The sequence below is a fragment of the Hippichthys cyanospilos genome, chromosome 13 (genome assembly GCF_059441005.1).
Source record: "Hippichthys cyanospilos isolate Australia breed blue-spotted pipefish chromosome 13, RoL_Hcya_1.0, whole genome shotgun sequence".
Lineage (NCBI taxonomy): Eukaryota > Metazoa > Chordata > Actinopteri > Syngnathiformes > Syngnathidae > Hippichthys > Hippichthys cyanospilos.
This window is the reverse complement of record NC_142381.1, coordinates 1,080,843-1,222,880: the sequence shown is the minus strand read 5'-3', so window position 1 is coordinate 1,222,880 and position 142,038 is coordinate 1,080,843. Positions and strand designations below refer to the sequence as shown.

Sequence of the window (142,038 nt, the reverse complement as noted above, 5' to 3'; positions counted from 1 at the left end):
CTCGCTGTTGGTCTGAAGGCTGTGGCGGCGGACCAGCGCCCGGCGAACAGCGTGAACAAGGATTTCGACCAGAAAACCAACAGAGCCTTGACAATATTGTGATCGGGCCTTGTCTCCCCCGAGGGGGCCCGAGGGCTCAATTGAGCGCGGGAACAAGTGTGCATTCACGCCGCCGCCCCGCTCGCCTCTGGGACCCGTTTTATGCTCGGCGAAACCGTCGAAGCAAAGTCCTCTTAATCCCCCGCGCTTTTCTTTCACCTGAAAGACGCCCCGCACAAAGACGCCCGCCGGACCTCGCCGCTCCCCTGACCCGACGGACGACACCTCGCGCGGGGGGAAAACGGCCCGTTTACCTTTTGGACCGAATCGGCTCGTCCACCCGAACCCGTTTGGGCGCCGCCTTCCGGAAAAGTGGAATTTTTCCACCTCGGTAGCCGCTGGGCAAAAATATATTGGGACGCAACCCGAATTGAGCGAACACTATCGTCACGCGTTCCAATGGGTGCGATGATGTGGAAGGACATTCAAGGAAGTGGAATGATATGGAATGATTTTGGCGAATAATATGCGATATAAATCGTAACGCCTCGATCGCCGAACATTCAAACGCATGCGATGATGTGGAAGGATATTCAAGGATGTGGAATGTCATTGATTGATATGGAATGCGTTTGGTGAATAATATGCAATATAAATCGTGACGCCGCGATCGCCAAACATTCAAACGCATGCGATGATGTGGAAGGATATTCAAGGATGTGGAATGTCATTGATTGATATGAATGCGTTTGATGAATAATAGGCAATATGTTGGTGAAAAACAAAATGCCGCAATCGCCGAACATTCAAAGGCACGCCATGATGTGGAAGCAGATTCAATGATGTGGAAAGTCATTGATTGAAATGGAATGCTTTTGGTGAATAATATTCAATATGTTGGTAAAAAACGTAATGCCACTATCGCCAAACCTTGAAACGCATGCAATGATGTGGAAGGATATACCAAAATGTGCAATGCAATTGTTATGGAATAATTTGGGTGAGGAATGTACAATATGTTGGTGAAATATGTACATTTAGGCCAAGTGGTATAAACAGGATGTGGAATGTCACTGATTGATATGGAATGATTTAAGTGAAAAATGTGCATTATTTTGGTAAAAAATGTAGAATGATATTAAATGATAATACACAATGTGAAATGCTGTTCATTGATTGCATAAAGAAAATAATCACTTTAGTATCTAATTACCTAAAGCAGGTACTTTTAAGTATTTTTTTTAGGTACTTAAGTACCATTTCTGTAGTACTTGACTAATTTAGCGTCAGCCATTTTCAGACCTTTCTTTGACCAAACAACATGGATTAAAACATCAGGGATTGAATTCTGTATATTGAAAAAAAAAAACGTAATCATACGTCTTTGGGATTGAATGAGTGCATATCAAATCGACGTGACATTTGTGCGCAATCTCCTGACCTTTCCCCTTTTTTCCCAAGGCCGAAAGGGGTTGCGAACGAGCCGGCCAAAGCAACAGGTGGAAAACAAACGCGAGTTCCGAGCTAGCCCATTTTTGTTTTGCGTTGTGTTTTTTAACTGGGGGCTGTTTATGCGTTTTTGGGCCAAGGAGCGCTCGGCACAAAGAGCCACGTTGTCTCTCGGAGGAGTCGGCCCAACTTTGAAGGCTTGCGAAGCGGGGGCCGGGCCGGGCCGGGGGGCCCGCGGGAGGGGGGGGCGATGGAATGGGCCGGCGAGGACGGCGACTCGTCCATTGAGCGCGCGGGGCCACGGCGGATTAGCTCCATTTGCCTGTGAATGGCCCCGCTCCATTCTTCTTGTTAGGGAGCTGTCACATCCAATTGAGAAAGTGAAAACCTCCTTTTATCAAGCTTTTCCAAGTGAAACTCAACAGGCAATCAATAACGGAATTCAGCCTCCGAGGGGCAAAGTCAAGCAGAATGATATGGGCCCGGTAGAAAAGGCCTGTTTGTCAAATCGCTAATGGGGGGGAAGAAAAAAAAAAAGCGTGTCATTTTTTTTCCATGGCGGCGGATGCTGTTCGACGCAAAATAGGAATTAAGGATTCATTAAGGCTCGGAATGCATGAGCCAGTTTAGGCCGCTATCACGGTTTGTTTTTAGGTTACAATTTCCGTTAGCGTATTTCTCCCTATTCCTCATTTTCAACCCCCGTATTGGGGGGTCCGCTTATACCCGCATAACTGAAAACACCCATTTTTTTCCCACATATCTGCGTTGGAATAAAATCTATGCAAAATAAGTCATATCATGTCATTTGGCATCACAAAAAACTGAAAGAATGAATCAAAAGCATGTAAAAGTACCAGAATTTTGTCCTTTTAACCCCCGTGCGTCCAAAGATTTTTCACTAGCCTGGCCTTATTTTCACCCAACTTGTGCTGACATTGAAAGGCTCATAAACATCGCCAAATATGAATAAATATTTACTTTCAACCCCTCAAAATGTTCAGCGGCATCAGCTCTATCCATACATATGTATATTTTCTTTTTTAAGAATATTGTAAAACTGCGACAACAGCCAAAGTAACTACACTATACATATATCTATATAGTTATAAAATTGAAATAGGAATATTGATGATGTCTTTTGCATTATGGGAGTCCAGGCTAAGACAATCAGCAAAGTGTTCTAAATACTTTAAATATTTTTAGGCCAAACGTATTCATTTAAAAATATCTGCAGGAGACGAATACATTTTTTACATTATAATAACAAAGCAACTCAATTTTGAGTATTGCATCACGAATATTAAAGCAATCAACCTCTAAGTATTCTAAGTACCATTTTAAGCCCAATTTTCTCATTTTAAAATGCGTAAATGCAAATGACAAATATCACAATTATCATTTAAAAAAAAAATCTGTTATGCTCATATTGCTTAACTAAAATTCTGAATTTGCTTTTATAAGTGGCGTAGGATGAAATTTATTATGTCATACAAAATAGATGCTGTAAGACGATTATATCATAACATAACAGAACATAACATAAACTTGCAGCAGCAAAATTCAAAATCAACCTCTATAAGCGTTCTTAGTGACACGGAATAATTTCCAAATACTTTTCGTAAACGTCCATCGAAGCTAAGCTCTCTTGAAGCGGACTTTTCTTTTTTGAATTGAGTACTTCCCGTCGAGCTCCAAAGCCCCAGAGCTGCAAGTATTATGCCAAACTCGAAAACGGCTTTGGAAAGAGTCCTTTGAACGACGTATTTATGACACGGCGACGCTCGTTCGGCAAAGGGGCGAATAAAAGGCCGGCGAACAATCCGGGCCGCCTCGGCTTTTTCTCCGGGGCCGAGAGCGCCATATTGTTTTGGAGTTTCACTCTACTGACCTTATTGTGTCTTTGTGCTTGTGGTGACACCGCGATAATGCCTGAATACGGAGGGAATCGTGCCGCGGATAAATAGATGCCGTGGTGGAGGATCGCTTCAATTAATGCCAACGCGCACTGACGACATGCGCCCAATTTCAAAACAACTCAAAGCTTTAGTCCGAAACTGCTCTCCAGGCGCTCTTCAAACATCGTGCAGGCTTTTGTTAGCCAAACGCGGGAACATTACGCCCGTCGGCCGGCGCAAATACAGACCGGAAACACAACTAATGCCTTTACCCGGTGATGTCGAAACTGTGGCCCGGGGGCCATTTGTGGCCCGTCGTGCGCTCTTCAGCGGCCCGTGCCATATACCCTATTTTTCAAAATAGAAATTGAGCAAAAAAGAAAAATTGTCACAGATTAAGAAAAAAATGCAGACAAGCCGCACTGTTAGCTGCTGTAAACCACCTCCACGTAAAAATTAAATGAAATAACAATATTAATACCACACATAACTAGATATTAATATCACTTTCCTTGAATTTAATAAGTGGGAAAAAATGAAAATAAATAATATTAATGCCACGCAACTTGATATTGATACAACTTTCTGTGAATTTAATAAGTGGAAAAAAATGAAAATAAATAATAATATTAAGACCACACATAACTAGATATTAATATCACTTTCTTTGAATTTAATAAGTGGAAAAAATTAAAATAAATAATATTAAGACCACACATAACTAGATAATATCACTTTCTTTTAATTTAATAAGTGGAATAAAATGAAAATAAATAACAATATTAATGCCACACATAACTAGATATTAATATCACTTTCTATGAATTTAATAAGTGGAATAAAATGAAAATAAATAAGAATAATAATGCCACACATAACTAGATATTAAAATGACTTTCTGTGAATGTAATAGGTGAAAAAAAAAGAAAATAAAAACCAATATTATTGTTACACATTACCAAATGTTAATATCCATTTCTGTGATCTTGACAGGGTATAAAAAAATCATAATACATCTCTGGTATTATTGTTCCGGGCAAAATGTGGAAACGGACGAAAACGCTGCTTTAAAATATCCTTTCCTGAATTTTTCTTCCTCAGGATCACCGATCGTTTAAAAAAAAAAGCAAGGGGCTCCGGCTGCACAATCAAACCATCCATCAAGAAAATTCCCTTTCCGTTTTCACGCCGCGCGGATAAAATGAGTCGGATCATTTAGCCTCATCAATCAGTGGGGTAATTGACGCCCGCGCCGTTACACACTTAATTGAGCACCTTGATTGTCGCACGTCACCATTGGCGCGCTATCCTGATGCATTAGCGCACATTAGCGCCATCCATCCGGCCGCTTCCTTCTTTATCGGTTTCAAAACGGTAATCACGTAAAGTGTTAAAAGTGGCGCGAGTTCTGCCCAACTGTCATCCATCTTGCGTGCCGAGACAACGTGCTCTGAAAAATGACTCCTTCAAGAATCGTTCCTTTATTCCACTCCGCCGACTTTATATCTTAACGGACTTTGTGTACGGGAGACGAAAAACGGAGCATGCCGACATCGCCGCCGCAGTACCGGGAACGACCCATGAGAGGCAGTGTGGAGCAGGGGGAATAGTAGAAGAAGAAATACAAGCAGCGAGGCTAACTTTTAGCGTGTCTGATAACTGTAGTCCAAACTTCTCGCTTGAATGACTGTAAATTTTGAAAAGGTTTAACATGGTGCTGGGCAATAAATCATTTTCCAAAAATAACCATTGGAAAATTTTAGTTTGCAGGACATGTTTGCTGATGTAATTTCCGAACTTTAAGGCGCACCGGATTATAAGGCAATGAATGGCCTATTTTAAAAATGTTTTCATATAAAAGGCTCACCACACTATAAGGCGCATAGAATAGAAGCCACAGTAGTGACTGGCTTGCGTTTTATAATCCGGGACGGTATGAATTTGTTTACTTTTCATTCTGGGATTGAAAAAAAATACAAATTAAATCAAATTGAGTTAAAATGTCAACTTGTGGTTTTGACTTGAAAAGTCCCTGCAGTCAAGACGGCGGTTAAACACTTAAGGCCCCCAGGCCAGAAAAAAGGTCGCAGGGGTCACATGCTTGAATACGGACACTCTCATTTCCCTGTTGGCACAAAGGTGTAAGGTAGCGCTAGCATGGGTGGATGTGTGTGTGTGTGTGTGTGTGTGTTTCATTGTTTTTTGTGGCCCTCCGTCTATTTTTAAGTGGCCTGCAGCTTAAACTACAAAGAAAATGTGCTCCTAATAAGTTTGATCATTTAGATAACTTCAAGACAACAACTTCAGATTTTCCCCACTCGTCAAAGTTGTCAAAAAAGTTGTCAAACACTCGTCAAAAATTGCTTACATTTTAGTTCCAAATGAAATCAATTCAATGCAGGGCCTGAAATTTTCTGGTGGTTTTACAGGGTCTTCGACAACCCCTAAATCTTTCAAACCCCCCCCAAAGTACAAAATGATAAAATAACAAAAAAATAACAACAATTTAGAAAATAAAAATATTCATAAAAAAAAAATCAAAATAAATCAAAAGACCGAAAAAAACAATAAATAAAAATAACAAAGATTTTTGGTGTGCTTGATAAATGAAAGTAAGGAGAGAAAAAAACTCAGAGGCGACTAAATCCTTCCATTTTTCAGGAAATGCATTCCGTCTACGGGTTATTCCCACTACGATGGAAAAAAAAAAAAACTCCAGCGAGTGTTTGCTTTTGAGGAGGTGGCGAGGTGGTGAGGTGGGCTCGGGTGGTCCTTAATTGAGTTACACCAAGAGCGCCGCTTCCCACATTCCTGCCCTGAGCTAACGAGAGGGGTTAAAAAGAAAGAAAGGAAAAAAAAATCCTTCCCAGTTCCGACTCGCGGGTGGTGCAGCTGCGGGGCAATTATCATCAAGCATGCGCGCATCTGTGTACAAACAATCCCGCAGCTGCCGCCATTCACCCAGTCGGCGTGTGAGTGGTGCGTGCGTGCGACCCGCAGGTTTGTCGCCGACACCTTGCGAGGCCCCGCTTGAAAAAGGATCAGGCTTCGTTTAAGGTGTGGTAGGAAAATGTATTCCCAAGTGGGCCGGGCCAATTAAATCACCGTACGCGAAATGAATTCGTTCCGGAAGTCGTTTCGTAACGGGGATCTTTCATGAATAGAGTCGCTTTTTACATGTAAATAGCCTAATCCGTTCCTAGCCCCCCAAAATGCTCCTAGGTCCTTTGAATGAATACTATTAAATGATAAAAATGCATCAAAAACTCTAACAAATACATTTATGTGTTTATGGAAGAATTACATTAATAATGTTATTAATGCATAATGCATAATAATCAAAATATATCACGCAGTGGTTCCCAAAGTGGGACTGCAGGGGGTCAGTGAAATAAATTGGGTTATTAAAAAAAAAAAATATATATATATATATATATATATATATATATATATATATATATATATATATTTGCATTAGTTTCATTTGAATTGATATTAAATTGCGAAAGTATTAATGACTCTTCAATAAAGCAATTAATTCAACCTGTTGAACGTATTTTTAAAAATGTAATCATTTTGAAATTTATCAAAATGCGTTTTGTGTCTACAATTGCTTGGTAACGAGCGGCTTTTGGTTTTATAATGCTGTTTTGAGAGGAAAATGACCCAGTTTGTTAAAAGGAGGCGAGCTAATTGCAATTTTTATTTTCCTAACTCCAGTATAGCTGAAATGTAACAAATATACTTGTCAAATTGAATCAAGGGGCACTTAAAAGATGCTTTTTATTTTGCAATGGGGGTCCTTGGAAAATTCGCTTTCTAAAAGGCGTCCCGGACTCCAAAAAGTTTGAGAACCCCTGATCTAGAGTTCCCAGAAGCCCCAAGCCGGAGAAGACGACTTTATGACACGGACGGGCCAGAAAAGGAGGCGGCGGCGGAGCTGGGCTGGGATGGGATGGGGGTCGTCGGCCCGGAGCCGGCGGGGGGCCGACCCGGCCCCCAGGATGCCCGGTCGCCACGGCAAAGGCCCGGAATGCGCCGGCGCACAATGAGCTCCCAGGGCTCAGAGGGCACCGGGATTTGATAACCACATTAAAGTCCCGGCAACATCTGCCGGGGTCCGAGAGGCGGGCTCGGACCCCCCGAAAGCGGGATCATTAACCCCCGGCCCTGTGAGAGAAGGGGGACAAGGGCTCTCTTATTTGTCCGCCGCCCCGCGCCGGCCCGCGGGGGCTAATATTTTACCCAAAACAGCGTGAGAAGAGAAGCGGCCTCGGGCACCGTGGAGAGGCCTCCTCCATACTTGACTGAGGCGCGTTAGCGCCGCCTTAAACGAGCGCAACGTAAACATTTGCCCGGATGCTCGGCGGGACGCGGGCCCACCGCTGAAAAGTTATCGACATGCCGTTGCGTAAAAATTGGGAAAAACCAGCAGTGCGGTGCGGCAGTAGCCTTTTTTTTCCCTTCGAAAAAGTCTTCTACCGCTCCTAATTCTAGCTTAAAGCTAAAATACCATAACGAAGGTAATAAAACAAACGTCGCTTTATTGGAACATAGCTAGTTTTTTTACATTCTATTGAGTTATGTCTTTTCTGTTAGTACAACATCACAAATTATATAAATACACACATCACAACAACCACGGGAAAGTTAGCTAGCTTAAAGCTAACGTACTGTAAACAAACTAATAAAATTAGCATCAATATTACAACTTAGCTAGTTCTTTAGATTGTAATGTTACGTCTTTGCTGTATGTTTTTTTTCAGTGCAATTTTGTTACAGCCTATTTGTCAGAAGTTTTGTAGCGAGCGATTTTTTTCCCCCAAAAAAATTTTCTTCTAGCTGTTTAACGCCACTCCCAGTTGAAGCTGAGTGCACAGCTAAACGACACAACAAAGAAAATCACACGCGCAATGAAAACAACCACAAGAAAGTTAGCTATCTTATAGCTAACATACTATAACGAAGCTAATTTAACTAGCATCGATGTTGCAACGCTTTATTTCAACATAGCTAGTTCTTTACAGTCTATTGAGCTACGTCTTTGATGTATGTTTTTTTTAAGTACAATATTGTCAATGGCTATTTTTCAGCAGTTTTTTGTTTAATTCAAGATATTTATTGCTACTCCCAGTTCAAGCTGAGTACACAACCAAGCAAAACAACAAAGAAAATCACACGTTGCGAATTGAAAACAACCACAGGAGTTAGCTGGCTTAATGTTCATGTATTGTAGCCAAGCTAATGAAAGCTAATAAAACTAGCATCAATGTTACAACTTAGCTAGTTCTTTACGTTCTATGGAGTTATGTCTTTGCTGTATGTTGTTTTGAGTACAAATATATATACATATATATATATATATATATATATATATATATATATATATATATATATATATATATATATATATATATATATACATATATATATATATATATATATATATATATATATATATATATATATATATATATATATATATATATATATATATATATATATATATATATATATATATATATATATATATATATATATATATATATATATATATATATATATATATATATATATATATATATATGTATGTATGTGTGTTCCCCCATTGATAGACAAGCAGTGACGGAACCAAATATGGTTCGTGCTCAGAAGGGTCGGAAATGACCTTTCTGCATGGCGCTTGTGCTGTTAATGCGCGATGAAGGATGGCGACATAACAGGTGTCCCTCCCGTCACAAAGGGACACGTTGGAGGCTTCCAGGATGTTGAGGTGCACGGTGGGTCAGCGCCAAGCCTCCTCCACCTCCACAGGTTTCAAAGACGGGGCCACCTCGCTCTAATGAATAATTAGGGAAACAAAGGCCAGGAAGGGGGGGGCGGGGGGGTGCGGCTACAACAGATGCGGTAGGAGATGAGGTTTTTCTTTTTTACGGGGCCCCCCCGCCATGCGTCATAGAAAACATCATCCAAAATGTAGTCCCTGGAGATGAGGGCCTGCAGGAGGTGCCCCCCCACACACACACTCACCCCCCATGCACAAGGTCCTCAAGTGCCTCCACACAAGTAATCCCATTCACTGCAGCTCATTACATGGGCAATTAAGTGCTGGGATAGGGGCATGGTTAAGGAGCAGTGTGTGTGTGTGTGTGTGGGGGGGGGGGGGGGGGGGGGGGTAGCTAGTGCGGTAGTCAATAAGCAGTGATGGGAAGTAACCAAATACAAATTACGCAGTTAATATAAATAATCAGCAGGTATCAAAGGATCTAAAAATACTACAGAAAATTTTCCCCAAGGTGTGAGGGTGGCCGACGAGTGACAAAGGCACCATCTAGCTACACCCCTGGTTTTCAGTCTTACCCATGCGCAAATGCTGGGGAAAAAAAAAAAAAAAGTCCTTCCCTGTAAAAAGGCTTCTCTATAGTCAGTCTGAAAAACTATTTTAAAAATATTTCTGAAATACAATTCAAAAATAAGTGGTTGCAGCATGTCAAATTTCAGCATGGCAAGAGCACTTTGTTACCACACTAACAAGAGAGTGCATACTGCAATTATGCTGAAAAAAAAGGTCAAAAAACCGCACAAGGGTTTGCCGATTCATCGATGAATCGGCGAAAAAGGCAACATAATATTTGATTGTTTGGAGACAGAACAAAAAGTAATAGTAATCGAGTGTGTTTAAAAAGCTGGGCGATTGAATCGCGCCCCCGGCCCGGTTGCTTCACCTGGACCGGGTCTCGGCGGACACCTGCCTCCCCTTAATGAAGATCCATGCCTTCATTTCCATTTCTGGAGTCATATCAGAGAGCGGCGAGCACAAAACGGGCCTGTTTGGGAGCCGGATAGAATGACGCCACGCGGCTAAGTGCTCGGGCGGAGCGGGGCAGCTGCCCGGCCCGAAAAATAGAATTTTCTCGAGTGGGGGGGGGGGGTCGGATGGAGAGGCTTCGATGTTTGGATTGGTCACAATGGCGGCCGTGTGCTACCTCGCTAGCTCCTTGCCGCTAATGAGGCTTTCTGCCCGCAACTTTGGAGGAGAGGACCTCGCACATTGCGTGCACAACAATCTGCTGGGCATATTGTACAATGAGGCGCTCTCACGCATGCCCGCGCACGCGCACGATGGGAATCGCAAATCTGTCCCAGCACAGATATTTTCACAACCATCTAAACATAACTAGCATAGGTGCCCCAAAACCTTTTTTGTTTTAGTTCCCAGTACAAAGTGGCCTTTGTTTATCCGGTGATAAATTCTTGGCGAGATTTCCAGCTAATTGTGAAAATATGTCAAGGTCCCGACCACCCCCCAGAACAGAACCCCGACCAAGCCGCCTTGTCCCTGTCCACTTAGCCTTGTGTGTGCAGGTGCCAAGAGTGTGTGTGTCTTTCAATACAGTGGTGGAGACTATGCTTGTTAACACGTTCTAGCTCACTGACTCTTCTCAGGGCCACCTGGGGGGGGGGCTGGGGGGGGTAAGTTTTGTGTGTGCGTGTCTACTAAATATGGTGATGAAGAGGAGGAAGAAAAAAAATCCACACATCACTCATCAGCATCCTGTGACTGACCTGTATTGAACTATGAATTATATATATATATATATATATATATATATATATATATATATATATATATATATATATATATATATATATATATATATATATATATATATATATAAATATTAGGGTTGTCACTGGCTCACAAAGACAGACAATGGAAAAAAATGTCATTTTATATGACGACAGGCCATTATTATGGTTTTTGGAAGGAAATGAAATCGATTAACCATATATGGACGGGAGAGGCTTCCTCTCAATGGCAAGTCATTTTTTTCTGTATTTTTGCAGGAAAAAAAACGGGTAAACAATTAGGCTAAATAAGATCCGCGCGTTGTTTTCTTCGCGAAATACTGAAATGTGTCTGACGCTTGACCGTGTTTGGTTAGAAGATTTTGACGGCGTTTGATTTGAATTTGCGGCAAGCGTGCGCCTCCTAAATGACGCGACCCCGGCGTGACGAGAGCCCCTCCGAGTAATTGACCCGCTTGCACGGAGGGGCGGAGCCTGAGGACGGGCGACGGTTTTCGGGGGCGGCGGGGGTCACCTGGGCGCGCACGGTGTCATTTTGCGGGCCCCTCTGCACTCACCTGGAACCGAGCACTTCCCCTCCCCGAGTCTTATCAGTTCCCAGAGGAAATACCTGCCGCGGGTAAACACGACCCTTTGACCCCCGCGGGCCATCCGCTCCGGACGCGTCCCGGCCGCCTCGGATTAGCTCGGGCTCGCGCGGGGACCGGGCCCCGCCCCGCCTCCTCCCCCTCCTCCCAGGTAATCTTATCGGGTGCTCTTATCCCGCCAGGTGTCTCCGGGCCTGTTTGCGTTTGTCTCGCCGAGTGATCCATTTGAGGCCGCGCGGGATAAACGCCGCGATCTTCATATTTCTTTTTGGGAGGGGGGCGTTCACGGTGATTGCCTTCAAGAAAGATTGCGAATCAAATGGACTTTTAATGACATTAAGCACGGTTCATAATGAACTGTCCGCAAGGCGGTGAAAAATGGCCGCCTCGTGACAGGCTCCGCCCCCTCCCTGCACTTTTGATACATGGGGGCTTTGTGAACGGCCGCCAAGACGTGATGTCAGGCTTGAAACCCCAACCCCTCTTTAAAGCATTAACTTGGACTTTGAGGAAGTCCGTTGAAAAAATAATCTTTCCAATAATATGTTCTATGTCTAAACATGGCATTTTGCCATCCATCCATTTTCTTTGCCGCTTATCCTGGAGCCAATCAGGGCACACCACGAGGAATAACCAATCACACTCAGAAATACAGCCAAAGGCAGTTCGGACTCTCCAATTCCCTTACCACGCATGTATTTGGGAATGCGGTAGAAAACCTGAATACCCAGGCAGGCACAGGGACAACATGCAAACTTCATACAGAGCCAGAATTAAACCTGTGACCTGTGAGGCCACTGTGCATTTAGCGTTTAGCCGCGCGACGAGTACGATACCTTGAAAGAGTAGCGGTATCGATACCGGTACTCGGCCATCCCAACTTCGAACCCGTATCTAACTCCCCTGGCACGGATCAGCGACGTGAAACGACAAAACGTAGGGACGACGGCGAGAAGAGTTTCCGGGCGCGTCCCAACAATTTGAGGAGCCGGGAACTCCATCGCCGTTTGACTTTGTTCGCTTGCGGAAACCCTCAATAATCCCGGGTATCGGCTTTCGCCGGGCGACAGTGACGCACGCCGCCGAGCCCCTCCCGGCCCGCTTTGGCACTGGGGCTCGTGATTGCCGAGCGATAGCCCGCCCCTCCCCCGGACGCCGCCGCGGGGGGAAACCGGAGAGGACCAGACAGAGACATCCTGTGTCCGGAGGCTGCGCGCTGACAAGACGGCGTGTCCTCCCCGTGATGGCTTCATTCCATCTCAAAAGTCCAACCGAGTCTGTCACTAAGTGGCCCAACTTTGATGCGCTGTCAACATCTGGGTGAAATTTCAGCTCCCCGCTCCCTATTTTCGACGGTACTTTGTATTGGCAGGTCCCGGACCAGGTCGCGACACTTTTGCTCTCCGTCAGTGACGAGACTCCTACCTGGGTCGAGGTCCTCCTGCCGTCGTTAGCAATTCGTTGCAGATAAGCTGGACAATGGTCACGCTCACTCCTTATCTCTGGCTCTGATCTGCAGCCCCCTGGTGTCTCCGTCAGAGGATGTTGTTGAAGACCAAGTCAAACACTCAAACGTCCCAGCCTACGCGCAAACACACACATGAGGAGTTTACTATCATAGTGGGTACATACCACTGAGATATTTCATAGCCCGATCGTAAACATAACAACAGATTGCTGAACCCGAAGCCTTCCACTATTTGAAAAGGAATGGAATATACATATATTTAAGAAGCGAGCGGACTGAACCACCGTCCGAGTCCATCCTTGTTCACGCGCAGGAATTTGAAAAAAACTGAAAAGATTGTGTAAAAGTTATGATGTCTCCAGCTGATTCAATTCTGAGTGGCAAAGTATGGAGCTATGTGTACAGGTTAGAGGTATTCCAAAAGATTCATTTATTATTGGTGGTCATACCTTTGGTGGAACACGGATGGTCCGCACCTTCAGGAAGGAACTCAAGCTGTGTCACGAGCAAAGAAATAAAAAAAAACTGCTTGGAACGCATTACCGTTACCGTTCACCGACCACTAACAACGTGGGAAATGTGAGACACACTTAACTCGCAACAAATATATTACACAGATATGAACACAAGAAAATATGATTTACCAAGATGAGATTTATTCTTTTTTGCTCTAGTGCTTACATTGTTGCCAACGTGTATAGAAAATATCAGAATTGAGCCTAAAAGGAAGGGTGCAACTTCTACTATATTTGGGGAATTACAGGGAAATAAACTCATTAACCCTCCTGTGATGTTGGCGGTCAAAATGAGCCATTTGAATGTTCAGGAAATGTTGACCGTAAAAGGTAAAAAACCTAGCACCTAGAACCTAGAACTACAAACCTAAAGCTGTATTGTCATTTGGTGAAGTACGGCCAAAATATTTGTTTTTCAGTGAAGCTATGTGATGAGTTATTCTGGGACTAACTTTCCCGAGCAAGAGTCTCGCGCGCGCGCGCGCGCGCACGCACACACACAAAGATCCTCCACGCTGGGGAGGAAGCCAAAGTGCAGGCAGGTTAATATCGGGGAGCACTCCACAACAATGGCGCGTTATGAGGTGCTGCGCTCGTAATGAGGTCTTTGTTGGGACGTTAGCGCGCGGCCGCATCCCATCATTACTCATCCTGGGAGAGCGCCGGCCCGTCGCCAGGGCAACCGGGACTCGACTGAACCCACGAGCAAGACCTGAATCTCAATGCCCGGCCCGACATGCGCGCACAAAGAATGTGTGTGCTGGAGGAGGAAAAAGTTTGACAAAAGCCGACGGGAAAAAGTACTCTGACTTTTGTACAAAGTACAAATAGCCGTCACCTCTAGATGCTCACTGGCGTCATAGATGCCGAAGAAGAAAACTTTTGAAAAGATCAAAACGTACTTACATCATTTTCTAAACTCTTGAAGCAAGTAGTATTGGAACACAAATGGTGTGGAAACACATTAAGACGGACAATGCAACCATACTAAGGCAAAGAAAAGTTTGAGAAAAGGTTGAGAAAAGTACTTTTGGCTTTATGCTGTCAAACAATACAAACTGACCAAAATGTGTCAAAAAATAATAGAATACCATTATAACTGCTAAAACAAGTGCTATTGGAACATAAATGGTGTGGCAACACATTTAGACAGACAAGACAACCATAATCAGGTATAGAAAAATGTCGGTTGAGGAAAGTACATTTAGCTTTATGCTAACAAACAATACAAAATGTCAAACATGCTAAATAATGCAGTAAATCAATTATTATAACTGTTCAAACAAGTGGTACGTGAACACAAATGGTGCGGCACCACATTTAGACAGACAATGCAACCATACTCAGGCATAGAAAAACGTTGACTGAGAAAAGTACATCCGTGCAAACAAATAATACAAAATGTCATAAATGTGCTCTATACTGACACAGTACCATTATTATAACTGCTCAAACAAGTGGTATTGGAACATAAATGGTGAGGCAACACATTTAGACAGGCAATGCAATAAGAGGCGTTGTGGGTAAATACTCGATTTAAAAAAAAAAGTTTTAAGCTCTCCTGCCAGTTTTCTAATTTGATACGCTCTAAATGCACACACACGCACACACACGTACGTATACACACACACACACACACACACACACACACACACAGGAGCATGGACTGAATGTCCAGTGTAGGTATGCAGCGGCGCGAGTCACCCCGCAGGTTGTCGGGTGCATCGGGTCAGCGCCGAGCGGTCAGCAGCTGCCGTCTGGCCGAGGTCCCGCAGTTCCCAGGCTGGGGCGGGGGGGCGGCGGCGGCGGCGGCGGGGATCGGGATTGACAAGCCCGTAATAAAATCAGGCGCCCCGGACGGCTTGTGTGCGGCCCATTGTTCCCTCGGCAAGGCCCGCGGCTGCTGTTTACTTTCTCCCATATGCATTATTCAACGGCGCGGGAGCTCCGGGAGGGGGGGGGGGGGGTAAAGAAGGGGCGCGCTGTGTTCAGGGGCCCGTTCAGGGATCCTCTTGCCCTTGTTTTGTTTTGCTAATTTTCAATTAAAATAAACCATGGCTGGCCACTGGCTGAGAGGAGATGACAGGAAACGCAACGAGGCCGAGCCAATTCTTTACAAAATAAAAGGGAAGGCTAACATCAAAAGAAACAATACAGATGTGCTAACTCAGGAGTTAGCACGGGGGAAAATCGATTCCCAAGTAAGCCGGATAGAAAGACATGGAGAAAAAAGTGCGTCAAAAAGCAAACGAAATGAATATGGAAATTAAACTACAAAACATTTTTGACCAACTGAACCGTTGGATTCTGAAAAAGAAAACTCAACACATAGTAACATGTGCAAATTGATCTGGAACATGAACAGTTTATTCTGTCTTTAAAGGTTTGCTGAATTGATAAAACTCCCGAGCGACAACAAAATACTGTAGACTTAAATCGCAGTTCACTCATAATCAATATTTCCATAGCGTCTTCTTCTATCACCTTTTGTATTATTGATTATCTTAGTGAACATATGACACATTACGCATTATGCAATTCACATACACAATGTTACAAATGTACAATAATACACACATACAAAAAAGATTGAAGAAAGATGTTTACATTTTGTTATATTATATATTATTATATACATTATTATGTTATTGTTCTTTTGTCCGCCTTGAAAGCGGAGTGAAAATGCTCAAAATCGGCCAGCAATTTCTGAAAACATTTGACCCAAAGAGTTCATGAAAAAAGAGTCCCGCTGGATTGCAGATTTTTTCTGGACGAGTATGTAATCCCCCCTCCCCCCCAAAAAAACGAGGTTGACTGTACCTTGCGGTGGTACTCCACAAGTTATTGTCGCGGGCAGCCTTTGAGCTCCCATATGGCGGGAGAAAGTGCAAACAACACCCCAAAGACAATGGCGGGCTCCCCTAATGACTCCCCGAGGTCATTAAATGAGGCCAAACTAATCAATAAGTCCGCTGATGGCTCGGGCCCTTTGAGGCGCCTCTTTCTCACAGGAGGGGGCCCGGCTCCACCGGCGAGGTGCGGGGGACAGATGCGGCCGCGGGGGGCGGGGGGGGCGCCCGGGTTAAAGATTCACCGCACATCTGTCACTCGGCCTTCCCCCGCCGACGGCCCGCCGCCCGTTTGACGCCCCGCGTCGTCTACCTGCGGCCCATCTGCCACTTTGGACACTTCGTTAGGGACGCCCCTCAAAACGACGCCGTTCATCGACAGCTCGTCGAGGATCATATTCGGCGATTTTGGGGGGGTGATTGATGGATCAGTCTTTGAGATATTTAAAAATAATCCGCTTTAAAAACAACAATCGGTGGCCGTTTCCTGCCATGTTTACGGACCGAGACAGCGACTGGATTCCAGATGGCGTTTTCTGCACAGTGACGAAATTGAAGCTTTGAGACATATCTGCCGAAAAGCGCCATTTTTCTCAATATGTGTGTTTGAAAAATAAGCAAATGCGAGCATTGTTTTGATGAAGTCTTTGATGTGGAACTATTGAAGTGTACTGCTGGCGCTCAATTAGGGGAGAAGTGTAAATGCAGCATTTTGCAGCACGGGCGCTCGTGAAAGCTTTGGAGGGCCTCTTGGCGAGGATGGACACCCCCCCCCCCCCCCCCCCCGCCCCCCCCGCCGAGTGCAGGTGAGCGCTCAATGCGGCCTTCGGCACCTGCCCTCTTTGTTCCCTTCTGGATTCTTTTATGGCGTGAGGCGGGGGGCTGGAGATCGGGGGCTGTCACGGCCCCCGTAAAGGCAGGCAAAGGGCCGCTTTAGCCCCCCCCACTTGTCACGCAGACCACCGCGCATATATCGGATGACGCGCCCCACTGAATTCCCTTTTGAGCGATTCGGTCGAGTATTTGAAGAGTTGCCAGTTATTATGCTTTACAAGAGATGAGAAAGACAGTAGTGACTTCTTCGTCGTCGCGGCGCTCGCCGTTATCGACATCGTCTTCGTTATCGTCGTCAGCGTCTTTGTTGTCATCGTTGTCATCTTTGTTATCGTCGTCGCCGTCGTCTTCGTTATCGCCGTCACGATCGTCATGACGACGACGGCGATGAGAACGGTGAGGGTGATGACGACGATCACGGTGAGAACGGCGACGATGGCGATGACAAGGACGACGAAGAGAACCACGCTTGCCACGGTGACGATGACGTTGACGACGACAAAGACGATTATAACGACGACAACGATGAGAACGGTGAGGGTGATGACGACGACCACGACGAGAACGGCGACGATGATGACGATCGCAATGACGATTAAGGACGCTTACGACGGCGACGATGACGTCGACAAGGACGACGATGACGACGACGACGATTATGACGACGACAAATGCGACGACGATTATTCGTCACGGTCGTTCTTATCGTCGCAATCGTCATCATCGCCATCGCCGTCTTCGTCACGCGGACTGGAATCCAGTTTGTCTTATCCGCGCACCAACAAACAAAGTCAGCCAACGGCGGCCTTGAAATTAAACGCACATACGAATGTTTAATTCATGCGATTTTCCCGGATACGAAACGCGGCGATAAGACTCGGGCAAACGAAGGCGCTGAAAGGAGGAGCATAAGCAGAGATGGCCTCTTGAGTGGGACAATCTTCGAAAGCAATTACCCGACGAGAAATAGATCATTATTTTTTTCTTAGGTGGGGGGGGGGGGGGGGGGGGGCAAAGGCGCTTACTAAAAAGGGTGGCGAGGGCTTCTCCATTGAGGGGGGAGGCCACAATAAAGACATAATCATGTAGGCTGAACTTTTTCCTATCCAACTTTCCGATTTTAATTTGCCATGTGCGAAGCGCTAGCTAATTTACTTTGGGCCGGTCCGCTCAATGCGCCATTGTCGGCGGCGCTCCGATTCGGAGCTTCCTCTCTTAGCTCACCTCGCCGTGAAATTGGTTTAATGAAGCTGAAAGGTATGGCGCTCTCACAACACTGTGGATTCCACTGACACCGCTTGAGCCTCGCTCTCTCTCGCGCGCGCGCACACACACACGGCGTCGGCGAGATGAAAATTTATAACCCCCCCCCCCAGAAAAGATCCCTATCTGACGCATGCATATTTAGTGGTTTGAAAGAGCAAAGGGGAATCAATGAAATCACTTCGACTTGCGGAAGCTTCCCTTGCGGACGGGCTGTGGGGTCACGTGACTCCTCTCGACCAATCAACGCGAGAGGTCATGATCAAGTTTAAAATTGCGTTCAAAAGCCAATCATATTTTGTCTAGATGACCTTGGATTACACATTCAAAGGTTTGGATTCACTTAGTATTATTATCAAAGCTGCCTTATTATTATTATTGAAAAATCCAAATCTCAAATAAGAGTATGAGTACACGAAAGCATTTCAGGGGGGCGCTGAGATTATTTATTTGTACTTCCTGGCAAAAAGCTCACATTTTCGGGGTCCTATTTCAGCATAATGCGGTTTAAAGCAACAATGGGGTTACATTAATCACAGGTCAAGTGTGTGCGCGAGTGTGTGTGTGTGCGTGTGCGTTTTAGCACCTCTCCCCGTCAAAGGCGTTCTCCTGTTACCTGTCCCGTTGGGTGCGGCTTCTAATTGGAAGGGGCAGGAAGTCCCGCGGGATTGTTGTTTGTATGCCTGCCACGAATACGATACCCCCCACCCCCCCGCGCTCATATCGCTTACGTCTTCCCGTCCCCGTTTGAGGACAATCGCGTGGAAATGCATCCGTAAAACGATACGGCGACTTGCGCCGGACGTTTGGGGTTGGATTATGGCCTCGGAACTGGTTTTGACTCTCGGGAAGGAGGCTAACAGGAGACAGTGGAAGATCTTTCTCAGCTAGCTTAGCCAAAACATGGCTAATCATGCAAATTTTTTGAGCGATTTTGACAGATTTTTTTTTTTTTTTTTTTACTGTAGACTAAAAATGACATCACATTGATTAGGCCTTTGCCTTCGAGTGTCACATGACCCAACGAAGAAAATGGCTGAGCCCTGATTGGTTGTTTGCCGAGTCCCGAACAGGTGATGTCATTTTCAGGTGACAGCAAGTGACAAATTGGCCGCCTTGAGATTGATTAAAAAAAAAAGACTCTTATTTTATCAACACATTTTTATCTACATGGCATTCTGATGAATATTTCATGTTTGTGAAACGTGACCTAACTCAACCAATGTCATTTTCAGGAAGTGACAAAATGGCCGTCCTAGATTTTAAACAAACTTTGCTTTTTTTTAAACAAACTGATTTTGCTGCTTCGTTCATATTTTACAAACGCAATATTCATCAGAATACCATTTTTAGACAAGAGTACATGACGACATTACAAAAAAAAAAGAGATTGTAATGTTGAAAGTGGTAACGGCTCCAACAGGCGGTTGACATAATGAGTCAACGCGGCACCTGCCCGTCAGCACATTCTCGCAGAGTGCACGTCGCGGCACGTGTTTGTTTTGGCCCCTTTTCCTCCATTCCTGCAGCGTTGTCATTAACCCGACTCGATGTAATTAGATCATCAAATCACGGGCCAACATGAATTAAGACAACGCTCGTGGGAAAAAAAAAAAAAAAAAAAAACAAGTGCGTGAGGGCTGTTTGCTTGACAGCCACGCAGTACTTATTTACGGCCGCTAGTGGGTGCTGAAGAACAGATGACGCCACTCCCTCCCTTGCAGGCATGGATTAAAAAAAAAAAAAGTTGTTTGCACAGTGCAAGGAACCACCAGAGATTTTTTTTCTTAGGTTTGTTTAAAAACACAGGTTAAGACACTAAGAGGCAGGTAGACAAACAAGCAGTGAGGGGATTTGGTGTCAAGTTACACGCATGTAGACCGAAAGGATGATTAGTCTGTAAACACTTTTTTTCCAGCACCCATACAAAAAGCTTTTCGTGCTTTTCAAACTATAACAATGCTCGCAATGAGTGAAAAACGCTTTAGCTTTATGTTAGACTATAAAAAATAAGGATATTTCAAATAATAATGTTATACCTGTAGAGCATTCTAGATTTTAATGTTTGCATATTTTATATATAAATTGGCATAATTTCACTTAACCTTTTTTTGAATGACGTACATCCTGATATTTTGATTTGATTTTTTTATTTTTCAGCCAAGTAAGCCCCAAACCAGCCCCAATCCCAAACCACCTCATCCAAGAACAACAAACAACGCTAGTTTCCTGTTTGCTGTGGGAGAGAAACTAATCCGCGCTAATCATATTCTCTCCAATAGAAATCGTTAAAAAAAAACACAATAGGCACACGGTGACATGAATTCCTCTCTGACGGTGTCACTCAAAAGTCAGCTTGAACTCTTTGAAGGCAAGGAGATGATTGACACACAACGTATTCCATTGTGCAAGTTGGCCTTAATGTGCCACATTTTAGCATTTCAAATTCTGCTTCATTTTCGTCGGCGTTTTTTTTTTTCAATGAAAAAAACAAAACAAAAAACACATTTTCAACGAATATTTTTCTAAAACTATAAGCCGCACTCAACCACCATTACACGTATCCAACTGCTTTGGATAGTTACAGTACATAAACGTAAATAATTAGGGGATATCGGTCATTTGGCCCAGTACTTTTGGTTGATATTTCAAAGGGAATAATCGGCCAATTAAATCGGCCAGACAATTAATCGTCTGAGCCCTAACAAGAGAGTTGCATATTGTGTTTTTAAAATAAGAAAAAAAAAGTCATCTAAATGTTTTGGGAGATATGTTGTAGTGTTTCTTTGACGCATGCTGATGATTGACACTTTTTTCCCCCAGACTTGAGCTACGCCCTCTGTTTGGGGCATGGCCGAAAACTTTTTTGTTTCTTTATTTTTCTCCTTCGTCATCCTCTCTACTAGGATCTTGGAGACTCATCCCGACGGCCTGTCGAGTTGGATTAACCCCCCCAAAGGAAAAAAAAACACACTAAACTCTGGCTTCTGTTGCTTCATGCTAATACTCAATGCGAAAGGCCATCGGGAGGCTAACGCTAATAGCACATACACAGGAAGTGTTGTAGTGTCTTTTTGTTGATGCATGTGAGGGGATATTTTTTTGTTTTTCCCAGACTTGAGCTACGTCCTCCGTTTAGGGGCATGGCTTATCTCTACTAGGACCTCGGAGTACTTGTGCAGGTGCAATGACAATAAAGGCTATCTCTCTATCACAGATCTAACTCATACGCGCAGTGTGGCAACCTTTTGAGCAACAGATATTTGATTAATGGTGCAACCAATTAATCAAAATTGAAGCAATTATCAAATGATTTTTGGTAATTATTTAAAATATTGCCTAAATGCTGAGAGCGTCAGTCTTCAGACTCTTTTAAGGCTGAAAATAGATGTATAAATGAATATTCTAGCAAAAAGAGAAGTTCAATTGCTATCGGGCGTAAAAGATGCAGTGGCTAATCATTTGGTGCGAAAGGTTGCTTTTGTTGAACTTGTCATATTCGCCGTTGACGCATGAGTCGTGAGACACACCCGGCAACGGGCCGCTGTTGTTCTAAGGGCAAATTCTTGGTGGAGCATCAAAGAGCAGGAAAAACGACAGGACAGGACAGTACCGCACTGTGCTCCGTAACTTTCTGATGTGCTTGCCAAATTCTCTGCCAGAATCGGAGATGACAAACGACAGCATTGACACGTTATAAATCTAGCGCAGGTTTCTCAACCCTTACTGAGCCAAGGGGCAGAGTTCACTTGAGAAAATCGCGCCGCACGTTGCCCGACTGAAATGTCACCAGAGAAATAAATACAGTATGTATCCTGTATAGCAATGAAAAAAAAAGAAAAAAAAATGGTTGTCTTTTCAAATTAAGAGAAAATTAACTGGAACATGTAGACTCTTTGCTTTTAAGAACAGAGTGTGAACTTCAGTGTTCACGAACCCTAAAATCTACAATCAAGAAGTGATGTTCTGGCCGATGAACCAGGAATAAAACAGATGATGGGACACAACAAAAAAAAATCGCTACGAATGCCAATCCATCTTTCATCCAAGTTGAAAAAAATCAGCCATGAATGGCGCAGAAGTTTGAAGTCGCAATGCTTTTTAAAGCCGTGACAGAAACGGTACGCCCTTCTTTTCAAATTATGAACAAAGGGATTGGAACACTGAAACAACGTAGTGCAAAATTGTGTTACTCTTGTGCAAAATGAATACATGTTTTTTTGTTTTGTTTTTGCTAAGATTTGGACTGACGGGCATTGTTATAAGTGAGGCTTCTCTGGCAAGTCGAACAAAATTCCAAATATAATAACAATATCAAACAACATAATCAAAATATTATTCTCATTATTATAATAAAATACAATTAAATATAATAATAAATAATAAATATAATAAAATGAAATAAGATATAACACTGATAATATTAGTTACAAAACCTTGTGCGGCATTTTGATCATTTTTGGGTCATTTTCTTCCACATCATTCTGGCAGTATTTTAGTCAAGGGAGGGCTCACTCCTACTGCTGTAATAACTAAGTGGTCCTGCCATGTTGAATTCTGACATGTTTTCGCCATCTGGGTGAAATTTCAGCTCCCTGTTGTCTTCTTTCAATGCGCTCCCTTTGCCTTCGCTTAGTTTATCTTGCGTTTGAATTCATCAGTGGAAAAATGATGCGTTTGCTGCTGGAGACGGCTCCAAAAGTCAATGTTTAAAGCATATAAAAATGCAGGTTTGACTGTACTTCCTTGATACCAATTGCCGCGGCTTTTCCGGCGAACATCTGAACACAAGGTTGGAAAGAAAAAACATATGCGAATACCTGAATTGGAGAATAGCAAACCGGTTTTCGGACACTACCGGCCACAAAAAAATTGAGGGAAGACGCTTTTCAAGAGGCGGACAAAGAAAAGCCGGCGATACGATCGGGCGGGCCGTAGCGCAAAACCTTCAAAGGACGGCGGCGTGATCTTCGCGGCGATTTCCTGACGCGAGAGGCAGCGCGCGCGCTCAGGTGTGACTCAGGTGAAAACAAGCGCAGCCTCGAGGCCAGCCGTGTCACGCACATCAAACAAAACAACTTCTTGCTAGCCGTCAACTCGGAGGCCCAAAAAAAGACAAATAAAACGACAAGGGAGGCCCCACGTGGGACGGCGGCAATTACCAGACATGCTGGGAACGCGCCGCCGTCCGTCGGCGCCGTACCTTCCGGCATGTAGGCGCTAATTCCGCCGAGGAGAAAAACGAGCGCCGCGATTCCCAGACGCTGGTGTCAGACGCGCTAAAAAAAAATGTCTGCGTAATACGGTCACACCTGAAGCCTCGAAAACCCAGAAAAACCGCATTGACGCCAAAGCGCAGTATGGCTATACATTAGCGCAAAGATTCTCAAACGGGGGTACCATTAGCCCCGGGGGGACTTGGAGGCACTTTCCCCGGGATTCTAACGCACCTTTCTGCAGGTGTGGCCACTAAATGGAATTGAATGTTTTTTAAAGCCGTGCCAGGATGGGTGCAGTTTTCTTTTCAAATTAAGAGCAAATGAACTAGAAAATGAAGGGAAATATTGACGCGTTTTATCGCCGGGATTCCTTTGCAAAACTACGTTTGTCTTTACAGATGCGCTTTGTCGTTATTGACGAGGGCTCGACCGATTATCGATATGACCTATTCTAATAAGTCAGAACTTTTAGGGACACATTCAAAGAAGATACAACAGAGCTGAAATTTCACCCAGATGCTGAAAATATGTCAAAGTTCAACATGGCACTGCCACTTAGTTAGCACACTAGCCGTCGGTGCCATCGATCGGCTCAAATGCCGCCAGAATGATGTGGAAGAAATAAGTGACCCAAAACTATGCAGTACTTTATCCAACCAATTAATCTTTACATCAAAGGAGTTTCACATCAAGGGGAAAGCATTGAAAGAGGACACCAGGGAGCTGAAATTTCACCCAGATGGTGGTAACATGTCAAAGTTCAACATGGCGCCACCACTTAGGTATCACGCCAGCAGGAGTGTGCCATCCATCGGCTAAAATACTGCAAAAACGACGCGAGAGAAAATAAACCATTTCACATCGAAGGGAAAATATTGGAAGAAGACACTAGGCAGCTGAAATTTCACCCAGATGGTGACAACATGTCAAAGTTCAACATGGCGCCACCACTTAGGTATCACGCCAGCAGGAGTGTGCCATCCATCGGATAAAATACTGCAAAAACGATGCGGGAGAAAATAACCCATTTCACATCCAAGAGAAAGCATTGGAAGAAGGCACTAGGGAGCTGAAATTTCACCCAGACGGTGACAACGTGTCAAAGTTCAACATGGCGCCACCACTTAGGTATCACGCTAGCAGGAGTGTGCCATCCGTCGGCTAAAATACTGCAAAAACGATGCGGAAGAAAATAACCAATTTCACATCCAAGAGAAAGCATTGGAAGAAGGCACTAGGGAGCTGAAATTTCACCCAGACGGTGACAACGTGTCAAAGTTCAACATGGCACGACCTCTTAGTTATTTCACTACCAGGCGCTAGTGAAAATAACAAATGATCCGAAAACGGCCCAAAAATTGCGGTAAAAATCTTCTTGTACGGCAGAATCACTAAAGGTTTGGATATTTTTTGTTTTGTTTGACTCAAGAGCGGCAACGGCGGCGCGGAGATTTCCCGGAGGGCGTGGCCCGGCCCGTGAGAACGCACGCAGGTGCGCTCCGGGCGTTAAAAATAGCGCGGGGGGCGCCCGGCCGCGGCAGTCGGAGACGAATGACGAGTCACGCCGCGTGCGCGCGTTAAGCACGCATGGGCGTCAGGGAGGACCGTGTGAACGCTCGTGTCGAGCGTTGACGCACGACAAGAGTGTGTGACGGCTCCTTCATCCGAAACGGAGACACGCACGGCCGAGCCACGACAGGAATGCGGGCCGCCGTCGTGGGAACGCCGATGCGCCGAAAAAAAACTCAACAAAAAAAATCTATAGAACGCGCCGCAATATCGGAGCGCCGCCCGTCGGAATATTCCTGAAGTTTATCGCGGAGATAATCGCAAAAAACATGCCTGACTCCACTTTGATTCTTGAGAATTTTGTAGGCGGGCTCAAGACCGGCTCGCCCGGCTGCAATCGCAGATAAAAACATTTCAGAGGCATTCCTAATAAACACCGCAACAGTCCAAATTCATCAATCGACTCATCGAATCAAATTCATCAACAACTTATATTAAGTGTCTTTCAGATTTCTCACATTGTGAGCGGTCCGTGAACGCCTCCCCTGTGTGACAATTGGATACATTTCAAGCATGTTTTCTTATTTCCTTGTGCCTATATCCGTAAGTTATACATTTGTTGCGCGTTAAGTGTCTTTCAGATTTCTCACATTGTGAGCGGTCAGTGAACGCCTCGCCAGTGTAACGTTGGATGCATTTGAAGCATATTTTCTTGCGCTCACATGCGTAAATTATATATTTGTTGCACGTGAAGCATCTTTCAGATTTCGCAGATTGTGAGCGGTCAGTGAACGCCTCCCAGCACTCCAAGCAGTTGTTTTTTCGTTTTTTTTGTGGCTTCTGCACTTTTTGCCATAAATAGCCAAAGTAAGCTGGAAACATAACATTGACATAAGATAATGCCGTAACAACCTCAGCTGTTGTTAGCTACAACAGGCTAACAGCTAACTGAGTTCTGCCCTCTAGTTACGGTGATTTTCGTAACCATTTATAGGAGGCCTTCATTTTGGGGGGAAAAAAATATTGTGTCTTATATCTGGGAAATGACGGTAATGGAAAAAAAAAGACAAGTTTGAAGAGGTTTGCATAGTTCACGCTCTGCAGTGCACAACATTAAGGAATGCTGCACGGAAAGCTTCCAGAAGTTGGCCGAGCACACCGATTTTGACATTCGCAAAGGCGTTTTTGCTGCGTTCGGAGTCTGCAGGGAAAGGCGAGCCGCTCGTAGCGTACGCGGCAAATCAAGAAGCAACAACTCACGTTGGTGTGTGCGTGCATGCGAGTCAGCCATGTCTGCAGGGTGAGGTGGCGGCCCACGCTTTGGCAGCAGGTCTGGCACGTCTTTCAGGCCCAAACCTGCACCAAAAAAAAAACAAACATAGTCATCGTATAGGCGGGAGTCTGGCTGCCCTCGTGCCTTTCGTGCCGCATGCTTCTAACTCGCCATCCCATTAAGAAAAAAAAAAAAGGGCCGAAACAAACAAGGTGGCTTGTGCGACATTTGTACGCAGTGGAGCGTGTGAATGTGGCAAGATGAAAAGTCATCGCGGCCGCCTTTCGCAATACGTTCAAAGAACAAAATGTGCGGCTTGTTCGGGAAACTTTCAAAGTCAGAATTAGCAGATGGCTGATAAACAAGTGCGCCGATAAACTCCCAAAACGGGAGCAAATTCGGAGACGTGCCGTTTTCGATATTCCACTGGACTCCTTCTACGGTGAGCTAAAGACTAAAAAACTCGGAAGCTAGCTAGCTAGCTAGCTAAAATGTCATTTCAGGAAGATCATGAGATTGTTTCTAAAAGTTGTTTCTTTGTTTCAGCAAGGCACAAATTACAAATTAAATGTTAAAAAAGGCCGGATATTAAAACGAGGCTCCATTTTAGAAAAAAAACGATTTTAATGACTTATTTTGACACCCACGTCATAGACATATTTCACTGAAACCAGGTCATAGTATATCATGAAGTATAGTTCAAGATTGTTTATGTGAAAAAAATCATCTTGCGGGCCAGATTAAACCCTTTTGCGGGCCAGAACCGGCCCGCGGGCCGTATGTTTGTCACCGCCCGAGCTATCGTACATAGAATTGGGGCAAGATTTTAACACAATTCAAATGTTATGAAAATAAACATAAAAACGGATGAGTTTTGGCTTACCTAGCTGGTTTTATTTCCATTGTATCAAATATGCTAACGGATCATTTTCAAAAGGGCGTTGGCCTGCATTCGATTTGTATGACACGACATTTTTCTCGGATAAAATCGGTGCCTCGTCTCCATTCAAGCTGGGAAACGGCACCGGTACACCTTGCTGCCCGTTAGTAGTAGTTAAAAATAATAACAGTAATAATAAGAAGAATAGACTGTCATAGCTGGTGGCAGTTGCGAAACGTGTTTGTTCCCGCGTTGTCACCGTTTGCCGTAAACACTTTTCGCATCGCGAGTGACGGTTTCCACATCACCAGCAGCGCTGTATACGTTTGTCTTTTTTTTTAAAAGACATTTTGAAGGAAAAAAGTCATTGTGGTAGGGGGGTAAATTAATAGCGTCGGCCTCCGTTATCCAAACGGGCTCCAAATCTCTGGCCGCAAAAGGAAAGGCTTTCTTTCCCCTCCGCATACAGTACCGGCGCGCTATAATACACTTCCTACTTTTCAAAGGGAGTATGCGTGGCTACACAATGAAAACGGGGCACAAAGGTGACATTAGCGAGCGTATCGGCTGCGTGAGCTCAAAGGAGATCTCCATTGAGGCGCTCATAAAAGAAGGTCTGATGCCGGCCGTGTCGCGGCGTCAGAAAGAGGGGATTAGCCAGGCGCAACAGGTGAAGTGCGCGTTTGCTCAGCTGCGCGCTATTCTCCCCGCCGCCGCGCCCAACTAGCCCAAGGCCCGCGTTATACGGCTCCATTCCGCTCTTTTTCCGCCCTTCCGTCATCCGGCTCTTCTCATATTTGCACAGGTGAAGGGAGCGCGGCCCAATAGGCGCGGGCCTCGAAAGTCCGGTTCTGCTGGAAGCCGTCCGCCGATCGGATCTTTTGTCCGGAGGGACGGACGGCAAACACGCCGGCGTAGAAAACGCGGGCGTCCCGTCGGTGAGCGATGCGCTTCTGAGATCATTAGTCATAACCGGATGTTAGCGAAGGGCCGCCGCGGGGCTTTGAGCGGGCCGTCGACCTGCGCGCAAACGCTCAGGCCTGGAACGGGCTCCATTCGTCAAACCGACGACTTTTTGTAACGCGCGCTCAAGGCCGGCCAGTAAGTCAAACTCATTGTCTTTTTAACCGTTGTCGGTCCGTCCCTCCATTTTCGAGAGCCGCTCATCCTCACGGGCCTGCTGGTGACTACCCAAGCTGACTTGGGACACCCTGAACCGGTTGCCACCCAACCTGAGACCAACAAGCACCCAATCACACCTTTGTTTGTCCGATACGCCTGCCGTGCATGTTTTTGGAGTGTGGGAGGAAGCCCGCTCGGGCTCGGGGAAACATGGAAACTCGGAGCCGGCTGGATTCCAACTCGGGTCCCTGAAATGTGAGGAAAACTTGCAAACCACCGCGCCACCCCCTTGTGTAGCATTTGGTCAAATCCTGGGAGCGTTACATCAAATGTATTTCACTTCAAAAGGCAGGCATTGAAAGAGGATGCTAAGGAGCTGAAATTTCACCCAGATGGTGACAGCATATTAGCACGACCGCTTACCGTAATTCCCACCTTTGTATACCACACAGGGTCATGCTAAAGTTATGTCTCCAGGCGATTCAATTAAGAGTGCACCGGTTGGAGAAGACGCAAAGGTATTCCATTAGACTGGTCTTACAAACGAATCAAACAATCGGTAATTTGGTGAAACCCGGATGGTGCGTATCTTTGCGTATTTGTGGCAAAAAGAACACGAGCTGCGTCGCGAGGAAATGGAAAAACAACCGCTTTGAGCGCATGCAAGGTCACGCTGGCGCAGTGTTCACTGACCGCTCACAATGTGGGAAATCTGAAACACGCTTAACTCGCAACAAATATAAAACGCAAGGGGGTGCGGGGTCAAAAGTGAGACGAGCTCCCATGGGGGCAAAAGTTGAAAGGGAGGCAGGCCAAGCAGGTAAGTTTAGACGCCGCGTGCAACGCCTCTCACGTGTGGCGCCCATTGTCTTGGGCCGGGCCCGAGCTCCCGTTTCTGGATCGCGCCGGGCTTCCTGGGATAACCCGCCCGCCCCCGCCTTCCTCACCTTGGACCCCGAGCCCCGCCCCTGCGATAAGTAAACACGGCCGCACAATAGGTGCCAGCGCTCCCGAGTATAATGTCAATACGCGGGTTTTAGATCAACAAATCGGGCCGAGCTGAGATCGCGCGCACGTTGCCGACCCAAAGAATCGGCGCGAAGCAGTTCAAAACTCATTTTTGGGAAGCTTAGCTATAACGGGCACGGCAGCCTCTGGAGGAGTGCCACCCCCCCTGGTGTAATATCATTTCATGATAACTAAACCTATAATTATATTTAAAACATACTGTTGCAAGTTTTTGAAATGTATAATCATTTAATTTATTCCTTTTTAATGAAAACCGGTCTAAATCTTAAACATTGTCCCTTTAAGTGTCAGGTTCAGTCAAACTACAACGTTTATTAAATAACACACAAGGAAGGAAGACAACATACTTCGGATGCTTTTTACTCGCGAGGAGAACGGACAGCTACTGTATGCGGGCAGTTACCATCTCCTAACGCTCTACCACGGTTGATACTGTGGCTATTCTTCTCCAAGAACATAACGGCCATCCACAGACCGTTCTGCCCTGTGGCGAGGTCATGATGTCTCCTATCTTCTCATGCTCGCGGCTTCAATTTTGATTCAAACAAGGTTAACCCGCCGAAATAAAGCTTTGCGATTCAATAAGCGTAAATATGGGATAACTTATTGACATTTTTTTCCAACAATAAGTTGAAACCAATTTTAAGTAAACGTTTGAACATTTTTTTACATAGTTTAACTGCTGTTTTTCAATATATCCAAATCTTGTTTAAAATCACACTCATCCAGACTACACTCAATATGCTCAACACAAGAAATCCGCCGTGTTCGAAGTAAGTAGCGTAAATGTGACATAATGCGATGCGACTGGACGGACCGGTTGTCACTCAGCGGATTGCTCTCATTACATGGGTGTCATACGGTGACTGGGGGGGGGCATGTACACCCGAGGCAATGTTCTCGACCTTCCTCTATACGTACCTGCCTCCACCTCCGGCTACTCTCGTAGCGTTTTGTTTGTTTACCTTGCTCAACACGTGCTAGGCAACTTAAGATTTCGCAACTTTATACAGCAAAAAGTTTGCTAGATGTTACAATCAATTTGCTCTTCATTTGAAAAGAAAAGCGCACTACTATTCCTATTAAAACTAAATTAAAACTTAATAAGATAAAGGCATACACCGTTTTGCAAAGAAGTCACTAGGATACAATTCGGCAATCAATCTGCTCCGTGTTCCAACTACTGAACATTAAAATGAACAAAATAAAGATGTAAAGCAGCTTGCAAACGAGTCCCTAGTAATTCAGATTCATGTCCAGTTTAAGTCATTGCTTAATGTTCCAATCAATTTGCTCATCATTTGAAAAGTGGACTGTGGCGTTCATGGCAATCAAAAGCATCAAACTAGATTCACGTGAAAAAAAATAAAGGTGTGCAGCATTTTGCAAAGGAGTCCCTCGCTATTCAGCAATCAATTGCTTAATGTCCAATCACTTTTCTCTTCATTTGAAAAGAAAACTCTAACATCCGATCACAGGACTAAAAAGCAAAGTACAACATTTTGCAAAGGAGTCACTCGCAATTCAGTAATACACTGCTTAATGTTCCATTCAATTTGCTCTTCATTTGAAAAGAAAAGTGTAATGTTAGTGTCAGCCGATAAAAAGCATTCAATTAGATTAAAACTCAATAAAAACGCGCACAACATTTTGCGGAGAAGTCACTAGAACGCAATTTAGCAATTGTGCTTCACGTTCCAATCGGTTTTCTCTCTATTTTTGAAAAGAAATGCGCAGTCTTTCTCCATTCGAAAGCATTCGATGGGATTTGCTGAAAGTGCAGAAAGCCTGTCAAAATCCCGCGTACCCCCTGAGGTGCCTTCACATGCGCCCATTTGTAAACCGCTAATACAGACAAACACCATGCTGGCTAGCATGCTCAAATGAAAAAAGAACAACAACAAAAACCCTACGGGGCATTATTTTGCGGACGGACTGCGACCAAACTGTTGTCGGGACAGGTTGGCCGTGATATGGTAGAAGTCGGCGGAGGTATGTTCACTGTAATATTATCTGGAATAGGATACAGTAGATAGCTTGAAGCATCTACGCGAGCTCGTTGCGCAAAGCGCGCACCCGAAGCCTCGCCTTCCAACGCAACCGCCGTCGTTCATCAGACCTTCCTGCTACGTCTTTCCCAATGACGTTTTTTTTTTTTGGAAGTTGGGTGAAAAGCCGCCAAACGTCGGTTCTCCTTTGCACGCGTGAGCCCCTCCGGAGCCCCGGGGTGCCACGCGGAGGTGCGAATGCTAACGCGGCCCAATCCGTATGCCGCAGAGCAAAAACAATCCATGCTAATCCGCCGCCGCAGACACCGGTCCAGTTAGGCCAATCAGCGCAGGAGAGCCATCAGGAACGGCGGGGGCTCGCCCGAGCCCAGGTCGGGGCGCCTGATTGCGGCGGCGGAACAATGACGGCTGCCCGGCTCAACGCCGGAGGAGGCTGCGACCGCGAGCTCACCTGCCGCTCGCCCGCTAAAATACCTGAGAGCAATACATGAGCAAAAGTAGCTGCTTCGGCGGAGGAAAAAGTCCTCGCTATCAGCCTTACTTAAAGGAATGAAAATTGATGAGAATAAATGTACTCCTATTTGGAAACGAAAGTTGAAAATTTCCTTTACGCCCTCGTTTTTTCCATGTACTTATTCCATGTACTTGTATTTTTAAGATTTTCTTTTTTTGAGACGGGAAATCCAATCCCACATACCTGAATATAGCGTTGGCCTGTAAATTCAAAACAAAAATGAAGTATTAAATGAAAGAAGCGTTTTACGGTATAATTGAGTGCTAAAATCAGATTTGGGTACTAAAAAACACTGATCACTTATGACTGCACTTGATTTCTTTTGGTGCTGTGTAGATAATAAAGTACCGTAATTAGTACCGTAAGTTTAAGACGCATTAAGAAACTTAATTTTGAGGTCAAAAAAATTAGAGCAAAACAGAAAAAATCTCATATTTTCTTGTTTTCATATCTGTAAGTTAAGTGTGTTTCAAATTTCCCACATTGTGAGCAGCCGGTGAATGCCTCACCAAAAAAAAATCAAATTTTTAAGTTACCATGAACTGGACTCACCCAAACCTTTTGGCTTCATTTTTTTAGGAAAAGGCGTGTCTTATATTTGAGATCATGTAAAAATAATTGATTACTTTAGGTAGTAATTGATTCCTTTTGATGATTTAGTAGATAAAGTATCAGTGTAATAGATTACTTTTGGACAGTGCTTCTCAAATACATTTTGCAAAGCCCCCAAGGAAAGAGAAAACATTTCGCACACAAGATGCCCGACGGACATGATTGCCGATAATAACAAACCTAACGGGACGCTTAACAAAGTGCGTGACCGCTAGAAGACGTCAGCTAGCACATTCGGGCAGTTGACTTTGTCTCCCGGTAAGAGGGACGCGGAGGGGTGCTGGGTCCGAGGTTTCGCCTAAACATGCCCCGGGGGCTGGCGTTCGACCCTCCGCATTTCAAGCAAAACGACACAGCAAGCCGCTTCCTATCAAGTGCGCCCACATAAAACGGGAAGGCCAGCAGCGCGATATGCTAATAGCGCGGGAAAGCCTGAGCTTTGGGGACTTGGCTTTCTATCGCCCCCTCTTTGATCTGCACGCTCACCCTATCGGGCAAAGGTTGAAAGTTCACTTCCAAGTGAGCCGCAAATGTTTCCGAGGGCCGAACGTTGTATTGCCCCGAAACATCCGAAAAGACGATATAGGAGTTTTCAAGTGTTTGGTTTACTTTCCCAGTATCATATCGAAGAAAAACCACAAACTAGATCCATATTGGTGGAAATGCAAAATATTGCCACCGATTATCTTCTATCCCCACTCGTGACTGCGTTCGGGAGCACACACAACAAGTATTCAGTATAGGTTCTCCATATTACGTTGAAGAAAACCCCCGAATTTGCTACGTAGCAGATTTATCGGTATTGGTCAAAATGCCGAATGTTGGCGCGGATAATCGGCGTATTCCTACTCGTGACTGCTTTCGGGAGCACGCACAAAATGTGTTTGCTATACTTTCTCCAAATTTGCTACACAAACCTCCAAATTTGCCACGGACCAGCTTTATCGGTATTGGGCAAAATGCCAACTATCGGCTCAGATAATCGGTATATCTCTATTGGTGAATAGGCTCAGGAGAACAAACAACAAGTGTCTCGTATACTTTCTCAATATTACAGTGAAGAAAACCCCCGAAATTGCTATGTTCCAGATTTATTGGTCAAAACGCCAAATATTGGCACAGATAATCGGTGAGTGTGTCCGGGAGCACACACCACAAGTGTTTAGTATAATTTCTCCAAAATACATTGACGAAAAATTTCTAGGTACCAGCTTTATCGCTATTGGGCAAAATGGCAACTATGGCCACAGATAATCGGGAAATCTCGATTGGTTAATAGGTTCAGGAGCACATATGACAAGTGTCCGGTATACTTTGTCAACGCGTGAGTGATTGGCGAGAGTATTTCCATGACGTCAAAGCGGCCTTGCTGGGTTCGAGCCCACCTGCGCAGTTTCGCTCAACTTGCACAGTCAACCATCTGATAGGGCGCTGGAATTTCGATCAAAAGATTCCATGACGCGTACACTAAGTCAATTGTGTCACCGCAAAGATGGCTGCCGCAATCCAGCCTAAGGGGAGCCTCGGCCAAAATCAATTGAGAATTGAAGAAATCTGGCAGCCGCGCTTGTGACTCAATTGAAATTGGCTAACTGCGTGTCAGGCCCTGCCGGGAATTTCTTTGAATGTCCTTCTTTGGATGTGAATTATTTTATTTATTTTTTTTTTTGGATGGGAGTGATGGGGCGGTGCCCAAGCCCATCCCGGGCGATGTTTGGATATCGGGGCCTGGCCGGCGAAAAAGTTAAGGTATTGTTTTGGTTCAATTCATTGAACTTTACGAGCGCGCTGGCCCTTTAAGAAGAGCCACAAAAAGCATCGTACGGTTGTCGTTGAGTTGTGTCTAAAGTCTTTTGCATAAAAGTACATTGACGTTAAGTTGTAAAGCTGATACGTTACAAATTGTGACCAAGTATTTGCTCCGACTTGTTTTTTTTTTTTTTTTTTTTTGCGCCGATTAGCACAACATGCTTGTCTTGTGTAACTTGTATTTACTTGTTTATTGTTTTTATACAGTTTCACACCTGAAGCAAGGAAACGTGGCTCAACGTGGATAGCAGAAGGGTTCTGTGAGAGCAATACTCTCACTCATAAAGTTTTTGGAAAACTAATGGCCATTTCTGGCAGAAAAAAAAAAGATTTGTTTGAAAAATTATACTGAATATAATCAGAGTCGATTCTGATGTCATTCAATGGACGTCAGTTGTATGTGGACTTTCACAATTTGTTGACCATAAATCTGTTGATGAAAGATTGCCTTTTCAGCTCCCAGAATGCATTGCGTGACATAATTCATGGATTCAATGAAGGCATGATGAGTTGAATCCTTGTCATGTATTTGTATTACTAGTAGATGAATGTTTTCATTTATTGTGTACTAGTTTCGCATTTTTGTGTGTTTATTCATTTATTTTTGCAAACTGTGACCAAGCATTGATTGTGAGAATTAAGATTTGCTTCATTTCTGATCTCATCAACAATTTTTTTTTTTTTTACGTTTTCGAGGATACGTGGTTATGGTCCAGATTTAAGTGAAATAAATGATGACACGAATGTCACTCGTGTGCAAATAGTCTAAATGGTTCGAGTACATAAAGGTAAAAACTTCATTTGCGAATAACGGCTGTTTAGCCCTTTATTTTGACCCGGTTTGAAGGGCAATAATCGGCCAATTTAATCAGCGGGGTAATTTTTTGATCGGGCCCTTAAAAAAAGCCATTTATAACAAAAAGAAACTTTGGCTTCTGCTAGCTTAATGCTAACACACAATGTAAAAGGCTGCCGAGAGGCCGATTTCATCAGCTGGCCGATTATTTGATCAAGCCCTTCAAAAAAGCCAAAGACAATTGCAAGTAGTGCCTGTACCGCAAAAAAAAAAAGGCTGTTGCTAACTAAATGCTAGCACAATGAAAAACCCACAGAGAAGCTAACGCTAATAGCACGTTTGAAGGGCCGCAATCGGTCGGGCCCCGCTTGACATTGATCAACATTGGCGCATAGAGTACAATAATGGCTGATTGTCTCCCGTCATTGCCTCATCTTCTAAACCCTAAAATGTGCCAGTGTCATTTCATAAACTAATTAAAATGATTTGGCAAGTGCTTAAAGGGCCCTTGAGAAGGAAGTTTGCTCATCGCGCACGCATGCAGGGAAGGAAGGCCGCGAAGAAAGACTGAATTCACCTCGTGGGCGTCTCTCGCCGCGGGTCGTGCGTGGGAGCGGCGCGGCGCGGCGCGGCGCGCTTTGACGTACGCTAGCTCGCGCGCTCTCAGCGTCGACAACAGGCAGGTGTGTACACGCACGTGTGCAACCCCTTCGCCGACGCACACCTTGCAAGATAGAAGCGGCTTTTGTTTTGAGAAGCACTTTTAGCGCTTATGCAAAGAATGAATCATAAATTAAATCAATCATAAACGCTCAGTTCAAGACTTGGTTTTTGCGTGGCAACATACTCGAGAGGATTGGTTTAGCAATTTGACATCAACTTTTTTGATATTATATATGATTCATTTTGTTTATATATAGATTGAAGGCCCATATTTAATAGCTCAGATCATTTTGAATCATTATTAGATAAGCACTAGTCAAGGGTGTCAGCCGCCCTCCATAAAAAGATGGATTTGTCGAGAATTTTACTATTATTATTATGAGGTATTATTTTAAAAGACGAGGATTCTCATCCGCGGCGCCGAAAGAGTTAATAACCTAAATTATTCCACCGACCCCACTTTCAGGTACTCAATTAAGATATTGAAACTCAAGTATCTGGAATGGAATGTCTGAACTCTGAAAAATCATCACAGGCACTGAATGAGTTAATAATGCAAATTATTTCTGGGACCCCTGGGGTCAGGCCACGAACCCCCGGGTGTCCACGTACCACACTTTGAGAACCACTGCATTAGGGACATTCATTTGAAGTACTGAAGTATGTAATCGATACTTGAGTACCTGGGATTCAATGTTTGAACTCTTAAAAAAACGTGAAAATACATCACTGGCAATTGAATGAGTTAATAACCCCCAAAAATTTCACTGACCCCACTTTGAGAAGCACTGTCCTATACTTGTAGTGAAAGGGTTAAACAAGCTTTGCCATCTTGGGCCACTTCCTGTTTGGGACCCCGAGGGTGACGACTCATCTTCCTCCTCTTGTTTGGCGCTGTGAGGCGAAACGACCTCCATCACCCGCCGTACAGTACCCAGAAAAAAAGGGGGGAGGGGTGGGGTGGGTGGGGGGGCGCAATTGATGGAAGGGTTTTAGGGTGCCTGGAGTTTCTGAGGGCCTATTTAGCCCCCAGCAGATTGCCCATCTCTCCTTCCCCCAGCCCCTTCTCCTCCCCCTGGCTTTTGTGTGCCCTGAGCCCCACTCCTCCCCCTTTTGTCACCCGGGCATTCCGCTTTGGTTAGCACGCACAATGGGCGCTCAGTGCTCGCTCTCCTGACGCTGCATTCTGCATGTGCACCAGGGGAGTGGGCACGGGAGGGGGAGGGAGATTGCAAAGAGGCTGGGGGGGTGTCGAGGATGACAGCAACTCACCCCATGTGAGCAAAATGCCAAGCATCCATTTTTTTTCTTTTTCCAAAAGAGTCGTAACTCGCACCGCAAGGCTCCAGATGGGCAGTAAAAAGCGCTGCCCGCTTGGCACGGCTTTAGCCAAACAAGCTAACGGGTGTCTCTAGCGCCTCCTTTGCCCGATTGCCGCGACTGCGCCCGTGTGTGTGTGTGTGTGCGTGTGTGTTCCCTTCATCTCTGTGCGCCACACAGACCAAACGGAATTTTAAGACCTGGGCTTCAGAGATTATTTTTTTGAACTCTCTTTGGGAGGCCTGAAAATTAATCCCGATATTAAAAATGAAAAAATTACAGTAGCGCCATGGCAGCGTGACAAGTTTTTGACAAGTTCATCAAAGATCTGAAGTCCTTCTTGGAGATATGGTGTGACACGTCCTGGCTCCTACATTTTGATTGACACGATGAATAAATGCTGATTGTCGCTGCGGTTTGGATTGTGTGTCGGTGAAACGTACTTCAAATCCACTTGAAAGGAATAGTCCAGCTATTTCACTGTTTGCGGCGCTATAAAGGACATATTTGATAACTAAATTATTCGTCATGTACGATGTATGGCCTTAAAAATACAGGATTTTTTTTCCCTTGAAAATGATATCACACGTGCGCAAGGCTCGGATAATGACCAATCACGGCTCACCTGTGTCCTGGTTTGGGTCGTGTGACCGTTGGTCGCAAGATGAGCTGTGATTGGTCATTTTCAGTTTGCACTCATTCGTTGCCGGCCCAGGAAAAACGGGCGTCTATAGCCGTCATTGGCAATGAATAAGTTAATAACTCATTCGATCTCAAAAACATGTTTTCACGTGTGTTTTTTTCCCTTCCCACCGTTTTAGATTCATTTTTATCGTTTAGTAACATTTATTTAAAGGGTTTAGTCGCAATTTGGGGAGCTTGGAACAGATTAGGCTATTTACATGTAAAAAGTGGCTCTACTTATGAAAGTTTAACGTTACAAAAATACTTCCGGAACAAATTAATTTTGTCAGTAGAAGTACCACTGTACACACTTTTGCTTTCCTTGCGGCTAGCAAAAAACAAAAGACAAAAAAAAGCCACACTGGACAATAAACCGCAGGGCTCAAATCATGAGAAAAAAGTTGAGGTTATAGTTAAAAAAATACGGTATTTGTAAGTGAAAGAAACACTTTTTTGGAGTCTCTTAAATTGATGAAGAAAATAAAAAGGAATGTCAATCAATAATTGTATTCATATAGAGGACACCCCAACAGGTGTAGCAAATGTTGTGTCCCCCCCAACAGAAATGTGACAGCAGACACGTTGTCAGCGGAGTTTAGCGCAGAGGAGCCAAACACGTATTGCCGAGCCATGTTTAATTCCTACTTTAGGACGGCACGGTGCACAAGGACAGGCGGGTCGCGCACGGGGGGGAGGCGGGGGCATGCGGGGACCGGGGGCGGGGGGCGGAGGGGTTTAGTTTGGGTTTCAAAGCCCCTGCTTGTTCGCCCATATTTCACACCACAGTGACATCTTAAAGCCTAGACAGGCCTGCTCGCTTGGCCTTCTCTTTCACTTTCTCAGAAAAAAAGAGGGAATTGGCTTGAGTTGGGCGGGGGGGGGGCACTAAAATATATGCAAATGGTCCCCTGGAGGGGATACGAATTTTATGAGTTTAGAATTTAGTTCAGCCAACTTGAATAATCAAATGTGGGAAAAAAAAGACCCCCAGCCCCCCAATCATGGGTCTCGGGCCCCCATATCCGCAGTGGGTCTCGACTCTTACCGGGAGGAGGAAGAGGAGCGGGGAAGTGATGGAAAAGAAGAAGAAGGCTCGGCGTACCTGATCCGGCTCAGGCGCCGGCTTCCTGATTACGCCGCCATTTTCCCAGCGGGCCGCCCACGTGAATATGGATGGCCGGCCGAGCCCCGGCGGCGCCCGCTCTCATCTAACGGCCCAATTAAGTCGCTTTTAGAGTGATTTCGTCTGCCTTTCCCGTCCGCGCCCCGCCCGAAGAAAGAGTCCCCCCCCCCGGTCCTATCCTGAGCGCTTTTACAATGTGGGGGGTCCGGCATGCGGCAAGTTGGACATTACTGAACATCGCGTTACAACAGGTGGTGAATTCAAATATAGACTGAATGCAATATGGAATTTTTCATGCGTCATCTATAGCAGGGGTTCTTCCATTTTTTGGTCGGGGACCCCTTTTTGGAAAGGGACCCCCATTGCCTTTGTTTGCAGAAATAAAAGAAAAACAGCTCATCCATCTTAGCCGTTTATCCCCATTTGGGTCTCGTTGGCTTGTTGGCGTCTATCTCAGCTGTCTATGGACTGTAGGCGAGGGACACCCTGGACTGGTTGCCAGCCAATCACAACGCACATAGAGACGAACAACCGTTGATGCACCCGATCACGCCGAAGGGCAAATTAGAGTGTCCAATACACTTGTCATACCGATACATGTTTTGGGGAGGTGCGCGGAGAGAGGGCCCACGCGGGCACGGGGAGAGCATGCAAACCCCACATAGGGAGCTGTGATGTTTAAAATGAAAGACATTCCAAAAGCTGCATTTTTTGAAGATCAACATTTTCTACGACATTAACTTCGACCTTTCCGTTATTTCTGTCCCCTCTTGTGGCTCTTTTCTACACCAAATGTTCCTTACTGATTGGCTGAATGAAGTCACATGATTGATGAACAAAAAAAGGGCAGGTAGATTTATAGAAAGGATTGCAAGTCAAGTTGACAAGACGCATCTCGGCCACACCTCCCAATTAGATCATGTGCGGGATCAAGCTGATGTTCATTGACACGGACCCAAACAAAGTGGAGATCCCAACGCAAATCTGCTTCAAATCCATGCCCCCCCCCCCCCCCCCCCCATGTCAAACAGCATTAGGTCGCATCAGAATATGGCATAGCGCCATATCCAACACATGCTTTGGACCTGTTGCTTTGTCTTTCCAGGGCTGTCTAATGACACCCCCCCCCCCCCCCCCCATTCTTGCCTCGCCTCCCCACCATGACGCCCCCCCCCCCCTTCCCCACCCACCCACACTTTAACTCCATCCTCCAGTAGGCAAATCCTTCAGCTTTATTGCCCAGACTCAAGGGCTGCAGGTGCACAGGCCACAAAAGATTTTTTTTTGGGGGGGGGGGGGGTAGAGAATGGTTACTCGGCAGATAAGAGAGGAAGGAACAGAGACCCCCCGCCCCACGCACGACCACCCTCCCATTCTGCTTTAACCTCTTCACCCAGCCATCTTATATCCTGCACGTCGCTATGGAAACACAGCAGAGCATTTAGTACTTTTACCTTACTTAGTACTTAACATTTAGTACTCCAAAACATGAACACGTCCCCTCGAGTAGGACGAATCAGGACACTTAGAAAAACAACTTTGTCTTCCTTTTAACGTTCTTTCCATTGACGGAGCAACTTTTGCCACATAATTCAACCTGAATTGTAAACTCATTATTTACAGCTCACTAAATGCCTCACATCAAATAATTGCTACTTTTTCGAGTTTTTACTGTCATTTGGGTGAATTTGACAAAAATTCAAGTATAAGTCGACCCCTGACTTTTGTAGTTACATCAAAAAAAGTCAGCTGAAAAAAACGAAAGTCAATCAAGCATTATTTTCAAGGAAAGAAGCGAGCAGACTGAACCCACGCCCGAGTCCATCCTCGTTCACACACAGGAACATCCCTAAATCCCAGAGGATGGAAGAGATGGAAACTCTGAAACGCGCTTAACTGGAAAGAAGGGCGCTTATGGCGCTACCGGGCGTGGTAACGAGACACCTCGGCTAAAATACCGCCAGAGTGATATGGGGGGAAATGACCCAAAAATGCTGAAAATACAGGACAAGGGTTAAGATGGCTACTAAGGCAATGGAAGAAACGCTCAAGTGCTTTCCCAGCAGTGCGAGTGGTAGCACCTGGCACGGCTGGGCCGCGCGCGCGCGTGTGTGTGTGTGTGTGTGTGTGTGTGTGTGTGTGTGTGTGTGTGTGTGTGTGTGTGTGTGTGTGTGTGTGTGTGTGTGTGCCGGCGGCCTTTCTTCCGAATCAGCAGAGGAGCATTAACGGAGGTACAGCTGTGCCCGCTGAAGACCGCCGCCTCCCTCGGCGGCCCCTCGCGCTTTAAACGCTCGCAAAATCGCAATTGGAGGAGGGGGCGCCTTGCCCTCCGCCAATCAGACGTTTGGAGGATTCCGGATTCCGACCCCGGAGCTTCCGACGCGCCGGCTAACCGCTAGTCCGTCGTGTACTCGGAAGCATGTAGGGCACATGGCGGAGTCCCCGCGTCTTATCTGACGCCGTCAATCGAATGACGTGTGGAAGATAAATGCGCAGCGCCTAAAGTTACGGCGGGTGAGCGAGGAATTTCGAGGCGTCGGGTTTCAAGGGAAATTTGAAACAAAAGTGAGGGTTTATTCTCAGAATTTTCACTCCGATAGTTCCATAAATAAAACGAGATTTTTAAAGGGTTGAAACAGAATTCCGACTCAAAAGTAAAATACCCGACTCCAAATGTTGAGAATTTACGCTTGAATTTACACTGAATTCAGATTTTTCACTTTAAAGTCGGAATTCTGACTTTATTCTTAGAATTTTAAATAAAACTTTGGAGGAATTCAGCAAGTATTTTTATTTTTTTGCTCGGAAAGCTTTAACGTGATATTTCCCACAAAATTGAGACTTTCTTCTCAGAATTTTCACTCGATATTTCCATCGAGATTCCTTTCAAATTGAAATCCGGGCGCAAGTCTGACTTTTTTCTCCCAAATTCCATTGGAGTTGTGAGCAAATTGTGAGCGTAAAGTCAGATTTCTCACGTGAAATTGACAATTCCGAGAATCAGGTCAGAATTCGCGCTTGCGCATCAGCGTCATTAAGTCAGACTTTCCGCTCGGAATGCGAGTCACAAACTTAATTGAAATTCCGAGGCTTGCGAGAACTCTTCCCGGCCGGATTCCCATTGGATCCGGCTGAACAATCGGGGCGGGCTCAGGCTCGGGCGCTTTTCCGGCGCTTGCCAAATGCACCTGGAGCGCAGCGGATGGCTGGCGACACACCCACTCGCAATGTGTGGGAGCGTGCAGACAATTTTGCGGTCTCTGCAAGTTCACATGCCGTCCCGCGCCCGAGGGAAGGAAAGGCGGGAGACACCCAAACTCCCGGGCCCGGCCGACCGGGACGCGCCCTCGCCAGGCGGCAGACGGCGGGAGCCGCGGCCGGCGATAGGCCGCGGCTCCCGCGGGGAACACGCCCACGGGGACAGGAATAACAGGCCGCTCCGCAACGCCCGAGGCGCCCCGCCCGCCCGCCCGCCGGCTCGCTTTCCTTGACTTCCTCCGCTGGGAGAACCGGGCCGCAAAATGGGCCGTTTCCGAAAGCTTCGGAACGTGCGGCGCGAGGCGACGTTAGTCTGGATGAGGAAATGCGATCGATTCGATTCACGTTCTTTTTTGATGCGGAACGCTTTGGTGGCTGAGATGGCACGCCCCGCCCCCTGGCTCCGACTTCTTTCCTCTGCCCCGGCTATTAAATCTGCATCTTGACCCCTCGACCCCGGGCCGGGACCATAAAGAGCCCCCCGCGGTCGGCCGGGCTTGATCGTAACATTTGAATATGAAACGGGGGCCCGCCCCCCCCACCACCCTTCGAATCGGCCGGTAAGCCCGAGGGCCCATCCAGCCCAAAGATTTACTTGGACTTGAGAAGTCCAGAGAGGGCTCAAGTTGGTGCGCGAGGGTATCGGCAGAGTGTGTGTGTGTGTGTGTGTGTGTGTGTGTGTGTGTGTGTGTGTGGGGGGGGGGGACATTTGAATAAGACAAGAAGCAATCGGCGTTTGCATGACAAAGGAGGCCGCCATCTCCCCCCGATTGGTGTCACGGTGCGGCACTAAAGCCCCGCTATCCCACCCCCGCCCCCGAATTCCCCCGTCCGCCCCCCCGGGAGGGCCGATGCGCGGACGGCCATCATGTTTATGCGGCCAAGGTGCGACGTCAAGGGAGGGGCCCCGTCGTCGTCGTCGGGTTTCAGCTCAACTACGTGCGCATTTTCATTCACTCAAGAAGCTTTTTTTTTTTTTTTTGCATTTTTCTGACGAGGCGTTTGCATTTTCAACTTAAGGGCAACTCATTTGCCTGTGACTCCAATAAGGAGGTGCGGGGAGGGGGGCGGGGGCATCAAGATGCCTTTTCAATGTCGTAAGTCATTTCATTCAAGGCAAAGATAGAAATGAAGCAGCTTATTAAGTGGAGTACAATCAGAGATTTGGGAACGCTTTGGTTGGATGTTGAATTTCCGACCCTCTAATTCCACACTTCTCAAATGGAAGTACCCCTGGGGGTACGTGAAGGCACCTCGGGGGGCGCATGAGATTTGCTCAGGCTTTCTGCAGGTAGCAAGCAGCACAGCTCAATTCACACTTTTTAAGCCCATAAGAACAGTTAATGTTTTGTTTTGTTTTTTTTTGTTTCCAATTGAGAGCTAATTAATTGGAACATGAATTGATTTATAGGGAAATTGTGTGTGGCATGTATAAAAGTTTGCATGTGTTTGCTTTTTGTTTTCTTAAAGATGTCTATTGTAACATTAGAAGTCTTTTAATAACAAACATAAATTCGCTGGTGCATTTGATTGAGACGTAGCATTGAAATGCGTATATCAGGTTTCATGGGATCTGAGCTCGGATTTTCCATTTAAGCGAAAGCCGTAAAAACGCCGTTGAACGTGTTGAGACACCGCGGCCGCTGCCAAGTTTCGTCAGAGCTCATTTTCTTGACTGTCAACGGCCACGGCGAGGAAGACGTGGCCAATCCGCCAATCTTCACTAGTTCGGACAACGCGGGCGCAACGGGCTCCCGCTGATCGGCCGACGGCAGTTTGTTTGTTTTATTCTTGACTCGATCGATTTTGTCCGCCGAGCCTCAGGGAATACGGAGCGCCCGGGAGGATGCGTGTAGGTTTTTAAAAGCCAAGGTGCCATTTTTTTCCTCGCAAAATCAGATGATTCACCTGAGGAGCGGAGCCCGGCCGCCGCCCACTCAGGTGCCCCCCCCCCCACCCCCACCCCGCCACCCCGGCGGCCCCCTTCACGGCACTGGACGGGAACAATGACGGAGCGCAAGATGAGAGGGGATCATGAGTAGGCAAATCCGAGGGGGCCGGCGGGGGGATTTCACAGCTCGATAAATTCGGACAATTTGTTGACAATCCCTTTTATGATGAGTCCCGCGGGAGCGGGCATAAATATTGATGCTTTTGCCAGATAAGCTGCGCCTAAGTCTCGCTCTCGACTGTTTCTGTCCGGGGGAGAGATTTTTCCAAGGAGCCCCTCATAATCCCAACTCCAATTAAACACGCGCACCCCCTTCAATGACGGGAAAGCTTGCAAAATCGCTCAAGAATACTTTCCTTTTCGGAAAATACCGATATCATATTTTCAAGAATTCTATATTTTCAAGAGTAGTCTATTTTTGGAAAATAAAATATTATTAAATAATGTTCAAGTCAGTGCTTTTGCTACTTTTACTTTTGCAGATATACTGTGAGAACAAGGCTTCATTTTTTCAAACATGCAACAGATACAGTACATAACACAAATATGAAACATACTACATGCACACATTCATTCATTCATATATATATATATATATATATATATATATATATATATATATATATATATATATATATATATAAACGTTATGCATCAAAGAATAAATGAAAAGTGATATAGTTATGTATTCTAATTCTATAGCATTCTAGAATATAAAAAAATGAAGCATTACGGGAATTTAAACGTATATATACAAGTGAGCGCGCGCACGCGGGTGCGTGCGTGCGACCCTGCGGGCCACACCTCCAAGAGAGATGGCCCGACTAACTCTCCATGGCAACTAATCAATAAGTGACAGAGTGAGTCAGCAGCTGAGTGCATCAACACCCCCAACAATAAGCCCCTCGCCCCAAAAAAGGTTCCCAGGGTTCCACTCCACTACACACCTCGCACGCCTTGATCAACGTTTTCATTTTTACGTTTGGTGTGTGATTGCGCAACATTTTCACCCTGTGCCACAACAGTTTCTCCATATTGCATGGCATTGAGCAAGATGTTTACATTTTTATGCTATATATATCTACATTATTATATATATATATATATATTTTTTTTCATTTTTATATAGATATTATGTATTTTTTTTAGACACTGTACGTATTTTTTGGGATCGTCATCGATCAATGAGCAGTTTCGCATGGAAGGAGAGACTTGCAAGTGGACAGCGGTCAAACGGGCCTAAACGCATGCGAGGAAAACATATGGGCGCACGCCAAGATGGCCGACAATAAGGCGTGGGATCCTTCCCATTGTGCGCCTGTCAATCCCCATTCCCTCCGACCGTCCTCAGCAAACACTAATCGATAGCCGTGCCCTAGATGGCGGGCGGGGCGCAGTGTCCCAAGGCGTCGGCGCGCACCTCATTTCCTGCCGGGTCACGAGCGGGGTCACCAGAAGTCGGGTTCAAGGCCGGGCCGCATGCTCCAGTGTTCCGAGACAAAGTTAATGCGTGCCACAGAAAGGGGCCATCTGCGCCGCGCGCCCGTTTCCGAAGCGGCCTTCTCTCGGTCCACTTGCGCCCGTTCGGGGCGGGGCCCCGAGACGCCAGCGGGCCCGCCCGCTTTTCGGGGGAATTTCACTGCTTCCGCCGCGGAGGGATCCGCGTCCGCCATCGCGGCTCGACAGCCGGAATTAATCATATAAAGGGGGCGCCTGACGAATTTCGGGGGGAAAATTCTGAGATTTTGGAGAACCCCCCCCGGGGTCCACTTTGACAAGCGCTGCATTCAGGACATTCTTTTCCAGAGTATTAAAGTATTAAATCAATACTTGTGTACGGTACTTCTGTACAGACCTACCATTATATTTAAAACATACACAAACACATTTATTTGCAAGTTTTTGAAATTTGTAATCATTCATTTTATTCATTTTGAATGAAAAACGCCCTAAATCTTACATATTGTCTCTTTGAGTTGCTGGCGTCGAATGTCCGAGCTCTTAAGAAACGTGAAAATACGTCCCTGGCATTCGATGAGTTAATAAGCCAAATTGTTTCCGCAGACCTCACTTTGGGGGCCACTACATTAAGGACATTCATTTCCAGACGCTTAAGAATTTGAGATTGAATGTGTAAACTCTTCAACTACGTGAAAATACGTCCCTGGCATTGGATGAGTTGATACCCCAAATTATTAAGAGAGCGTTAGTAATTTTTAAACCTGTTTGTCACATGATGTTCACAAGCTGAGGCATTCTTAGCATTTTACAACAAATACGGATGTTGTCGAAAATTGTTTTGAAAAAGAAAAGAAAAAACCCAATGCAAATTTTTCAATAAACTAATGCTCAAAGGCTTTGAGTTTGCATTTTTTTTTTAAAATATTTTCCCTTTTACAAAAGAATGTCACCCTCCCCCCACCTTGATTACTAATAATTAGTATTAAAAAAAAAGTCAAAAGTGCGTTTTAGGTGACTCACGTTTTGGATGCCTCAAGCAAAGATTGCTTTATCTTTTTATTGTCCCTTTCAGCTAGCAAACGCGATGTCCTCGCGTGAACTTCTTATTTCACACATACACAAACATTCACACGCTCGCAAACGCAAACACGAGCGGCCTTTCCCTCCATTTGCAATCGTGCATTTACTGGAATTATCTTCTGGTTTCTGATTGGCTGAAATCCAGATGGATTGCAGTGCCAACTGTTGCACTGGCATGGAGATGTTTTTTATTTTCTTTCGAAGAGATACACATATATATTGAATAGCTGAGTACTTTGCTTGCAGATGAAATGGGCCTTGGAGAAATCAGTTAGTTCTGCAAAAAGAGAGGGCCGAAAAAAAAAAAAAAAAAAAAGGGAATAAAACGTGATCCACTTTGCCCGGGGCTGTTTGCGTGATTAGTATGCCGTTTGTTTGCAGAGGGACAAAAGAGGCGGTGAGCCTTATTACGCTCATATTAGGCACTTCTCGTACGCTTCTGGCGCAGAGTCAACACAGCTTGACAAGCCGCCGTGTTAATGGACGACCTAACCGGCCGGTCCGGGACGGGACGGGACGGGGCCGCGTGTTGACTTTGTGTTGTGCGGCCACGATTCGAATCTTAATTGATTTGTAATGACGGAGGGAAAAACATGGCCGCGCTTCTCTCCGCAAAATCCAAACGCTCGGTGGGATTTTCGGTAGGCGCGTACCCTGCTTATGATTGGCAACGCCGAGCGTTTTCCAAGCGAAGCAGGGAAGGACATCTCAAATAACGAGTAATATCTGGTTATAATATCTCAATATCTATTAGTGGAATGGGGGACCCCTCGGGATACAAGAAGACGCCCCAGGGGGTGATACGTGTGATTTTTAACAAACTTTCCATTTAAAGGGAAAGATAACTGAGTGCTGTGACAGGAAAAGTACTCCTTTTCAAATTATGAGCAAATGAATTGGAACAAGAAAGAAAGTTTTTGCTAAATCCTTTGCAAACCATTGCATGACTTTGTTTTTGTCAAGTTTGAATCCAACCTCTTTCTTTTTAATATCTTGGCCAAAAAAGCGTGTTCTTCATTGCTAAATTGTGTCAAAGTGGCTGGTTTGCAAAAATGATGTGGTGCATGAAGGCACTTCAATGGCTACGTGACATTTTAATAAAGTTTCTGCAGGTATAGGGAAAGATCATTTCATGCTGTGACAGGAACAGTGCTAGTTAGTAAATTAAGAGCAAATGAATTGGAACAACTAACAACTTATTGCTAAATTGTTTTCCTTTGCAAACCATTGTAAAACGTTATATCGTATATCGAACGGTGAATTTCATTTTTCTAATGAGGAGCAAATAAATGGACAGGAAGCGATTAATTGAGAAACCGTGTTAAAATGACGCCTTTGCAAAATGATGTATGATGTATGTAATTGAATGCACTTAATGCCGTGAAAGGAAGAGTACGTTTTTGCTTTTCAAACATAATTGAATGCTACGACAGGAACGATTTATTTTTATTTTTTTTAATTTTGAGCAAATTAATTATTGTTGGAGTTTGCCGGAGTAAAATTTCCCTTTTACTGAAAACGAGTATCAGTTCCAAATCTCGGTGATCAGCTTCCTTGACTATGATTAATCGGTATCGGTATCGGCCTCGAAAAAACCCATATCGGTTTTGAAAACCCCATCTAAAGTTTTTGCATTGGAAAGTATGCAACATGAAGTGTCAGATTAGTCTTGTGGGAGGCTAGGACTGGAGCAAACCACTTGGGACAACAAGCAGGTTTTTGGGCTGTGGTGGCTGTTTTGGAAACCATTGATTTGGATTTGATATCATCGCCAGAACGCTTTTCTAATTAAGAGCAAATAAATAGGAACATTTCTTGCAAACACATGATATCATGTGACTATTTTAATGCACTTCATACTGTGACAAACAGCACTTTTTTTTTCGTTTCAAATTAAGAGCAAATTAACTGGAACTTAATGGAGTTGGTTTTTTGAATGCAAATTTCCCCGCGTTCTGAAAATGAACGGCGGCCTCCTTGACTATGAATAACGAGTATCGGTACGGGCGGCGAAAAACCCTCGACGGTCGCGAAAACTCCAACTACAGTCTTTCCGTCGGAAAGTATGGCGGCCGAGCGGAGTGGAACCAGCTCTGCGGGAGGCCCCGGATCGATGCGGCTTTCTTCCCGGCGAGAAATGCGTCCGCTGGGCGGATGCGTCTTGTCAAGCGGCGGCGCGCCGGCCTTTGAAGCGCTTCCCGCTCCGCATTCCTTGCGGTTGTGTAAGGCACGGCGATTCCACCGCAGACGGCGTGAGTGAAACCCGCCGCCGCCGCGGTGGGCGGGAGCAACGAAAAGCTACGACGGGAGCGGACGGGGTCCGTTGACCCCGGGGGGATTTGACGCCATTTTCCCGCGCGGCCGGCGGACCCCGTTAACCACATCCGCCCCGGTTCGGAGAGATTAACCCCCCCGGAGGTCTCCGGCGTTAAAAGAGAGTCTGAAGATGGCGCTGAATCGGGGGTGTCCAAAATGCGGCCCGGGGGCCATTTGTGGCCCGCCGTCCACATTCTGCGACCCGTGCCATGTAGCAAAAAACTAAATCAATGAAATGACATTTGACATGGCCAAGTACTTGAATGTGCACTATTTATTATTGATTATTAAGACAATATTTTGATACATTAGCACCTAATTTCTCCTTTCGGGAAGGTTTTACATCTGTTGACAGAAAATCCGGTCAAAAATCAGCTAGAAATGAGCGAGAATTGGTGTCATTTGACAATTTCTCAGCATTCTTGGCACTTTTGTTTGATCCTGGACTCTGGGAAACCCCTTCTCCGATTGGTTAACAAGTTTCATTTAAAAAGAAGTCAGCGATTGTTCACGCGGGCCAAAATTCCAAGGCATCAACATTTCTGCCAAACGCTGACACGTGGACAAGACGTAATTAGCGCAAAAGGAACATTACTGCTCTTCTGATTTTGTTTTTTTTTTTTCTCATGTGTGAATTCATTTGTTAGGGAGTATTTGAAGTACTCATCGCATTTTGTGAACGCCTATTTTGCCAATCAAAGATCCCATGCTTTTATTTTGTTCAATTTTAATCTAATGCTTTATAATGCTGCGACGGTATACGTCCTCCTTTTCGAATTAAGAGAAAACGAATTGGAACACGAAGCAACATCAAAACTGCAATATAGTGAGTCCTTTGCAAAATATCGCATCCTTTTTTTTTGTCAAGTTTTGATATGCAGCAACGACCCGACGGAAAGAGTATTTTATTTCGGCGGCGGGAGATCCCGCGAGGGCGATTACGCAAAAGGAGGGCGTGCCCCTGCGCCCTAGAGCGGCCCGGCCGGTCGAGCAGGCGCCTTCCGTGACCTCATCGCCGCAAACGCGCTCTCCCGACTTTTTCCGTGTCGCGCCGCTGACGCGGACGAGGAGGCGGCGCGGGTGCCCGGGCGGGAACCAGGAGGACGGCAAAACGCGGGCCGGGGTCCCTCCGACAGATCTTGCTTTCGTTTGCGATCCGTTTTTGGGCCGCGATTTGGGGATTTCCTTCGCTCGAAACGAATATTTAAAAAAGCGTAACAATATTATTATTATTGTAGTAACGTTAGTTTTTATGGGGACCAGTGGAAAAAAAAAAACCAGGGTTGTCAAACTGGTTTTTATCACGGGCCACATTGTAGTTCTCGTTTGTGTGAGAGGGCCGCTATGACTTGTTTGTGCGTTCGTCACACATTTACAGAGTTTGGAAATCAGAGCTCATTCTCTTCTTACTGCACGCAGAAACAATATTTTGCACTACATGATATCTGCACTATATTATTAGCACCATTGTTTCTCTTGTTGTTTTATTGCTATTTATTTATCGCTGGAAGACGGAATGCAGTGAACGGAATTAGAATTTCATTGTGTGGTATGATAATACGATTCATGTGACAATAAAACTCTTCAATCTGTCAACGCTTGTTTTTTTTCCCCCCAAAATTGTAAAAGTTCAAAATAACTTGAGCATTTGTTATTTAAGACAGGAACTTGAAGTCCTATCAGCATTTTGCGGGCCGCGTAAATTGATCATTCAGGCCTTAATCTGGCCCCCGGGCCTTGACTTTGACACCAGTTTTATTAACAGCTTTATTGTTTTGAACTTTTTAATAAGACTAAATAGATTTTTCGCGCTTGTAAATATGACTTCAAATATTCTCGTCAAGTCAGATAAAAATATATTTTTCTTTGTTCTTGTTTCTTGGGGGAGAAAAGACTGCGAAAAAAAAGAAATGAAAACCACGCCTGTTTTTTGTTGTATTTTTAAAATAAATAAAAAAAAGTCAATTCTTGTCATTAATCGTCGACATCACAATATTACGGGTTCACTCTTGAGAATAAATGATGACAACTGAAGAAGAAGATAAACGATCCCTCTTAACTGTTAGATCACTCCCCCCCAAAAATTCAAATTTGAACACAACTTTATCCGATATTTCAGATTCCGCCGGCATTTCAGAGTGCACGACGCGGTTACGTTTAATCGGCTTTGGGGATTACGAAGGCGTCCTCGCGGAAGGCCAAAAGTTTGCGAAAGCTCGCGCGGGCGCCACGCGGGGGAATCTGCTGAATCCGTCGTGTGCGCGCCCTATAATTAGCTCGCTTTTTGGACGGAGGGGGTTAAACAAACAGGGCCTGTGAGGTCATCGGCAGAGATGGAAGTGGGATCGGCCCGCGCTTGCTGAGTGGGCGCCGCGCAGGGACGCCCGGGGAGAGAAAGAAGGAAATCCAGAGGGAGAAAAAGACAGAAGGGTGAGAAAGAGACAGAGGCTGGGAGAAAAAAAGACAGTGAGAGAGAAAGGCAGGCCGAGAGAGAAAAGTGAGGGAAAAGAGAAAGGATGAAGAAAAAAAGGGTGAGTGAGAGCGCAAGAGGTGGAAAAAAGGTAGAAAGAAGGAAAATGAGAGGGAGGAAAACGAGAGAAAAAGTGAAAGAGGGAAGAGGGAGGCTGAGAGAAAGAGTGAGAGAGAAAAAGGAGAAAAAAGATAGAGACGCTTCCAGAAAGTGAGAGGCAAAAAGAGTGAGTGAAAAGTGCGAGAGATCAAGGAAAAAAGAGGAAGAGTGAGAGAGAGAAAGGTTAAGAGCAAAAGAGGAAGGGAGAGGGAAAAGAAAAGAGAAAAGAAATAAAAAGGAGCTAAAGGAGAAAAAAGAGAGGCTGAGAGACTCAGAAAGAGATGTTTATGAGAGAGGGAAAGTGAGAAAGAGAGGAAAAGAGTGAGGGAGAACAAGATGGAGAGAAAAAGACTGAGAAGTGAGAGTGACAACTAAAAAGGCAGAGGCTAAGGGAGGAAAAAAGAGTGAGAAAAAGAGAGGCTCACAAACACGGGCTTAGTGAGAGAGAGAGAGAGAGAGAGAGAGAGAGAAGAGAGAGAGAGAGGGAGGGAGGGGAAAAAAAGGGAGAGTGTGAGAGAGGGGCTGAGAGAGAGAAAGACCTTCAGTGCCAGGGCGTTCAGTCAACAGTGAGGTCCTGTCCCATCCCATCTCGCCACACACACACACGCACACACACACACACCTCTCACATATTTTCTCTCGCCAAAAAAAAAAGGTAATAATTATAAATAATGATAGCAAATGAGTCACGATCACCTCCGCCAGGGGAAAGGTTCCCATGGGCCGGCATTTGCATGGAGCGTTTGGGTTCTGGTTTGGAACCCACGCCACTTCATTTGCGCTTTCGCTGCGGCGGTTTAATGCTCTTCACCCAGATCCAAACCGGTTCCGATCCCATTTGACTTTTATTTAAAAATAGTAACACACCAATGGCTTTATTGACAAGCGTAAACAATGTCGGCGTCCACTTGAATCCAATTTGAAAAGAGCGGGCGCAATCTTCCACTTTGGCAATTTAGCGCAAAGCCAAAAGGCGAAAGGTCAAACGAGGAGCCATTCAGTTCCGACGTCAAAGTCCATTAAGTTTGGATCCGAACCCTGTCATTTACAAGCGCATTTTCGCCGTGCATCTGAAACCTCCTGATATGAAAACAGACTAGCTGCCATGTCAAACCGCATTTGATCCAATCTGTCAAACTGATATCATTTGAATATGATTCCTGTCATGGCACAAAGCGCGTCTGTCAACGCAAATGTGAATCTTGTAATGTAATGCCAAACCACATTTTATTTGGGTGTCATCCGTGTGATTCCTACGGCAAACCAAATTCGGTCGAACTCTGAATATGTCGATGTGAAACCGGATTCAATTGGGGTCTCGTTCCGGCGATGTAAAAAATAATCGTTTGGATCTGATTCCATCGATGTTAAACCAAATTTCTTTCATCCAATGCCTGCAATGTCACACTACTTCATTCAAATCTGATTTTAGTCTGATCCCTGCAAAGTCACAGTAGATTAAATTTGGATTCAAACCAGATTTTTTTTATGGGTATCTGAGGCCTAAATTCTCAAATCAAGATTAGATTTAAAAAAGACAAAAAAAGCGATTTGTTTTGATCTGAGCCAATGCCTACAATGTCAAACTAGATTTGATTTAACGCTGAATATCTCAACGTGACATCAGATTCAATTAGGTTCTCGATCTTACAATGTAAAAAACGTTTGGATCCAATTCCTATAATTGTAAACCAAATTTCATTGAATCCAATGCCTGCGATGTCAAACTACATTTAATTCAAATCTGATTCCGGTCTGATCCCTGCAATGTCAAAGTAGATTAAATTTGGATCCAAACCCGATTTTTGCGGGACATCTAAGCCCTAAAATGTCGAACCTTATTAAAAAAAAAAGGCAATATGATTTTTTTAGATCTGATTTGATCCAACGCTTGCACTGTCAAACCAGATTTGATTCCAATCTGACTATGAGCCCTACATTACCAAATCAGATTAGATTTGTACCTGATCTAGTAATAGCAAACCACATTTGACCCAAATCTGTCAAACTGCTGTATTTGTAAGGTAATTTGTGTCAAGCCAAGCCAAGTTTGATTCATATCTAAAACTCGTAATATGATCAAATTGCGCTGTCATCCTTACATACAATATGAATTCCTATAACCTTTTTTTTTTCTAAATGTCTCTGTTGTTACAGCAAGAATAAATGTCTTATTCGAGACTACACCCAGATTCCAAAAAAAAAGCTGATTACGAGCATAAGTAAGAAAATTGTCTAGCGCGAGTCCGAGCGCTGATGGGTAATACGGCACGGCGGCTGCGCTGATGCCGGCCGGGGACGGAGCGGACCCCTAAAGGAGAGCTAATGCTCTTTGGTGACCGCCCTCCAGCCACACTTGAGTCCCAGGAAATGACATTGTCAGGAAGCGGCGCCAAAACGGCTTCAAAACGCTTGTGTACGCGATGACCGTTACCTTATGGTGACTGCGCTCGGCGCGTTTCAAACCGGGGTACGTGAGATTCTCAACAGGGCTTCGGCGGGTATCGGCGAATCGAATTTCAGGTTTTAATATGCCATCAAAGGAACAGTGTATGCCTTGGTTTCAAATCAAGAGCAAATTGATTGGAACATGAAGCAACTTTTTGCGCGATTGCGTGAGAATGACTCCTTTGCCAAACGAAATTCCGATCTTCCTAATGCTGTGACAGGAACAGTTCATTTTTCTTTTCAAATCAACAGTAAACGAATTGCAACATGAAGCAACATTTGCCTATATTGTTCTCGCAGCCCACATCGCAGGTGCTTTCTGTCAACTCTCAATCCGAGATGAGAATCTTCGACTCTCACGATTCCATTCCTATTTCAAGAAATTCGATTCAAAACCACGTTTGGTTCATTTACTAAAAGTAATGCGCCTTTTCACACAAAGACACATGAGGACTGCAACTGCTACGCTTTGAATTTAGCTGTAAATTTCATAGCTTTTAAAGTTCAAAAAAAAGACGAAACGATTTTTATAATGTCGATTTGGGGATATTTGGAATCGAGTCATGTAAATTAGAATCTCTATTCTTAGGTGAATGGATTTTGGGAGGGAAATATACATAAATATACTTTTCATTTTCAGTTCATATTTCTTTTCAAATAAAGAGAAAAACAATTAGAACATACAGTAACATTTGTAATTGCTTTTTCGTAAAACATTGTATGTTTTTATTGTATTAAGACTTACACAGATGTGCATTATCATGATGCAATTTTCCAGCAAAAAAAAAAAAAAAGATGAATTCAGACGATATAGCTTCTACAGTCGCTGAATAAAATACGCCAAGAGAAAGCGCTAAAAATATAGTTCCAAAGTTGAACAAACCTGACACATAGCTTGATACTAAATTCAAAAGTTCAAGCATATGCAAAATTTGGCCGAGACCTCACTGAATATTTTACAAATATGGCCCCAATTTAAAAGCTAATAAAAGCTGTCACTAGGAAATTGTTATTGGTCAACCGAAAGACACGTTTCACATATCAGAGTCTTAAAAGTGTGTTTCATACAAATTTATTCAGCATTTAAGAACAGAGGATAGTCTTAAAATATGTAGAAACGTCAGTTTAAATTAAAAAAAAAAATCACTCTGGAGAACGAGTGAACTTGACACTGCCCAAAAATTTTTTACAAACCATGACAAATGTACAAAACAAATGAACATATTTTCCACATGACAAAACATCACAGGCTAAGAAAAAAGGAGGGGGGGGGGGGGGACTATAAATAAAACTTGCGCTTGCGACCGGCACAGTCTTAATATTTCATTTTAAACTAAAAAAGAAAAAAAAAAGGGGGGGGGGGGTGAGAGGAAAGCAAACGGACTACGAGTTTGGACAGCTGACATTCTACAAATGAAGTGTAAACATTTTTTTTCTGAAATAAACCGGCCTCTTGACGAGGCCACTTGCCTTTTCACGCACACATGAAAAATGTGGCATTCAAGTTCATAGAGAGAAGTCCGATTCTTCCACGTCGCTTCTGATTGCTTCAACTCGTCGTCGCTGGGACCGAGAAACTTGCCTTCGTCCTTTTTGTGTGCGTGTGTGTGTGTGTGTGTGTCTTTTTACAATTTCATCCGGTGGACTTGATGCTCTCGGCTCAGTCCCCAAAATGTAAAAAAAAAAAAAAAAAAACATTAAAAAGTAGGTGTGTGAAAATGTTTTGATTTTTGGTAGGGGCTTGCTTCATTTTGTTGAGTGTATAATTATAAACAGAAATATATATAATTATATACACAGAGTGGGCCAATTTTGGGTGATTTCGAGACTACATTTGTCCCCAGTCTAAAAAGAGCAAAATTTGCATTTTTCTTTCCACTCAAAAAGTATCGATTTACTTTGGAGCTGGAAAAGGACGGAGCCAATATCGGGGTGAATTTGAGCCAACTTTTGCACAAAACGACCAATCTGAGGGTGTCGCTTTGCGGAAGGGGCGTCAAAGCGACCCAAATTTTGGGTGCGTTCTTTTTACCAGCCGCGGATATTACAGTAGTATTTGCTTTTGGACTTTGTAATCCGAGCTCGAAAAGGGGGTGTGATAAAGCGAGTAAAAAGCAAGGTCATTGGTGAAAATCCAAGGCAGAGATTCCTCGGGGCCCGACGCGGCCCGCAGGCCGGGAGTTCGCCACCTCGGCGGTCCGGCGAGCGCAGTTCAAGTATCCGGTCAACGTTGTTATTATTTTGTTTTGTTTCGTTTTGTTTTTTCTCAGATGTGCGTGAGAGGCAGGGTCCCGTTGACGGCGGCCGCGGCCGCGGCGGCGGCGGCGCCCTGGTAGTGCGCGTGCACGCCGTGCAGGCGGCCGCTCTGCAGGGCCGAGTGCGCGTGCTCGGCGCCGTCGCCGCCGGGCGGCAGGTACATGCTGATCATGTCCCTCAGGTCCCCCAGGCAGGCGCGCTGCGAGTGCGACGTGATGGCGGGCGGCGGCGAGCTGGGCTCGCTCTTGCACATGGAGCCCAGGCCCACCATGGAGGGGTTGGCGGCGGCGGCGGCTGCGGCGGGGCCGCCGGGGGGCGCGGCGCCCTGCGGCGAGCCGTAGCCGATGGGGGACGCGCTGTAGGTGGACGCGGCGCTCATGTAGCTCTGCGCCGAGCTCATCATGGGGTACTGCAGCGAGGCCACGTCGTAGCGGTGCATCTGCTGGATCTGCGGCCCGCCGTGGTGCTGCGGGTAGGCCAGCTGCTCGGGCATGAGCGAGTAGGCGCCGTTGCTCCAGCCGTTCATGTGCGCGTGCGCGTAGCCGTCCACGCGCTGCCCCACCTGCACCGGACCGCTCACCGCCGCCGCCGCGCCGCCCGCCGCGTGCAGGAGCCCGCCCGACACCGACAGCGAGTACTTGTCCTTCTTCAGCAGCGTCTTGGTCTTCCGCCGCGGCCGGTACTTGTAGTCCGGGTGCTCCTTCATGTGCATGGCGCGCAGCCGCTTGGCCTCGTCGATGAACGGCCGCTTCTCGGCGTCCGTCAGCAGCTTCCAGTCGGCGCCCAGCCGCTTGCTGATCTCGGAGTTGTGCATCTTGGGGTTCTCCTGGGCCATCTTGCGCCGCTGGCCCCGGGACCACACCATGAAGGCGTTCATGGGCCGCTTCACGCGCTCCTGGTCGCTCGCGCCGCCTCCGCCGCCGCCGCCCTTGGAGCCCGGAACCGAAACCGAGTTGGGCGGCGGGGGCAGCGGGGACTTGATCTCCGTCTCCATCATGCTGTACATGCTTCCACCCGGACGGCGCGGGAAGAGAGGGAGGGGAAGAAAAAAAAAAAAAAAAAAAAAAAAAGTTGCGCCCCGAGTCGAAGAAAAAAGTTGGCTTGACGTCCGGCGTGCAGGTGCGCTTCCTGGGTTCGCTGAGCGAGTTGTGCAAACTTGTTGGCCGAGACCGGCGTGTTATTAGGCCCAGGTCGGGAGCGAGTCGGGAGCCCGGGGCGGCCAATCACAGGCCGCCTCCCACGCGAGCTCGCCAGCCAATCGCAAGCCTCGCTCGGATCAGCCTCTTTTTCTGCTCCCCCAAAAGCTAAGAAAAAAAGTTGGCGACCAAGCTAGTTCTTTTTTGGGGGCGCGGAAAAAAAGACATCGACTCGGGTTTCTTCCGTATGATGTTGACATTTCTGTGCGGGTTCGTCGTCGACGTTTGCTGATTATTTGCTGAAATTGTTTAGTTTCCACGACTTGGCATCACTTTGTTGACTTTTCCGTGCAAGGAATTAGGTAGATTTAAAAAAGAGAAAAATATACAACATTCGAACCAAATCCTATTTCATTCATATTGTCAAAAATGTGTCCACAGTTCAAAAAATATTTACTCGACTAAAGCTGGGTCCAAAATAACCAAATTAGGAATAAACACACACACACACACAATTTGAGACGTTTGTTTGGTGCAAACAAAATCCAGAAACCCGAGTCACAACGGGCTAAAAATGGGTTCGAACCATATTTTTAACGGAAAATGTTTTTGGAGTGAATGAAATGGTAAATATGAACCCACCAAATACGCCGGTATAATCGAGCGATTAGTTCTAAACAGAAAGGGGGAAATGTTCACAAAAACTACTATCATTAAAAGTCACATGGTCATGGCAAATGTGGCGCAAGTGCTTGCAGGAAAATTATCAGGATTCCACATTTTGTCATCATACTCCAGATGAGCTCCCATCGTGACTTTATGTTCACAATTTCAAAACGCTACTTGGCATTTTGTGCAGGATAATCACAAAACTAAAACGAGCGTTATTATTATTGCGTTTGGATTTGGAGTTGCCTTCAGGGAACGTCTGAAATCACTGCTTTTCTCCCGCAAGGACCAGATTAGTGATGGGGGGGCCTTCTGTAAAAACCGAAGCGAAAACTTGTAATACGTCAACGACCTCTTGTGGAAAGGAGCGGTCATCATTATCATCATCATCATCATCATCATCAACCCCCCAAGGGGCGCCAGCTTTATCTTGAGAGCAATCTGACCCCCCCCCCCCACCCCCACCCTACCCGCACACACATACAAATGTGTTTGAAAATGGTCGCCATTAGCATGCTTCCCCAAAACGAGTTGAAACCCACAGATCGTTCACACCTGCTAATGAGCACTTGCATAGGAATCGCCCATCGAAAAAAGAAAAAAAAAAAAAAGAGGGGGGGTATACGTGGCCAGACCACCTCCAGAGTCACGAGAAAGATTTCGATTCAGGTTCGTTTCGCCTGAAAAAAAAAAGATTCTTCAACAAAATACTAAGCCTTCAGATGACGTCATTTAAAAAAATAAAGATTAATATGCGAATTAAGTTTGTTTACTTGAATGCAACTTGCTTGTAATGCATTTGTCTGTCACACACACAATGTATTTCCCCCCCCACCAAATACACACACTCTGAAAACAGTTGAATGAAAAATAAGCTTTTTTTTTGCGTTGTTTTGCATAACATTGTTGGATTATTTTTCATTCAACTGTTTTCAGAGTACATTTGAATGAAAACTTGCTATTATAAACTTAACCCAATTAGGGGTAAAAAAGGATCTCGCTAATATTTTACAATCAGTATTGTTTGATACAAAACAATCCGATTTTTTGAGGTAATCTTGCTCAAAAAGACAAAACAAAACAACACAGAAAGTTGGATAACTTATTTTGCCTATAGTTTGGTTATGTTTAATCCAAGTTTTTAGCTCTGAAAATGAAAACACAAGTAAAACGCCCTAAAAAACGATAAACGGCACTTTTCCATTGCAGGCAAAATGTTAGTGACACGTAGGCTCCCTCTGGTGGTGGGTGTAGAAAATTCACAGTTCAGTTGTGTTTTACTTAGTAACCTCAAAAAAATCCGTGCAGTGGCTATACATTTTAATGTGAGGGTTTTTTTTTTTATCTCTAATTATTTTCAGCGTTGAAATTAATTCTCCAAATTTTAAAGGCATCATTATGAAAATGTATCGCTCAACGAATGCATGCTCAATGGCGCCTAACAAATTGGAGCAAGGCAATAAAAGTAAGCAGCAATTATGTGCTGCTGATCCGCTTGTAATCTTCTTATGGAAATGATGTCATCAAGAGCAAGATTGGGGGGAAAAGAAAAAAAAAAAAAGCAGGCCGGCCGGTCGGTCTTTTGGCTAATGAGGGGCCTCATTTGCTCGACGCGGGACCACCAGCGGACTCCCGATGACGTCACGCACGAACGTCCGAGCGAAGTTGGGTGCTTTTTTTTTTTTTTTTTAACGTTCGTCAAGAGGACTCAAACCGGGCCGTTTTCAGTTTCTATTTTGCCGACAAAATATTCAGAATATTTATTTTAGATGTTGTTGTTTTTTTTTTTTTTAACTAAACCCAATGAACCCTAAATCGATGTTTGTAATGTTTTTTTTCAGATAATTTAAACGGAAAAACACTTTGTTCGGCTATTTGATAAATGTATCAAATTTCAGTGATCCAGTTTTTATCCTCATTTCCACCCATTAAACAATTGTATATTTTTTTATTTTTATTTTGATTTTTGAAAGCGGTACTCACTCTTTTTTTTTGCACATTTCTTAATCGTTTTTTTGGGGCTCGTTCAATCTCAATTACGCTTCAATATTGATCATAACATTTTAGAATTTCATTTTCGGATAATTGTTCTTAAAAAGAAAAATACATTTTATTTGGTATACTTTTATTTTTTCATATTATCTCTCGTGGTTTAATAAATCATATATTACGCTCCGGATAATTAGCCTCTGTTTCTTTTCTTCTTCTTTTTTCCCGGCCGTTATTTATTTCCCCTCATGACTATTAATAATGCTGATCTAATCCGAAGTGGCCAGTGCACATTAAAGGGCCCGAATTGACCCCCCCCCCCCATCAGCAGCACCGCCCGGGAAGTTTTTGTTGCTTGTGTGAGGCCGGCCACTGTGTGTGGACCTTTCGCAAAAAAAGAAGAAAAAAAAAAAGGGTTAAGTCATTAGGAAATCATGACATCCCAATGACAGGCCAACAATGGGAGGTGTCTTATTAAGAGTCGCATGATTTTTGCTTTTCTGGAGCGAAGACGCAAAGACGTTGCAGCGATTTATTTTGTACGCGATGTTCTCCCCTTTGTGCACGCGCACAGCCCTTTCCAGGTGGAAAAAATTATATATATATATATATATATATACATATATATTCTCTCGATTTACGTCTCGTTTGCAATGCAGCGGCCTGACGTCATCACCACATTTCGTTCATGCATGAAGCGTGTTGCTCGTGTTCATTTGATTGATTCACTTATTACACAAAACACACACACACACATATCTGGAAAATTGGTTAATAACGTGTGTGCCCATGCACCAATGCATAATATGTCTTAATAATAGCGCTATATTGTACGTCATCATTACGTGTTATTAGTCACTATTGCACTAATAAAAAACCCTTAAAATAATAAATAGAAAAATAAAATAACAAATAATAAGAAACATGAGACAAATAATAAAAAAGAAACATTTCAATTGTATGAACGAAACAGCAATTTTCCATTTATCTCATTAAAAAAAAATAAAATCTAGTGAAATATGTACTTTCAACCTATCAAAATGTTCAGCGCATCAGCCCTATCCATACATATTTTTTTTATGTACAATAATTGTAAAAATGCAATAATTGCAATAACTATGCTGTATATTTATGAAATCGGAATAAGAATATTTTTGATGTCATAATTAGAGCATTATGACTTGAATACTTCTGCATGATGGGAGTCCAGGCTAAGCCAATCATCAAAGTCATTGAAAGGTTTGCAAATGTCATAAGTTGGCCGCTAGCGCCACCCGCTGATTTTGTGGTGTCAACCCCACAATTTCTATTGCGCCCCGTTCGTGAGTTGCCATGAAAGGATTCATGCAAAAATCGGGGGAAATGCAACATAAAAAATGGGGTTTTCAATGTCCAAAATTGACAATATTTTCAATTTTGGCAGTAAATGAGTCTGAAATGGGCTTATATTGAAAGTCGTGGCGTTTTGACAATCGATGCAATATTTTAGCATCCTAGTCTTTTTTGTATGCTTTTCCTTTGATATCAAAAAACATCAAAAAGTCCAAACTGGGTCAAAATATCACCCAGGGATTATGCATATTTATAGCTAAGGTGCGTAGCGGTCGGACCTGCGCGCTAATAAAGTTACCGATTGTGCAATGAGGCCGAAAAGCAGGCGAGAGGCATTCTTTCTGGATGATTTTTGCCGGCGGAGCTCTTTCGGCTGCCGAGGCCAGATTAGCGGAAAAGCCACATTTGCTAGATGGCGCGTTAAATGGAAAAAGACAAACACGGAAATGACACAGCGGCGAGGCAGAAATGGAGGACTTTCAACTCGTGCTCGCGTTTGGCCCTTTATTTTCGGGGCGCCTTTGTGTTTGCGCAGGCAGGCGCCGCCAATGGGAATTCCGCCTTCGAGACTTCCTGGCGTCGGCTGGCGGGAGTTTGCGTCGCTAAAGACGATGCGCAAGCGTGCAAAAAAATTGGGGTGTCAAACTCAAGGCCCGGGGGTCAGATCTGGCCCACCACATCTCTTTTTTATTAGGTGCTTGTCTCTTGGACAATGTTTGTGTTTTGTTAGCGATGAACTTTTTTTGTTCGCTTAGTTTTTTGTTTGTGTGATTTTTCACTTCTGGGCAAGCGTATTTTTGCTCCGTTTTATGCAGACACGCAATGTCGTTAGTGACGCAATCTTTGAGCAGAAAGGTACTTGCAACATCTATAATAAGGTTGAGAATTTATCGGTTTGAAACATGTCATCTCGTTTCAGATCATCTGTGCGGCACTAACGCGAGTTGATTTTTGCAGAGGATAAAGAATATATGACAGTGATTACTATTATATGAGCTTCTTTGCAATTTGCCCGATTTATTCTGATTGGTGGGTGTTTTTCACAATCGGCGCCAGATGCAATCGGACAAAATAAAAGTGACAGCAAGTGAATGACACTATCGAGCACCTCTCGGCGACAATCATTTGCGGGCTAATTACGCCGCTCATTATTTCCTGTGTATCTTTTCCATCGTTGCCATGTTCACTTTCTACCCAAAAACAAAAGGAACTTTTTTTTTTTGGGGGGGGGGGGGCGCTTCTTGTTTGTAAGAAAGTGTCGAGTCGGCACTTTCTGTTGTGGCCTCAAGCAAAGCAGCCCTTCTTTTGTTTTAGCCCATAATTGAGATCCTACTAATCTAGCATCATTTATATAAAAAAAAAAAAAAGGGGGGGGGGGTGAACAGTCTTTGTCAAATTCATTAGTTTCAGATAATATTGTCAAAATGCACAATTAATGTGCAGGGCAACTTTAAGTCATTAATTAAGCGCAGCTTTTTTTAAAAGGGGGGGGGGGGGGGTATGATTAATGCCACCCGGTTGTTATCAGCACTCTCCTCTAAAATGATGATGTGATGTTCTCCACACTGATTGTGGGCCAATGTTGGTCTTTTGCAGAATCCCAAATTGGGTTAGCTTGTTAATTAGAGGGAGTGATTCATTAAGCCCCCCCACGGGAAAAAAAAAAAAAAAAAACCCACAATAAAGAAGCAAACAAGCTTTCTAAATGACATTGCGGCGTGATGCGTAATGGAGCCCAAATGCCAATGGTGCGATGAAGGCGATACGGCTCCTCCGCACGGGCTCCGCTCAAGGTCTCCTTAAAAAGAGAGGCCCGCTTTCATTAAGAGTTAGCCATCGCCCTCCAAATATATTAATTACCTTGAACGCGGGCAGATGAGCGCTCCGATTACGGCGCGTTTCATCGGAGCTCGGCGGCTCGCGGCAGGTGGGCCGCGCCGAAAAGATAATGGACGGCCCGCGGGCAAATTGCTCACCTTGCGAGGTGAGCTGGAGGACGATACCGAGTCCACCCTCGGATTTTTTATTTTTATTTTTTTCCCAGCAAAGTACCCCCAAATGAGCCCAACACACGATTTAATTAGAGCATTGTGTCATCCGAGTCGGATTTATTCAACTTTGGAACCACGTTTGTACGGAGAACCGAAAGTGCCATGTGAAGTGTAATTGTGATAAAATAAGGCTTTTTTTCAGGAACTTTAAAGCGCTTGGAGTTTTCTTCTGATTAGACAACGGGTGTCAAACCCAAGGCCCGGGGGCCGGATCCTGCCCGTCACATCATTTTGTGTGGCCCGCTTGATGCTGATTTCACTTCAAGTTTCTGGCTAAAATATCAAATTGCAAGTTGTCTTCAACTTTTAAAAATACGGGGGAGGCAAAATATTATCGAGAATTACATTGCTTGATAAATCATCAAGCTCTTTGATGCCGACGTGAGTATTTGACACTTGCTGGTCTAAAGCTATCTGGATGAAGGAAGCAAAATCATTTTAAGCAGCGCCGCCCCCTGCTGTCCACAGAAAATGCATTGTGAAGGTCACGTGACCAATGCCGGAAACAGCATGACCTTTATAAACTAATTTCTTCTCTCCGCTAATAAAACAGATACTGTGTAAAATGGAAGCAGTTGAAAAAAAATAAAGAAAAACGTGTATTCGCTGAAATAGATACCATTTTTTTACATGTAAAAACGTAACAAAAAATCCATCAGGAATTTCACATTTAGTAGTAAACATTTGCAGCTATCACATTTAGTATAAATATACTGTAAATACCACACAAAATATACTGCATATCCCCTTGTAAATACATATTAAGAGAATTGAAATGAATGATTACAAAATTGACAATCATATTAAATGGATGACCATTTTTGATCATGAACCGTTTCAATTTAAAACTGTCCAAATTTCAGCTTCTTTTTGTGTCGTCCTTCATGCGAGCAAACTTGGTGTTCAATTCAACCTTTTTTCTTCCGTCACAAACACGATCGCTTCATGCGTTCTCACCCAATAATGTCCTCTTTTTGTAATAAACAGATGGAAATCAAATGACATTTATCCATTGAAATGCATTATTACAATAGTTGTCATTACAATTACCGTGAAAAAAAGAATCAAGAAAATATAAACTGCACTGCACTGATTTGTTTGTATAGGAAATATTTAAGGATATGAATCCCTGTAAAATTAATTCTACCCCACATATATCAAATGTTCTTTTTTTTTTGCATTTTGTCCTTTTCTTCTTCCTATCATCTGATTTATCATAATTATGATGATGATATTTTGCTGTTGCTAAAGCAAAGAAGAGCAAGCGTCCCAAAACGCCCCCCCCCTCCCTCCCCCCTCCCCTCTCGTCTTCTCCTCCCCCTGCGGCCACTCACCACGCAGCGACTGGTCGCCCGCCGTTCCCACACACCTTCCGGGACCGGGAGACAGCGTCGGCGGCCCGCCGGGTCCGATCGGGCGCCCCGAGTCTGCGGCGGGAAGAGGAGCCCGGGAGGGCGGCGGCGGCAGAGCGCTCGGCCGCTCTGCGCCGGCTCCCCGAGCCGGCCCATTCACCCGCCATTTTGCTGCATACAAAAGTTGACAATGCGGCAGTCAGGGCCATTGTTGATATTCAGCAATTTTTAAATAGCTGAGCAGAATAGACAACACGGCAGCCCGCAAAACTCGGCCGGGGAAAGTGACCCGGAGTCTGCCGAGCCTTGGCCGCACAACCGTCTGAAAAGGGCACCATTGCGCCCCACCCCAAAAAAATAAGACATTGTCTCAAAACTAACTAAACTAAGCTATTTACATTGAAACCACATTTGTAGGCGTATCTCTACACTGTAAAAAATGGACTTCGAAATATCCTGGAACTAAAGGCATCCCATTTTCAAGTCGTTACAACGAAAATGCGATTTTCTCGTCTTGCGGAATGTTTGCGCGAACGACTTGATCATTTGTTGCGGGTGCTTGTAATAATTTTTCTCGGTAAACGATTAGTTAATTACTGAAGATTTCAATGACCTTAGGTGCAAAACTACGAAGAACTCGATTAGTTTAGTCTTGACTTTCTTTGTTACGCTTAAGGAAATCATCTCGCGGGCCGGATTAAACCCCCTTTGCGGACCGCGCGTGGCCCGCGGGCCGTACGTTTGACAACGCGCTCGATGTATTTTTGACACCGCTGCTCGACTGGGAGCCGGCAGGCCGCTTTGAAGTCGGAGATGTGCAATTATGCCGATTGGCTAGAAATTACAGCTGTGGGAAGGAAGGCATAATCTCAGAGGTGTGTCAGCGCTTGGCTGAGGGACAGGAGAGCTGGAGTGGGGTGGGGGGGGGGGGTGAGGGTGGTATACCTGAGGCCTTTTTCCTGGAAACCCCGCATGGGTGCCAGCCATCGCACACGATTAGCCACCACCAAAGCTCTAATTTTACTCTAGCATTACACACCACTGCCAGTGTGCCCCCCCCCCCCCACCCCCTTTGTGGGAAAATGACATTCAATCCTATTCAAGACCAATCAGCAAATGACAGCTCTCAGATTTCCGGAAGGGAAAACAGGAAAAAAGAAAAACGCTCGGGTTCTTCTTAAAGTCGACCCGCTCAGAATTTACATGCGCAATCCCCCCAAACTTCTTGGAAAGGCGATCCAAAACATTGGCAAATAACAATCGATGATGTTTTTCTCGGTATTTAATATTTGGATGGTGTTCAAACGCCTAAAGACAACAAAAAGTACACTTTCAAATGACCAGCAACACTCTTAGGTAAACATCAAAATATATATAAATATATATAAAATGTTTATAATAACATTAAAAAATAGCATGGCTTTTATTTGATCACAACTGTGACAGCGCAATGATATTTTTTTAAATTAAATTGTCTCAAAACTAACAACTTAAACGTGATTTTAGGTGCAAGCTAACTTCTTTGCCAAGAAGGTGCAGAAGGTTTCCACGCACGCCCGCACGCAGCGCCGATGCAAAAGAGACACGGCGCATATTGCGTTAAACAGCCACACGATTAGAATGCTACTCTTAGCGCTAATTAAGTGCTAATGCCCCCCTCCCGCGGAGAATGCTAATTAATGTTCCATTCTTGGGTGGGAGCTGAGCGCCCACTCCACGCCGGCCTAATGAGGGGGGCCAGGTACGTCTTCTCCCAGGGTGGCTTAATAAGCGACACACAGTGGGCCACACAGCTTAAAAAAGGCCTTGGAAGGGGGGGGGGACTTGGGAGGGCTTTTGCTTCCCGTTCCCTAATCTGAAGAGACCCCCCTCAGGACCCTCACAATGGGCCCGGGAGCTAATGAAAAGTTTTGTGCCAGAAACGTGCTCATAAAAAAAAAAAAAAAAAAAAAAAGGCTCAGCTGAATAGTTGCGCGGATGCCACCAAGGAGGCGGCTCAGGTGTTCATTAAAAAGCTTGAGATGTGAATATCGACCTTGAATGCAGCGCATACGGGAATATAGCTCATCAAAATCACTCATTTTGGAGTCAATAGGTAGAAAAGTGCAATTTATGTGGAGATGCAGAAGAGCTGAAGATGGACTGGAAAAAAAACGGGCTCAGAAGTCTGGACTCCTGCCGAGACCCCCCCCCCCTCTCCCCCATACATCATCTTCCCCGGGGGGGAAAAAATAACCCTTAACGTTATCTAGTCCTGGAGGGCCGGTATCCTGCACCTAATTAAACTGATGAGGACATCAGCAAACTAAGCAAGAGCTTGAGGATCGTCCTAATTGTTTCAATCGGGTTTTTCTGTGACCAACAGCAACGTGTGTTCGCTGGCGTTGTTACGGCGTCATTTTCAATATAAGAAGCGGGCAGACTGAACCGACGGCCGAGTCCATCCTTGTTCACGCACAGGAATATTATTATATTATGATGTCATATATATCCATTCAATTCGTTTATTTATTGTGGTCTTTTGGCATATTCAGTACACACAATCAGAAAATTAATTGAACTTTTTAATTGCGCAACTTATGGCAAAATGAACTCGAGTCGAGTTGCGAGGAAAAGGAAAAACGGGTGTCAGACATATGGCACGCGGTCCGGTTAAATGTGTTTAATCCGGGCCGCCAGATGATTTTGTGAAGTGCAAAAGAATGAATAACCTGCAATGTTTTATGATTAATAGTAATGTTAATATTTTATGATTATTACTGATGTTGTCCTTGTTTTATTCTGGACAGTATTAAAAAAGACTAATGAATTTGAAGTTGTCTGAAGTTATATAAATATGTACCACGATTTTATCGCTGAGGCCCACTCGGAATAGAGACGTTCACTGACCGCTCACAATGTGGGAAATCTGAATTTGAGGGCAAAATTAAGTGTACGTCCAATACACCGGACTATACATTTGGGGAATTACGGTAAGTTCCTACATTTGAGTTTGCCCTCACCTGCAAAACCGCTGACGTCTTTCTGACAAACTTTTTTTTCGACGTAGTTTTGCGCGCGGCGCGGAAAAGTCAATAAATAAACGAGCGCTTTCGAATGCGGCGGGGCCCCGGGATCCGAGTGAAAGATGTTGAAGAATGAATGCCCCCCCCCCGGCCGGCCGGCCGGGCGGGCGGGCGAAGTAAACACAGATTGCGGCGCCTATTGGAATTACCGGGGTGAGATAATGGCCGGCGCATTAGATTAACTTTCAGGCCTTAAACGCAGCACATTTAGGCAATCTCGCTGAAAACATGTCGGCGAGTGAAAAGGCCTCCCTCTCGCTATCAGGAGGCGGGCGCCCCCCGCGCGCACATGCAGCTGGCGACGACTGTCAAGATCTAGTTATAAAATAATTGAATTTTCATATCAGAGGGGAGCAGAGTCCCGGCAGACAAAAGGACTGCTGAGTCCTCTCTGATATTGGCGCCGGCCCTTTGCCACGCGCGTCAAATCACTATGTTAATGTTCCCGCCTTTTTTTTTTTCTTGAAGGCCACTTGTGCCCCGCCAATGTACAAGCGATGCCGTTTCCAAAAAAAAAAACGCAACTATTGATAAGTAGGCAGCACCCCCCCCCCACCCCCCCCCCCCCCCACGGCGTTCTCTCACCTCCCTCCCCATTATTAAAATAGTAATTTACTTTTTCCCAAATCAGAATGGCAGCATGCTTTCTTTTCTCCGCGGCTTTAATTACTTTCCTAACATGGCTGACCCAGTGAGAGTCCTGCAAAAAAAAAAGAAATACGGGGGGGCCCCAACAAAGGCGCATATGGGCGCTGAATCGGAGGTGTGAACGTGTAGCAAACTGTGGATTTCACGGGAGATTTCGGCTCGTGACAAACAGCGACGCCCCAAAGTCTTCCTGGAAAGCAGATCAGGGACCAAAATCTTGCGCCGGAGTTTGCATGTTCTCCCCGAGCTTGCGTGGCTTCTCTTCGGGCACTTTGGCTTCCTCCCGCACTCCAAAATCATTCACCCAATGTTTATCGGACATAGTAAATTGTCCTCAGGTGCGATTGGCAGTGTGAATGCTCGTTGGTCTCGGCGTGCCCCGCGATCGGCTGGCAACAGGTTCAAAGTGTCCGAAGTCAGTTGCGATAGGCGCCAGCAAGCCTGCGAACCTTTTGAGGATGAGCGGCTCCAGAAAACGGACGGAAATGACAGCCAACCCGGTTGCCGTTCCCACTGATCACTTTTGGGCGAACGTACTCAAATTCGGCTGGAAAAAGCTCACGTACCCCCTGATGTGGTACTCGTACCCCGGACCGGAACTTGACCAGTACCTTCATCTGGATTTTTTTCTGATGGCGATTGACCAGAAGCCCGGGAGGCTGTCCGCGCACACCGAGGTTCCTGCTGCGTTCCTCGCGGTCCCCCTCACACGCCGCCGGCTAATATGTTGTAATCCGCCTCTATCGCGCTCACCTCCGAGCGGAGTTCCGCTTTCGGGGGGTGCGCCAGGCACGGCGCCCGCCAACACAGTCTTTTGCTGACTGCCTGATAATTGAATGAGCGATTATCCCTCCCATTAATAGACAATGATACACGCAGCGGAGCCATATGTCGGGAATATTAATGAGAGGCTGCGGCGGCCTTGATAAGGGGAGCGCCGTGCGCTCGCTGGAATAGGGGTTAAAACAATTTGCCCCCCAAACACACACCAAAATACACTTTGCACCACAATAATCCACACCGGTCTCCGTCTGACACCAAACATCCCCCCGCCCGGCCCGCAAAGCGCCAAGGCCGAGGCGTCTTTGTGTCTCGCCGCGGCGCAATGACATGCTAATGATGCGGAACATTGCGCTTTGCCGTACGATGGAATATGCGCTAAACCCCCACTCCATCACGGCTCCAGAGAAGGACCAGCCAACCCCCGCAATAAATCAAATCGGCAACGTATAGAAACACACGGTATGTTTTAGTAGCATTTACAAATATCGGATTTTTCACAGTATAAGCCGCATCGGTATATAAAACGCAGCAGTGAAATTGAGAGAGAAAAAAAAACAAAAAAACAACTACAAGCCGCAGGTTATAACATCAGATCAAATTAATACATCCCGGAAGTAATTCAGTCATAAGTAGAGCCGCTTTTTACATGTAAATAGCCTAATCCGTTCCAAACCCCCAAAATTGTTCTTAAACCATTTAAATGAATATTATTAAATTCCAAAAACGCAACAGTAACAAATACATATTAGAATGAAATATGTGCATAATCAAACATAAAAATATCCTTTCTAACACTCCCTAAGCATGTTTTTGTAGCATTTACAAATACTTTTGCGGTATCCAAACAATATTTTCATCACACATAAACATTTAAGTCCTTTTAATATTTATAAGGGCTCAAGAAAAAAATGCACACAGCTTTAGCATAAGGCAAGAGAGAAATAGCCTTTGAAACACACCCTAGTTAAAATGTCTTCAAACACCACTATCATAAAAAAAAGTTTACAAACATTTAACATTGATAGAGGCCCAAGAAAAAAGTGTACAGAGTGTAGTTGTAAACATCACGTTTTTTTGTTTTTTTAAAGCTAACAAACTCTCAATATTCATCAACAACGATTTTAAAAGGAACTTACATTTTTCGCTGACTGGAAGCGTCAAAGGGAGGACGACACAAAACTCTTTTAGCTCAAACTCGGTTTATAGTCAAACAAGGTGTGGCCTAATCATCGTTCTTCTTCTTTTAGAGCTACAGTGTGTAAAACAATAGCGTGCTGCCGTCCCGTGGCCAACAGTGGAATGGCCAGTAAAATAAACAGCAGGCAGATCAAAGTTGCGCTAAAAATTGCTAAAATAATATCATTACTTAATAAATAAAACGAGCTAAATAGTGGATCCAAAACCAGTCCCCATTACATGGCGGATTTTGAAGTTACAGTCGTCGTTGTTGTTTTTCATGTCTTTTTAGTAAACAGAGGTCACGTGGTGAGGCTCATGTCTTATCAGCAATGGTGCTCCTAATGCTTGAAAAAAAAACGAAATTATTTAACATCAAGCAATTTCTTTATGAAAATAATTAGTTGCCTGTCAACGTGTTGCTTTTATTATAAAGTAATTTGATTACTAACAGTTACTTTACCCTCCTGTTACACTCTTTCCTACCTAACTCACATTTTGCCAAATAACAGTTGCTTTGCGGTCCAGTTCATTTGCTCTTCATTTGAAAAGAAAACCTCAATGAGATTTTGTTTGCAGCTTCTTTCCCTTTGGCCACATGTCCGCTTTGACGCTTTCTCTGGGAGTTTTTGGCTTTATCGCAAGTAGTTTGAAGCGGAGGAGAGCGGCGGCGCGCGACGGCAGCCCCTCGGAGCCCATCGCATTTCCTCAAAGGTTACGGCCGGTCGCCGTGGGGGTGAAAGACTTTGTGAAGAAGAGGCCACGCCAATCAATCCCTAACATCTGTTCTCAATGGGAAGCAATATTTCCCCTTTTACCTTGCCATAATTGCGCTTAATACCGTGAAGTACCTTATCACGGGGCCGACGGCAAAAGACAGGCCTGTTGCCGTGGCGACGCCGAAAGCCATTGGTTTCCTTTTCAGAAGGATAATGAACTTCCCTCCTGGCCGTGTCACTCCCCGCACTCGGCCGCCGCATCCCCGCGTCCTTGAGACGCCTCGTCTCAGCCGCCTCCGCTACGGAGGATGAAAAAAATCAAAAATACGCGTCCGATAAATGCATCACTTGAGGCCAAGGTGCGGGCTCTCCGCGAGGATTACACTTTCGTACGTACTCCTTCCTTATTTCCAAAGGAAACATGTCATTAAAAGGGCTCGTATCATGTCATGTTTGCTACGGTTTTCAGAATCATCCCGACGGTGGCACCATTTGTGGAAAAAAACATCGCAATTGCCGTCTGGCGGCCCCTTGTTCTAATGTTTGAATAAACCAGCATGTCTGAGGAAAAACAACCAATCAGATAGAAAAGGCACTTGCAGACACATTAATCCTTTAATAATAATCCATCAAATTTGAAAGCTCTCGACTTGTTTAGTATGGACTAAAATTCCGGCGTTTAGATGCACAAACCTTGATCCGAAACAATTGTTGCCCTTATTCCACAAACTAGTATTAACACAAGTATGTCTGACATTTTTTTTCTATTTTTTTGACGAATAACATTTGCGTCATTTTGCATTCACACTCGTCTGCTCATTGTGTGTGAACGTTAAGCAAAAAAAAATCAAAATAATTGTTCTTGGTTGTAAACCTCACAGTGAGCAAAGATTCAAGGCGTATTAGTACTTTTACTACACACACGCATACACATTGATATACATGTCTACTCGTATATATATATATATATAGATTTTTAAACATTCTTTTTGAAGTAGGTCTGATGGTGGAGCTGACAACATGTTTGAGATTTATTGGCATTTCTATAGCAAAAAAAAAAAAAAGTAGCGGGGACACGTGAAGGTCCTTCGACAGAATGGACTTCAAGCAAATGTATTTTGCGGTGAATACAGTGGCATGCGGCGAGTGTGGCGAGGCTATTTGCTCTCAATAGACGTGTGACACGTGCTCCCCACAGCCAATTTATTTCCTCATACTTGAGGAAGGACACAAAAAGGAAAGATGTTTTTTTTTTCTCCCGCAAATGTCACGAATCAAGTTTTGGATCATAATAGTCCTTCATGTCCTTGGGCGCAGAAATCTGAGAACATCACATCCTTTTCTCACTGCCTTCTGGAGAATAATAATAATATTCATCATAAAAAAACGAAAAAAAAAAAAAAACGAGTACTAAAGAAAGACCAATGTGAATCCAAACAGGAGCCTTGAAGAAATTTTGCTAAATGACTTTATCACATTTAGGGTGCTTTGATCACATTTAAATTTTTGATGGTGAGAAAAAAAACGTTAAGTGGAGGTTGAGCGCGAATTGAAAATGTCTGTTCCACTTGATCTATAATTAACTTGGTGTTTTTTGTCGTCTTAGTTTGATTATAAAACGTCAATTCGTGTCTGTTTTATTCATGAGAAAATATGTTTAGCGAATGTAACAAAAATCTACATAAAAACAAAGCATGAAAATAAAAGAAAAACCAACATGCAATTTCAGCATCAAAAGTCAAATCAGATTAATGCGGAAAATACAAGTGTACTTCATCTTTTTGCCGCTAGAGGGCGCAGCTAGGCAGTCTCAAAAGTGAAGCGAGTGACTGGGGTCAAAGGAATTCATGCAGACTGGATCGCCACACAAAATGTCTTGGACGTGTCAGTGTCATAATTGAAAGATAAAAATACATTTTTTTAAACTCGTCAAACTCTTTTCTCCCTTTAGCTAATTCCGAGTCGAGTAGTTTCACACTGAGGTTATTATAGGTCATTAATCGCAACTACAGCACATGGGAGCCAATACGGAGTGGGCCCGATCTTGACAACAGACTCAGCACTGCTTCCCGACCACTTCCACTTCCAAGTCCCATTGCGAGTACAGGAATCGCGCGTAGGAGGTTTGGGGGAGTCCGTTCCAAAAAGTCCTTGTTCCGCTTCCCTGTCTTCGAGTGAAAGACAAAAACAGCTGGCAGCTGTGCAGCTCACCGGGTCACTTCATTAGGTACACCAGAAACATGTCTTCCAATATGACAAAGGTATATACATATATATCTTTGTCATGTATATATATATATATGATCCCAAACTTGTGACACCTTTCTCCCATGCATGCGTCTGCATGAAGGAAACTGGTGAAAGCATAGTTCTGGCGACGTTTCTGTGTTTTTAATCAAGCTAGTTATAAAGTTGACACACCCAACTTGGTCAACCTTTTATCCCAGCCCAAGTTGAGTTTTCGACAATTGTTGTGCTTGACTGGTGGCTTTGATGTCCAAGCTCTTGTATGCCAGAGCAACGGCAGTGTTTTCAGCTGGTGCCTGCGGGGTTGCCCTGCAGAAAGAAAGTTCCACGTAGAAAACAGTGGTGCAAACGCGGCCCGGGCGGAGTTTCCAGGCTGATGTTTTCAGTCGACCAAATTTTAAAGTCGACACACCCGACCTGGTCGACTTTCCCCCCTTGCCCCGGTTGAGTTTTTACAACTTTTGCGCTTGGCTGGTGACTTTGGCGTCCAAGCTCTTGTAAACCAGAGCGACGGCGGTGTTATTTTCTGGCTGGGGCCGGTTGACGTGGTCCCGCCTCCTCCCCGTCAGCGTAGACAGCAGCCTGGCGCGGTAGCGGTCGCCGGCCAGGAAGTACAAAACGGGGTCGATGCAGCTGTTGAGGCTAGCGAGCGGCCTTGTGATTTTGTAGGCAAAGTTGACGATGTTGAGGGTGCGGCAATCGAGCCGCAGCGCGCGGGCGGCGTAGTAGAGGGTGCGCGTGACGTGGAAGGGCACGAAACTGACGGCGAAGACCGTCAGCACCACGCCGATCAGCGCGAGCGACTTGCGGCGCGACGCCGCCGGGTTGACCGCCAAGCCCCGGCCGGCTCGGCGCAGGGCGCGGGCCATCAAGCAGTAGCACGCCACGATGACCAGGAAGGGCGCTGCGAAGAGCAGCGCCATGACGGCCGAGCTGTAGTCCACGTAGGCCCCGAAGGCGTCCTGGCTGGTGGTGTCGTGGCACAGCGTGTCGTTGCCCCGCCGGGACGTGGTGACGAAGACCAAGTTGGGCACCAGGCAGACGCTCACCGCCGCCCAGACGGCGGCGCAGGTCAGGTGGGCGTGGCGGGCCTTGACCAGGCTGAGGGTCTTAATGGGGTGGCAGATGCCCAGGTAGCGGTGCAAGCTGATGCAGGTCAGGAAGAGGATGCTGCAGTAGAGGTTGGCGTAAAACAGGAAGCGCACCATTTTGCACGCCGCCACGCCCAAAGGCCAGTGGCTGCGGTTGGCGTAGTAGTAGATGAGCGTGGGCAGCGACAGCACGTACAGGAAGTCCGACAGCGCCAGGTGGAACATGAAGACGGCGCTGGGGTTCCAGGGGCGCATCTTGGCGAAGGTCCACAAGGCGGCGGCGTTGAGGACCAAGCCCACCACGAAGACCAGCGTGTAGGAGACTGGCAGCAGCACGTATTTGAACTCCTCGTCAAAGCGGCAGCTGGCGTTGAAGATGGACGCGAAGCTCGCCGACTGGTTGGGCGCCGCCGTTGCCATGACGACCGCCGGCCTCCCGCATCCCGGTCACGAGGTGTCCCGGGGACCGTCCGAGGATGAGGACACTCTGAGTGCGCACGTGAGGACAATGTCGGCGGGAATTTGGACAGGCTTCGTCGGTCGAAACATTATCGCATCAAAATGTAACCCTTGTGATGTATTTTGTCCAGTCGTTTGGTGTTCGTATCAAAAGCATTTCGCATCAAAGGGAAAGCATTGAAAGAAGACTCTAGGGAGCTGAAATTTCTCCCAGACGACGACAACATGTCAAAGTTCAACACGGCACGGCCACTCAATTATCCCTCTATCAAAAATGTGCCATCCTTTGGCTGAAATACAACCAAAATGACGTGGGGGGGAAAAATGTCACCTAAAATAATAAAATACCGCACAAGGGTGAAGAGTAATTAGCTTGATTGAGCCATTAGAATTTGAAGGCGTTTCCAAACCTTTGACTGGTTCCGAATGAGTGTTTATACAGTGGCCGCAAGCCGAAAAATCCGTGTAACTTTTGATCATTAATCCAAAATGTCACAACATGTTCCAAAAAGTCCTTCAGGCGAGTTCCACGCATTCCACGTGTACTGTATACAATCTTGGACTGTGACAAATTCAAGTCTACGCGAGAGGCGTTTTTTTTTTTTCTTTTCTTTTTCTTTTTTTTGCATGTTCTTGGTGTCCGGGCAAAGAGTTGTACCTGCGGATTTCGGGTTTCTTGCTTCCCAGTCGACTTGGGAGGATGGCAGGGGACCCACACGTGCGCCCTGGGGTGCTCCTCGGCATGATCTTGTCCCTTTCTGTCCCGATCACTGTTGCGTGCAAAGTTGGTAGCTGGCGTTCGGCTGGAGCGCATTAGACACGCCGCAAAGTTATTTTTAGGGGGGGGGTGGGCTGGGTGTTTGAATGCGCGCTCCCCTTGCAGAGGAAGTGTTCCGTGCGCGCTCACGCAGGAACTGCCGAGATGCTTGATTGGACACAAAAAAGACCACGCAATTTTAAAATTCTTCTTTCAAGTGTTTATCTTGCTTAAGTTATCAGAAAGTTACAAAATCGATGCTTGATCTTAAAATTAAGAGTTTCTTGAATTCGAAAAGAATGCTCCGATAAACATACGCGGTGACTCAAAGTAAATGTCGGTTTGCAACTCCAGGTTAATCATTTTGGAATTCACGGCTGGAAGATATCAAACGGGGAAAAGCATGGTAAATAAATGTACAGAAATTCGAAAAAAATACAATATGTAATTTTGTTGATTTTGATGTAAAATGCTCTTTTTGTAATTTTATGAAATGCGATTATTTCGTCTTTGCCCTATGATACCTAATTTTCGTAATACATTATAGAGATTATTATCTATTAGTGATTGAACCCCAAAATTGTATATCTGGCTTCGAAATTGAAAATGAATGGATTAAATATGTTGTAAATACACAAAGTGTAATAATTCCTTTCCACTTTTACATTTTTTTGTGCTGAATTTAAATCACATGTTGACGAACTCTCCCTAGCAAAAAAAGAAAAGTGAATATGTCATATTTACTCGAAGCCTTTGTTATAACCCTTAACAAAATCGAGAACGTGTTCAATAATTGTTTATTCCGTTATGTAAATCTTATATTTACCGTTTAGTATTGTGATATTAATATAGGTGTTTATTTATCAACGCTAACAAAACGGTTCTATTTTCAAAAGAGAACCGAAAATAGAAACTTGAAAGTATTTTTCAAGTGGAATCAAGTGGCGAATCAACACTGCTGTAACTGAAAATTGGACATGCTGTGCTCTCTTCTAGCTTTCAATGACGCCAAAAATGATCATGGCGTTAAATTCATCCGTCTAAAATAAGCATGTTTACGTACACAGTATACTAAGGGGCGTTCAAGTACAATCAGACATATTGGAACTGCTAAAGTTCGAACTTTGGAATCGTGTTCTGAGGTCATTTCCTTAAACTGGGGCTTGAACGCAACAAGGTAGACGCATGACTTACATTGTCGTAGTCGTTGTCATCGTCGGAAATATATTTGCACAGCTGCACCATTTTCCTCTTGAAAGTCCATTGTAAAATTCGTCGTGGGCTGGCGATAAGTTTGCTTTCACCTGCTTTGTTCTCATCACGAGTTATGAAAAAGTCATGCACGATCGTAAAGACATAAATGTATGAAGACGATTGGAAGATTCCTCTTAATAAGTTACCACAAACTTACTTCAAGTATCTCTTGAAGTAAGCATAAAGGTCAACAAAAATGGAGGACCGTGTGAAGCCAGATTATAGATTAGAGCAGGGGTTCTCAAACTTTTTGGGAGTCAGGGACCCCTTTTAGAAAGCACATTTTCCGAGGACCCCCATTGCAAATATTTGAGAAAAAAAATCTTAAAATTTCAAATGTAACTGCTTTAATAAAAATACACATTTAATAATTGCAAAAGATTCAATTTGACAACGAGTATATTTGTTACTTTTCAGCTATATTGAAGTCTAGAAAACAAAAATGGCAAATTGCATACCCCCTGATAACAAATGCTGGTGTCTTGGTGATGAATGCAGCAAGAGAGAGGGAGGGAGAGAGAGAGAGAGAGAGAGAGAGAGAGAGAGAGAGAGAGAAGTTTTTAGGACGTTGAACTTGTTTGTTTTTATTTAACATTTCCAGTAATCCAGGAATCATTTACAAGTCAACAGGGGCAAATTTTTGGATTATTTTGAGCATATAAGGTTTCTTAAATTTAGTTTGGGGTCATGCAAAGTGTATCCAGTGTGACGTCATCGCTAAAGTGCTAACGGCATGCTAACAACTTAAGAAGCACTGTACCACAATGTGTAAAAGGTATTACACCGGTTAACAAAAACAAGAGTTTAAAGGAAATATTTTGTGACCCCTCCCACCCTCAACTTTTAGTGCGCTGTACAGTATGTGCAGCCAAAAAAATGGTGTCCAGGTGATGACATCATGGACAAAGCAGCTGGAGGTCAGTAAACAGACGAGATTTGTTTGGCTGAGCCTTAATGAGTAACTAAAGCAGCAAAATGCACGCGGAGAGCGATTGTGGGAAACGGTAGTGAGGTCTTTTTTTGCCGACAGACTGAAAAGGAAGAAAAAAAAAGTACAGTACAATAGAGCCAAGGAAATGTGTCAAACGGAGTTAGGGTGTGTTGCCTGGCGCCGTGCGATTGTGCGCTTTGCTCACTGAAACAGAAGGTACAACATTATCTTGTGCTCACACTGGTCAGCGGGAAAGCAGACAAAACGCAATTGCCTGCTGAAGGTCATCACATGCACTTTACTTGTGGACAGATTAAATGACACGATAGAAAGCGGAGCGGGCGGGACACGGCTGAATGGAGTTGCTTACGTATAGATTTGATAGCGCTATAGGTTGACTGTGTTTGTGGCCTTTTTCCCGGCTCCATAGTAGCAGCGAGTACACTCAACGGGGAAAATAAACACCGACAGATAACGCCGGCAAAATGAAGGAAACGAGAATCAATATTGTTCATCGTTTACATTTCGCATTGAATGAGTGCGCTGGAAGTGCGAAAACACACGCAAATTGTCATTTGGTACCACTTTATCCCTGAGGAAATTTTGACCCAGCTCGGGTTTTTTGGGTTTTTTTTTTTGGTCACTGATATCAAAGGAAAAGCATACAAAAAAGTACAAGGAGGCAAAAATATCGCAGGTTGTCAAAACATGTCGACTTTCAATATGCCGTCCCTCCTAAATGCTTTCAATTTAGCCCATGTCAGGCTCATTTACTGCCATTCAAAATTGGAAATATTGTCACTTTTGGGCATACTGAAAACCCGATGTTTTATCATGCATTTCCCCCCCTTGGATTTTCTTAATTCCTTCAACGGCAACTTGCGAAAAGGGTGCAATAAAAATGTTTGTGTTGGCCGGCCAGGGTGACATACACAGTCACAGTTTCATGTAGAGCTGGCAAAATTAATCAACAAGTAATCCATTATTAAGGTAGAGATTACAAATTAGAGGTTTTGGAGCAAAATTTTGTGCATCAAAAGTCAGAAATGGTTTATTTTTATTATTTTTAGCAGGGGAGCACCATTTACAGGTTAAATGTCGGCACAAAAATGTCACCAGGCAGTCAGTGTTTAAAGTAACATTTTGGCTTTATGAACCGTCATCATCAGCACGACAAAACATAGCTGACCTTCAAGTTTAGTGACAAGTACCCATTTGAGTTCCATCCACGGTGACTTCCTTGTGATTCCTTTAGTACTGTATTGACACGCTGCAAAAGCTTAAGTGAAAACATAGTGCAAAAATAATCGCGATTGTTTTCATTACCACCATTTTCTTCATTCGCGGTCCCAATTCTCGCTTGATTTTTGGACCCCTATTTTTTTTTTTACATCAAATATTGAATCATTTGGCTAGCCAAGAATCTGTAATAGAAGGGGCCTACTGCGAATGACAAAATGGGAGACAGACAACCCGAACTAGCTCAAATCGACGGCGGACTTGCGGCAAAGTAGAGGAGTGAAGCGTATTGGAAGCAGATGTTTTTCTCTTGGCAGACTTCTGATAAGCAAGACGTACTTACGGTACCTCAAAAACTCTGGATGGATGGAAGGCATTCACATCAAGTCAAGACAAAAATCCCTGAAAAGTTGAAGCTTGTTTGAATGAAGCGGCCAGATGTTGTCCATTCTTTTTTTTTAATTGATTAGATGTCAGTTCCAGTTCCTGGGCAGGTTCTCCAGGATCCTGCGTCGGTGGGAAGAGTTGGTGACTCCTGCAGCACGCAGATCATCTTCTGTGATGCCGCTGTGGAGTGGACTACTGTGAGTGTGGCGCTTTGAAAACAAGAAGCTAACAAGCAGGTATTGAGTGCAAAGTGGGCGAATGTGGGAATAGCGCTTGAAGTTTTGACTCGTCATGACTTGCTTGATTTTTCCGCGCAAACTTGAGACGGGGGCTGGACCATATGGCCAAAAAAAAATGTAACCTAGATTTTCTTCAATTATACTAGATGATTTTAAGCGATTTCAATAGAAGAAACAAAGCCAACTTATTTTGAAATCTTTCTAAAATGACAAACGAACTGAATGAACTTGATTTATTTCCGGGCCCTACTGCGGACTAACTTGAGACGGATCGGTTGCACATGTGCGACTTTCAGCGACCTTTGCACATAACCATCCGATGATTTACGTACGCTGCGGCCGAGTGATACACGTGGCTGCGGCGTAAGCGGGGCATTGCGAAAGGGCTGACGCGTTACCTGAAGTAGTCCAGATCATCCCAGCCATTGAGGCTGAGTCCAAGAGTGTATTTCTGAAGGCCCAGGGCACTCAGCAGCTCACACACGGTCTCTGGAGCACCTTGGAGTACAGATACCTGCGGTGAGGAGAAACACATGTTGCTTCGCCTCGGGTTTTTTTTTGTTGTTTTTTGTTACGAGAGCAGTACCTCATTGTCCCAGCTTTGGCGCATCTCCGCGTGCGCGGCAGGACCGTTCCTGTAGCCCGGCCTCTGGCTCGGGTAGGACGGCGGCGCTGCCAGCTTGGAGGGGAAGAAGTCAACCTCGCTGAGCGACTTGGCAATCTGCAGCGCGGTGAGGGAATTGTCTCCCGTCCGCCCGGGCTGCTGCTGCCGCCGCCGCCGCCGCTGCTGCTGCTTCTCCGACGCCCAAGGAGCCGGGCGACACGGTCCCAGAGGAAAGGGGACCGGGGTGAATTGGAAAACGGGCGGGGCTTTGGTTTTCCTGATGGGATCCGTCCTCTCGGACAGATCCCTCCTGACTTTATGCTGCACGACGGCGGACTGATTCATGTACAGGTTCCTCGTGTTCTTCTCGTCGTGGCAAATGTTTTTAGCGTGGTACTTGGGCTTTGCCAAGTGCTCCTGGCACAGTGAGATGCTTTTACCGGAGGGCGGAGATATGGGAGATGGCTTTTTGGCGGGAAAAAGCTCGTAGGAGGAGTTAGCTTGAGGCGGCTGAACTTGAGCGGGCGAGGCGTACTGGGGGAGGACGGCGGGGATTTCGATCTCGGTGAAGTCGGGTCGACGATAGGGTTTGGCGCTGAACGCGTGCCTCCCGGAGATTTTGGGCAGCCGCAGAGCCTCGTTTCCGGCCCAGATCACCTGCGGGTCCTTCGGCTGGGGGAGGGCCTCCTCGGCGCCGCGGCCCACCGACACGCCCTCAAAGATGAAGTAGGCCGGGTTGGTGTAGCTGCTCGGGGTCGGCTTGGCGTGAGCTGCCGCCGACCTGCAACGCCGGAGCGCTCATGCGTCATCATTTCCTTTCTAATGTAGAATTTGGATTCTTATGGAAGTTTTTGAACTGAAGGAAAAAAAACTCGGGCAGTCTTTGCACCTATTGTTCACTCATGGCCATCCGACTTCAAAGGCCGGTGGAAGAACACTATCATTCCAAGTAGTTGTTATTAAGCTCTGTTTCCACTGATACTATCTACTCTACGCTACGCTACGCTACTCTATTCTACCCTACAAAAGCATTTTCCACCTACAAATCGGCTTTGCAGTTTTCGGTACTTGTCTTGTTTCCACCCCCCTATAATCTCAACGGTATGTTATTCGATATACGATGTAGAAATGCCGCTAAAAGTACCGTAGTTTAGTCATTTTAATAACACACACCATGTTTTAATTGGAAAGCCATGATCTATGTAAGGTCTTGGGTAGACTTATAATGGCATTTTTGTAAAATGTACCCAAATTGAAGTAAAAAAAAAAACGTGTGTGTGTGTGTGTGTGTGTGTGTGGGGGGGGGGGGGTCGACTTAAATCCTCACCTGTTTATCTGGACATGTGTAGATGCGGGAGACACGTGGCCTCTGCCAGGACCTCTATCATTTTTCTCAAAACGGAACCACTCTGAAAAAGCCAAATGCCTTAAAGTGACAAAATGCGATTTGAAAAGCAGCTTCCTCAACGCGCGTGCAAAACAGTTTCATTTTGAGCACATTAAGCAGCTTCCCCAACGCGCGTGCAAAACAGTTTCATTTTGAGCATATTTGGCATTACAGCGCAGCGGAGCTGAAGTGTGCTGACCTGGAGGCATGAGCATGTGTCCCGTTTCACTGTCTCAGGATGCATCCGGTCTGGGTCAGTCAAACGGGAGCCAAAAGAGGAAGCGGAAGTGCAAAGGCAAGCCGGAGAGGGGTCATTGAGGAACCAAATAGAGGAAGCAATGTGAGACCGGGAAAGGCCGTGCCAGTGGAGGTGAAAGCAGAGAGAGGAGGCGAGAGTGCAAGGAGGCCGGAAGAGCGGGGAGGAGAACCGGACCCACCGTAGGTCTTCTCGCGGGTTCCTCGGCGGTCCTTGGGCACATGAATGCGCACCCGCCCTCTGATGGAGCCCATTTCCTCACCCCGGTGGCTGAGGAAGGTCTCAAACTGCTCTGACGCACCCACGAGGGAGCGCAGAGCCACACAGCATTCGCCTGGAGGAGCAAAATGTTGGGTCGCAAGGGATAATTATTTCAGGCTGCACTTTAGTACAATATCACTCACAGATCAGGACAAAAATCAATTCTTTAGGAATTGGCAAGTCAATATTTTATGCTGGCATTTTTGCTGGGTGTGGTGCCACGGTCGTTTTATTTTGCCCTTCAACTTTGGATATTTTCAGTTTAGGGGTTCCATGTGTTTACAAGAAGCGCAAAGTCCAAAGGTACCTCTGCAAACTCTTAATTTTGGAGCCTTGTGCATGTTGACTCAATAAGGCCTCCAAAAAACTAAAAAAAAAATATGAAAGAAAATGACTTTACCGTACGACTCGAACCCATCACACGACTTGACAGACAGCAGCAGGTGCTGATCCCGGAGGTAGTCCATGTCGGATCTGTGCGGAAGCAGCTGACACAAGCGGACGCCAGTTAGCTAGCGGGAGGCGTTAGCAAGCGGGCATCTGAGAGGCGCAGACCTTGGGCAGCTGCTTGAAGGACCAGGCCAGTTTGAGAAAGCCAGGGACGTCGCAGCCTTGCGTGTCGTTCTCACTCGACCGCCGTGTCTCTGGCAAGGGGTGCGAATAAATAGCTGTCAAATCATTTGCAATAAAATGTCCGGAGGTGGGCAACTTACATTTTTTTGCCGGTACGACATTTCGTCAGAGCCCCGCCCCCTTTCCGTAATCGTCGGCCCGACATTTTTTTCAAGCAAGACAAAATTGTAATCGTTTTGCCCAACCCTCCGCCACCACTAAAGGGTGACATTTGACTATTTTTGTTTTTTTTCTGGTCCGTCATTCGTCAGTCGCTGGTCTACATCTATCTGTACTCATACTAATCATTTTCTCTGTTTTATCATTTACGTTTCCAGTTAAACCCATGTCTGTGATTCTACAATTACACTGCAATTGAAACCCAACGCAGTAATATAAGTGTAACACAAATAGTAAGGGGTTTAAACCTTGAGGACGAGAGTGCAATTAACAATCAAACTGGATGGCATGACTCTGAAATGGTGGATTTCAGTTCTCATTTATAATTGCCTGCCACTATAGACATTAACATTTGTCTAAATTTCATCTGTCATATACAAGTGAAAAATAGTCTTGCTGAGGTTGACTTTACTAAAAAAAAAAAAAAAAATGAATTTCCCGGCAAAGAGCCAATCAGAGAAGGGATGCAAATTTGGTCTGCATTCATTGGTTACTTAATTCGCATCCCAGCGCAATTTTTTTCCTCAAAAGGTACCTTCAAGACAAGGCGAAGAAAAGTCAATGAAGAACTTTTCTTTGCTAGAAGTCTTAACGATGGCCTCGATGCCTTCTAGCTCAACCCAGGCTCTCTCCACGCCCGCACCTGGATCTGGTTGACATGAAAGACAAAACTGTTCACATGATGAGGTGAGCTGCTGGTGAGTTAGTCCAAGCATGTGGAAAAAGTCTTAAAACGGCACACCTGCTTTAGAGCAGAAATGAGACGTCACGCCCACTTGGAATGTGGCAAAAACAGGCGAATGGTCACTAGTGAAAATATCATCTGTGCAACCTGGTAAGAGACAACAGAATTTTTTTCAGTATTATAACTTCTGTATTTCCCGCATTCTTTTCCGACTGTAAGCTGCAGGTCGTAACAATAGATATTTACGTAGTAAGATGGTACATTATATATGATTATAAATGTCACATTCACATCTTGGGAATCATCTCATTCTTACCGTATGCTGTGCACATTACGTGCGTGTCGGGGTACGACTTCCACAAAATCCTGTCACACCATGATGGAACATTGACTCGCACCTATGGGGAAAAAAATGGTGAAGTCCAAAAATATGGAAAAAAAGAGCATGTTGGCAATGCTTATTTGACCTATGAAAACTGTTGGGTCCCCGAGACTCTAAAAAACACTAATACTTAAAAACTATGGGTCCCAACAGAAATGTTTGCTGTCCCAAAAACTGCGCAGTAAAAAGGACAAACAGGGCGAGCAAAGTCGTCAAAAATGTTCATTCGTCATCAAGTTTTGCTGAATAAAAGATGGACAGTGATGACTATTTTGATGTCAAAAAGACGAGGGACGCACGTTGATTTGAAAGTACTGCATGCGTCCCTGTCAAAAATGACGTGTCTGGGACACAGGCAAACGAGAGCACCTTGTCGGTTTTGTTGATTAGTTGTTAGGTTTGTTGTTATTAGTATGGCAGGGAAAGACCGTTTCAAATATGCTAGGCATTTAACTTTGAACCTATATAAATGCTATTTTTGGAAGTTATGGCAGCTGTTGTTCAATTCAGATGCCCTCGCCGGGGTTATGTTACAGATAAAATGCTCGGAGAAGCCAGTCCGCGGTAAGATCGCAATCTGTAACAAGTCGTTCCTGACGTTGATCATGTAATCACAAGCATGATTTTAGCTGAGTCTCAGAACTCACCCCCGAAGTCTTGTACTTTTGCCACAAGTAGCAGTCTCGGGAGCCTCTTTCGTACCGATAGGTGGGTGGGAATGTAATCTTCTCTTCCTCTTAAGAAAACAATTATAAATGTAGGGAGAAGAGGGCAGAATGAAATAGGTGAAAACAAATGACATTTTGTGCACATTCACTCGCAGCCCGCAATCACGAATGAGGCAAGTAGTTGCGATGGCAGGCTCGATACGCATTTTGGGCCAGACAGAAGCGCAACTCACTAAAATAAAGGAAGCCTTTTCTCTTGTGCCTTTCTCGGGTCAGCTGGTCCGCACACATGAGCTCCTCAAACTCCCTTTTGGAAACGTGCTTCAGAATGTCCTACAGGCACGGGAGACAGCGAAAAATATACCGACGTGTGCTATTGTTATTCGTTTCGGGATCAGCGGCAAAGCGATCGAAACCGAGCGGCGATTTGAGCGGCACCTGTACATCCAGGTCCAGTCGGTAGTTGAGGTCTCCGCACCAGAAGAGGTGCGTGAAGCGCAGGCTGATGTCGAAGGCGCCCAGGTGTTTGTCGCCGAGCGAAAGCAGCCTGAGGATGTCCACAAAGTTCTGGTTCCGCCTGAAAGACGCATCCAGGGTCAGGCGGAAAGGTGAATGCACAAAAGGTTTGCGATATGCGGCTTTCCGATGAAATTTAACGATGAACCTAAAGTTCATTACAACTTGTACACTTCAACTTCATTTAAGCTGCTCTAAATGTTTAAACACATGGACCGAAATAATAACCTTGATTATGCGTTTCAAGCCATTTTGTTACAACCTTATACCGTGCTTCAAGAACCACCTCTGGCAGTCTGGAGGGGGGAAATACAACAATTCCCCAAATACAAGCCGTACCGGTGTATAGAACGCACCCTTAGTTTTGGGTACAAATTCTGCTATTTTCTACGTTACCATGTATAAGACTCACCGACACTTTAGCAGCAATGTAAAAACTATAGCAAAACAAAATAAATCTCATCTTCCTCAACTCATCTTACTATATTCATATTTTCTGGTGTTAAATTATACATTTGTTGCGGGGTAAGCGTGTTTCAGATTTCCCACATTGGGAGCACCCTTGAAGCAGTTGTTTTCTTTTTGTTGCGCAGCATCTGTGTTCCACCAAGTTTATGATTGTGTGTATATGACAAAAGACCATAATTAATAAACGGGTCAAATGGTATACCTTGCCGAAAAATTGAAATGAATTGTTTTTCTAATATCGTTCAGCCCTACACCACTCCTTCAAACTTCTTTTACCCCTGGAAAACAATATATTATTGTTGAGCACTAAATTGCAGTCAAATGTAATTGTTTACAAAATCCAAGAGGAAAGTGTTCATTGTTTCACTCCTCTTTGCGCAATTTGTTGTTGTGATATGTTAAATGTACCTCAGAACTTTGTCACTTCCCGAGGTCAGGTGGCAGTTGACAAACCCAAAAGATGTTCCGTTGAAATGAAATGACACACCGACGGCTCCCTTGTTCCCTGTTGCAAAGTCCATTTTCACACGAATATTTCTTAGTGTATTCATATTTTCATTTTGAATGTTCATATTAATTGTACCCAGAGTGTTGCCCAAGCCAGTCTTCACACTGGAGGTGCTCACGCGGCTGATGCGGCTCTCGTGCTCCGGCTTGACGAAAACGGCCAGACGCATGTTCCACAGGGACTGCACTGCCACCTACAGGAAAAATCACTGCTTTACAACGCGTGCCAAGAGTGGCTTGAATCACATTCAAGTTTTGGTTGTTTCTATGTTTTGGATCTGTGGGAGTTGAGAAGGTTAAACACTCATAACACCCCAACATCAAATGAAGCATGTGATAATAAAATGTTGTTACGTGACAGTGGGATGTAGCAATAAAACATACCTGTTTGAAGTCCATCTGTGTGTGGCTGCGAAGGGTGGCTTTAATATGCTCCGCCCACTCCTTCTCCCCCTGAGGGTTTTCCTGCGTGCCCAAGGCGTAGATGTCATGAGGCAGTGGCGCCACAGACTCGTCGGGGGTGTGGCCCAACCCGCAGCAGGTGACCCATGACTGCAGGTTGCGAGGTGGAGGGGAACCACCTGCGGATTTCAAATTCATAAATATATAACTTGACTTGATTTGGTGGTTGAAAGTAAAAATACATTATATTTGATGACGTGATGACCCTTTCAAAGTCAGTCCAAGTTGGGTGATAATAAGGCCAGATTAGTAAAAAAAATCCCCAGACACCCAGCGGTTAAATGGAGCCCCGTATTTGGTGAGAAGACGGCGGGGATTACCCATGTTCCAGGTGCCCACAAAAACAGAGACAATGTCAGGTTCGCTCAGATGGGAGTGCCTTGTTTTCATCAGCTGGATGAGTTGGCAGAAAGCATCGCCCTTCTGAATGAGAAAACGGAAGCGGGCTTTTAAAATACAATCAGATTTCCAAACAATCATGAAAACAGAATTCAGTGAATTGACGTGGCATTGAAAGCTAAACTCTTTTTTTCAAACACGTACAAAGATTCAAGGAAAGGCTGCGAGGCAGGAAGATTATCATGGTGCAGTTGAGAAAAAAAAATAGGATAAAAGAGTATTTAGCTGAGTAATAGTTACCCGTGCGCTCTCAAATATCATCTCCCGTGGTGCATTGTGGTGGCTGTCGACCACCACGCGTACCTTGGTGGGACTGCTCTGGTACTTGACAACCTGAAGGACTGACACACAAAAGGACGGTCCATGAACGCAGCGCCAGTGTAACGCTGAATGCGCTCCAAGTGGTTGTTTTTCTTTTTCCTCGCGACGCAGCCCTAAACACCTGAAAATGCATTAAGTTTATGAATGTGTGTATATGCCAAAAAAAACGCAATTAATAGATGGGTCAAATGGAGTACCTTTCCGCGTTCTCTAGGCGGTGCACACAGCTTCATACTTTTCCACTTTTAATTGAATCGACTGGAGAGATCATAATCTTAATATCATCCTCTCTTTTTTAGTTGTGTGAACAAGTATGGATTCGACTTCAGTCCGTTCGCTTCTTTTATTGAAAATAATGCCGTAACCGCATCAGCTAACACGAGCTGCAACAGCCAACTAAAGTCCACTATTTACGGCAATTATTATAAATAAGAATACAGCCGATATAAAAATGCGCCTCTGTGCGTCAAAACTCGCCTTATGTGGCTGAGGGATCCATCGTCCGAGAATGATGTCGAATTAAAAAAAAAAAAAATCTAAATTTTATGTCACTGTATGTAGGACGCCCCCATACATTTGGCCTTCATTTTGGGGTTTAAACACGGTGTCTTATATTTGGGAATTACGGTAAGCCATGTCAGGAGATATCCACATTAGCAGACAAGGATGGCGTACCTCGCTCGTGTGAGACCCGCTCTACATCCATTGAGGAGGCCTTCCTGTCGAAGAGTAGCACACCTGCGTCCACATCCACAGAGACCGTCTGCCTGCCGTAGCGCAGCATCTTTACCTGGAACAAAACACAAACACATTCCTCAATCAACCAGTTGGACATTTGGTGATTAAGTTTCGGTTTTTACTTGACTGTAGAGCTGGGCAAAGAATCGAATTAATGCAAATAATTTGCCATTTTAAAATTCAACTATGTGAAAATTAGCTTAATGATGAAATCAAGGTTTTGCAAAGACAGCTGGATCAGCGGTTCATAATTAGCTTTTGAGACGTCTTGTTTCCTTCGCCGTTCTTGAATGCGCCTTTAGCAATATTAAAGAAGAAAGTCTGTTAATAATGAACGCTAGCAACAATGTTGTAATAATTTAACAAGGGAATACGGTCACTTGTGTTGCATGGTTTCACGACTTCATTTTAGAGGCGATGGTGCTTTACAAAATGATCCGTTTAATGTAATTTACTGCCACCGTGTGGCATCTATATACAATTGCAAGCCTTTTTAAGGAGGGGTCATTATGAGAGTCAATTATTTCCAGAATTTTAACCGATTCACAATAGGGCTTTGTCTCTATTACAAGAGATTGGGTTCAATCCAAACACTATTTATGAAGCACCTTTCATACGGAAGTTGCAACCCCCCCCAAAAAAAAAAGATTTTATGCACAATATTGATTTAAAAAACATATTACGTATATTGATTTAAATCATAGTAAAAGCAAATTGATTTGTTGGCACACCACTAGTGCTTTATATCCTTGGAATCCATGCATTTGGAATACAATCGTGCAGGTTACCTGAAAGGAGTGGACTGGCAGTTGATGACATCCGTGGTTCTTGGCAGAAGTCACAACAGTGGGCGTAGGTTCCTGAGGAGACGGATTCGGCTGCACGGCCAGATTGTGATTGGCTACTGCATCTTGTAGAGCCTTGAGTACCTTCGCACACACGCAAGAAGTTCATGCTTTCATCAAAAAAGCAGAAGCAGCAATACATTATTGTTATGCGTCAGTACCAGAACATCACAGTCGCAAACCTTTTTCTCCAGAGACGAAAGGAGGCTGACCAATGCGGAAATTTTACACAGCAAGGCGTCCATATCCATCTCGGGGTCCTTGTTGCACCAATAAGTCACATTTAGATAGAAATGTTCCAAAACAGCAAAAAAAAAAAAAAAAAAATCAACACTCAGGGTTTGCACACCTGTGAAGTTGCGCAGGATAGCGAGCAGCTGGGGTGGTCAAAAACCTTGGCTAGTGTTTCCAGACTCGAGAGGGTCAGGTCCATCTCACTGTGGATAAGAACCACGTTACTACAAGTACGATAAAAAAAAACAAAAAAAAAAAACAGAGCTACATGGTATGTATACCGCTAGGCGCACATAAAGGCAGAAATTTTAACGCACAATTTTCCCTGCGTAGGGGGTATTAGGCTCCATTTTTTTCTTTTTTTTTTTAACAAAGAGTACTTTGAAAAAAGGGTTGAGAACCGCTGCTAAAATTAAAATATTTTTGTACATACAACACCACAAAATGACAAAATCTTGTTTTTTTTAAAGTGCAATTGTATTCAAAATAAAAACATAAGAAATTGTGCGTAGAACTTTAAGGGAAAAATGAATTGAACCCATTTTGGATTAAGATTGTGTTTTAACAAAATGTCGAAAAAGTGAATTGCCGTGAATACACCGAGTGCACCGTTGTGAAATTAGAACGTCTCTGACAGTGTTAATGAAAACTGAACACGGCTGTCTTTATAACGGCCAGCTAAATGTATCCTCTCCCATAAAAACCAAAGTTAACAGTCAAAGTAGTGTGCGGCATTCGCGTGCGCTTCAAGTGCGTTTCGCTGCCGTCACTTGTTTCTGCGCAACAAAGGCCGACCTGTTGAGGCCCTGGCAGGCAACAGCCAGAGTGCGCCTGAGGTGGGAGAGGCCCGTGGCCCCTTTATGCACGTCCTGGATATCCAGCGGCAGCTGGCTGAAGAGATAGTCGTTGAGCAGTCCGATCACATCGCTGGCAGTGCTGCAAAACGTGGCGAGACACAAAGAGATGCTTATTCGATTTGCGTATCTTCTATCTTCTACGTCATAGGAGTGGAAGTCCAGTCCTCGAGGGCCGGTATCCTGCCTGTTTTCTGGTTGCCTCTCCCCAACTCACCTGATTCAAATGATTAAGCTCTGTAGAGAAAGAAGGTTAGAAAACATGCAGGACACTGGCCACTGGACTGAGTCTGAACACCTGTGTTCTTTGTGATGCCATGCAGGCCAAGATCATGGATTTCTTCTTGGATTGATGTGTATCTCGCTGTGCGGAAGGCTCAAGAAAAAGAAGAAATTTGGAAAGCAAAAAAAATAAATAAAAATAAGGCATCGCGATACCTGGATGTGTTGAGTTCCTGTAACTTATCCAGGACTAAGGAATGGGTGTCCGGTTTTGGCGGTGGTGCTGTGAAGGTGACCGTGCTGACAGGGCCCGCACTTTGAGGCGTCTTCTCATCATCTGTGCGCACACACAAATCAGGCAATTCCACTCATTTGCTGTACGTGCAACATTCCGTGATTTGAATGTCTGCCGTTTCTTTCAAGTTTCGACATTACAAAAAAACTGCAGAATGGTGTATATTTAAATGTTTGCAATTTGATTTTTTTGTGTGTCTGTAATAAAGTACGAAGTCAGACTGCAGCAGCAGCTGTGCATTTACATCTAGGGGGGGGCCCACCTGAGCTCTCGTCCCCGGTGTCGGCGTCACGAGGAACCGGGTAAAGCAAAGGGGTGACCAAGCCTTTGTGCGGGTGCTGGTATCCCATAACGAGGTCCTCCAGTGTCCGGAAACAGTTGACCTGCACTCCCTGTGTGGTCTGCTGGCACGCAAATGATGTCACGTTTACGTCACACCCTTTACTTACAACAAAAAAAAATGAATATATGTACAAATATTTTTAGCAGCATCTGAAATATAACGCTTATGTATATAACGACAATACAACAGCGCTCGATTGTCATCATATTAAGGGGAGCGCTGGCCGCAAGTGTCATCCATCCAATCATTGAAAAAAAAAACAAAGGTGATAAGAATTCTTTTCACTGGCACACAACCTAAGTATTTTGCATGACGAAAATTCCCCCGTTCCGATAAAGCAAATATTATAAATGCAACTTGGAATTCTGGCACATGTGGAGTTCCATCAATAAATCAGTTCAACAAAGTCAGTCGTTAAAACCGTAAGAGCAGACCTTTTTCCCCTTCGGTTTCTTTGAAGTTAGTAAAAGAAATTGATCTTTGGTCCGAGCGGTCTGGCTACAAAATAGTATTTCAGACCGCAAGGATCTCTTGAAACACAATTAAACAGATTTGAAATGTAATACGAGACCGTGCCCGAAATATCTCAGTCGTTGGCTTGGAAACTTAAAAAGAGTGAAATCAGGGAGAGGAAAAAATGTATCTGGGAGCTTTTGTATGGATGGCGATGGAAAAACTGAAGGCACAACCAAGTCACAGAAATAACTGGCAGGGATTTTCTTGAAAGAATGCCCGTCTATAAAAAGGTTCCTCTGGACAAAAACCTCCAAATTTGCCACCGGACTCATGTGCACAGCGCTGTATAACGCTAACAATGCATAATCACAAACACCCACCCGTCATTGACCTCGTGTGGGGGTAGAATGTGTGACGCATGAAAACAAGTCTTCACGGAGCTGCTGAGCTCATCCTCCAAGCATGCGGCCACACGGCCGGGCCGAGATGCCGTTGAAACGACGACGCTACCGCGGGGCCGCGCGGAGGGGAAACACAAACGTCTTCCTGTTCTTCTTGCAAAAAGGCGGAACAAAGAATTGGATGTCCGATTGTTTTCTTACTCGGGCCGGTTTTGACAGCGCGCCGACAATGCTTTTCCTACGGTCAAGTAGGCAATGACGTCACTCACCTGGACGGCGAGGAGGCCGTCTCCATCGGGCAGGATGCGATATGTATGAACGTGGCGTTGGAACCTTGGGGAACAAGAAAAACGAAAACGACTTCAACAATTAGGTCCAGATGACACCAAAGCCATGAAAACAAGTTTGGAATTAGGTGACTTCATGTGAACACATAGGAGGAGAATCGAAAATCGAAGACAACTATGCTCTGTGTGTATAACTATTTGTGAAGGTTTTCTGACATCTTTGATCATTTACGAAAGCCTGTCTATGGCATTTTACCATATATATTAGCAAGCGGACTATATTAGTAAAGTGCCAAACAGATTGAAACTAGCAGGGGCGGAGCTGTATGGTGGCCAGAGGTGGTCACGGCCACACTCTCGGATACCCCATTCATATATACTATACATATACATATCTATATATATAAAATGCATGTATTTCCGAAAGGGCTGGTCTGGCCACACCCACTTTGTTCAAGTTTGACTGAGAGTCAGAGATGTGTTCAATAAATGTGTTTATTACTGTGGCTGCAGTCTTCACTCGGGTATAGGTATTGATAGCTGGTGCTGGCGTTTGTTTTCGATCCGGTATGATGAAAGACATGTCTAGAATATATTGGCTGCTTTACTACATGAGAAGCGCGATCGCCATTTGTTATGACACAGTGCAGCTTTGCACCACTGGAAACTACCACTCCGGTCACAAACACATTGTTAAATGATAATCTCTCTGGCAGGTCTGTCTGTACTATTTCATTTTTGGGGGGTGATTCAATCCCCAAAATTAGCCAGATGAGAGAATACAAGGGAAAGGAGGGGACATGGGAGCGGTGCGGGCGGACCGGCTCAATTTTCAGGAATGCGTCTGGCGCAGGCTGAAGAGCAGTCAGCATAGTGTGGTCACTGGAGCTCCCGCCCTCCTCCATGGGGCCCGAGGGAAGAAAGAAGCAGTATGATGGGAAAAGGGGAATCTTTTGCCAGCGTTCGGAAGCGGCTCACAAGCCATCATCGTGCATGTCCTCGTAGTGAATTATTTTCTAATTGGGGTCAGCGTATGGCTGGTTTCAAATGTTCACACTTTTACGAGATCTTGCTACTGTAGTAAGCCACCTCCTCTTAGCAGGGCGCTTTTATGTAGGTCGTGTCATGTAATAAAAAATCTGACAAAACAGTTAATTGTACTGAGGAAAGACTTTCAAGTATGGCTGTTTACATATCTCCAAAACAAAACAAAAATAATACATCAAAACAATTCACTTTGAACACTTAACCAATGTTGTATTTTGTTATTTGCCCATTTTTTAAAAATGGCGAAAGTGGGAAATTGTGCAGCAACTCTATGGTTTAGCCTGCTTTCAAGCTATTATAACGCCACCTCCGGCACCCCTAGAGGTGGATAGAGAAACTACACCTGTGATGTCCAAAGCTTCCGCAGATTTAGAAGCTTTGTTTTGAATCCAACTATGGTTGACATCTTCCTAGAAGTGATATGTATGTATTACAAATATTTCAACAATGAAAACATTATGTTGAACAAACCCTATGAAATGTTTGCTTCATGACCTGGTGGTTTCATTTGTTCAAACTCATGCAGTTTTTGCCTTGCCAGATTGAGAAACATGGACAATTTGCAGTGTCATCATAAAAGCTATGATCATTCAGATCATCTTCTAAAGTACCCTAGTGCTATCTTTAGACCCAAAACAAACTAAACTCGGCAATTGTTTTGTATCAGTGACAACTCCAATAATAAACAATTAGGTAACAATGACCCAGAAAGTAAAGAAGACAACAAAATGCTTCAGGAGCTCGAGAAGAACAACAAAACGTCATGTTGGGACTACAAACAAACACTCAAAGTAAAAAGCGGACTTTTCTACCAAGATGGACTGATATATCATTGGTTGAGATATGGAGAAGATGATGACGGATGCCAGTGTACGTTCTTTCTATTTTAATACATTTTACTGTGACATATATTAACATCTGTTGTTGGTTTTTGCCCACATCTTGTAAATGCAGTTTGAAACTTAGACTTACTTTGTTCTTTTAATTACCCGCTGTTTGTTTTAAGTATTGCGGGTCCCCGGGACCCAACAGTTTTCAGAGGTAATATGAGCATCACAGATGATTGGAAAAGGACGATGTACTCACAGGAGGCAGAGAGCATATGCTTCCGGCACAGATTCGCTGTCTCGAACGAGGAAGCTTCCATCCCTGCCGGCTCGTGCCAGCAAGTCCTCTGCGTGCACGCGGCTGATGTCACGGTGATACCATGCTGCCGTCGCCATGGTAACCGGTGTTGAGAGAGAGTCTAATGAAGGGGATCCACATGAGGAGAGAGGAGTGGCGGTAAAGCGTCCTCAAAGTGTACCGCCCGGCTATCCAGTTAACGTGAACATGTACTTCCAAGGTCCCCGTTTGCTCTCAAAGCGTTGGAAGCATGGACGATGGAGGGAAAGACGGCAATATGAGAGCGATGTTCAGATGGAGCACCAGGCGTCCTTGTATAAAGAAGCTGTTGCGCTGTTTGGCTGCCAGGTGTGTGTTTGCCTATTCCATCCGCGAGGAAAAGGGAAAAACAGCAGGAGCTGCCAACCACAAACACAAGCCCTCCTCTTGTTGTCCCAAAACAAAACTTCCACATGCAACAGGAAAAGAAGCTCCAAGAATGGCAAAACAAACAAACCAGGCTGCTCTCTCTCTCTCTCTCTCTCACACACACACACACGCACACAAACAGGCAGACACAGAAAACGTCCACAGACTCCCAAGAAAAGAACGGCGGCAGAAGCGTCCCAGATGCAACTCAGTCAGCACTATAAGCAGGCGGGCAGGCATGCGAGCAGAATCCAGACTAATTCAAATGATTTCCCAGCTCTCTTGCCATATAAGGGAATAGGAACAGCCTCCGAAATGTTCAGCTGATGACTGTACTCTTCTTTTCCAGAGCCAGATTCCATTTGGAGGAAGTCTGGTCAGATGTGGCTTCTTCCTCCTGGGATCTGGCTTTTATGCCGGCGTGTCACAAGTGGCGGCCGGCGGTTCGACGGCATGCCGGCAGGGCAGGCGGGAGGTGGGGGGTGGCGGTTGAAGACGGGAAGAGAGGACCTCTTTGGAGACGGAGGTGGTGGCTCCGCATTCCAGATGAGCGGGAGCTGAACTTCACCGGCAGTGTGTGAAATAGCAGATTGCTTCCTCTGCCTCAGGCCCTGCCCAGTCGCTTTCCTGACATTCAAATAGAAAAATGACTTTGCAGATGTGCTGCCCGGCAAGCCCCCCCCCCCCCCTTTTTTTTTTTGTCCGCTGCTTATTCAAGGATTTCATTTACAGCTTTGTCCTTGCTTTGTGTTTTTTTGTTTTCTAAGTTCCCCCTATTGCTTTTAACACATGGGGAAAATAGCGGCCAGCATATGGTTATGATCAGCCCTGACATTCTTATTTTTGCCCGCCTTGAACATCGCCCATTCAGCCCTCCTACTTCCCTCCTTCTCTGGTAGCAGGAGTGCAGAACTCAGTGGGACGCTGCTTGGCTTCATATTCGCTCCTCTCACTCGTGCTGTACTCAGCAGAAATGCGGCGACCGCCAACACCCCCCCCCCCCCCCCCCCCCCCAAACAAAATAAAAATGGGCCCACAGTGGCCCACACCATCATGGCATTAGCTACAAAATGCATGATTTTGCACTCAAGCAGGCAGTCTGCTATTGTTTATTATACTCTATATCTAGGAATCTTGTAAAATATGTTTGAATTGTCCTGGCCGCCACTATACATTACTGACGTGGGTGAATTGTTTCCGTTCTTTTGGAGGAGACTAATAAGGCGACATTGGATAATTTCATGTACCAGATCGGTGGTTTTCATCCATCGATCAATCCATTTTCATAACCGCTTGCCCAGACAACGTGAGACCACCGTGCCAACCAGTCTTCTACCATGCAGCCCTTTGCATGTAGCAGCAAAACTAATTTAATACTTTTTACTGCTGTGACGGGAACGGTACAGTTTTACACACACAAAAATGGGTAGGACACGTTTGGTTTTATTCATCGCCACTTCCATGTTCATCACATCCAAATGGCCGCATACTATTCGCCACAAATAATACGGAAGCATTGAATGGCTTAACGCAGCGATGGAATTTGTTCCTGTTATAGTAACAAAAGCTACAACCGTCTAAGTTTAACTCGCTGAAGATCGTGCTTACCAAGACAAGGTCATTCCACATGGCTGAAACGCGCTGGAAACACCCAGCAAAGTCGAGCGTCTAAATTAAGCTTGAACCTAAAACAGCCCCGGCTTAAGCATAATGGGATTACGGGACTTCTGTATATGTGAATTTGCGCAGCCGCAGAAAGGGAAAGCAAATTCAAGCAAAACAGCAGGAAGGAGGTTATTAAAAGATGGGCTTTGCGTAACTCCTGAAAACAAGGATTTTAGCTTTCCTGTGAGAAGTGAGCCTTCTAGTAAAAGTCTGACAGGCAGTTTTATATTTAGGCACCAGCCTGTCTTCTGTTTTTCTGGCAAACTGTAATTGTGACTTAAATATGGTAAGGTCTTGTGGTAAAATGTTAAAATGCATGCGATTCAGATTGCCTCTCAACGAGGAAGGCCAGCATTACTTTGCCTAACAATATGTGTGCGCTAACCCTAACCCTAACCCTAACCCTAACCCTTTCCGGAGCTTCACATTTAGGAGCCAAAATGAAGGGTTTCCTGCTACAGGTTGCTGAAATTCACTCTGCATTGCTTTTAACGTGTCCTTGCCTTGAAGATTCGGAAGGCATATATCAGAAAGTCGATATGTTCGACGGTTCAAATGGAACTCGCTCATGGTGTTTATCTCATTCGCTAAGAACCTGAAGGGGGGCCAACATTTTCATTATCTTTGACCGTCGTGGTGTCAAAATCTTCCACAGAATCCACCTCACTCATTAATCAATCCATTACACTTGGCTGAAGAAGTGCGAAAATCCGGCAGCGATCAACCCACAGATTTACCCCAGCGGCCTTGCGCCAAGTACAACAGTTGATGCACAGGCGGATCACAAGAGCCCAATGTGGGTCCTGACCTGAGGGCCGGGTCAATACCGACTGGAACTCACCATGACGATGGCATTACTACACACGCCATTATTAACAATATAATCATAACATTACAATCTCATATGATCCCAAAGCGGAACTGTACATCCTAACTTTTATTACTGACTGATTTGGACTGCAATATACTAAGATTGTGTTAGGTACTGATGAAAGGCCCTTCAATGCAACACTATCGACTCATAAAAGATTCTTTAGAATCTGACAACGAAAATGCAATGGTAGGTAAGACCAGCTGTCAACAATGCCGTTTAAAAATTCCACCCGCTGCTGGTAGAAATTCCCTGATGTAGAAATTCCAACATAAATTTCAATGTAACAACCAGATCAGCAGCTTTTTCTCTCAGGACACTATCTATATGTTACTTTAACAGCAATAAATCTGAGTTCTTTATTTCTTTGAATATGTGCACAGGCGGCCCCAGGCTTGCTCAGAGAGCCATCTGTTGTTTTGGCTGCCATAACAACCAAATCCAACTAATACCGCTCTTAAAAGAAGTCTCCGGCCTTATCACAAGACAGCCTCCGAAGATTAGATTGTAGCGCTTTCGAGCCCATCAATAAATGAGGTTCATAGAATTCCAAGTATACATGAAATGCAAATGTTCTTTTATTTAATCCTAATTTTTCCTCTGCAGAGATGTACTAATGGTATGAGTTCATGGTAAGCTGCAGAAAATCCAAGCCATAACCAGGTAACCAGCAATGAGGACATGGCAGTTGACCAAGAGGAAGGCACCGAGCTTTTTCATTGGAAGTCACATAACTCGTAAATTCTTTTTTTACCGTGCGAACACCAAACCCGCAGTGTTGTAATCAATTAATCAGATTGAGTCAAAAACAAATCTCTCTTGAAACACGGTTTAAGCCGACGGGAGGGATGTGGAGGTCGGAGGTCAAACTATAAAGGCGAGAGGGAGGGAGTGACCGACACTCACACACTGCAAACTGTCAACAGACACACTCCGGAGAAGACTGACTGACAGCGGTGAGTGAGGCGCTTCTCTTTATCAGACAATTTGAATGAAATGTGTTATTATGTAGGAGAGACTGATATTTGACGTGTGTATATTTTTTCCTTACGTGTGCAGACCATTTGTTCTCACCTTCAACATGTCAAAGTAAGTGTTTTGATCGTAATAATTATCAACATAATACGTTAAAAAGTTGTGTTTGAGACAGTTTTACTTGGTACTCCCTCAGTTTAATGCGGCAGTCCCAAATGAGCATATTTGGAAATTTAACGGGGTTTGCGCAGGTATTAGCAAACATGTTTTATGTTTTGAAATGCCGTGACTGGAGCAGTACTGGGCGTACTGGTAAATTGTGTTACAGTGACTCCTATCCAAAACGTTGTTTATCTTTATTTTATTATGTTTAATCCGGCTGTGCTTGGTAATTAGTGATGCAAATTTATGGCAGATGAGAAAAAAATAAGACAGATGATGTTATGCTATTTATCTTCTGGAGTTACTGAGTAAAAATAGGAGTAAGATAAGACTAGAAATGTAGTTACAAAGTTTAATAAATCACACGCATGGAACGGCAATCTGTTTCACCGCAAGTATTTATTTATTTATTTTTACCCCCCCCAAAATATTTGTGTTGGTAAGAATATTTCAGAGACTAGATCATCGGATAAGCTTGAAACGCACAGATTTAACGAAACATACATACATGGTCAATTATGTGAGCGTTAGAAATAAACACGTCACAAACCGCTGTCAAAGTTTCCAGTCTGCAAAAAAGCCAGATGAAAACATGACAAATGTCCTATAAATAAATAGGTTTAAACCCAGATCGGTAGTCAGATCACCAAATCAATACGTTGACTTGTAGATGTCAGCGGAATCGAATCAGAAATCCTTTCGCGAAAGCAATCGGATTTGTTCACAGATTAAACACCTTCTCCGCGTGGACTGGCTGCTCTGGCGTTCTGATCAAACCAGATTACTTAGGATTGCGGCAATTTGATTGATCTAACCGGGCATGTTTACGATACACCGGGAAAAGATTTAACTCGATTAAACGGCACACAACAGATGAGAGGACCACAGAGGATTAAATGTTTGCGCCGGGCTTCACACGAGCACAAGGATTGTTTTGTAAAGTTATGTCATACGCTTCAGCATGATGTTGAGGAATAATGCTAATTCATCTTTCAATAAAATAGAACAACTCCGTATTATATCAGGCTAAAAAATTCTAAGGATCACTTTGGACCTCGTAAAAGTGGGTTTATCTAAATTTCTGTTTCCCTCCACAACAGAGTTTTCAAGAAGACCAGCGGCAATGGACATGTACGTAGCCCGTGTCAGATAGTTGTTCTCGAGCACACTCGGAGATAGGGGGAGTGCCCTTGCGCTATTCTAGCTCCTTAAAATAACCCAAAAAGTCTTGCGACCTGATGGATGATGAACTTTTCTTTTTCCGTTTCCCTCAGATTGCTTTGTACTTGGGGAAAAGAGACTTTGTGGACAATGTGGATTCAGTGGAAGTGGTTGGTGGGTGTCAGCCTTTCTCGCACGTGCTGTGTAATTTTGCCGCCATGGGCTCAAATGATATCGGCTCTTTTCTCGATCGCAGACGGAGTTGTAAAAGTGGATCCTTCAGGACTCGATGGCAGAAAAGGTACTCGATGATCGTGGGACTTACTCGCCAAGTTTGCCAGAACCAGCGTTCCAAAATGTGTCTGTCTTTTGTAGTATTCGTATACCTTGCTTGTGCCTTCCGCTACGGAAGTGACGATTTGGACGTGATCGGGCTGTCCTGTAGGAAAGACATCTGGATCAATCGCGTCCAGGTGTATCCGCCCGTAGACGGCAATGCAACCAAATCCCCGATGCAGGAATCCCTCCTGAAAAAAGTCGGGGAGCAAGGATGTCCCTTCGCCTTCCAGGTGAGGGAGGATCTTCACCATAGGTCTCAAAGGCCAGTCCTCGAGGGTGGCGATCCTGCATCTTTTTGATTCTGCTCTCTCAAACTCACCTGATCCAAATGATCGGGATCATTTTCAAGATCCCGCAGAGCTTGCTGATGAGGTAATCATTTGAATCGGGTGCGCTTGAGAGGAGAGCGGAACATATGCGGGAGTGCGGCTCTCGAGGACTGGAGTTTGAGACCTATGATCGTCGTCATCTTGGACACTTCAACATCTTGACATGTCTTGTCCCTCTTGCTTTCAGATGCCAACAAACCTCCCTTGCTCGGTTGCCTTACAACCCGGACCAAACGATTCCGGCAAGGTACTGCGGTAAACGTCTTCTTTTTCATCTTTACTAACGGCTTTAAACTCTACGCCGATCTCCTTCCTCTGCAGGCTTGCGGGGTGGACTTTGAGGTCAAAGCGTACATTGCCAACGAAGCAGACAGCACGGAAAACATTGAGAAGAAGTATGTATGCTTGGTGTGTCCTCATTAAGAGAGTGTTAAGTTAAAAGTTACCGCATTTCTGCCTTAGGGACACTTGTCGCCTGATGATTCGGAAAATCCAGTACGCGCCAACCAAAAACAACCCCGGACCAAAGGCCGAGATCACCAAGCAGTTCATGATGTCGGACAAACCCGTTCACATGGAAGCCTCCCTTGACAAAGAGGTGGCTGCAAATCATTTCAACATCTGAACCTGAGCGAAATGTGAACAGCTGATGGTGTCCCTGTCTACAGGTCTATTACCACGGTGATCCTATCACTGTCAACGTCAAAATCAACAATGAAACCACTAAAGTTGTGAAGAAAATCCAAGTCATGGGTGAGGACGAGGAATTTGTTCATCCTTAACGTGCGCTAGCCAGACTCCACGCAATCTTCTCTCTCTCTTTCTGCTCACCGTGCATACCGGTACCCACATTTGCTGCTCCAATAGTTTTATTAATATCTTCGTGCCCAAAGACTACAAGACTTTTCAACCAAAACCTGACTAGACCATTGTCAAAAATAATGAAACGCACCTCAATGAAGCTAATGTTTAAAAACTGAGAGAAACCGAACATGATCACAGGTGCGGGACCAACGGACACTTCATCTGTTCGCCACTGACAGATGTCCGATTTGCCGACAAAAACCTAAAAAAAAAATAAAAGGCCAACCAAGCATTGACGGAAAGTAGGTTTTCATTCGTCGTTGCATTCGCCACTCACCGGCAGAGGTGGACCTGATGAATTGACAAACCCCCGTTTTGCGAAGGAATGACAAGCCAGCAAAAAGTTTCTAAATATCTATAGTTGTTCTTGACCAAGTGATGACTGAAGCATGGATAAAATAAATCGAACGTATTGACTGACCGACTAACGATTACAGTTTGGCTAAAAAAATTGTCAAATGCCCCCCTTTACATTAAAAAATCTACATTTTATTCTTGAAGTAAAACAAAGTCAAGGTACGACGCTAACAAAGCTACTTTTTTTTTCTTTCAGTCGAGCAGCTGACAAACGTGGTGCTGTATTCTTCTGACACTTACACGAAGGCTGTGTGCACAGAAGAGTTTGGGTAATGGCTTGTTCACATTAAAACCAAAACAATGTTCTATTGTCATACGGCGGACTCCATTTTTTCACGCGCAGGGAGACGATCAACGCCAACTCCACATTTGAGAAGTCCTTCCAAGTGATACCGCTGTTGGCCAACAACAAAGAGAAGCGAGGGCTGTCGGTGGACGGGCGGCTAAAAGACGAGGACACAAACCTGGCGTCCACTACCTTGTAAGCCACTCACATCACAGAGCTTTAGGCCGAGGGCTTACGCTGAGCTCAGGCCAGTCTTTTCATCCTCTTATTGGGTGGCGGTGATACAACGCCTCGTTGTGTCATCCACTTATCGGGTCTTAAGAGCAAATCCCCAAGCTGTGAAAGGTCAACTATTTCTGTCTTCTCGCAGGAGTCATGATAACAAGGAGATGCAAGGAATTCTCGTGTCCTACAAAGTCAAAGTCAACTTAATGGTGTCCGGAGGAGGGTAAGATTTAAACCCGTGTCAGAAATTGATCATGGCTGAGCCCCACTATGAAAACTAAAGCTTTACTCAATTGTTTGTTTCCTCACAAGCTTGCTGGGCGGCCTGACATCGAGGTAACTGTAGCTCGGCTTCGTTTCTGAATGAACCGCAGTATTGCTTTTTTTTTTTTCTGAATGTACATGACTTGTTTTCCAGTGACGTCACAGTGGAGCTTCCTTTGACGCTGATGTCTCCAAAGCCAGCAGGTGAGCTATGCATCATTAACACAGTTTCTTCATTGAAATACATCTACAACACATTTCATTGTTTTTTATTTTTTTTTGCTTCCCATGCTGCGTATGACAGAAGTGTAAGTAAACCCAAGTTAAAAGTAACACGTCCATGTGGTATTATGCTGCTTGCGATGTGTTGTTTCATGCCTTTTCTTTTGTGTGTTTGTGTATTTTATGGACCACAGCCAATTGGACTAAAGACCTCTTTAGTTCAGGTGAGGTCATCATAGGTGTAGTGCGTTGTGCTACGGTTTCCGATTTTTATTTCTTTTTATTGGCCAGACAAAAGTATAACTATTTTAACAACTGTTGATAGTCAACCTAACAAAAACAAAACACTGTTAGCTAATCTAGCTAGGTAGCGAAATATCTGTTCATCAAGTTAATCTTTTAATTGGTCAGACAAGCCACAAAATTAATTTACCACTGTCGATTACATAACAAAGAAATACATCTATACACAAAAATACATCAAAAAATACATAAATAAATAAAAAAATTAAAGAGCAGACTTAGAATTGCCAATACAGATTGTTTGTTGATTTAGAAGTTAAACTCATTCCATGACCATCCTTGTTGCTGAAATCATTTGTATCTCAAATCATCTTTCCCTTTAAAATAAAATGGAAATGCAATTTTGCCGTTCCATTCTAAAATTGTCCCCCTTCGGGCATGTGTGCTTTGGTTATCACAGGGTGGCAGAACAGACTTATACCAAAAAGTTTCACGAGTGATTTTTTTTTTTTTTAATGCTGCAGCAAAACTAGTCACTTTTTGCAAAGCATAAAGCACATCCAAGTTTTCTTGCATCTACATGTGTTGCTCCATCTTTTGTGCTTTAATACTTGGGAGACTTCCATTCGTAGACAAACATATAATGCACCAAAACAGGCACTGTAAACAAATGTCACGTAAAGAATAATTAACAATTTACAGTACCTTGATGTGGACTCCCAGAAGCCCTCATATCTCCATGTTGTGATCTCAGAACCGACATCGCCATTGAGCCAATGGACGAATAGGACATTGCTCGGACACAGACAGCAGAACACCAATGGAACTCAACAACAGTGAAGAAAAACCATCACTGTGCCCTCACTTCCTGCGCACACGTATACAGAATAATTTCAGTGTGACATGTGTTAGTTTTGGACAGAAATGACCACACTCATTGTTGCTTTGACTCAGGAAATGTCTCCTAGTATAGATTGTGAGCTTTTCTTTCATATTGTTGTGACTGCCAGTGATGGCCTTTAGAACGCCCATGTAGAGACAAATATGCTGGATGAAGGTTAATGTGGGAATGAACGCACATCTTTCTTTAGAGACATTGGTAGGAAATAAAAAACGTTTCCCCATTATCTACTTCGCTCTCTTTTTTCCATTATCTACACCGCTAATGTTCATAAAGGACAAATATGCTGGAAAATGAGCTTTTTCGTTGTTTGTACACAAATACTTGGGTGCCTGCTCCCCAATCAAGTGTGAAATTGAAAAAAAAAAGTATTCAGACAAATTATTGACTGATATTGAAACTTGGTATTGGTTTTTGCCCATCCTTTCAAATATAAACACATACTGACCATCTAATAACATAAAAAGATCCAGTTGCAACTTTTTGGGGGAATGAAGGCAAATATAGATCTCTTTACCATCGACTCAATGATACATTTATCGCTGCCTCGAGATGGGCTGTCTCCATCTTGCATCATCTGTAAAATAGGTTAATCACTGTTAAATCAAGTGGGCAATAACTTATCTTGATGTTACCAACTTAGCTTCATTTCTTTGTGTAGTCAAAAACAATAACAAGCATTTTGAGACCTATATGAATGCACGAGTATTTTCCTGATTGAAGTTTTTCACCCTAAAAGCCCAACTTTGATCACTTGTCATTAAAAACAATAAACAGTCTGGAGTGGGGTTCATGTATTTCTCAAATTCTTGCATTTTGCCAGACGTTACTGGTGGTAAAGCAGCTTATTCCTCTCCAAAGCCTCGTGGTTGCGCTGTTTCACTTATTTAAGGAGTTAACAAAAAAAAAAACACACACACACGAAAGCAAGCAAGCTGGTAGTGAGGGGATGACGATCCATTGCTGTACTGCTCTCCTCTCTCCAGTCTAGACATCACATCACAACCAAAAGCCGGCGGCTATTTAGCTACTTCGCATTTTGTTCGGGCCAAAATGTCGACCACAACCGGCGGCGGGGAGTTCGGCAATCCTCTCCGGAAGTTTAAGCTCGTCTTCCTGGGCGAGCAAAGCGGTGAGTTTTGGGACGCTCTTGCCCGGAGTTGGCGATCGCTAACTGGGATGTGAACTGGGGCTGATTCGTGTTAGCAGCCGGCTCGCTTAGCTCTTCGAGTTAGCTTACGGCCTGACGTCGCCAATGGGAGAAAATCAACAGTCACCAGACACTGCAGCATTTCCATGTTTGTCAATTCAAAGAAGGTAGCGATGAGGACATTTTCCGATTATCGTTCACATCTTTTAGTGATGATGTCATCGGACATTCAAAGCTAGCGACTCGCCTTTCACCTTTACGCCAAATGGGAGTGAATTTATATAAAACCACTTGGCAGTGTAACGAATTAAAATGTTGACTTACTTGAATGAGTGAAGCGTTTTTGGTATGTGTGATGAATTTCCACCTTGACGTCAATGAACGTGAAAGCCAGTTAGCCAACAGTTAGCTAGCTGCTAGCAGTTGACTTTCTGCTAAGCTAAGATGGTACTGTTTTTTTTTTTTTTAAGATGGAATTCGCTTTTAGCACTCGAGCTAAGCAATCGTCACTGTGATACTAAAACGAAATAAGGTGAGATAAAATTGTAAAGAGGCAAGGAAATGTGTGGAACGTTTGCTAGCTGGACCTTCCTTAGCCACGTCGGCCAGTCGAGGTTAGGACGACGAACCGGCCGGCCTTCCTCGACGCTGGCTAATATAGTCGCGAATTAAAACACGATTCTTACGTGCTTAAATGTCGTGTTTATGCGCCAGGCATGATACACTAAACGGGATTTGAAATATTTTGGCGACAAAGTTTTTTTCTGGTTCATTTTCGTGGCTCCACCCATTGCCAGCTCAGCGTATGAGCTCGACACTTCACGACAGTTAAAAAAACGAACACGTCACTCGTCAGTGTCAAAATAATTGTTTCCTAGTAAGGCAATTTATTGCAGAATTAAGACTGTGGCTTACCACCGTTTTTCAAATACTACTGTCACTTTTAGCTGACTTTTTAGCTGACAATTTCAAAGCCCTTTCACCTCAAAACTTGAAGAAAAATGAAGAGAAAAGAAAAAGGCAGCTCAGGATGAATATTTGGACTCTGAAAAGACATATAAATATGTCCTAGCTATTGAATAAATTAACCATGCCACTAAGCTACTATGCTGCACTAGTTACAATGCTTAGACCAACTAGTCACAACTATGTCACACACTAGTCGTCCTCATATGTCAAATATGCCAATTGAACATATATTCCATATGTGCAGTTTATGTTACTCATACAACTTTCTCCTTCTCATTTACACCATGAGCACTTTAATATTTGTCATTCTGGTCCACAATAAAAATCTCAAGCGTTGACGAGTCCATGGTGATAAAAAGGTTGGGGACCCCTGATTTAAGTAATTTGGCAAATTGGTAGAATGACAAGGGTACAGTAGCTCAAACTCTCAACTCTTGCTTCTTTCTTGCAGTGGGAAAGACCTCGCTCATCACCAGGTTTATGTATGACAGCTTTGACAACACCTACCAGGTAAATACAAGAGAAGTGAATTTTCTACATAGGTTCCAATCACAAATAATGGATAGGTTGGAAGGAAAAAAAAATCTTTTCCAAATCAATTGTAAGCACACATTGCTTGACAGATTGTCAGGGTTAAAGGAAAATATGCTCTATACGCCACTATTATTCTAAACATTTGCATTTGTGGAATATGACTTTTTTTTTGGTCTTGTTTCTTCTGACGTTTCATACAAAAAAAAAACAATGTATCATTCATACTGATAATGTGATCAATATTGATATCGGACACTACTTTAGGCTGCATTATCGGTATCGTATCAGAAGTGAAAAGTGATAACGGGACACCACGACCATGGTGTGTCGCCTCCTGTCATGTGACGTGATTTTGATGCAGCGATTGTTTTGCAGGCAACAATTGGCATAGACTTTTTGTCAAAAACCATGTACCTCGAAGATCGCACGGTAAGCCATATTATCCTTCATTTTTGTCATTTTCACTCAAAAAATGATTGAACCTTACTAGAATGCTTCCAAAGCATGCTTCAGCTTATGTATAGCATCCACCGTTTGGACATGATCACCCTTTCACTTTGTTATCTTGATCCCACTCTGCAATGTCATCATTCATTTTTGCCAGACATGTTCATATTTTCAGTTCCCTTTTTGTGTTTTTTTTTTGTTTTGTTTTGTTTTGTTCTTCCTTCCTTCCTCTGTCTGGGTCTCGCATTCCCACCTGTTCCTCCCCGCGTGCGCATATGCGTGACAAAGATTCGGCTGCAGCTCTGGGACACGGCGGGACAGGAGCGTTTCCGCAGCCTCATCCCGAGTTACATCCGAGACTCGGCCGCCGCAGTCGTGGTTTATGACATAGCCAGTAGGTATCACGCTCGGCCCGGCCCCCTCGTCTTTTGCTTGTACGGCAGCACGCGCAAAAGCGTTTGGCGCCGAGCTGTGGAAACCCCACTGGACGGCACAGTGAGAGCGTCTCCCAGGGGGCTGTTTACTTTTGATGCTCTTTATGAGAGGCCGATGGAATGAATCACGCCACGTTTCTTATGACATCTCCTTGTGGGCAGAGATCTTCTGAATGGGATGTGACTAAAGAATGATTCACTTGGGCCTCTTTTTTTCTTTTCTTGCAATAAGCTGCTCACCACTTCATCATTTCAATGTTTTTGTTTCCCCTCCCCATTCCTTCATTAAAAAAAACAGCTTGGCTTGCAGTTAGTCTTCTATTCCTAGCTCCCTGTTCTTATTCTGCTTCTTCTCCCCCTCTGTCTCCATTGTCCCTCCCCGTAGGTGCGACTCCAGCTTTGGGACACTGCGGGACAGGAGCGCTTTCGTAGCCTAATTCCAAGCTACATCCGCGACTCCACTATTGCTGTGGTTGTGTATGACATCACCAGTGAGTCAGGGCTGTTCACTAACGTTTCTTTAAGACCAATGACTTGCATTAGATACACCGCCGCAGCCAAAAGCGGGGTACCCTACTCACACACGACCATGAAAAAAAAATCAATGTGGATTTTGACTGCTGTTCTGGTGTGTGTGTACTCAAACGGGTTGATACCGGGATTCCTGCAGATATCAGTAAAACCCAATTCATGCTTTGCATACTATGACAGGAACACTGTAGTTTTCAAATTAAGAGCAAACGAATTGGAGCAGGAGGCAACTCATAAGGAAAATTGTTTTATACTGACTCATTTTCAAGACGTATACCTTTTTTTTCAGTCTTTCTATGAAGTCAAACGGATAAGAATAAATTTTATATATAATGCACATTACATTTATTATCTATCTATCTATCTATCTATCTATCTATCTATCTATCTATCTATCTATCTATCTATCTATCTATCTATCTATCCGTCTGTCTATCCGTCTGTCTATCCCTCTCTCTCTCTCTCATACACACACACACACTTCAGGAGACCACTGTAAATGTAGTTTCAACGTTTACTAAATCAGACACCGCTGGTGCATCACTTTGTTCTTTTTTTTTCACCGCATTGGTAAACAATCAGCCCCCGCATGGATTGTCGCGGTGTACCTAATGTTACGTCCGCCGGGCGCATGAATGTATTGTTGCTTGGACATCCTCGAAAATTGTCCAACCAACCTCTCCGTTTCCATTTTCCAACTTTTGCTTACTAACTAGAAGCCAACGGGACAGGTGTGAAACTAACACTTGCTTGTGCACATCTTTTTCAAGGCGCTTGAAAATGTCAAGTCTGCGTAGTTTGTACGTGGGCCCTGATGCGTATCATCGTCTCCTATTTTCAGATCTCAACTCTTTCCAACAAACCTCAAAGTGGATCGACGACGTGCGAACGGAGAGAGGAAGTGATGTCATTATTATGTTGGTTGGGAACAAAACAGACCTGGCAGATAAAAGGTATGTCCTTGTGGCGCTGACACAACTTCTTTTGCTCAATTTTTTTGGAACAACTCCTTCACAAAGACAAAGAAACTCAAACCTTGGAACATCGCACCTTGAGGTTCCACTGGATGTTATTTTTGAAAATCATTTGCCCTAGCCTGAAATCCCCCCCCCCCCCCCCCCCCCCCCCAAAAGTGCACCTCATTCATCTTTGTTTGTCTTTATAATTTTCCACTTTGAATATGATGGAGTACATTTTACAGTGAGCCTCCGCTTTATCGCACTTCACTCATCACACGCTTTAGTACTTATTACCGAAAGTAAATGATTACATACTACACTAATCAATTATGTTAGGTAACAGATTTCTTTTCTATACTTCAGTACCTTGAATAATCATTAGTTTTGGACCTAAAACTAAAAAAGATCATTGTTTACTTTAGATATTTTTATTTAAAGTAATCAAGTACTTGATTTATTCAGTAACAAACATTTTAGTCTCTCCTTTAGCTAAACGCTTGAAAAAAAAATTAAATAAGTTCATTAAAGTGAATTGAATGTATGGTTTCATAAAAATGAGTTGAAGACGTAAAAATACGTCTTTGGCATTGAATGAGTGCAATTGATCCTTTATTGAGCCAGTGTCGTCATATTTCTTAAAGTCTGATACAATATTCGTCAAAATGCTAATTTATCGCTAGTCTGTAACATATTACCAACAATAACAAGGGGTTCACTGACTTTTTTTTTTTTTTGCTTCAGATTTGTGTTGTTTCCTCAGTTTCGTTCCATCATTTTGATTTGATTTCATTTCTGCGTGTGTTTGCATGTTTTTTTGGATTCGCCACCTTGTCTTCCCCCACCCACCACCCTTCCTATACCCCCCCCAAACCCCAACACCTCCACCTTCCCCTGGACCGCGGCAGGCAAGTTTCTGTCGAGGCGGCAGAGAGGAAAGCCCGAGAGCTCAATGTGATGTACATAGAGACCAGTGCCAAGGCTGGCTATAACGTCAAACAGGTTGGTGGCGGCTGGCCCAGCCTTGTCCTCACGTGGTTGCGGGCGGGGCGGGGCGGGGCGGGGGGGGTCATTCTCCCGGTCGCAACTAAATCGATACGATGAGTCATTTCTAGTGTCTTCCTTGCTCTAGCTTTGCGCACGGTAGGCATGGGCCGATATCACTTTATGACCGTGTGCGAACAATGAGCAAAAATAACATGGTATTAAAATGACAGCTCTTTTTTTTTTCTTCAAACACTATATTTTATTTTTTGAGAAAATCTCGAATATCTTGTCCTTTTAATAGTTTTGAGCAAGTCACAATACGAATATATGGGAAAAAAAATGCACTTGACATGAATCATTATCAGAGGTGGCCTGTCGAGTCAACTCTGCGAGCACCGGTGATACCGTATTACCGAACTGCAAGGCGCTCGCTTCCTCGAATGTCCGCCGTCAAGCAAAAATCCTGTTCTCGGCCCATCCCCCGTGCGCGCTAACCAAACTAACCTCCCTTGCCCTTCACGACAAAGACTCAGCAAGCCTTCTTTTCTCTCCTTTTGGGCCTGTTCTGTTTCTCTCTCTCGTCTGCGCAACGTTCCTCTGTATCCGTGCGGCCGCCGCCCGAGCAGACAGATCACCACGGAGGAGGGCGAGCAGAGAGCTAAGGAACTCAATGTCATGTTCATTGAAACCAGCGCAAAGACTGGCTACAATGTCAAACAGGTAGACGTGACGCTCTGTCCTTCAGCTTTCCACTCTCCTCACTTTTACGCCTTTTTTCACTAACTCTGCCTGTCATCTGCGCAAATGCGCTGCTTTATTGTCGTCGTAAGATCCTTAAACTGGAGTCCCAGGTCCTGCGGGGGTTCGCCAGCAGACTGGGGTCCAAAAAAATCATTGCAAAAATTGAATCTCCATTGTGCATTGCTGTCTTGCTGATGCTATCATAAAAACTATCGCGAAATACAACACGAGTCTCTTGATTGTTTCATTTAAGCAAAGTGTCAGTTTTGGTATGTATGATCTTTTTTTATATAAAAAAAATGACCATCTATTGAACTAAAAAAAAAAGCATCCTAACATTCATCCATCTAAGGCATCACATGTCTACTTTTTTGCTCATTAATTTGAACTGACTCTTACGACGTTACAATTTGTGTATTATTGCACCACCGACTTCAGTCTGGGTTTGGCTCATGCCGCTGCGCATTTTCTGCCAAACTTTTGTTTAAAACTTGAATATTTTGGCTTTGTTACCAGTATTCTTGTGTGTGTATTTTTCCAAAAGACTATGTCTCCATGTGAACGCGTCAAATGCCGGACTTATTGTTGTGCCGTTTGTTTTGCAGCTGTTTCGCCGCGTTGCGGCTGCGCTACCTGGAATGGACAGCACGGCGGAGAAAAGCAAAGAAGACAGTATCCTTGAGCTCTTTCTCTTTTCTCAAAATTCTGACTTTATTGACATAATTCTCCCTGTAACTCTTTCACTGCCGTGGACGAGAATTCTCGTTTTTTAAAATAATAATGGAAATAATAATGAATAATGTCGTTTATGGAGCGCAGCTGACGCCCTTGATGAGTGCTTATTTAATATGTAGCCAATTGAGCACTGTTGTGATAACCGTGACCACTGGAGGGCAGTGTTTCTACACATACAATACATATATTACATACTTGTAATTCTAAGTAAGGAATTGAAATCAATCTTTCATATTATACCGCCAAATTTTTCGTCAGGGTACACCTTTTTGTGATCTATATGGAGGACGAAAATGACGAAGTGACTGCTTAACTCCAAGCGCCCTCAGTGATCGACATCAAACTGGAGAAGCAGCCGGAGATGGCGGTGACCGAGAGCAGCTGCTCGTGCTAGTACACGACGCCCCCGCCTGTCCCGCCTCCCCCCGCCCGCCTTTCACTCCCGCCCCCCTCCCCCAACAGCTTGTCTCTCGGTGACCACTCGGGGAACAAACACTGGAGAGTTAGCGCGTTAGCGAATCCCGACGGAGAGTCCACGCGTGAGCCCACCAAGACTTACTTGCATGGCATTCCAGTATATAGACTGACTTAGCTAACCGCTTTTTTTTTTTTTTTCCGGTTACCGTGCAAGCTCCCAGCCTTTGTGCTGTGACTTTTTTTTTTTCCTCTTTGGTCAGTTCTCAACATGGTTTTGTTTTTATTTTAACTCATTCAATGCCAGGGATGTATTTTCACTTTTTTTTTTTATTGTAAGAGTCCACACATTCAATCCCAGTTGCCTAACTCATTCAATGCAGGCGTTGAATGTCCGGACCCTTCAAAAATATGTGAAAATACATTCTTGGCATTAAATGAGTTACACTCTGCTTTAGAGAAGCGCAACAATGCCTGCTTATATTTTTAACTTCTATCTTGCATTTTAAGGAAATAGAAGACGAGACAGGAACTTGCAAATTGTCACGTTGTTATCACATTTAACACAACAGTGAAAAAGGTGCCAAGAGCGACCCATTGGATTTATTACCGTAATTCCTCAAATATAAGTCACACAATTCCAGATATCGTTTCAGGTCCGTGAACTAAACACTCTGTATTCCTCACCAAGATTGGCTAATTATGACTTTTCAGGTTAAAACATAAAATTATAACTATTATAAAATACTACAGTTGCTAAAGATGTCAAAGAGCATACCAGTACATGGAATAAATGTTAAAAAATAAATGGTCTCAAAGTCTGCTAAATGCATTAGCAAAGTTTTGATATTTGTTCTTGTCCAAGCCCCAGTTATAAAAGCAGTCTCAAACCACCATGAAGCCCCTTTGTATCACCTGAACCCAAATGCTTTCGTCCCACTAAAGTTACTCGCTGACACTTTGCAAGCCTCCCGTCATGCCATCCATCAATCCACCCCCCCCCCGTACGCATGCTCGCCATGCAGGATTTTTACGGACGACGACACAGATGCCTTGCTTGTTTTGTTCACTGACCTTGTGCACTCAATCAAGCCACAAATACTGTAAAAAAAAAAAAAAAAAAAATCACGAAAAAGGGAAGCCCTTGTCATTTTCTTGAGCCGGTCGAGCATGAAAAAAAACGCTTACTAACACTCCCTCGCTGTAAAAAGGCCGCGTTAGTCTCCCATTATTCTTCGCCGTATCGCTATTCTTGCTCGTGTAGGACCGTTGTTTTTATGTGATTATTTATTCAGTAACTCGGACACACACATGAAAATTGTTGGCGTAACTAGGCATGGGACGATATCAGAATCTTAACGGTATGATAACCTTGAGCAAAAAATACCGCAGTATTTAACATACGGCTCTAAAATATTTCATTTTGCAATCTTTTTTTTGGTTTTGGCAGCCATTTGTCTAGATTCTATAAACGTATTTTTAAAGAAAATATATAATGGGGCATTTGTTACAATAACAAACATTTACTACAATAATAATATAAATACTTTGAAATGAACTACCGTCAAGTGATAGTTTATTTCAAATCTATCATTCAACAACTATGTGTATTTCGTTAATAGTACAATATGGATTCTGACGTTTTATGTCGATGAATGTTATCTTTCTTGAGCCACATTTTAACTCGATTGATTGCTAGCATCCTACCTAAAATGCTACGTAAAAGTAGCATAAACATGTTAGCCGCGGTAGTTAGACAAACCAGGACGTGGACGTGATTGGCTGCGGCAGCCAAAGACTATGAGTCACGTCGAGAGGATTCTCCCGCTGCAGGCTGCAAATCGGCTGATCGCGCAGGGGATTTGTTAAAAGAACCGCGACCTTCAAAACGGCGCTATTTTGCCGTTACAATGATCGGCCCATGCCTAGGTGTAACCAAAAGTGCAAATGCTGAGGCGCATGTCGGAAAGCTCGTTTATTTATTCGCGTGTCTGCCGGGGACCCTCGCTCACTCACTCTCACTCACTCAAAGGCATCGTCGCGCAGCTAGAAAGAACGTTTTGCTGTAGGTTGTCATGGTAACACTGTTTACAGTCAAGGCCGTAAAGGCTCCTACTACACACACTCGCACAGTCAACCACAATACAATTGTTTAGCCATAGCGTAAGTTAACACATTGGTCCTTTATGGCTGGCGCTGGTTTTAAAAGTACGTGTCTACATTTGAAGAAAGAAAGGAAAAAAAAAAAAAAAGAATTCTGAGCTCTTCTATGACTTGCCACCAGTTAATACGCAGCTTTGTGCTCTTGGGAATCGTGTCTGTCCACTTGAACTATGCTGTCTACTCGTGTTTAGCAACGTTGTGTGTGAATACTATTACTATCTGCTGTGTAAAAAGGAGAGTTCATGGCACACAAGTGTAGGCCTATCACATGGAATTAAATAAAGGTTATTTCAACAAAGAGCATCCTTCAACTGTTTTTTTTTTTTGGTGTGTGAATTATGTATTCCTTGATACAAGCTTTTGGAATTACTGCACACTAAATAGAATGTCAGCAATTACATTGTTTGCTGCCATCTTGTGGCATCTGTAGGAAATGATCTAACTCCTTACATTGCATACTGTAAATTACTGCAGCCCAGTATGGAGGACTGAAAGTGCCAAAATTCAATAAATAAATGTACCATTCAATAATTCAGTAAAATTGTTAAGAATTGTGAAGAATAATACGACTCAATGTCAACATAACTTATAATAACAAAGATGAGGAAGACCAGCATAAAGTTCCTATACCGAGAGACAATGTGCTTAATGAAACACTGCCCCCTAACGGAGGGTGGACTATCCATCATTATTTAAATGGTTCATTAATTAGTTAAATGTTTGATTTCATTAGTGAAAACATTTTCAATCCTTAATAGTATTAATGATATTAATTAAACGTTTCATTAATTAGTTGTGTTTTATTTGATTCATGAAAACATTTTCATTCATTAATAGTTATGATTGCATAAAGCCCATAACATAAATGTTTCATTAATTGAATGAATCAAATGTTTCATTAATCGAATGAATCAAATGTTTCATTCATTAATAAATTAGTGATGAATTAGTTCTTAAACAATCTCATGGCAATGAGCCTTAAATGGCAACAGCGTTTCCGTCCCATTGACTCTCAGGGGAATGTTGGATTTCGTCACACTGCTTTCATCAGCACTTAAAATATGTATGGGGAACTCGTCACATACTGTCCACGTGTGTCACAACTCACACCGAAACTACGGGATACTACTTAAGTACTTTATGTAAGATCTATTACGAGATGAAGGTGTGGCCAGGTGAGTCCAAGGCAACAGTGACTAAACAAAACTGCCAAAACTGCACCTAAATACAAGCACAAAGACTTGCTTAAAAAAAAGAAAACATGCGGGAGCTGGAATTTCACACCTTAGCTACGTGGACGTGATCAATTCTGGAAAAAAATGCAATCGATTTGCTCACCCGCATGCCCATCCGAACTACTTCAGGAAAAACTAAAACAGTCATTAGTACTTTGCAAAAATTAATTTTTAATATTCCATGCTAACTTTATACTAAATGCGTTGTCGTAAATTTCCATTTTGTGAATTTATATATATTTTTTAAAACGTACTTCAAGAACAAAATGCAAGTTGATTTTGACTTCCTGACTACAAATTGATATTTTGTAGTACTGTACTTGTAGTATCAAATCACAACGACTACAACATAAAACTAATAGTGCGTTACGGAAGGCAAATCGAGCGCATCTTCCATAGATACGATAATAACGCGTGTGTGCGTTTAATTTGTTTAGCCGTCCGTCTAGGAACGTTGCATTTTCTATTTTGTGCCTACGCAATTCGTAGCAAAAGCGTCTATTTCCTTCACACGTCCCATCTGTACTGGGCTAACCTTATAGTTAGCTTAACTGCTAAATCTACGTTAGTACAAATTTAAACATCGTTTTTACGTAAGTTCGACTCAATTGTGTGTACCTGAACGTGCTATGACGTCATGAGCGAAGGTGTGTCCCTAACCGTGAGTGAGCGAGCGAGCGAGCGAGTGAGTCAAGGCATGGCTGAGAAATTCGCCCGCAAGAATCCTGCTCGACCCGATCGGCCTCTCTTTATATATTCGCACGGCAACCCGTAAAAAGCTCCACTTTTTTCAGGAACTTTCGAAAGAGGAGACATCTCGGCGACTGCGTTTTTTTGTTTGTTTGTTTTGTGTCGTCGGCATGTCTGTTTGCGGCATCTTACCGGACGACTCTGCATTCGATGCTTTCAAGGATCAGTGTTTGAGAACCGCGGGGGATTGGCACAAAAAATACGACAAACATGGGATGCAGGTGTGGATGGAAATCCCGGCGGACAAGGGAAACGGCAACGGGCCCAAAGTGCACAAAATCAAGGTAATCAGTACACAGATGCAAGTCAATTATTTGACGCCCGAAAAACTGTTCTGAGCTCTCAAAAGTGCACCACGATTAAATAAAATAAAAAAAGTAGCTAGTGGGTCCAAGCGGAATAATCGACAGAATAAGTGATTCTAAAAATATCCAATCGTGACAGGTCTTTACTACTGTAAGACATTGTAACATTATGCGCAGTTTGGGCATTGAAACAGTGTTTAAATATTTAGTACTCATTGTATTGTACTTGTCATGTATTGTACTTAAAAAAAATGAATTTCAAAACAAGCAGTTACACATGAATTGTACCTAAAAGTTAAAGAAAACCGAACTGTGCTTGTCACATGTACTAGACTGGACAATTAGGAAAAAAAAAACATCGGCACAAACATTTAATTAAGTAATACTTTTATGTAACACTAGAGTGAGCCTATGGGCGTATACTTTAAGTAACAATGCATTAAAATCGTATCAGTATTGACAGTAATATTGGTAACGTATCAAAGTGAAAAAGCTGTATGTGGACTCCGTTATTCCTTCAAGTTTTTATGTTTTGGGGGTGAATGCTTTCTTTTCATTTAATTGTTATTACATTTAGTATGATTGTCTGCATTTGCTTTTAAAGATGGAGGATTTGTTGAGTGCAAGATGAAAAAATTGTGACAAAATGATGCGTCCTGAAGGAAAATAAACCACAGTCCTCAATGCTTTGAGCGTCCTTCATTAGAGCAAAATCAAAACAGATTTCTAATGAAGAAGTATGATATAAATTGACAACAGATGTTTACACTAAAACTAGTTTGAATTAGATTTTGTTCAAGCATTTCCTGTTTGTTTTTTTTTTTCCATTTTGTGAACGAATGTTTTTTTTTTTAAGTATAATAACCTTGTTGTGCGTGTTACAGTGTGAATTCGCAATCAAAGACGTCTCGGCCGCGACCATGTACGACGTCCTCCACGACAGCCAGTACAGGAAGGAGTGGGACACCAACATGGACGAAAGCTATGACGTCGCCCGCCTGTCGGAATGCGCCGACCTCGGCTACTACTCATGTGAGCGGACCTCGTCCTTTCCTTTCCTTAGTCTTGTAAGGACTAATGTCCCTGACCCCCCCCCCCCCCCCCCCCCCCCCCCCCCGGTCTCGCCTAGCCTGTTTGTTATCACAACAAGGCCCGTTCCGAGAAAGGCAAACCGAGGGGAGACCCGCAGCGACGCTCTAATTTGGTCCCGTCCGGTTTGTCTCGTGCAGGGCGATGTCCAAAGCCCATTAAGAAACGGGATGTGGTGACGCTGCGCTCGTGGCGGGTGAAGGACGGCGAGTACCTCATCCTCAACTTCTCGGTCAAACATCCGGTATGTGGTCACTGACGTTTGATCTTCAATTTTGTACTGTATATGTGATGCGTTTTCACAAAAGCCGGCTCATGTGGCAGATTAGCAGGGATGCACACGAGTGGTACGCATGTACGTCGCATACGCGACAGAATCACTGATGCGTGACGTCGCGCGCTTCATTTGGCGCATTTACGTACCCGACCTAACCTTCACCTGCGACAACAACCGAGCCTGAGCTGAACAATTTTTTTTCTCCTGAAAAGTGGCTCCAAGTTGGGCCATGGTTTGAAGCACACTTAAATGTCCTCGGCTGTTAGTCCATTTGATACAGATTCTTATTTTTTCAGTCATGTTTTATTTGAAGAGTATGAAAAGATCACATGAATGTAGCGCAACTTATGGCTAACAAACGAGCTAAATGAAAAGCAATAGCTCATCACTCTCTTGCTAGGCTGCGAGACAAACTGCAGGAACGATGCAAGCGCTATATAATAGTTTTCTCCTCGCCTTTCATGAATTGAAACTAAAATAGCAAATTTGGAAGTTGTCTTCAACTTTTGAACATTAGGGGAAAACAACATGATGTTTTTGTTACCGATCACTCTTTTGAGTAGTTTTTACTGGCCTCTGATTTCAAATCTAGGTAAATAGTCAGAGAGCATACTCTACTTAGAATATGTTTTACTTCAGTTAGAAACTATAACCGCAATGCAGCCCACCGCACTGGTAATTTAGTGTTGTGTATCCATTCCATGTTTTTTTCATTCCATTTCAGAAATACCCTCCAAAAAGTGAGGCGGTGCGAGCCGTTTCCATCCTGACCGGCTATTACATCAAGCCCACAGGGCCCAACAGCTGCATTTTCATCTATCTCTCACAAGCTGACCCCAAAGGTAAGACGGACTTCTGACATAAATCATTCAAGCCGGAGATGTATTTTAATATGTTTTCAAAAGACACTGTAAAGCGGTGCTTCTCTCTCGCTTTTATTGAGCAAAATCCCTTGAGTTCAAGAATAGAGAAAACATTTCCTAACATCGCCCCTGTCGCAGCAGTAATTGTAAACATGATTTTACGATCAAGTATACCTGAAATTTCAAAATGTTTCTCACTCCCCGCAGACATTGACAATGAGCGCCACAGCACCCCCTGGTGTCATGGATGTGCAATTACACCACACATGGCAAAAGCCTGTTTCTCGGGGTCATACGTGCTCCCCCGGGCACTACTAAGTTGTGTGTATACTAAGGCAGATCCAATTTAGCATTTTTCAAACAAAATGGGGTTTAGATGAAACAGCATTTTTTAATGCCTTTTAATAAGTGTAGCATGTAAAGGTTACCTTTACCATTTTGCACTATTTTCCTGGCAGGTTCTCTCCCAAAGTGGCTAGTAAACAAAGCTTCGCAAGTCATGGCTCCCAAGGTAAGTCAGGACACAATATATATATATATATATATATATATATATATATATATATATATATATATATATATATACACAAAAACTCTCAGCAATATGTATATTACATCTCTGTTTTAGTGATTGCGTTTACTCAGCTAAACGTAGGGATAACGTTTCAACTTTTTATTTTTTATTCATTTCCTTGGTCTTATCCTTCATGTGTAAGGCGGTGATGTAATCAAAATGTCGGCTTCAAATTTTGGACACAGTTGAGCTGAAATGAAACCGCTCATGTGTGATGGGTGTGGTTTCAATTTTCTATGTCCCTCCCGAGGATGTTTCTTGGGCGAGCATGTGAAGAAGAAAGAAAAAAAAGGGGGGGGGGGGTGTCTCAAAGGACAATGAAAAGTTGGTAACTGTAGAAACGGGTTTGAAAGGCCGGTTGGGCTGAAGTCACTGACAAAAGAGCCGTTGACGTCTCAGCTGGCACAACTCGCTCGCCCAGTTTCACTCTTCGCATGGCCGTGCGTGTGTGTGTGTGTGTTCGCCTCTGAGACGCGCATAGCCATCAAGGTAAGATGAGGCAAAGGTTACCAAAGGCGTTCGTCGGGGCGCGTCGACAGAAAATGACATGACGACAACGAGGAAGTAATTGGGAATTTTCAACGCGGGTCACACGCGGGCTGCCGACAGTTGACTTTCCGGAGGCGCCTCCGGTTAGACAAAATGAACCCTCCGGTTATGTTGTGGGACAAATTCAACTAACCGCCGGGATAAACATTTTGAAAATGTAATGTGACGTCTTAGATGTTCTTTTCAAATTAAGAGCAAATCAGTTGAAACATGTTGGGGATGTTTGTTGGCAGGATCATACAGACACAAAACACATATGTTATGGAACCTTTGTCGAATGACGCAACTCCAGGTCAAAGTGACCCAGAATGTGATGGGAAACGTAACACCAAAGTATACATGACATATTGCCTTTGTTGCTTTGTGAGTGGGATCCCCCGCTCCAAAGAAAAGGCATTTATTGACACTTTTTTGGATAAATGCACACACCTCAGGGTCAACATGACCCAAGAATATGATTTTTTTTTTTTTGATGAGGAGGGGGTGACATAAGATAATTAAATTCTGGTCGTGGCGCACGCAGGTAATGAAGAGCGTGCACGACGCGGGCAGGAAGTACCCCGAGTGGAAGGAGCGCAACCAACCGCAGCGCAAGCCCTGGTTGCGCCCGGAGCAGTGCGCGCTGCCCAAGATGGACCCGGCCGAGCTGGCCATCCAGCGAGGCGACTCGCTGGAAAACGTGGACGAGAGCGCCATGCAGGACGAAAGCTGATGGACGTCCTCGCCACTGACCTCGTCACGCAAGAAATCACCTCAGGATGTGAACAGAAGTTCGCCGGCTTTTTTATATTGATTTCAATATACTGTAGCGCCGCTGTTGGCCGTTGTTGCTACGTGACATTTTTTTACAGCGTTTTTTTTTTTCATTTTGTCAGGCCCTTTTCATTGTTTTCATGAATGTTTTAGTGTTTGGAGAAAATGCAAGAAATATTTTTAAGCTGGTTTTTACTTTTGCTGGTATTTTTACATGCAATTCTGGAAGAATTTCACCATTGTAAATATTTTTGTATTCTTATTTTAATATCTGCTTACCGATTGATAGAAATGACTAGTAGCTCCGTTGTATTTATTGGACGTTTATGATTGAGGAAATGAAATGAAGCCTGGTAGCAGACGGATTTTTCTGGTGATGATGTTCAACTTGGGAATTTTTGGAGAGGGAAATAAAAACAAAAAAAAAACTGAGGAAGAAATCTCGGTTGAAACCAAGATGAACTAAATATTGTACTCATTTGTTGTCCATACAAATATTGACTGCATTGAGCTCCTGTTTTTCTCCTGAAAACAGATTTACATGTTTGGCACCAATGACAACACTGAATCCACACACAAAGCTGATGTTTGAAAAAAAACATATATTTTTTTAAGTGAAGAACAAAAGAAAACTGCGACATGGTGGCAGCAAAAAAAAAAAAAGTTCCAACAACAAGACTGGATGTGTTGAAAAATAAAATTCAGTAGCATATCAAACAAATCCAACAAGACAATTCATAAATATTTGTAATCATGTAGCATGCGGTTATATATTTACAAATAGCTACAAAAAAACTTATTTAAAAGAGCAACATGCCTTGACATATTGGATTAGCTTTCACAGAAAGCTGCTGCTGTCTTATGGTTTGGTTAAGATAGTCACAGTTCATACTACACACATTTTTACATAGATATATTTCCGCACATGTAATCTAGTCTAAAACTGCAATGCCTTGTTAAAGTGACTAGAAAAAGATGTGTGTGTGTGTGTGTGTGTGTGTGCGCGCGAGCACTGCTATGCAAATGAAATGGTCGAGCGAAAGTGAGTCAGTGTGAAGATGACTGAGCAAGGCTGTGAGTGAGTGTCAAAAGCTGTTGCGTGGTCTTTTCTGGCCTCTGACGTCATCTAGTGGACGGTCCTCTCCTTCTGCCTCTGGTAGTCTGAATGGATTGAAATTTATTTTCAATAACTTAGAAATCTGACAATAAAAACGATTGTATCCACAGTGAACACAATAATAATTAGAATGTACAGCGCATGACGAAGAAATCATTTCCATATATAAGTATTCCATACAAAGATTTTAAATACCGAAAAGTCGGCTCATGGCAAAAAAAATGTAAATTTAAACCCATGACTGTAAGCGATTCCCTTACTAAATGAAATATATTTCTTAACATCAATCATTTCCATGAAGACTATTGCCGAGCTGGCCAAAAGTTTAATTACAAGTCTTGATATGTTTAACTACAACCTTCAAATTGTAATTTTCCTTGAGGCATATGCAAGTCAACTTACTGTAAGGGAAGAAGCGCACCCTCATCAGGATTTCCCGTGCAGTCTTTAGAATATCCACAGCCTGATGACACACAGGAGGCGACGAAAAAACACAAGCGAGCGCGAGCGAGGGTTTGGCCAAGTCCAGACTTTTTCCAAAATGGTCAACCGTGAGCTAAGAACCACTAGAAAATCTTACATTCTAGCCCTTGAAGTCTTCATCTGTATATGTAGACGAGGAAGTTAGAGAATTTTTTTGAGGTTTGTCGCACCACCTCACAAAAGAATCTAAAGACATTCTATCATGCAAATTGTTGAACAAATATAGTAGAAATAAATATAGCATTTTGACAAAGGCTACTAGGGCTAGGATGATGGAAGGTTTTAAACTAAGTTGGGGTGATCTCATTTCTTAAAGAAGGGTGGGGAAATATTTCACCATTTTACCTCTATTCGGTAACCAAAACAGCAGTTGCACTTTCTTACTCCACCAAACAAAAGCGTTGCGACTTACTCTGGAATGTTCTATGTCTTGGAAGTCCACCTCGTTGACGGAAAGAACTTGGTCTCCCTCCTGTAGTCCTGCTCGGTGGGCATCGGAGTCGGGAACCACCTGACAACGCACGGATAAACAATGCGTCAAAGTGCGCCAAAAAAATGATCCCGCGCAGCCTCGTTGACAACAAAGCAATTAGGCGTTGGCAGCAATTAGGCAGCTGCCTAATTAACAATTAACAAATAGGTCTGTTTTGAATGATGCTGTTAAGAGTTGACCACCTAATAAGGAGGTTGAAGATGAGAAAAAAAATCTTCTTGTATGCAGAGAATTACAGTATTTATGTTCCTTTCAATTTTGAAAAAAAAAATAAATATTTTTTGCAAAAAAATTGGGAGGCGGGCTTGATATTGTAAATGGGAATGTACACGCACCTTGGATATGAAGATTCCCAGTTGCGAGGCCTTGCCGCCGCGAATATTGAAGCCCAGCTGCGCTCCAGGAGGTTTTTTCAAGACCACGGTGCGAGGGAGGAACTGTGTCAGCTCATTATTATAGTCGGGATGGCGGACCCGCTAAAACAACATAAACATGAAAACGGTTACAAATCGAAATTGTCTTTTGAATGCAAATATTTTGGGGTCACATTTAACTGCAAATCATTACAGCATATAACTTGCCTCTTGAGGAGGAATCCATGCTGGGGGGTTCTCATAAGAAGGCAGAAAGACCACCGGGAGCTGGTAGTCATCATACGGAATTTTCTGATCCATTGTCGCTGCACGCACATTAAAAAAAGATGTCCACTCTTCATCACTGTTCAAAATGCGCAATAATTAAATTGCCATGTCAAAGTTGAGGTTTAGTTTAAGTTTGTAGTAAAGGTCATTCCTCCTTGCTTCCTCAACCTGCACCCTACTTTCCTTGCATGTATTCCCGTCTTTTTGTCACATTTTTATTTATTATCCCATCATACATCATTAAGTTGTTTCTTCGACCTGTTCATCCTACCTTCAATATTCCCGATTTCCATTTCGTAGATCTTTGTTTCCTTCCTACGTTTCAAATATCCTTCCTTGCTTGCTTTCAAGCTCCCTTCCTCCTTTTTGCAGATCATTGTTTACTTCCTTTCTTACTTCCGTTATGCTTTGTCTTGGCCTTCGTTAATTTTATTCACATTTCATCCCCTTTATATGAAATAATTTCAAAAAGTGTTAGTCCTAACGTGTATGGCAACCAAATCAGACAACCAAAACACGTCAACATCACTGTCAGCCACGCTAAAAACAAGTTCGGCAAAACGGACAATTTAAACGTTGTAGCTTGGTTGAAACACGACCGATGAAAGCAAAGTAAAGCCTTGTCGTTTCACTTGTAGGCTAAAGTTAGCTTAGCGGCTAGCCGCAGTTGGAAAGCTAAGCGACGAACGGACGCGCTTCACACACGTGAATTCACCAGGAAGTCTAGGACGCGTAAAGATGGTTACCGTTCCATACATTTCAACGACTTAAGTAGAATAAAGGCGACAAAATCCACATTTTTACCTCACCTGGTAGCTCTACCTTTACGACGAGGACCGCTTCTTCTTTTTTTTTTTAAAGTTTCAAAAATACTTCCTGCGCGTTATCGCCCCCTGTTGATTGGGGGGAGAGTTGCAAAAGCGTCACCTGCCTCAACTCCCCTCTCATTGCTATGGTAAAATATAAAGTTGCTACGTCACGCCCCAAAGCGTCTTTCCTGCGTTGATGCCAAAATTATGCAAACCACGCCCGGAATCGAGAGCCAGTCCATCTTCGTTCCAATTGAAACCCAATGCCAACAGAATGTAAATTGTTCTGCCTATGATTGTGACGTAACAATCACAACAGACCGAATGTCAACAACTCTTTCGCACGTAAGAACAGGTTTGGATGTTTTAGTTTTGATTATCTTCTGTTACATTGCGGAGAACCTCATAAAAATACCTGGTAGAAAAACACCAACACAAGCTAGCGGCTTGACAAACACCCCCTTTATGTGCAAAATGGTCAAAAAGCGCTAATAGTAAAAATATCCACGCTGTATATTTATATATTTATGGAAGTGAAATAGAAATATGTATGATGTCATAATTAGAGTATTATGGCCTTTGCATTATGGGAGTCCAGGCTAAGCCAATCATCAAAGTCATTGAAAGGCTAGCAAATGTCATTAGTTGGCCGCTAGCGCCACCCGATAGTTTGGGGGTGTCAACACAAATATCTATTGCGCCCTGTTCGAGACGAGAAACTATTTTTAAATCAACAAATCAATATATTTTAAGTTTTAGTTAATGTGTTTAACGTACTGTTTAACATGAGATTTTGTATGCTTCATCTTGATACCCATTTACCCCAGTCATAAATTATTATTGAAAGCAATTTTACTGTGAAAATTCGTGTTAGCCTAACTTGTCATGATTGCTAGTTGCGACGGGGATCTAGCTGACAAGGTTTCGAAATGCTGGCGAATCCACTGTATAAAGCGGCAGCATATTCTCTATGTACAACATACTCCGCCACGAGTCTCCTAACTTCCTCCGCGTGTTTTCTTTTGGCTAACTTTACGTTACTATAGGCACAGCTCTAAATGGGTTCTCAAATTACTAGTGCTATTTGGCTAAGCGGACAGCTTTTTAGGTGTCGCACACAAAGTGTACCCGACTATTATATTCTTCTTGTAATGCATGTAATGCAATGTCAGCCCAAATTGGTAAAAAATTGGTAAAATAACGGTATTAATTACGGTATATAACTTACGGATATGAACACAAGAAAATCTAGAGGATATACTGTAATGTAAAGATGAGATTCAATCTCTTTTGCTGCTGAAGTGCAATAAAGTTTTTCTTGCGGTGCTCCCTCCCTCCGAGTCTGCTTTTGAATAACTTTCCACCCTCCCCAACCTGCTGTATTCATCGGGGATTTTATATTCTGTTCACGGGTGCACGCAGAGCCAGTTCTGAAAAGCGCCGACTGGCGCAGACACTTGTTGCACGGCCGTGTGAAAGCCCACAGGGATTTATGGTGAGTACAAGCCACCGTTGACTTGAAGTGAAAACTAAACAAAACAAAACAAAAAAAAAAAACACTGAATAGATTTGCCATGCATTTAATGGTTTGTTTGCATTTTTCATGATTTTGCGCATTTGTTAGAGGATTTTGTTGATGTTGAGTTCTTATTTAAAAAGGCACTTTGGTTACTAGTTTTGTTGTGAGAATATGATGCATCCTTTTGCGCTCGTATTAATACAGTCTTACAGTCATTGACTGATCTTGTTACATAAATACTTTATGTAATAAAATCAAATCTTTTACATATTTTTTAGTTTCCTCCTTTTACTCAATACATTATTGCAAGTCATTTTGTTGGATAATTTTGTTGGAGTCATTTTTAAAGTAATAAAAACAGATAATAGAAAGGTAATGGAATAAAAACAAAACAAACCTGTCAGTCAGATTGGTGGTTTTCATCATAAAATAAAAAGAAAAACATATATTCACAAGCTTATGTCAGAGAGATGAGTTTGGAGTTCTTGATTTTTTTTTTTTTTTCAGCAGAGGTGTTCATTTAGGAATTTATAGAAAAACAAGCTCCTGGAGGTTTTCCACTTTCATTTCCCAGCAGCTAAAAGCTTCAAATTATAAGGGTTATTTTATGTATTATACATCATGAACAGAATATTGCAATATCTCAATATTCATTTTCTGAGACCCAAGACTGATTTTGTGAAATTGCAGGACAGAATTTTTTTTTTCCTGTTAAAAAAGGAAAAAAGTATCTGTATTTATGTGTTTTAATTAAAAAAAAACAACAACATACATTTCCTAATGGCAGGAAAAAACAACAACACAACTTTGTTTGCATTAGTACACTGTGAAATCACTTTTAGCTACCTCCATGTATTATATATCATTTCAAATGGAATATATATATATATATATATATATATATATATATATATATATATATATATATATATGGATCTGGATGCAAATACAGGAAGAAAAAAAAAAACCACCTCGATTTGAGCACAAAGTGCCGTTTGAAGCGATGCCTTGCTTAGGGTAGCCGCACCTAAATAGCTGCCACTGCTGATTGCCAACCGGCGCCGCAGCGTGATTGCCAGCTGGTGCGGCTTGGAGACTCCGCCCATCAATTAAAGACCACAACACTAATGGCAGAGCGTGAAAAAATGTCACCAGCATGCAAACCACAGAAGATGACAAAAATGTTGTCCGTTTCTTTCATCCGTGTCAGCGGTGGAAAATACCGTAATCCCCCCAATATAAGACACTTCCTTAAGTTTGGGGCTCAAATTCTACAATGTAAGGTAAACAATGTAAAAACTACAGCCAAACAAAACTAATCTTTTATGAACTCTTCATATTTCCTTGCGTTCATATCTGTAAATTGTATATTTGGTGCCCGATGTTAAGCGTAATTCAGATTTCCCACATTGTGAGTTGTCGGTGAACGCCTCGCCAGCGTAACGTCGGAAGCGTTCGAAGCAGTCGTTTCTCCTTTTCCTCGCGACGCAGCTCAAGTTCATTCCACTTGTTAAGTTAGGACGCTTCCATATTTTTGGCCTTCGGTTTGGGGATGTAAGCGTGTATTATATTTGGCGATTTACGGTAATTCTGCATTGGAAACCTGAAATAACCCTATACAAGTGCGCTTAGATCTTTTCAGATGCTCACAGCTAACGTGCACACCCAATCCGCCATTGTTGTTGTTTTTTCCGCTTATCCAAGGTCCTGTTGAGTTTGTTTGGAAGAACAAGCCCAGCTCCCGCTGGCCTTTTGTGCTGCGGAACCCAGGGGAACGTCTTTTTCGCTTGGATGACTTCATTTTGATAACGCAACTAGTTTTCACATCTTTTTCTTTTGTTGTCGCCTGAAAATGGCATCACGTTCTTACAGCTCAGGTAACGGCCAATCACAGTTCAGTTAGTAGTTGTATAATTTTTTTAAATACTCAAGGCATTTTTGGGGGGCCTTGGGTACTTATTTAGGGTCCACTCCACTCTCAGGAATAAATCAAGCTAAGCCTAGCAACAGTTTGTTTGTGCTCTGCATGACAATAACACGCAGCCAACTTCAAAATAAACCTCAACTTCCCAAATTAAAAAAATAAAAGACCAACAATCATGGTCAACAAGGATACTTATAAAATACTTAATTATTGAATACGTATTTTAAGGCACCTGTTGCCAGCAATTAGCTACGGTTAGCAGTGGTGGAAAGTGTTCTCGGGGTCAGCGGGCTCTAGTAAAGTTCACTAATAAAAAAGGCCAGAAATCGGCACGGATAATCGGCCAAATTTATGAAAAAAAAAAAAAAATGGAGCTTATTTGGGGCAAACAGACATTTCTGCCCAACAGCACCAAAATGTAGGTCAGCGCTTCGGCCAAGCTGGCCCTGGGTTTGTGCCGTGACATCACAAAGCTCCCGTGGGTTTTCTATTGTCCCTTCATCCAATGGGCCGATTAAGCAGGAATGGCTCTTAAAGCTCCCCGGTCCTCATTGGCTCTGCCGTCTTTGTTTTCGCTCCCTATCCCTCCCTATAGGTGGACGTGGTGAATGGGGGCTCAGTTCTGCTTGCGGCCAGCCAGTGAGTGCGCTTTGTGCTTCTCCGTGCACTTGTTCCGCTGCGAATGAGGCGGAGGAAGAGGAGAAGAGCACGAAGAGATGTCGCCGTGCGCCGCTTGCTGTCGAGGCTTCTACAGCTGCCAGTGGAAACGCTTGAGGAAAGGCGGGAAAAGTAAAGTAAAGACACGTCCATGCAATTTTTGTCTTGCTCGGTTTTTATTTGTATATTTATATTTTTTTTGTATTATTTTACATATATTTTACATGTCTATTACGTTTTCTTATTTGTCTTTTTTTATATATTTTGTTTCATTTTATTATATTATTAGATATTTTATATTTTGTTGATATATTATTAAACGATTATTTATTGTTTAATATATATTCCTATTTTTCTTTTTATTTCTCTTGAACAATTACAAATGTTTATGCACTGAACTGCGGTGGTGGTGAATCAGTTGTAATTAATTGCTATAACATCTTTGCCGATTGACTTTAGCCTGTCTGGTTTTGCATGACGAGATAGCGTTAAGCTGGCAGATGTTTGTCATCTCATAATTCTGTTGAACATTTTGGTGTGTAAATATACCCTGTAAAATTCTCTCAAAAATCCTTCAAAGTTATGTTAGACCATTGCTTTCAGTTTTTTTGAGCAAGAGCGATGAGATGTTTCAAAGTGACAGTGTGTAAAATTTGGTGCCATCTGGTGGCGAACTAAGAGAATGCGATGATATTGAAAGACCCACACTACGGTGCCACACTTCGAAAACTTGCTATTACGACGCTAACAAAGTTCTGCTTGCCGGATAGGTGAGGCGCCACCCACGTAATGTAATGAACATTTAAGGTTTGAAACACATATTTTTGCACATTACTGAAATTTATAGTGTTGTTTTTTTTAAACCAAGGATTTTTTGGTCCACCACTGAATGGTGCTCAACAATACACACCGTCCATTTAAAAAATGTTTTAGTGAGCCCCTAATCACAGATTAACATTCCAGCCCACTCGACTCAGTCATGTAGAGACATTTGCTCAAGAGGCACTCGGCTTTGAAACATCTAGTAGGAGACTTTGAGTTTTCGATTTGTCGATGGAGTGAGCTCTTGTCCTCCAAATAGATGGATTGATCATGTGCATACTATTCATTCTATAGCCCCCCTTTTTTTCCCCTCACTTTAGCGGCCATGCTGGTGGTTCTCCTTCCTCACCATCATCACCCTGCTGTCATTGTCCTGGATGTACATCTGCCTGGTCACTTCAAACGACCAAGAGGACATAAACTGGTGAGCAAAATCCGTTGGACTCTTACACTTTGGGTTCTTTTTGGCTTGATTTCGCCACTCCTGTTCTTCTTCTTAGGAAGGGCTTCAGCATACTGAAGCGCTGGGTGAATTGGTTCATGGTGCTGATCATCATCTCGGCAGTATTAACCAGCTACTGTGTGCTGCTGCTGGTAAGAGCAAAAAAATAAGAATAAAAAATCAAATTGAATAAGAAATGGCCCCAGTAAGGATCCCAGAGGTATTCCGTTGTGGTAGGAATGCAGGGGTCAAATAGTTGTACTTTTGTATAAAAATATAAATGACCGGCCGATTTAAATCGGCTGATAATGGACCTTCATTCATCGTCCAAAAATAAGTACGAAATGTGTGATGAAACAGAAAGGGGGCCTCAGTAAGGATCCCTGTGGTACTGCATTGGGGCGGGACTGCAGGGATCACCTAATTATTTCGTACTTTGTAAAAATTAGAGCCTGGGCGATTAATCGGCCAACTGATTGGGCCTTTCAATCATTGACAAAAATAAAGTGCAGGTGAGAATTACATCATCAGAGATTAAAAAGAAAGTGGCTCCCGGAGAGATATTTGTGCTACTCACTCTGTACTCACCTAAATAGATCTACCTTTGTATCAATTAGGGCATGACTGATTAATTAGTAGGCTGATCAAATCAAGCCATTATGACCTGTCAAACATTGTCAAAAATACCTGGGCAAAAAGCTATGGGTATAGAAAATAGGTATCAGGCCAATGAAAATGCACATATAATTGATGCTCAGTGAAATGCAACAAATATTATTTGATTAACGATATTGTTTTCAGTTAAGCTGATGGTTAAGTCCGTATTTTTTTTTCTGCCCAATATGGATATTGAGCTGAAAAATCCATATGGGTCTTCGTAGAAATGTGATTTCAGTCATTACAGTCATCCGAAGTGTAATTCCTTTCTTTAGCTTTTTGCTTTGTTCCAAGTTGCCCTGAGAGTGCCGCTCAACTTACATTGGCTGCATAAGGTAGGCTGACTTCTTCATCTGTTCCTGATTGGACTGCCTTTACAAGATTACGCTAATTCGCCTTTTCTTTTGTTTTTCCACCTAAAAGTGCCTCCTTTTGCTGGGTTTGCTTTTCATCTGTGTTGGAATCGCGGGAATAAGTCTGCAGTGGAAGCGAGAATGGCCAACTGTGGTTCTCTCACTCCAGGTACGTACGCTTTCGACGGAATCCGCAATGCTTTGCTAGTTCTGGCCAGAAATTTCCTGGATGTTTTGCACCGCGTGCGGCTAATGTGCTTCTTGCGCCGAAAGGCGACCGCGCCTTTCCTGCAGTTCGGTGCCGTCGGAGGTTTGATTCTGCTCAGCCCATTCGTCTTCCAGGGATTCTCAATGGCCAAAACAAAATGTACGCTATTACACTCAAGGGAAATGTGGTATTATGCGGCTAACATTGCACATGTTCTCATTAAAACACATACGTAACATACCATTCTGGGCTGTTGCGTCTTACTTGAGCGTTGTTAGCGCATCCTTAGCACTTTAGCATCGACATCACACAGGAAGCGCTTCGCATGACCCCAAACTAAACATAAGTAAAGTTTGATGCCCTGAATAATCCCAGAGATAAATATCATTGCTCCTGTGGACATGTAACTGATTCCTGGATCACTAAAAACATAAAATTTAAATGTCCAAAATAAACATCCTAAAAAGGTCTCTGCACTTATCACCAAAACACAAGCACCATCTAAAGGCAAAAGAGGGGTGGGGGGGGCAAAATGTACATAGATTACATTGATTAAATCAATCATATATAACTGAATTACAATTGCTATTTGTTTGCCTTATACGAGTTATGTGCATACCTGTATTTATATGACTGTCTTTTTTAAACATGTTTTGCCTTTCATCACGCAGGCTCCCGCTTCCTGACGGCGTGGTTGTACGCCACGGTGTCGACGACCATTCTCCTGTGCCCGCTGTTCATCCGCTCCCCTTGTCTGATGGAGCTGAGCGAGTTGCCCCCAAAGCCAAAGCTGGTGGGCCACCGAGGCGCGCCCACGGTAAGCCTCACGTGAACCAAACGTTAGCTTGACTAGAGTATTTTGCGTTACACCTTAGCGTTAAGCTAGTCAACATTTTCCTGTCAAAAATACATTGTGATGCTTGCCTTCAGCTAGCCCCCGAGAACACCATGATGTCCTTCCAGAGAAGCCTCCAATGCGGCGTGATGGCCTTTGAGACGGACGTGCAGATCAGGTAGCAAAGCGTTTGCCCTGCGTGCACTTGACAATTCTTTTCATCTCGTTTTTAGGTCCATTAGTCGGATTTAGAGGATACGTGATTACATCGAATCTCATAAATGCCTTATTCAGATTTCTTTCCGATTGTGAATTAGTAAGGACAGAATTCCGTTCTTGATGCACGATCAACACTCGGGCTTCTTACGGAGAACGACCGACGTCAGCGAGAAGTTTCCGCATCGGGACTTCAACGAGAGCGCCCAGCTCAGCTGGAAGGACTTGCAAAGTCTCAATGCGGGCGAATGGTTCCTTCGGGTCAGTGCTCGCGCGCCTTTGATCATTCGCTAGCGCCGTCGCGCGCGTCCGCATCAAACCAAAGTCGTTCGGCTCTCGCGCGATTGATGTTTTCCAGACGGATCCTTTCCGCTCATTGTCCCAGCTCTCTGCGGAGGAGAAAGAAGAGGCCCGCAATCAGAGCGTCCCGTCTCTACTGGAGCTCCTCCTGCTGGCCAAGAGTCACAACGTCTCGGTCATATTTGATCTGTACAGTCCCGATCAGGAGAACGACACGGCGGATGTGGTCAGAACCATCCTCATGTCAGAGCTGGACCCGAGCCTGGTAGGCCACACGCTTGAAAGTTAAAAAACACCAAAGCTTGGAGCAATTTTATCATTTTACACAGCATTTTTTTAGGTTTTTTACACGGATCTGAAGCAACAGTTTAGAATCAACAACAATAAACCATTTTTAACAATTCTTTAGTACCAGTCATTTTTAGACTTTACACAAACGCTTGAAATGAATTGAATGTCTGGACCAGACATATGAAAGTGCGGTTTGTTTGAACATTCTGCCGTTAAAATATACGGTGTTTGATTCTCTTTTGTTCAATGTTTGAGTTTCACCGTGAAGTTTTGTTTGTTTGTGCAGGTCCTGTGGCTCCCTCCGGAAGAGCGAGACTACGTGAAAAGAGCCGCCCCGGGTTTTATTCACGTCTATAACAACGAGCACGACATGTTTCAGGAGGGAGGCTACCATCTCAACATGCAATACAACAAATTGGACACAGAACAAATCAGGTGACCGGACACCTTTGCTAATATCTTCCGTACAAAAGTCACGGAATGGTCAGCCCCGCTCTTTGATTTTGTTTGTTTTTTAACTGGGGGGGGGGGGGTACTCTGCGATATTGAGAGACCAAATTTACAACATTTTTTGTGATCTTTCACACCTCCTACTTGTTTTGAAACTTTTTTTGGACTTATTTTTTTGCATCTGTTCTCACTCTCCACTGTCAATAAACTTCATCCATGCAACTAACGGCAACTAGCATAGATTTCCAGTAATTAAAAAAAATGAGTTACTGTTTGTCCATCAACACCTTAAAACAGGTTTTTGGCGTAATACCATAATTGACCCGTGTGTGGCGGCAGAGTGTCAAAAAGCAACCAGAATGATTAAAACACTGTAATACCCAAAATGTAAAACACTTTTTTTCCCCCCAAATGAAGGCCAAAAGTATGGGCATGTCCTATCAAAGGTAATTTAAAGATTAGATTTTTTTTTTTTACCCCATTTGTGGAAGATTGAAGTTGATGCACAGATGTGCTTTTTATACCGGCCGCATTATTGTGCGTAAGGAAACAAGTTAGAGGCGGACCCCAATCGACTGCTAGCAGCCTGTGTCTGTTGCAGCTACCAGCAGCTTGTGTTAGCTGAGGTTATTACGGCAATTTTTTTTCAATAAAAGAAGCAAGCAGACTGAACCGACGTCCGAGTCCATCCTTGTTCACACACGGGAATCCTCCTAAAACTGAGAGGACATGTAAAGTTTAGGGTTACATATTATTGACTTTTAGGTAACTTTATTAACCCATTGTACTACTTCCGGGTTTATATATTTAAAAGTGCAATGATTAATCAATTTATTGACAACTAATCAATTGTTGTTGGGGTTTTTTTTGGGGGGGGCAGGAATCTGGTGGGTCAAAATGTGACAGTGAACGTGTGGGTGGTGAATGAGTCGTGGCTCTTCTCGCTGCTGTGGTGCGCGGGGGTCAGCTCCGTCACCACCAACGCCTGCCAACTGCTCAGGGACCTGCAGCGGCCCGATTGGATCATGGTACACGCGCTTGTGCGACTTCTGCTCACTCCTCCGCTTTTTTGGTTGTTGTTGTGCCACACTCAGTTGGTTGCAACGGAGAAACTGGAGGAGTCACAAAGACACAGCTGACGTGACATTAATCCTGCTTTAATTTTTTTTTCTAGTCCCATCGGACATACACCATTTTGTGGATTACAGTGGATATTGTTTCTGTGGTGCTGATAATTGGAGTATACTTCCTACAGCGGTAAGGCCGTTATTTGAATAAAAAAGAGGAAAAGGCGAAAATATGGTTAATTCCATTGTGTCATCTCTTTCGCAGAAAATGCCCTTGTTACCAAAGAAAAGGTAATGATATTTTCAAGGTTTTAATTTGATTTTGTTTTTTGTTTTTTTTGCATTTAATTTATAGGGGTGTAACGGTTTGGGTATTCGTGGTTCGGTTGTTGAAAACAGACGACGAATACGCGAGTTATTTGCAGTACCTGCATTTCAAGGACAGGTGGCGGTAATGTGATTACAAGTTTGCCACCCGGAAGTAAACAAAGAATACGAATTAAAAATGGCGTCATGGCGAGTTGAGAAGAACGACAGGAGATTGAAAAGCCACCACCAGCGGGAACTCCACGGATAGTTGCCGGGTCTAGGCGCCGAAGGCTGGTGGGGAAGTGTAAACAAACGCAATGTCCTTGAAACGCGCTGTTGCGAGGCTAAACTAAATGCTAACCACTCAAACGTAGCCGCCAGAGGACTGTTGCATTTACAAAATCACGGAAATGTAGCTACACCCATAATCCCCCTCGCTTTACTATAAAAGTTATTCTTGAGGTTAACCACGGGACAGAGTCACATTTCATCGCCAGACTATAATGTCCCATAATGCACAGACTATAACTAACATTAACTTTATTGGTTCAGAAAATGGATGGATGGATAAGAAACGCTGGGACACGGCATCGTGTGCTACAGAGTACAAAGGGCCGCAGGTCATTGAATTGCACTAGGGTGAGTAATACGTTCCATGATTAGTTATTTTAATTATTGAAAATGTCTTCTTATGATGCCTTTTTCTAAAATATATGCGTGCATTGCTGATATATCACTGTATAATTTATTTTGGCAATGATTTAATCTTTGTAATTAATTAATGTCTGCAAAAAATAGTTGTTACTTCCATTAATTAATTAATGTCTGCAAAAAAATTGTTGAAAAGAAGATGAGAGTTATGCTTTTTAGATTTTTTGTTGTTGCTTTTTTGTACTCGGATGGAACCGTGGCCATAAAACCAATGTATCACCAATGCATCACTTCTGTGAACCGTTACACCCCTATCAGCCCACTGTGAAATTATTTCTCATGCAAGTATCTCTAAACATCTCTAATTCTAAACAAGCCATTTTAAGCGTTTTGTTGTTTTGTATCTTACTACACTCTGGCATTGTAGGAATGTTATGTTTTTACAATTTAGCCCACAGCGTATTTGCTTTGCCTTCGAGCAAAAACGATTCTTTTTATTGTTCATATTTATTCAAGAAGCACCAATTGCAGCAGCGCTGACAATTTTGTTGCATAGCAGCTAAACAATGACAATTAAGGCAGTAACACGAAACCGTTTTCTTAAATGTATTTTACAAAATGTAAACTGCACAATGGGAAGCCCAAACTTCTGCTCTTTTGGTCAGTTTCAAAGAAAGAACGGGAAAACCCTTTGGCCTGGAATGAGAAGGAACTGACCCCCTTCTTGCCAACCCTGTAGCACTTCTACAACTGCATTGGAGGCCCGTGATGAAGGAAATCGCCAATCCAGATGCTTCACCACAAACGCAATGTCATCATTCTGCAAGGAACAAGAAGCACAATATACTTTTGCTTTGTCGCTGTTGTGGGACCTGTTGATCCATATTACTCCAACGAGGTTGTACTTTAAGCTAATAGCGTCACAATTACACAATAGCACATTTTTTTTAAAGATCGATCAGTCTTTTGACTCTTCAACATACGTCAAATAATTGAATAAAAATGTTTTTGTATGAAGGAATACCTCAAGCAGCATGAGTTAATTTCATGTGAAAGTGCATTTTTTTCTATTTCCTCGTGCCTTGAAAGTTGCCTCGCTATCATGTGATGTGCTACAACGAGCATGCATAAACTGAAGCTCACCTGAGGAGGTTGGTTGATGCTTCCGCCTTTTTTCCGACTGTGCAATTATTTTCCATTTCAAGATCACAGAAAAGGGTATTAATATTTGGTTGTGTGTGGCATTAATATTGTTATTTATTTTCACATTTTACCCTGTCAAGATCCCAAAAAGGCATATTAATGTTTGGTTATGTGTGCAATTAATATTGTTGTTTATTTTCTAATTAGTATTGTTTATTTTTTCCAGTCAAGATCCCAGATAATATAATAAAAAAATATATCATATAGAACAATAACATTCACATTCAGACGTCTGTCTCTGTGATGGTCACACTTTTTGTTTACAAACTGAACTGGCCCCCCATCTGAGAAGAGTAATGTGGCCCTCGGATTAAAAAAAAAAAAAAAAAAAGATTGGGGACCCCAGATCTAGGTCATGAGAATTAAAATTTCCAATTACTCTTGGTATTCAAGTACTGTACTAAGGTAATCTGGTTACTTCCATAATTCATTTGGCACCAGCCATTCTAAGACGCTAATTTAGTCGAACACGACAAAAATATAAAAATATATATACAAAAATATATAAATGAGCCCCTAAGATTGAAAGTCTCGAATCTTAAATCCGTAAAAAAGTACACGTCTTTTGCATCGAATGATTTAAAAATGCCCAATTTAATACTATAAAGCAGGTTAACCGCGCCACGCCATTGTCATCCTTAATTTAGCCACTAGAGGGCGCCAAAGTCAGCCACCAGTTCAAGTTCAGCATTGAGGAGGATTGCGGCAGTAAAGGAAAAAAAAGGCAACCCTTGGATTTAAAAAAAAGGAAAAAAAAACCCAAATCGTCAGTGTTGGAGCAGCATGCCGTAAACAGGAGAACTTGTCGACGACGTGTCGACGTGCGGCAGCAGCAGCAGCATACAGGGCTGCTGCGGTGGAAGGTGTGGACCGGCCAGGATACAAATCCTCTTCCCACGGAGGCGCGGCAAGACGAGCTGGAGGAAGAGGAGCAGAAGAAGAAGGAGGAGGAGGAGGAGGAGGAGGAATACCATCGCACAACAACTCCTAGGTCCTCCCTCTGGACGCAAACTTAGCAAAAAAGTTGACATTAGCTTAACTCCTCTCACATGTTGCAAAAGAGAGGACGCCCCCACCAGTGAGTCACGTTTTTTTTTTTTTTTTTGTGGAGCGGGAAGAAGAAAGAGTTATCTGGTGGCTTCTTTGCTTAAGCTAGCGACCGTTACTGACTTCTTTTTTCGCCTCCTAAGGAAAAAAAAACATCCCCATTGACGCATAGGGATTCATGAAGAAGTTAGATACGGCATGGTACACAAATACGGTAAGTCACGCTTAACTTTCAGGACGTGTCAACAAGTTTTTTGTTGTTGTTGCCCTGGAAAGGGGTACATATACAGTACATGACAGAGGTGGTGCGTTCAGGTGTTTTGGTGGTTTCTTCAAGGTGTTTTGCTGGTGCGTTCAGGTGTGCTCTGAGCGAATATTAGATGAAAAGAAAAGTGTGGAATACAAAGCGATCTTTTTGTGGGAAAGTTTATACACATACTCTGTTTTTATAAAGGTACATGTCCTTAAACTAAAACTTCAATGACCGAGTCTCCCTAAAAACTAATAGAGGCGTTTAAAGACATATTTTTCGAAAAAGTAGTAGTGTGCGAGTGGTAATGCATTCAAGTACTCCAGTAGTAGTGGTAAATACGTTTATTTTACATTATTAGTCGTCAAGAAAGTAAACCTTATTCTCAGAGTAACTCAGGTTTCTGTTAAATATCCAGGAAAATATTGGTGTCAAATGTTTGATTGGGGAGAATATATTGTATATTCGAAAAATCAATAAGAATATACTTATGTTTCCCATTTAAGTAAAATATAGTTAAAAGACTTACAGATATATAACAGAAAATGCACACCCATAAAATAGAACAAAGCTAACGCTAAGCTTCAAATTGGTGCGTTTAAGGACGCGGTGTCAAACATGCGGACCGCGGGCCGTTTCTGGCTCGCGAACGGGTTAAATCCGTCCGGCTAACTTTTGTTTCGCTGTTGCAGACACGGAGCGAGCAGCAGGTCTGCTCAGACGCTACCAGGCCAGCCTGACCAGTCCGGACGAGGAGGCCCTCAAGACCAGCGTGGGCAAAGTGTCTTCCATCCTGGGTAGCCGCCTCTTCCAAGCGCTTCTTGGTAAGCAGAAAAAAAAGCCTGGCTCATGAAAAAATGATCATTAAACAAAACGTTCAATGAAATCTACGTATGCACTTCTGAACAGAGGCTAACGCTACACACCGTATAGCATTTTTTCACAAATTGCGTTTGAGTCTAGATGATATTCCCCGTGAGGTTCGCATTGAAGTGTAAAAGAGTTAGGGCACGCTTCCTCGTTATGGCAAGTCACAGGATGTCGTCGGGGGTTACGCAAAGTGAGTCGACGTGTCTTAATGGATATGAAAGAGGCCATTGACAAGACTACACAAAGCTCATGTGTATGTGCGTCGGCAATTAGCGCAGTCTATCCACAGAATAATACGCTCAGAATTTTCACGTCGTGACCCCCACCCTTCTTGTGCCGGGTGGCCGACCACAATCGGCCTCCTTTGTGGGACCGCGCTCTTGACTCACCGACTTCCAGAAAGTGATAAGTCATCCTTTTCAATCGAAGTGACTAATTCTACGATGCGCATATACAAAGTGTGGGTCCAGTTTCTACAGAGGCCTTGTTTAACCCCTGTGCAGTATTTTGACCGTTTTGGGGTTGTTTTCTTCCGCATCATTCTGGCAGTCCACGGATTGCACACTCCTGGTAGTGTGATGACTCAGTGGCTGGGCCGTGTTGAACGTTGACATGTTGTCGTCATCTGGGTGAAATTTCAGCTCCCTCACTAGTGCCTAGTGCATGTTTTTGTTTTGAAAACACGGGGTCGCAAAAAGCTTTAGTGTGCTTAGTTGTTTCTAGACATATTTCATTCAGCAACTCCAGAAATTAGACAATGTACTGTAACATCATCTGTTTAATTTCCGTCGTCTGCTGGAAAATTGCATCACTCTGACAATGTATATTTGTATAAAACGTAACACAATAGAGGCATTCAAGGTTTTGCAAAGGAGCCATCTGAACATGATTTAGCAATGAGTTGATTCCTGTTCCAATTAATTTTCTCTTAATTTGAAAATAAAAATGCTCTGTCCTTATTATGGCATTAAAAAGACGTTTAATGTAATCAAGAGGTTTTTTTCCCCATTCTTCAGATTTCCACAAATTATTCGTAATTTGTGATGGTCTACTAATGAAGTTTGACTTATTTGATTGTTTTGTTGTCATTCCCTTTAGTGCAGCTCCATCTAGTGGCAACCCCAGCCACTGCATTAGTTTCTATTCTATATGCCTTATAATGCGGTGCACCTTATATTTGAAAACGGTTTTCAATTAGCCAATTCATTGAAGGCGCGCCTTATAATCCGGTTCGCCTCATAGGTCCGGCGTACCCCCATTTGAGAGCACCTGCTTTATTGGATCTCACCTTGAGTTGTGCGGGTGTAGATACTGAAGTATTCAGTGAGAGTGAACATGCTTTTTAAAAAGTCTTTTTTTTCCTATTTGAAACGTTAACGACCTGTCCAGCCTTTTATTTGACGCTTATTCGGTATTTTGATAAGGTGGAACTGAAAGGCAAATAGACTGGAATGAAGTCATTGCAAGGCGGCACAGATTCGGTTTCCCATAGGAGATTCCAAACATTCTTGACAAAGAATGCTCCGCTGGCGAGCGGCCCGAGGCAGACAGATTGAAAAAAATGAATGAAGCAGATTTTGGCGGCCTTGCCAATCACCGCCAATGTCGGGGTTCCGCCGCCGGCATTTCGGGGTCATCCGGTCCCGCGTGAGGACCTTCTCTTTTCCGGCATCGACATGTCCGGGCCGTCCCTATCTTCTGCTCCGCCTGCTTGCCTTCACATGCTCCGGGTCACGTGGGTGGCTGGGCTGGGCTGGGCCGGGCTGGGCTCGCTTTCAGCCGCTTCCCGTTGTGTTTGGCCCCCACTGATAGCAGCTTGGCTTAGCTTTGCCCTTGTTTATGTTACACTTCAGTACATATTTGCCAAAGACTATTCACGGAGTCAGCAACTTCGAGAAGCTAATCTACCAAAGCTCTCTCAAAATAAGTGTAACAAAGTATAACAAAATAATATTTTGTTGGCAAAATCAAGTTAAACTTAAGTAATTAGCCGAAACGAAATACATAATACTATACTTATTTTTATTATTATATTTCTATTGATTCAACAGATATTCAAAGCCAGATTTCTTGACTGGGCAGATGAACAATTTACTATCCCGCTCTGCGACGAGAACACCGTTACCGTCGTCATCGTAGAGTTTTTTTCTTTTAACGAAGGCGGCACTTCGCTCAACGAGTGACAGGCCTTTGATATGAATACGCTCGGACAATTTTGCTGATGTCACACACAAGAGCCGTTAAGGCGCTGACATAAAGAGGTTAGCGGGAGACCGCGTCAACTTTTTCCAAAGGTTTACCATCAGGGCAGAGCACTCTGATCATCCCCATCTGAACGATAGTTTGCCGGCTTCCACAATGTAAACGAGGCTCCTCAAGCGGAAAATCAGCGCGGTTTATACGGAAACATGACTTAAAAATTGTTCATCAGTGCGGCGCTAATATTAGTCGTCATTGCAGAGGATGACGACTATATAAAAGTAAATAGTTAGGCGAAATGTTGTTGCATTGGCCAAAAAGTCATGAACCATTGAGCTGGTTGGCAGAAACTCCGGTTACACAGATATGGTATCAAAATCCAAATGAGGGTACCCTGACGTACTGATGTACTGTAATTGCACTTAAGTACAGAGAGTGAGTCCTTTTTGTGGTTCACGCAGCGCGCTTTCAGACAGAAAAATAAATGGGAAGCCTTCCAAGCCCAACAGACCACATGCATTCCTTCCCAACCAGGAAAAATAATACAGCATCATCTCAGCCAGAAGACCTTTTTGATGTTAGGGCAACACAGAGTCAAGGGGAGGGCACCGGGGCGGGGCTTTATCCCTCCCTCACAAAGATGTTACATGTAGGATTAGCGTGTTTGTATGTTCTGGGCCTCCTCTTGTTGTCGTGCGCCTGTCTATTCGATTGGAATGAACTTCTCCTTTGCTTGTTTGGTGCAATCACACAAACAAGAATGTGGAGCTTAGTGGAGTAACACATTCAGTGGAAAAGTAGGTCACAAACACAAGCCGGGCCAAACCGTCCAACTGCACTCCCCCACCCCACCAATAAAAAAAATTCCCTGGGACATTTAGGCTCCCGAGTAATTTAACGTGGGGATCCCCCACCCCAAAGCAAGCGTCATTCCCACCCTCCGCACTTTACTGGAACAAAGGAGTGGATGCACAGTTAAGGCCGCTTTTGTTCCTGACAGCGCAACCATGCAACAAGTGGACGAGCGCCGCCGCCTCCTTATACAGTGCTTAAACCGCGAGTTTTCATTTTGTGGGGGGACGAAAAAATAAAAGCACTTCATCGCCATGTCAATCCTTTAACCTTTACATCTGAATTTCAGTTATAAATGTATGTTTTATAATTCAAATTTTTATAACACTGCTTGGAACTTTGACATGCAATATATGCTCCAATCGTAAAGCAATTTGTATGGGGACAAGGCGCAAAAAAATGCAGGTTTTTGCAAAAGGAACTTTCCACAAATCATCTTTAGTCTTCATTTCTGATTGTCTATTAAAATAGTTTGACTGACTTATCTAATTGTTTTGCTGACATTCCCTTTGGCGCAGCTCCATCTAGTGAATGTATAACGCAAGCCCACCCACGACTGTAGCTTCTATTCTATGCGCCTTATAATGGGGAAAATACAGTACATTACAATTGTTTTTAAATTGGTGTTCATTACTTTAGTCAGAAAAATTTCCACAGGATTTTTTTCTTGAATAAATCAAGCCTTTAAATCAATGTTTCTTTGGTTAATGTTTTTTTTTTCATTAAAAATAAATGACAATAGTAATCATCTTGAAAGAGAGAAGGAAATAGAGATGTTCTTTTTTGGCCAGATGGTCCCGCCCTAGCTTGACGTGCCAACCTTTTAAAGGTGTACAGTTTTGCTATAATTTGCTATATATAAACCATAAAGACGATATTTTTTCCCTCTTTTGTAGATATTCAAGAGTGTTATGAGGTGACCTTGCAGCTGAATGCGCACCAAAGCTCACTGAAGAAAGAAGAAGAAGAGCAGAAGGAAGCGTGGGAAGTACGTTTGCCGCCTTTTGTTGCATTCGGCAGAAAAACGCGCTGAAATTGAAGTTGACGCGCTTGCTACCTGCGCCCGGCGCTCGCTCGCGTAATCCGCTTCGCCAGAGGATTTTCTAATGTGTAACGATCGAGCAAAATCTATTCAATAATCGACAAACTTGACAAGATTGATAAGATTAAGAG

At 43.8% G+C, this 142,038-nt stretch overlaps 8 protein-coding genes across 23 annotated transcripts; 4 read left to right on the top strand and 4 right to left on the bottom strand.

Moving 5' to 3' along the window:
* Positions 1-55,193: 55,193 nt before the first annotated feature.
* sox3 (SRY-box transcription factor 3) lies at positions 55,194-57,567 on the bottom strand. The gene has a single exon (XM_088431466.1). It carries the CDS (start codon positions 57,397-57,399, stop codon positions 56,404-56,406), a length of 996 nt encoding a protein of 331 aa, XP_088287592.1. The 5' UTR covers positions 57,400-57,567; the 3' UTR covers positions 55,194-56,403.
* A 16,058-nt stretch (positions 57,568-73,625) lies between these two features.
* Positions 73,626-75,918, bottom strand: LOC148413363 (P2Y purinoceptor 4-like). The gene is made up of 2 exons (XM_088431718.1): positions 75,769-75,918; positions 73,626-75,138 (listed from the first exon to the last, which is right to left on the bottom strand). The coding sequence occupies exon 2, from the start codon at positions 75,069-75,071 to the stop codon at positions 74,013-74,015; it is 1,059 nt and encodes a 352-aa protein (XP_088287844.1). The 5' UTR covers positions 75,072-75,138; positions 75,769-75,918; the 3' UTR covers positions 73,626-74,012.
* A 1,765-nt stretch (positions 75,919-77,683) lies between these two features.
* inppl1b (inositol polyphosphate phosphatase-like 1b) lies at positions 77,684-95,528 on the bottom strand. Of its 4 annotated transcripts, none has more exons than XM_088431868.1 (27): positions 94,434-95,528; positions 92,283-92,346; positions 91,076-91,217; positions 90,735-90,855; positions 90,238-90,378; positions 89,558-89,645; positions 89,391-89,468; positions 89,152-89,292; positions 88,301-88,415; positions 87,545-87,645; positions 87,226-87,328; positions 86,828-87,024; positions 86,520-86,637; positions 86,345-86,441; positions 85,391-85,529; positions 85,186-85,285; positions 84,932-85,020; positions 84,219-84,300; positions 83,960-84,049; positions 83,753-83,866; positions 82,981-83,069; positions 82,826-82,913; positions 82,346-82,498; positions 81,849-81,930; positions 80,504-81,302; positions 80,316-80,431; positions 77,684-79,858 (listed from the first exon to the last, which is right to left on the bottom strand). In XM_088431868.1, the coding sequence occupies exons 1-27, from the start codon at positions 94,568-94,570 to the stop codon at positions 79,765-79,767; spliced, it is 3,678 nt and encodes a 1,225-aa protein (XP_088287994.1). In that variant the 5' UTR covers positions 94,571-95,528; the 3' UTR covers positions 77,684-79,764. The 4 variants fall into 4 exon arrangements, with proteins under 4 accessions (XP_088287994.1, XP_088287995.1, XP_088287996.1 ...); XM_088431869.1 differs by having other exon boundaries at positions 91,076-91,214; XM_088431870.1 differs by lacking the exons at positions 90,735-90,855; positions 91,076-91,217; positions 92,283-92,346; positions 94,434-95,528 and adding an exon at positions 90,595-90,708 and having other exon boundaries at positions 77,690-79,858.
* Positions 95,529-98,265: 2,737 nt separating this feature from the next.
* On the top strand, positions 98,266-103,970 carry arr3b (arrestin 3b, retinal (X-arrestin)). Its single transcript, XM_088432284.1, has 16 exons — positions 98,266-98,372; positions 98,476-98,505; positions 99,654-99,684; positions 99,828-99,888; positions 99,971-100,015; positions 100,090-100,283; positions 100,570-100,629; positions 100,704-100,777; positions 100,845-100,980; positions 101,051-101,135; positions 101,800-101,872; positions 101,947-102,084; positions 102,260-102,337; positions 102,427-102,450; positions 102,533-102,824; positions 103,598-103,970. Exons 2-16 carry the CDS (start codon positions 98,498-98,500, stop codon positions 103,613-103,615), a joined length of 1,317 nt encoding a protein of 438 aa, XP_088288410.1. The 5' UTR covers positions 98,266-98,372; positions 98,476-98,497; the 3' UTR covers positions 103,616-103,970.
* Positions 103,971-104,663: 693 nt separating this feature from the next.
* Positions 104,664-114,106, top strand: rab41 (RAB41, member RAS oncogene family). Of its 6 annotated transcripts, XR_015867689.1 has the most exons (9): positions 104,664-104,876; positions 106,315-106,373; positions 106,773-106,826; positions 107,664-107,769; positions 108,651-108,762; positions 109,674-109,767; positions 110,379-110,472; positions 111,099-111,165; positions 111,558-111,636. XR_015867689.1 is itself a non-coding variant. In XM_088432285.1 (8 exons), the coding sequence occupies exons 1-8, from the start codon at positions 104,798-104,800 to the stop codon at positions 111,620-111,622; spliced, it is 636 nt and encodes a 211-aa protein (XP_088288411.1). In that variant the 5' UTR covers positions 104,664-104,797; the 3' UTR covers positions 111,623-114,106. The 6 variants fall into 6 exon arrangements, 5 of the variants coding, with proteins under 5 accessions (XP_088288411.1, XP_088288412.1, XP_088288414.1 ...); XM_088432285.1 differs by lacking the exon at positions 109,674-109,767 and having other exon boundaries at positions 111,558-114,106; XM_088432286.1 differs by lacking the exon at positions 110,379-110,472 and having other exon boundaries at positions 111,558-114,106.
* A 1,637-nt stretch (positions 114,107-115,743) lies between these two features.
* On the top strand, positions 115,744-120,656 carry stard14 (START domain containing 14). Its single transcript, XM_088431783.1, has 6 exons — positions 115,744-116,074; positions 116,980-117,127; positions 117,325-117,428; positions 118,186-118,303; positions 118,783-118,835; positions 119,971-120,656. Exons 1-6 carry the CDS (start codon positions 115,901-115,903, stop codon positions 120,157-120,159), a joined length of 786 nt encoding a protein of 261 aa, XP_088287909.1. The 5' UTR covers positions 115,744-115,900; the 3' UTR covers positions 120,160-120,656.
* A 126-nt stretch (positions 120,657-120,782) lies between these two features.
* On the bottom strand, positions 120,783-123,868 carry pdzd11 (PDZ domain containing 11). Of its 5 annotated transcripts, XM_088431782.1 has the most exons (7): positions 123,744-123,789; positions 123,206-123,381; positions 122,875-122,972; positions 122,629-122,769; positions 122,213-122,311; positions 121,720-121,780; positions 120,783-121,361 (listed from the first exon to the last, which is right to left on the bottom strand). In XM_088431782.1, the coding sequence occupies exons 2-7, from the start codon at positions 123,309-123,311 to the stop codon at positions 121,327-121,329; spliced, it is 540 nt and encodes a 179-aa protein (XP_088287908.1). In that variant the 5' UTR covers positions 123,312-123,381; positions 123,744-123,789; the 3' UTR covers positions 120,783-121,326. The 5 variants fall into 5 exon arrangements, 1 of the variants encoding a protein (XP_088287908.1); XR_015867642.1 differs by having other exon boundaries at positions 121,720-122,311; positions 123,744-123,792; XR_015867643.1 differs by lacking the exon at positions 123,206-123,381 and having other exon boundaries at positions 121,720-122,311; positions 123,744-123,868.
* Positions 123,869-125,142: 1,274 nt separating this feature from the next.
* On the top strand, positions 125,143-135,465 carry gdpd2 (glycerophosphodiester phosphodiesterase domain containing 2). Of its 4 annotated transcripts, none has more exons than XM_088432115.1 (17): positions 125,143-125,238; positions 127,782-127,980; positions 128,986-129,089; positions 129,166-129,259; positions 130,040-130,099; positions 130,188-130,286; positions 130,391-130,484; positions 130,997-131,142; positions 131,256-131,338; positions 131,478-131,637; positions 131,735-131,941; positions 132,254-132,402; positions 133,298-133,445; positions 133,592-133,674; positions 133,750-133,775; positions 134,346-134,432; positions 135,184-135,465. In XM_088432115.1, the coding sequence occupies exons 2-16, from the start codon at positions 127,903-127,905 to the stop codon at positions 134,429-134,431; spliced, it is 1,617 nt and encodes a 538-aa protein (XP_088288241.1). In that variant the 5' UTR covers positions 125,143-125,238; positions 127,782-127,902; the 3' UTR covers position 134,432; positions 135,184-135,465. The 4 variants fall into 4 exon arrangements, with proteins under 4 accessions (XP_088288241.1, XP_088288240.1, XP_088288242.1 ...); XM_088432114.1 differs by having other exon boundaries at positions 135,110-135,465; XM_088432116.1 differs by lacking the exon at positions 134,346-134,432 and having other exon boundaries at positions 135,110-135,465.
* Positions 135,466-142,038: the final 6,573 nt, after the last annotated feature.

Coding starts and splice junctions, on each gene's coding strand:
- sox3 (XM_088431466.1), bottom strand. CDS start 57,399: ATGTACAGCATGATGGAGACGGAGATCAAGTCCCCGCTGCCCCCGCCG.
- LOC148413363 (XM_088431718.1), bottom strand. CDS start 75,071: ATGGCAACGGCGGCGCCCAACCAGTCGGCGAGCTTCGCGTCCATCTTC.
- inppl1b (XM_088431868.1), bottom strand. CDS start 94,570: ATGGCGACGGCAGCATGGTATCACCGTGACATCAGCCGCGTGCACGCA. Junction 86,442..86,519: donor TGGCTTGGGCAACACTCTGG/GTACAATTAATA, acceptor ACTTTGCAACAG/GGAACAAGGGAGCCGTCGGT. Junction 84,301..84,931: donor AAAAGTACAAGACTTCGGGG/GTGAGTTCTGAG, acceptor TTTTCCCCATAG/GTGCGAGTCAATGTTCCATC.
- arr3b (XM_088432284.1), top strand. Junction 99,685..99,827: donor AGACCAGCGGCAATGGACAT/GTACGTAGCCCG, acceptor CGTTTCCCTCAG/ATTGCTTTGTACTTGGGGAA. Junction 100,284..100,569: donor GATGTCCCTTCGCCTTCCAG/GTGAGGGAGGAT, acceptor TCTTGCTTTCAG/ATGCCAACAAACCTCCCTTG.
- rab41 (XM_088432285.1), top strand. CDS start 104,798: ATGTCGACCACAACCGGCGGCGGGGAGTTCGGCAATCCTCTCCGGAAG. Junction 106,374..106,772: donor GCTTTGACAACACCTACCAG/GTAAATACAAGA, acceptor ATTGTTTTGCAG/GCAACAATTGGCATAGACTT. Junction 111,166..111,557: donor GGAGAAAAGCAAAGAAGACA/GTATCCTTGAGC, acceptor AAGCGCCCTCAG/TGATCGACATCAAACTGGAG.
- stard14 (XM_088431783.1), top strand. CDS start 115,901: ATGTCTGTTTGCGGCATCTTACCGGACGACTCTGCATTCGATGCTTTC. Junction 116,075..116,979: donor CCAAAGTGCACAAAATCAAG/GTAATCAGTACA, acceptor TGCGTGTTACAG/TGTGAATTCGCAATCAAAGA. Junction 118,304..118,782: donor CTCACAAGCTGACCCCAAAG/GTAAGACGGACT, acceptor TTTTCCTGGCAG/GTTCTCTCCCAAAGTGGCTA.
- pdzd11 (XM_088431782.1), bottom strand. CDS start 123,311: ATGATCTGCAAAAAGGAGGAAGGGAGCTTGAAAGCAAGCAAGGAAGGA. Junction 122,973..123,205: donor GGAAATCGGGAATATTGAAG/GTAGGATGAACA, acceptor ATGTGCGTGCAG/CGACAATGGATCAGAAAATT. Junction 121,362..121,719: donor GGTGCGCTTCTTCCCTTACA/GTAAGTTGACTT, acceptor CAATCCATTCAG/ACTACCAGAGGCAGAAGGAG.
- gdpd2 (XM_088432115.1), top strand. CDS start 127,903: ATGTCGCCGTGCGCCGCTTGCTGTCGAGGCTTCTACAGCTGCCAGTGG. Junction 129,090..129,165: donor GACCAAGAGGACATAAACTG/GTGAGCAAAATC, acceptor TCTTCTTCTTAG/GAAGGGCTTCAGCATACTGA. Junction 131,143..131,255: donor GCCACCGAGGCGCGCCCACG/GTAAGCCTCACG, acceptor GCTTGCCTTCAG/CTAGCCCCCGAGAACACCAT.